At 50.0% G+C, this 140873-nt stretch overlaps 4 protein-coding genes and 1 long non-coding RNA gene across 7 annotated transcripts; 2 read left to right on the top strand and 3 right to left on the bottom strand.

The window, feature by feature from the left end:
- Positions 1-18437: 18437 nt before the first annotated feature.
- Positions 18438-32753, top strand: CTSB (cathepsin B). The gene is made up of 10 exons (XM_067294419.1): positions 18438-18518; positions 25375-25527; positions 26082-26167; positions 27001-27115; positions 27661-27779; positions 28507-28592; positions 29125-29271; positions 30262-30378; positions 31130-31258; positions 31377-32753. Exons 2-10 carry the CDS (start codon positions 25402-25404, stop codon positions 31472-31474), a joined length of 1023 nt encoding a protein of 340 aa, XP_067150520.1. The 5' UTR covers positions 18438-18518; positions 25375-25401; the 3' UTR covers positions 31475-32753.
- Positions 32754-33366: 613 nt separating this feature from the next.
- Positions 33367-49659, bottom strand: FDFT1 (farnesyl-diphosphate farnesyltransferase 1). Its single transcript, XM_067294418.1, has 8 exons — positions 49533-49659; positions 48327-48424; positions 43327-43510; positions 40223-40351; positions 39077-39268; positions 37822-37998; positions 37390-37542; positions 33367-35288 (listed from the first exon to the last, which is right to left on the bottom strand). Exons 1-8 carry the CDS (start codon positions 49632-49634, stop codon positions 35067-35069), a joined length of 1257 nt encoding a protein of 418 aa, XP_067150519.1. The 5' UTR covers positions 49635-49659; the 3' UTR covers positions 33367-35066.
- Positions 49660-50936: 1277 nt separating this feature from the next.
- NEIL2 (nei like DNA glycosylase 2) lies at positions 50937-60066 on the bottom strand. Of its 2 annotated transcripts, none has more exons than XM_013941985.2 (5): positions 59981-60066; positions 56485-56670; positions 55040-55368; positions 53234-53430; positions 50937-52723 (listed from the first exon to the last, which is right to left on the bottom strand). In XM_013941985.2, the coding sequence occupies exons 2-5, from the start codon at positions 56620-56622 to the stop codon at positions 52407-52409; spliced, it is 981 nt and encodes a 326-aa protein (XP_013797439.2). In that variant the 5' UTR covers positions 56623-56670; positions 59981-60066; the 3' UTR covers positions 50937-52406. The 2 variants fall into 2 exon arrangements, with proteins under 2 accessions (XP_013797439.2, XP_013797440.2); XM_013941986.2 differs by lacking the exon at positions 59981-60066 and adding an exon at positions 59698-59714.
- Positions 60067-65404: 5338 nt separating this feature from the next.
- GATA4 (GATA binding protein 4) lies at positions 65405-92281 on the bottom strand. The gene is made up of 6 exons (XM_067294864.1): positions 91590-92281; positions 70568-70737; positions 68338-68463; positions 67208-67295; positions 66764-66906; positions 65405-65587 (listed from the first exon to the last, which is right to left on the bottom strand). The coding sequence occupies exons 1-6, from the start codon at positions 92113-92115 to the stop codon at positions 65405-65407; spliced, it is 1236 nt and encodes a 411-aa protein (XP_067150965.1). The 5' UTR covers positions 92116-92281.
- A 312-nt stretch (positions 92282-92593) lies between these two features.
- LOC136991701 (uncharacterized) lies at positions 92594-96926 on the top strand. 2 transcript variants are annotated; one of them, XR_010883917.1, is made up of 3 exons: positions 92594-92648; positions 93384-93554; positions 96076-96926. It is a non-coding gene; the product is annotated as an uncharacterized lncRNA (long non-coding RNA). The 2 variants fall into 2 exon arrangements; XR_010883918.1 differs by lacking the exon at positions 92594-92648 and adding an exon at positions 93009-93178.
- The last annotated feature ends 43947 nt before the right edge of the window (positions 96927-140873 follow it).

Here is a 140873-nt window from a genome sequence, read left to right on the forward strand (position 1 = left end):
TGGTGCTGGAGGTGGGGGCTCCACTGCTGGAGTCATAGACTGGATAACATATGTGAAGCATGGACTAAGGCCATGCTGCACACCCCTACTACAAAACTTCTCAAATTCACCTTCACATGATCTCCTGGTTCAGATGATAACAGATAGTTCTTTACACACGTATGCACACAGCTATCCCTTATCTGTGAAAAAACACAAGGAATTAGGAACAGGACAGGAATATATCGGCCAAGTGTCAGAGGACAGACCACCACAGGCTATCAGGAGTAGAGAGAAGCCAGGTCTCACACACAGAGCAGCAGAGCAATCCTATTTCCTAGAAAAGATGGCATTTTTCAACCTAGCATGTGCATGCATCTGTGTGAGGTCCTTGCTGTCCCCCAGGGTCACATCACCGGGCTGCTGGCTTTGCTCACTGCACCTGGAACTGCTCCTGGAGCTCAAGAGGTCAAACGCAGAGACATGGTGTGCGGGGCTCAGGCTGAGGTCTGGCACACCTGCTCACTGCCTGGCTCTGAACGTCCCAGATATGGGCGAACATCTGGAGTACCCAGAAAGCGGTGGAAGGAGGAGTCAGAAGATCTTTCTTTCCTTTCTCTTTTTCTGCTCCAGCCTCAAAGCAAAACTATACACAAAATGCAAAACAAACTCTGTGTTGATAAAGCTGGGGCTGAAAATATGAATCAGTAACTCAAGTTTTAATAAGATCAGAGGGCAGAACCTATCTTTATAACCCTACAAGCTCAGACTTAAGTTCGAAGCCATGAAATCCAAACAGATCAAAGACTGGTGACACACAATAAAGGAGCAAATTCTCTTAACTCTGCCCCACAGCAATGAGGCGCTGAGTAGTCATACGCTTATGTCATCTGCATAGGGAAGGGTCAAATTAGATTGAACTGATTTTTAAGGGATACGGGGAAGGTTCTCCATTACCTGGCAAAACTGATGCAACAGGTGGGAAAACGAAGGCACCCACACCCCACAAAGCCTTTTGTGAATCCACACTTGTGGTCCTGTCCTATGTTGGGTCATGCAATCACCAGTGAGAGGTCAGGCTGCTGTGGACCCAATCCCACAGCGTGCAAAAGAAACACAAGCAAAAAGAGGAGTTATTCTCTTGAATCACACTGGCTCCACCTCTAAGAGCATCATGCAACACGATACAACAGCAGACTTGCAGGGGTTTAGCCATGTTAATAACTATAAACCTTTTCATGACTTAGGCTGTGTCTGCTCTACTTAATTAAGCAATGCCAAGGCCTGTTCTCTAGCCCTGAGGTCCAGCACAGTCTGACAATGTTTAATATTATTAAATCTTCTTCCCCCTCCAACACTGGGGACAATTTAACAGCGCAGACAACCAAGCTCCGACATGCAGGCCTGTGCCCTGGCACTGCTTCATCACTCACTATAGACATAAACACACAGAGCGTACAGAAATCAAGACAAAGAGTCTGGACTGTCCGTGTCGTTGTTTTTCCAAAATCAAGTAGGGCAGCATTGGCTGACCCTGCTGGTACGTTTCTGAAGGCAGGCAGACCCCAGGTTAGCACTCAGCCATGCACTGATTAGCCAGGGGAATCGTTTGCACAAGCAATGAGGAAAGTGTAGTCCTGCACTCTCAGCCCAGCCTCGCTGCCCTCCTACATCCCGCGATGCACCAGAACTACGGCGATGCCTGAAATCGGGCTGGACTGTGCTGGGCACTGCACAAAAAATAGAAGCAGCATTCCTGGATCCTTCAGCACAGAAAGGTTGAACAGACAGAGAACGGGGCAAAAGTGGCGGTAACACTCCCACGTTGCTGCAGAACAGAGAGGAGCATTCCCACATGGTTCGTCCACTAGGAGAAACCTCAAAACTAGACCAGATCCTTTTTGATTCATTTGGCCCCACTGTCAATAAACACACACAGAAAACTAGCTGTCAATAACATTTATTTTCAAGTGCGGTTCTGTCTGTTTGGATTCGTGATAGCTACATGCATCAGTCCAGAAATGTCCCTGGTGCCGGATGTGCCTCCCAGACAGTGACACAAACCTGAAGTCAAAGGAGACCGGTGTTTTTTCTATGGGCTGAACCTGCCTGAGCTGGTGTCCTGGCAAATGAGAATTCGGTAAAGGCTCACTGTGGGAAACGACAACGAGCTGGGCAGCTTTATTTAAGGCTTGGCACTTGTTCAGCTTCAGGGCAGAGTTTTTCCTACAGCGCGTGATCTGACACATGGAGAGCTGGTTTCTGCTCCTGCCCCTGTGCATCTCTGCAAGCTTTCCTGCCTCAGTTTACTCATCTGTAAGATGGGGACTATGATAATGCTGTTTCCCAAAGATGAATGCTGGAGAACTACTCATGAGGTCACTGACTAATTGAGGTTGGGAGGGACCTCAGGAGGTCTCTGAACCACCTTCTGCTCTAGGCAGGGCCAACCTAGATCACCCTGTTTTCAGGGAAAGCTGAAGGAGGAGCCCCAGGATGTCAAACACTGTTAATTAGATTTTTAAGATAGTGTAAAGGCTATCCTGGAACATGGTAAGAGAAAAATTGTACTGAAGAAAGTGATTTTTGACAGCATTAAACCTCCCACAGAAACATTCTGTGACCCTCAAATATATATATATATTTTTTTCTTGAGCAAATTAAAAGCAAAAGCTTTCAGCATGAAAGTTCTTCAGCTTGCAGTCACAATTTTGGGAAGCTTTCCAAAAAAAAAAAAAAGTCTAAAAACATGGATTCTGTTTTTCACTTTTTACTATGAAACTTTCCTTCTGGATAAAAAAAGACTTTTTTTCCAAGCAGTTCCGAGAAGGACCCTCCTCCCCACCCGCCCACCCACACCATCCCCAGGGAAGACAGATCGGCAGAGGGTCGCGCAGCCACCATTAGCAAGGCCACCCGAAGCCGGCGGCAGCGGGCTCCCGGGCACGAGCGCCCTGGCTGGCCTCTCCCCCCTCCGTCGGTCTCCAGGGTGCCCGGCAATGCCTGAAGAGGCCGTGGGAGTTTGGCTACCGTTATCCTGCTCTTATCAGCACTAATGCACAGCCTGTCACTGATCCCACTTAGCTCAATGACCAAGTGCCGACCCCGGGGTGAGCCCTGTCTCCAGAGGATCCGTGCAATCTCCGGGACTGGCTGAAACCTTGGCAGGAGCTCACATTTTCTGACGACAGAGGAGCTGCCCCACCTCCCAGCCCTCTCCCGTTGACTCTTTTGCTCCCCTCCCAGCCCCTGTCCTGCGTCTGGCACGGGCTTGGGGAAGGCTTCGCTCTTGCTGACTGAAATAGCAACACTGATAACTGCCCCAGACAGGGCTACAGCGACGCATTTCCATTCAGAAAAACCAGCCTCTCCACCGCCTCAGGGAGGACAACCTGGCTACCATCACCCATCATCTCCCCCAGGGCAGGATGTAGCCCAAGCAAAGGTTTTTCTCCCATGTATCTCTGGTGCCTTCATCTCCTGGCTGTCCATCCCAGCCTTGTAGATAGGGAAAGGGAGGTGCAGCGATGTGACCAAGGTCGCACAGACTGTCTGTGGCAGAGCTGGAGGCTGTGATATTACAAAGATCTCTCCCAAACACAGACGGGCCATCGTTTGTAACAGTCTGTGCTGAGGCAGACTGAAACTGGGTTGTACTGTACTTTGTATGGAAGAAGCAAAGCCATTGCAAGAAGAATGTGTCTCGTGAGCAGGCTTCTGCTGTCCTTTGCTTCTTTCTCTCTTAGGGTGGTGCTGCCCTTTTGGCGGTTTGGCAAAGGAGACAAACCCAGTCCTGGGCCCAGCAATTCCCAGATTGCAATCTTGGAGCTGCCCCCGCTTTGGGAATCACTGCTTTCACGTGAGGAGTTAGACAGACTTTCTTTTAGGAGGCATCTTACCTTCTAACAGTCCCTGAGGGAGCTCAGCCTTCCCTCCAGAGGTTCTCTGACTTTCTGATCAGGCCTGGAGAAGCTGGTCTGGCCTCTTTGGCCAGGACATCCCAGTGCCAGTGTGATGGAGCATTGTAGGACACTCACTCTCTTCTTTTTATGTTGGAGATGAAAATAGGGGCTGTTCCCTCATGCAGCCCACACTCAAAGGACTCACTGAGCCCACCTATCTTTGGCTCACTAGATGTAGTTGAGGACTATGGTTCTTCCTTGTCATGACCCATCAGGCACAACCTTTTCATAACCCCTTCCTCCATGTCATGCCTGAGACATGATCACACATCCTCCTCTGGCCCCATCAGACAAGGATGCATGGTACCCGTTTCTAAAGCATCATTGGAGATACCTGCATTGGCAGTAGGATGCTGAGGGACAGATTGCACAGTCCCCCAGGGTTCCCTCCTTGCCTTCCCCACATGGTCCGACCAGGCTCCACCACCAAATGTTTGTGGCCTGACCCTACCCCCCTGAAGCCAGATGGAGACCTGTCAGCAGCTCCATGAGCTCAGCTTCAGCATATTGTTGATATTAGTGCTGGGACAAGATGGACTCTCTCTAGAGAGGGCCTGTGGCCAAGCTCTTCCCTTGTGCCCCCTTCTCAAGGCTGTCCAAGAAATGTCCAGGGGAGTTCAGCTACAGTTACCAGCTGTTATCATCACACGATGTCCCATCCTGCATCAGAGAGATTGGGAGCCCACGGAGAAACACAAAGAAAAGAATGACATAGTCATAGCCACACTTTGGAAGATGACCTGGTGGCATGGATGGGGATTCAGTCCTCAGACACTTCATCTTCTTTCCTTTTGGTCCACATCCCATTTCCCAGGTGCAAGAGGAATTGGTACTGTCTTCGGTGCAGACCATTGCCTGTGGACACCAGCCATGTCCCAGCCAAGTGGGCCATGTATCTGTGTGCTCGTGGCTGTCACTCTCAGGCTGGGCCGTTGGTTTCCATCCCCAGCACCATCAGTGACAGCTCTTGGATCAGGTTACCAAGGCAATTCTGCTTCACCTCATCTGGCTGCACCCCATGTCTGACAATGTGGACAGACATGCTGTATCTCATCTCATCACGGGGTGGGGTGCAGTCGCCCAGTAGGTCTCTTCACTCTCTGGTATATCTGAAGGATTAACCTCTTGGCTTCTGGGGTTATCATCTACTAGACCCTAACTGTTGGCAGGATATGCTGGCAGGACTCAGATGATCCCTCCTGCCAGAGAGGGAATTAAATAAGTGCCCTTGTCTACACTGTTGAATTACTAGGTCCTTGCTTTTACCCTGACCAGCAAGAACTGACCCAAACAACTCCTGGGCACAGTTTGGGAGTCAGTACATGCTAGACACCATTCCCAACAAGCAACATGGATATGGCTACTTCACTTCGGAGGCTGGGAGAGTTTGGTAGTACAGACAGGCCAGACCAGGCCAGGTGACTTCAGGGCAAGCAAAAGGGCCCTCGGACTAGTTCCTTTCCTGGTATAGATGCAGTCACTGTTGCCCAGATGTTCAGCCCCATCATAGGCCTTCCTCACCCACACTTCATGGTCTGGACTCTCCCAGGCCCCTTTCTCATCTTCTCTTGACCCAGGCAGCATCCAGCTGCATATCTTCTTCCTGGGACCTGTGCTTGTCCCTTCCATGTGGCATGGCCATTACATCTCCTGGAACGAAGGGGTCTCAGACCTCACACTGGTATAAAATAAAGGCTGTATCTTAGAGAAATTATGCAAACTGACAAGATTTCCATGTAGCATGAGCAAGAGAAACCTTCCAGAAGGTGATACTGAGAACATAAAGGCTTGAGGGATCACCAGGAAAGTGGTGGCATCAGCAGAAATTAGTAAGGAAACACACAGTTATTTTATTCCAGCACAACAACAGGATAAAACACCAGGATACCTGTAAAGGGAACTCTGAGGCAGGACAGACCTGGGACATGGACACAAGTTCCCTTCCTGCACCTCTGATATATAACATTGAGGGATGGCTCATCTGTATAGGATAATAAAGTTTTGGATTCACATCAAGTCCTGTCCCCAAGATATCCCTTCTCTAGGACCGTCTATCCCCATAGCAAGGCAGTGACTCACTTGCAACACTATGGGAAGTGTGTCATTAACAGATTAATTCACAGGGTTTCACAACACAGTTTCACACAGGGCTGCCCTTGGAGTCTCCTGGCCAGGTATCACTCAGGAAGTATGTGACAAACTCTCCAGATACCTGCTGGAAGGTCCCCAGCTCCCTCCTTGCCATGGAAGCTGAGACCCAGGCACCTAACTTTGAGGGCTGTTTTTTTAATATGACAAAAAAAGATTTTTCTGGGCCGCCTTTGTCTTGGCAGCTTCCTCTCACAGCACAATGTCTGCTGTAGGAAAAGCCAGGATTTTCATTTCCCTCCTTCCCTCCATTATTCCTGCATATTCCTCTTCCAGGGCCTTTTCCTTATCTGCTACCACCTTCCTGTTTTTCTTCCTCACCCAGCACCCTCCAGCCTCCCTGGCTCCTTGACGATTGGCTCTTGTCGAAGCACTTCCTCCTTCAACTAATGTCTTCCCAGATATAGCCCCAGACATGGAGTCTGAGGCCAGACATCCAGGGATAGTGCCGTGTCGCACGGGCAGCCCACAGGGCCCTCTCGGAAGAGGGTGGTGGCGTTGACCCCACACCGAAGGAAACGGCATGAGAAGGAAGTCAAAGGCACTGCAATCCCAGAATATCTCTGCAATGGGCTACCCCAGGGATGCAGAGATAAGCAAAAAGCAAAATGTTTGGGGGGGAAGGAGGAGGAGGTCAGGGCTGTTCATTTGAGATGTTTGTGCATCTTCTGGCATAAACACCAGTCCTTGTTTTCCCAGCGTTCACCAGCATCCTTTGCGGAGCAGGGGCAGTTGTTTATTCAGCCTCTGCTCACCTTGGGACGTGCAGTTCAGCGGTGCGGAGAGGAGGAAGATGCTAAAGGCCACAGGGACTATATTAAGAGAGCCAGGCCCTGACACAGCAATTCCCAGCAGAGGGTCCCCTCTTTTTTCGTATTTGTTCCTTTGGGTGGATGCCAGCTCAGGGTTAGGACCTCACTGTGCCTGGAGCTGGAAAGCCACAAGCCTAAGAGATGGGGCGACTCCTTGCCTCTCAGGTGAGACCTCCAAGCACTTGGTGCACACATGGGGCCAAGGTCACCCAGCCCTCTCCCATGGGACACCTGCTTGCCTCATGAGGACTACCATAAATGATGCCCACCTCATACCTCAGCGGGCCAGCCCCAGGAGCGGACTGGAGCCCATGGCTCCCCCAAACAGCAGCATGCAGTATTTGTTGGCCACAAGTCCTCAGAGAAGCTGTGGATCCTCTCTGCAGCTGGAGCGCGGCAGCGATACCCCTCTGGGGAAGACCACAGGGTGCTTTGCAGTCCATTCAGGCTGGGGTCCATTCCCTGGGGGTCATCGGGTCCCTCAGCATGGTCAAAGATGCAGTCGGAAGTTACCATCCCTTCTTTCCCCATCCCAACAGTGCCAATGGCCCTGCAGGAGCCTCCTGCACCCAAGTGATATCCCTAGAGGGACACGGCCTGAAGGCCAGCCCCGAGCCACTGCTGCATGGGCACAGCTGGAGACACCGACTGGACTGCCCATGAGGACTGCCCGGGCTCTGCACTGGGGAATCTGTTTCACTTTCCCCCCAAAGAAAAATGCTTTCTCATGTCTAAAGAAGGCTTATTTAAATCTAGTTAACTTCCTATCTAATCAATTAGGAAGCAACTCAGCTCCAGACAGACTTCCCCCCCCACATCTCAAGACTTCTCTAAAGTCCCAGGACAGCATAAGTTTACACCCAGGCCTCAGCTAAATATATGCATGTGGCTCCATTGCAATTAGTACTAATCATCTGCCTAAAGCAAAACATATTTGCTGTCTCAGAACCAGCTCTCCTCCCAAGCTGAACCAACCACCTTTCTCCTGCTATATTTAACAGAATGATTTAGCTGGAAGGAAAGTGCTTAGGGAGGCAGTGGGGGTGGAGTGAGCTTGGAAATCAACCGTGGGAGAAAACCTGCAGCTCCTTTCTTCCCTCCTCTGTCCTGATGTGGCTGCTGCAAGATGCTCTCATTTCTTCCCCCGCCCCAGGCAATTCCAGTTCATAGCAGGGAGGTTGTTAGTCATTAGCTGTATTGCTCATGCTCTGCCGGTCACTTTTAAGTCTTTAGCACCCTTGATTATGACCAACTGTGCTCATTGTCTTTGTGCAAGAGGCCTGCTTGCCTCCCAAACCTTCAGATCTTCATGACCAACCAGAGATTTCCAAGATGAGCTGGTGCCACTTTTCCTCCGCCCAGGAGATGATCCAGAGAGTCATTCCAGCTACCCGCTCTCCCCTGTCCCATGTTGCTGTCCTTCTGATCCCACAAGGATAGTTTGCCTGAAGTGTTTAATCAGTTGCCTCTGTGAATGGGAATTCTTGCTAAAGAAAGTGAGATTGGTACCTTTAAATGTCAAAAAAAGTTTTGATTCCTCTATGGTATTCTGTGGCAGTGAGACCACAGGGGAATAACACACGAAACCTCTCCAAAACCCCCACGCAGAGGAAGGACAACATGCAGCCACCTATTACTCTTCACCTCTTTGCATCTTCTGGCAAGTCCTGTTTCCATCTGCAAGCCTTGACTTCCCCAGCCAGGAGATTCTTGCCCAAATCTTTGTTTGCAGCTGCAGACGTTGAGTAAGACTTGCAAGCAATTTCTGCTGTTCACCCCAGCACAGGGACTTCTGTTAGGCAGCTGTCCTAGGGCTTGCAGGAACAGAGGTTCAATCCCCTTTGCCTTGGATATCTTATGGTGCTCAGCTTCCTATTTACTTCCAATACACTCCCCTTGCATTTTGGTCTCTTTTATATATATATATATATATATATATATATTTAATGCTGTGGTGAAGCAGGGCTCTCCAGTTACCTCATTTAGCTGCTGGCAGGCACTTTAAATGGTCCCACCAATTTCTGTGAGGGTCAATATTTGCTAGAAGCTGCCAAGAAGTCTGTTCCAGCCTGAGCGACAGACAAGGGTGTCTCAGGGCTGGGATTTGATTCGATCTCCCCTGCAGGCACAGATAAGGCTCCTGCATCTCCAGCATCTCATCACCTCCTGATTTTCCTCACCTCTGAAGGAAAACTGCCTTTGTCTCATTTTAGGGAGGGTTAGGAAGAGGAGTTCATCACCTGAGCCTGCTCTGTGGGGGACAGAGGACCATGATCACATCTGGAGGGGGGCTGGGGCTTAAGGCAAGGTAGACCCTCCCTGCCCATCTCTCTCCACTCACTTGCAGGGATGCTGGGGTGCTGAACCCCCCTCCATAGGACTTAAAAATGAGATGGGATGAAAAACATCAAAATGTCCCAGCTACCTCGGGGTGCTTAGAGGGCTAATTCCCATGCCACCGTGGGACGAGGTGATGGGAATCATCCGCCAGGAGGAGAGAGCTGGATGTGCTCCTAGCTGTTTTCTGCCTCCGCCAAGGAAATCTCTGCTGCTCTCACATCCCTCCAGCGCTTTGCAAAGCCATCCAGGACCACGAGGTGGCATCAAAAACTAGTGCAGCCTGACCCAGGCTGGTTTCCCCTCCTTCCTGGCTGTGTCCAGCAAACCCATCCCGCTCCTCGCACCCGGGACAGACGGCACAGCGGGCTCCGTTCCTTCATGGGCATCCTTTCTACCGTGGGAAACTCCCCATCGGCTTCCCTCTTGGGCAGAAGAACTTTTCTAAATAAATTAAAACGAAAGAAAGCATGCCTCCGGTTTGGGCCATATCCGAAACAGGCCCATGTTGGCTCTTAGGCACCCCGTCTCTCCCCCCAAGTCCTGCCCAGCCCATGGTCCCTCTCCTCTGACCCTCAGAAAACCCTCCCAGCACTTTGCCCTTCCTGCCCCAGCTCCTTATGAATGACCCTGATTTTCAGTCCCGTCATGTCTTCTCTGATTTCCATTGCCCCCCAGAGGCAAAAAGAAAGCAAAGAACAGGGAAAGGGATTGCCAAGAGAGAAAGGGTCCTGGGCTGCCGGAGGGGTGCAAAGGACCCCACACGTCACTGAGTGGCTGGCACGGTGCCTCGCAAGATAACCTTCCCCCGGAGCACCAAAAAACACCCGGCTGCGAGGAATCCTGGGAGTTTTCCATTCCTGCCAGGAGCCAGCAACCCTTCTCGCTTTTCAGGCATGAAGCAGGAGGCAGCGGTGCTGAGTGGTTGTAGCAGGGCTCTTCGCAGGCCAGGACTACTGCTTTCTCCGTCCCAGCTCACCATGGGACTGACCCTTTATGCCTCAGTTTCCCTTTTGCCAAGGAGAAGTTGATAACAGCTCCACAAAGGGACCAGTAGCTCCCTGGGTCTGAATTCGGTATATACAAGCCATCCATCTTCAAATCTATGTCATCTACCAAACACAAAGACAATATAAGCCAAGTATTTTGGCCTAAGGAACCGCACAGAGAGTGGGAGGGACCGAGAGACTGAGGCAACTTCAGTGATACAGGGAAGAGTCCAGGGGTCTCTTTGAATAGAGCCAACAGTCCATCTGGGAAAGCATCCTCCCAGTCCCATATGGGGAGGGAAGAGTCACCTAAAGGTAGGAGCAAGCCCCATCAGCCGAGAGCCCCAGGTCCACCTTGCTCAGGGTCTTGTCCTCAGCCACGGCCAGCCTCTGATCCTGTAGAGGAAGGCAAAATAATTAAACACCTCCCCAAAAAGCTATGATTATAAGCCTTCCCGTAAAGGCAGGGTGTGAAAGCTGCCCTTGTAGTGGAAGGCACTGACAAGCAGGTCCTGCAGGAGAGCCAAGGACACAAAAACGGGTTGGTTTATCCGTTCCCCTGTCCGGTTCAGTGCAGAAGCAGAAGAATACTGCGATTGCAAATTTTTGCGGTGTGTGCCCATGTCCCGGCTTCTCTCTCACTTCCTCTTTCCAGTGGATTTCCTCCTCCAGGGCTGGCTGGAGGTTTCTTTTTGAAACACAAGAGCTGTCCCCATCCCAGCTTTTGGTGCCTGGTTTTTCTTACGCAAACCTGTCATCTGAGTGCAGGGAGGCCGAGGGAGCACCGGGAGGGGAAGTCAGCTCTGAGCTTTCGGTCACAAGCCAGGAGAGAAGCACTGAGATTACAGCCGGAGTAGGGTTGAAAGCCCAACCTCAGCAAATGCTGGAGGAAGGAGGTCAAGACTGAACTGGGGAGAAGAGCTGAGCATCCGAGCTCAGCCCTCACTTATTACCTCTCCTAAGTCACTGCAAGACCTGCATTTCCACGGTGTACAGCGGGAGCAACCCCAAAGTCAGGCGGGTACCACGATGAGGCCACAGCACCTGCCCCAAGGGGTCTGCACAACACTGACTTGGGGCATGCGGAGGGTGGAAAGATACTCTAGGAGCAATGTGTTTCCCGCATGCTCCCAGGCATCTCGGTCTGTTTGGGACCGGTCGGCATCGGCTCCCAAAGCCATGCAGGCTCCACGTCCGGAGGGAGGCAGCACTGAGGACCCAGCTCAAAGAGCCAGCGTGGAAGCCCCCTCAGCGTGGGACAGAACGGATGGCAAAACTTCCCATGGATTCAAATATCAGCCAGAGTCATGGAAGAAAAGTCAACCACGGTCTGCTAAACACACAGGCCCTCCTCTGGCTCAAAGAGTCCCTGAGCCAAAAACTGCTGGGAGAGGTGGCAAGGGAGTTTGGGCAAAATTTAATAATTGAGCAGTAACTTTCACACATGGATGCTGCAAAGGTCTGTCTCAAATCAGATGCAGGACAAATTTTGCCCTCAGCCTCTCTGATGTGCCAATATGAAGAAAAGACATTTCCACCTTCAGATGAAAGTTGGGCATTTGCTTGGGCGCAGCATAGAGCTAGAGCAGTTGATCGTATTTGCTTCAAGTCAGAGAGGAGACACCCCAGGAAGAGACTCAGCTACCCCAAAATGAAGGCATGAGGCCATGGATGAAGCAAGGGAACCAAGAATAGTTTTTTGGCAGAAATATGGCCACGCTATCGCATGCTGAATACAGCTAACAGTGGTCCTGGGGGCAGGGAGGTGGGAGTGGGGAACCTGCAGGAAACCCCTGCATTTTAGGATTGCTCTGGCCAGCTGTGAAATACAGCTGAGCACAGGACCTAACCATGGGTTTCATTAAACGTGGGTTTAATTTAGGCAAAGATTTTGCCCTGCCAGCTCTGTTTTTCCACCCGTAAGGAGCAAATCTCCACAAGCCATTTGAGTGGCTTTTAATTTAAGATGAGGAACTAAGTCAAGCCTCCTGAGGGGGACGTATGGGATCTGTGTGTATATGTGTCTTCCCTGCAACAGGAGGAAGAAACTGGGAGCTGCCAGTGAGGCCAGGGTGAATTTCCAGGGGTGCAGAGATGCAGAAGAAAGCCAGGGCGGTCTCACAGCAGCCCAAACTGTGTGAGGCATCCAAGGATAATTATAACAGTGCGGGAAATGGGTCTGTGTCACAAAAAAAACCCTCTCTAACACCCATGCAAAAGCAGTGTTGGCATGAGAACCAAGGACCTGGACTGAGCTTGATTTCTAGGGTCTGGACTTAGCCCTGTCCCTGACGTGGTGAAAGGGGGAGTTTGAGCAAAGGGGGCTGCAGGGCACAATTAATCCTCAGCCCTAAGAGAACTGCAGTCCCTCCGGCACAGCGGCAGCTGGAATAAACTGGGAAGGGATTTCCCAAAGGGTTTCTCCCTTCATCCTGCCCCCCCCTCGCCCCACATAAACTTTGCAGGAGCAAATGATGGTCTTCGCTTTGCCTCCCCCCATGCAGCTGGAGCCAGCGGGCTCTGCCCTCGCTGTCCCGCTGCTCACCCAGATCTGGAGTCAGTCTGTGCCAGCAGTGGTGGGAAGGAGCTTTTTGCTTATGTCACTGTTTCCTGAGTCATCTCCCAGCAAAGTCACCTGCTCCCTCGTGAGCTCGGCTGAGTCGACGGGAAGCCACGGAGTTGCATAACCGGAGCTCCCTGTTTGGAAGGGTTTGCTGGGGGCAAGGGGAACGATGCTGCAAGATGGGTCCAGGAGGAAACCCTGAGCCAAAAAAAAAAATGACCAGAGGGCACCTTTAGCCTTATCGGCAGCACTGGCAATGCAAGGCAAAAGCAGGGGGGTCACAGGCAGGTTTAAGGACACCAAGACCTTTCCACCCACGTTGCTGGGTTTGCCGTGCTGCTCATGCTGTGCTGGTGGAAATCCAGGCGGGAGGCTGGATTTAGCTCTGCTCATGCCTGCACTGCGCGGCCGAGCGCTGGTCCTTCCCGCTTTGCCTTTTCTTTTGGTGAGATGCTGCCATGCAAGAGGGAGCAGAGATGCAAAACCAAGCTCTGCCCTTCATTTCACCGGCTGAGGGACCATCCCCTGTCTTATCTCCTGTCTGCGACCCAGAGGGACCACGCAGCCCCCTCGCCCCGACAGCTGCCTGGCCTCTTGCTCAATAGGGACAGCAAAGTGAATTTTCTGTCTGAGCAGCAAAGCCTAGTCAACAAACCATCAGCTGCTGCTGCACAAGGCTAAATCCAGCAGAATTAGCCAATACCCAATACAACGTCACATTTTGGTGAGTTTTTTAAAGGCTCAGAAGCCACCAATAGCCTGGGCAGCTCTTGAAAGCTTCCCGACCCAGAGCGAGGGTTTGAACTCAGGGTGTCCCGGTTCCCATTGCGGAGCTGAGAGTTACGCCAGTGTCCAGCTCTCACGGCAAGGATTTATCGGGCAAGGCCGTGGCTGTATAAAACCCTGCTTCCCGGCTGCCTTGGGCAAGTCGTTCATTTTGGCAGGTGATCCAACCATAATAACTTTTATTATCCTCATCAAAACCCAAGCGGTTAGTCAGCTGAGACGAACCCGCCGTTGGGAGGAAGTGCAAGTCAGCTACAAAATCTGCATACGTTATAGATCACTGTTAGAGACGTATATATAACTCACACTGAAATCAGTTCGGTTGCTGCATGTCTGGGTACAAGATATACTTTTGGGGCACCGTCTCAAAGCGCTGAAACACTGTTTTTCCATTTTACAGATGAAGAACCCAGACAACTTGTCCAAAATGACCCAGGAGGCCAATCTAGGCTGGCTAATTCCCAATTTAAAGCAATAAATGCTGATATGCACCATTAAAATAATTTTCCTTGGGCCAAAAATGTGTTTTTATCTCGTTGAATCAATATTCAGTGTCCCTGAACTTCCCGTGTTGAGTAACCTGCAACATCTTGTAGATTAAGTGGTTCGATATAGCACAATATAACAGCCAGGGAGAGGAAAACTGGTCCTGAGAAAGGCAGTGCTAGCTTTCAGGGATGTATCACGAAAAGAAGATGCTAGAAGAGGGCTGCACGAATGTAAAGTCAAGGTTAAAAATGCAAAGAAAAGAAGTGCAGGCAAAATCGTTAAGATCTTCTAGAGGAAATAGTGCAGTGCTATTTGAGTAGTAAAACTTCAGTGTTTAAAAGTGGCTAGTTAGGGTGAAGAAGGGAAAATCTACACTAACCAGGGTGGAGATGTGTTTAGGCTGCCATGCAGCTAGGGGGAAATCTTGCAGCCCAGCTGCACAGCGCAAGCTTTGGGGACGAGCCCGTTTCATTCCTATTTGCTTTCTTAAATAAATGTGCACCCATCTCCTACTCTTGTCCTGAGCAATAACGACCGACGAAAAAAAAAAGTATCTAAATGAGATATTTTACTGGTCACCAGAAAGAGAGAGCAGACCCTTTTGAGAGTCATCAGATTTTGAAATCCTGGAGACGCAAAGACATCCAGCTCTTAATATCTGTATTATCTTTTCTGTGCGAAATTAATGTGTATAGAAACTGCTTTTCTAAACTTAAGGAAGTTAATTTTGCAGTGGCTTGGTTAGGGGTTATTTGCTGAGTAATGCTGAACCAGGGAATCTGTGATTCAATCATCAGGGATTCAACAAGAGATAAGAGAGGGTTGCCCAAGGTCGCGTGGCTTTTTCCCTTATCTTGCTCATGTACCTGAGGATTTTGCTCTAAAGGCTGAAGCTTGGTCTGAATAAACTTTTTTTTTTCCTCTGATATATTAAAATCTCATGCAAAACCAATAAAAACTTTTGTCTCATGCTTGGGTTGGGCACACAAGGGATTTACAGGTTCCCTCAAGCGTTTCTAGTGGGGGAACATTGCTGGCTGGATTCAGCTTCTTATAAACACAACCCTCCTCAAAAACTCACTTCATTTGCTCAAAATGAACAAAAAAGCCATGGCAACTTTGACACTTCCCCAGAGAGGACAAGAAGACCGGGAGAAGTCTACACAAATTTTTAGTTTATACTTTTGGTTCTTGAAAAATACGTGGAGCATTCACAGAAAAAAGGGCAGCTGCTCCCCACCGACAAAAAGTGGAAAGTATTGTACAACCAAAAGGAATACCTCTGCAGCGCACAGTATTACCCAGTGCTGAGGCAAACGAACAGGTGCCTTATAGGAAGTGCATGAGTTTAAGAATGCACTTTTTTTTAAATGTACTTAAAAAAAAAGTGCTTTTTTCAGGATGAAATTCTATAAAAACAGAAATAAAACTATCCTGAGGAATTTATTTGGAAATGGGTCTCCACTTGACCAGAGCAAAGTGCTAAATGTGCTTTTGAACTTCGCCCAAATGTCCAAAGATGGTATTTTGGTATTATCAGCAGAAAACTGGGAGTGAGCTTAAAGAAGGCAAAAAAAACCTGTGTTGGAAAACAAAGAGTCACCTGCAGCAAGTTACAGGAAAACTGAACATTAATAATTTCCTGACTTCCATTCCCTGGCATTGCATGCCATGTCCACGCAGCCGTGAACGTCGAGTATTTCTGAACTAGACGGTACAAAGTTCAGGACAAAAATCAGGTTCCTTTGCCTGTTTTGAAGTCAACAAAGACTTCTCAGGCAACATGGAAAATTGCAAAACCAGGAGCCGGTAATGAGCACAGAGAGGGAATCCTGTGGGAGTTGGAGGCAGGGAGAGGTTACGCAGGCTACGAGAGATTTATTTACTTGTGTATTATTTTTTTACTCACCAAAGCATAAATAAAAATGCAGTAAAGGGCTTTATTGTTTACAGGTTAAAAATTATATATAAAAATATGTAACAATCTATGTGCCTCTGCACATACTGTGTCAAAGCGTACTGTTAAATACCAACAAAAAAAAAAAAGCCTCACTTTTGCTGCATAAATACTGGGGTACATAGTTAAGCATATTAAATACGATTTCTCTGATTATTTTGAACACCTCACTTGGAAGTCTTCTGAAATGAAATCAGTTGTTAAAATATGAATATGACCAAAATCTGCAATTGGTTATAAGTGGCAGCAGGAAAAAAAGATATATATATATCTGTAGATTTCTACGGGAAATAAATACCAAATCCTCCCAAATATGCAAATGCTACTTGTAAAAATACATACACGTGGTGCGATACTTTTAAAAACTGTATGGAGAGAAAGGGATCTCACTACCTGCAAGCGGAGGTATTTGATAGGGTGCAGGAATGCTCTTAGGTGGCAAGTGAGTCTGGAATAGCCTTGCCCAGCGCCCACAGACTAAGGTGGGAAGAAGGGAGGAAAATCTTTTCCTTCTTTTCCTGTCCTGTTTGGTGTCTCCTTCTGGCCTAACATAAAGCATGCGCTCTTGTAAAGCATCCTAAAACCTCCTGAAGATGTAGAGACACCTGCCAGCACCGTTGCATCCCTCTGGCTTGGCAGGAAGGACACGGCCGTTCTGTTCTGTTCGTGCAGACCCTAATGTCGCAAGGCCATGGCCGTTCCTGCAGCTCTTTTTTCGTGCTGGTGAACCCTCAGGGTTCCCCTTTTCACTGCCTGAAATAAGACCCAGGTGCTTCCCTTTCCAGCCTTTGCCGAGCATTTTCCGTGTTGGCTGCTGGATTTCAGCTGATTAGGGTTATTATTTTCTATTATTTCTATTCTATATTTCTATCCTATTTCTATTATTTTCTGCCAAAACGGTGCATCTATTTCTGAAACTGGTGGAAAATGTGGATCTCCATCCCCTCTTGGAGTGGGGGGGAGAAAAGAAAAAAAATACATGATCTTTCTTGTTAAGAGGAGTTTTCTCATCCCTGTAGTTTAGAATAGGACATGAAACTTGCTCTTTGGATGACCCCTCTGAGCAGTTTACCCTTCCTGTAAAAATCAGCCAAAATGGAGGAAAAAAAGTCAGTTAACAAATGCATGGTAAAAATTTGCTGGATCTTCCAGCCTAAAAGCTCAGAGGATGCTAGCAGGATGGAGGAGGGATGGAGGCAGATGCTGGTGGGATGCTAGTAAGGTGAAGGTGGGATGGAGAAAGGACATAGACAGGATGGAGGAGGGATAGAGACAGGTTGTTGGTGGGATGGAGGTGGGATGCAAGCAGGATGAAGGTGGGATGGGGGAAGGATGCAGTTAGGGTGAAGGTGGGATGGGAGGGGATGGAGGTGGGATGCAGAAGGGAAGCAGGCAGGATGCAGTCAGGATGGAGGCAGGGTGGACATGTGATGCAGTCAGGATGGAGGCAGGATGGCAGTGGGATGCGAGTAAAATGGAGGTGGGATGGAAGAGGAATGCAGTTAGGATGCAGGTGGGATGGAGGTGGGGATGGAAGCAGGATGAAGGTGGGATGGAGGTGGGATGCAGATGGGAAGCGAGCAGGATGGAGGCAGGGTGGACATGTGATGCAGTCAGGATGGAGGCGGGATGACGGTGGGATGCAAGCAAAATGGAGGTGGGGTGGAAGAGAGATGCAGTTAGGATGTAGGTGAGATGGAGGTGGGATGGAAGTGGGGTGCAGACGGGAAGCAGGCAGGATGCAAGCAGGATGAAGGTGGGATGGGGGAAGGATGCAGTTAGGGTGGAGGTGGGATGGGAGGGGATGGAGGTGGGATGCAGAAGGGAAACAGGCAGGATGCAGTCAGGATGGAGGCAGGGTGGACATGTGATGCAGTCAGGATGGAGGCAGGATGGCAGTGGGATGCAAGCGAAATGGAGGTGGGGTGGAAGAGGGATGCAGTTAGGATGCAGGTGGGATGGAGGTGGGATGGAAGCAGGATGAAGGTGGGATGGAAGTGGGATGCAGATGGGAAGCAAGCAGGATGGAGGCAGGGTGGACATGTGATGCAATCAGGATGGAGGCGGGATGGCAGTGGGATGCAAGCAAAATGGAGGTGGGGTGGAAGAGAGATGCAGTTAGGATGCAGGTGAGATGGAGGTGGGATGAAAGTGGGGTGCAGACGGGAAGCAGGCAGGATGCAAGCAGGATGCAAGCAGGACGGAGGCGAGACGCTGGTGGCATGGAGGTGGGACGGAGATGGGATGCAGTTAGGATGGAGATGGACGGCGGCGGGACGGAGGCGGGATGGAGGCGGGACGCAGCGGGGACGGAGGCGGGACGCAGCCGGGATGACTCAGCCGCTGGGAGCTGCCCCCGTCGGCGGCCGCGGAGGCGGCTCGGGGCGGTGAGTCACCGCGGGGCGGGCCCGCAGCGCCGGGGGGGCCGGAGCGGATCCGCGGCGGCGCATAAGGAGCGCGGCGGGGCGCGGGCGCGGCGCAGCGCGGCGGGGGCAGGTAAGGGCGGTCCGCGGGTGCGTGCCGGGTTTCTGCGCTGCAGAGCCCGGTGTGTTCGCGCATTTGTGTTTGTGTGTGCGGGGACACACGTCGGGGCCTTCCCCGCTTTGCTTCGCCGGAGCCGGGCGCGGAGCGTTGCGCCTCCCGGGCCCCGAGGGCTGCGGAGCGGTCGGAGCAAACCCGCCGCGGTCACAGGGCTCCGCCGCCCGCCCGGCTGCTGCAAGGGGTCTTTTCTGCTCCCGTCCTCCGCGAGGGGCAGCGCAAGCTGCCGGGGGGCCGGTGCCGCGTTGTCCCCCCCCCCCCCCAGGAGGGGATCCTGGGGTGTCCGCTGGGGCGATGCTCCCCGGCTGGCCCCAGCCCTGCACCGGCCTCTGCCGCCCTCCCCGCAGCGAGGGTGCGAGCGGAGGAGCCGTCGGGGCAGGCTCTGTTTTGGCTATCGGGTGCACCTCGTTTTTTAGCCGTCGCAGGCCCCGGAGGGATGCTGCGGTGTGCGTTGGGCTCCGCATGACGTTTTGTTGCAGGGGAGACTCCCTTAACCCGCTGCGCGTCTTTGAGAAGCAGCTAGTCTTCCTGGAAGCGGAGGGGGAGGAGAGAGGAAATCTTGTTTTCATAATGAAGACTGAAACAAAACAGGCCTGCTCGTCAGCTGACGCTGGGGAGGTCGGGCTGGCACCCGCTGAAGTGCTTCTGGGAACATCCCGTGATGCACACGGCTCCTGGCACCGCGACTCCGGCTTGGAGATGGCGCTGGAGAAAAGCTGCATCACTCCTGTCTGCTGTGCAATGGTCCATCTGTTGCACTCTAAGGATTGCCCTGATACAGCAAAAAGCACTTCCTCACTGTGTTTCCCTCCAGGTCACAAAGTTGGGAGTGTTGATGAGGGCAGTGAATTAGATTATTGCTATTATGGTGTCTGCTGCAGCAGCTGAGGTCTTGTGCAAGACTCTGGTTTATGGATTGGTCTCTAAGAAGTTCTTCTGTGAAGAAGAAAAATCAGTGCAGTTCCATTAGGGAGGAATTTGGAAATTTCATTTTCTGTTAAGGCAAGTGGTATAGATGACCATGGCAACTTGTCTCAAGTGGGGTTTTTTGTTTTGTTCTTTTTTTGTTTGTTTTTGTTGTTAGCTATCCAGCCTGTGCTAATGGTCTGGCTTTCCTTGAAAAGGAATGCGGGGTGGGAAAGAGTGGGTCTTGCATATTAAAAGAAAAAAGGGGGGGGAGGAAAGAGGACAATGCTTTGAGCTTTAATAATAGTCATGACTGTAATGAAGTCACCTGGCCTTAGGTTCATTGCATACATGTGGGCCACCAAGCTAAACTGGCAGTGCATCAAGCTAAGCAGGATTGCTTCGTTTACACACTTGCTTTATTGTGGCTTCGAGTCACGCACAAATACTGGCAGCCAGCGCAGCGCTGGCCTGAACGAAGGACAAAGCTCATCTTGGGAGGAGGGCTGCTGCTGGAGGAGGCCCCATGACTTGAGTTTTGCTGAGCACCTCTAACCCTGGAGGGATGGTGAGCTACAGCTGTGACAGTGAGACAGCTTTTATCTTCCTCGGATGTGTGAAGAATGGGTGGGTGCCTCTGTCTGTGCCTGGAGGGGTTTGGCCCAGGCACTGTGAACCAGCTGAGAAGTGCTTCTGGGTGGGACTTATCTTGTGGCCTAGTCTGCCTAAACCTAAAAGCTGTGCTTTGAATAGCCTGTCTCCTACCCATTTGACTGCAAAAGGAGCATGGGGAAAGGAGTGGAGAAAAATCCCTAGTTAAATGGGGCCTGTGCTCTTAGATCTCTGGGCAATGTGCAGAAGAGCCTTCTGGTGGGTCTCTGCAGCTAGGGCTGCTGTGAACTGCAAAGGGGTTTGCTCAGGGTCCTCTGTCGCGATTTGGAGATAAAGGTGTGTCTCCCTTGGTTGCTTCAGCAATATGGGAGAAGGTTATGTGACCCTCAGACCTGCTCTTCTCTCTGGTTTAATGTGATCTGAGTGTTTGTGGGTCTGTTTCTGGGAAAGCAGGCAGGAAGCTGCATCTAGCTTCAAAATCTCCCAGGTGTGGTGGGGGATCTGGGTGATAAGTCGCTTCCTTACCTCCCTCCCTCTGCTTGTGTGATTGCAGGCAGCAGCAGGAGGTGCAGAGGGACTGCGCGTGGGTGGTGCAGCATGAGCTGCCACCATCTCGCTGCGGATACTCTCCTCCCTCGCATGCTGGAGCTGCTCTTGCAGCTCTTGCTTGCGTCTGAGCGCGTTCAGCCTCGGCGCTGCCTCTGAAGCACTTCTCCCTGGTTAGCAGCTTGAGGGCTGTGCTTGTATGGCCAAAGTTCCTCTTAGTGAGCATCCAGCTGCTAGAAGACTTGAGTTGTGTGGGTCCTGCCCTGGGTCAGGTGTGAGCTCGCTCATGGGTAGCTACTTTCTGGAGGTGATTTTGTTCTCCCTTTGAGAGACTGCACTGAGATGCTTTGGATCCCAAAGCCCTTGGCAGGGGACTTGCTCTCAGCTCCCAGGTCCACAGACCAAGGGGAGGTGGAACAGCTCTTGAGTGCTGGCTGCAAGCCCCAAACATCTCCCTGGGATCCGGAGGGGTTGCTGAGATGAAGTTGCTGTGTCTGAAGAAGTCAAACAGCCAAGTTTTTTTTGCCTGCTCAGCCACCTTCTTTTGCCAAGTTAAGAGGCTGTGGTGGGGTTTGGCCTGTGAAGACAACCTCTGCCAGAGTCATCCTCAAGCTGTGAGGCTGTGGGCCTTGTGTGTTCTGTGTGTGTGTGCAGCCAGGCTGGATCTGCTGCCTTTTGAGCTTTGGGGTCTTGTGTGCGTAGGTTGCCTGTCCTGGTGTTTGGGCAAATGTTGTGGCAGTTGGTTCCTGAATGCGCTTGGTTCCTTGGAGGGGAGCAGGGCTGGAGGGCTGAGCCTGTACCTGAAGAAGGCTCTGTGTCCTGTGCTTGGTAGGACATAGGATGGAGCCAGTGGGGCAGGGGACAAGGAGATTTAGCAATAGGGAGTCTCTCTGAAACCAGCCACTGCTTGGATCGAGAGCTTTAGCTACCCACATCGCATGTCTCTACCCAGGCTTGGTTTTGGTGCTGCTCTTTGGGTGATATTTGATATTTGAATTTGCAATGAAGCTGTAGGAAGGAAGGAGATGAGGTGCTAACCGCCTGCAGAGCAACAGTGTGTGTGGAAGAGATAGTGATGGTGGGGAAATACTTGCAAGATAAAGCTGCCGCGTGAAGTATCTTACTCAGCCTTATCTGTGGGGAAAGGGAATGGTCACAGAAGCCAGCAGCCTTGCTTTTACTTCTGCTTTGCCTCCCAAATGCCTTTAAGCTGCCTGGTGACCGGCCTGCCTCTGGTTAGCCAGGTGCATGTGACTCAACGTCTCGCAGTTGTCTGCGGAAATTCATCCCACAAGTCCTGTGCCTGCTCTTGCTCTATATATAGATCTGTTATGCACAGGGTACTTGCTTCAGCTGTGGCATGATAGGGAGGAACAAATCATGTGAGATCAAAGGGCTTCCCCTTCCTTCTCCACCCAAATCCCAGGATATTCCATGTCATCCAGCAGCAACCTGACAACTGATTCTAGCTTTGAGTCCCAGCCCCTCAAAAACTTCTGGCACAGAACCCGTAGGAGATTTGGCTGGAGACTTCTCTATAAAAATGACTGACTGGCTCCCAGCTGATGGGTTGCACTGGGAAACATAGCTGCTTTCTCCTGCCGGGTTTGCTGGCTCTGAGCCACTTTGTGGGGCAGATGCAATGCAGCAGGCAGCCTGCTTTAAAATGCCGGTGCCTGTCAGAGGGGAGACTGCATTGCAAAGAGGATATCTCTTTTCAGCTCGGTCTCAGGTTGACTGGAGCTCACAGCTGATAGCCGCTGTGATCCTGTAACCTGAGGATGAGAACCTTTCTGAGGCTGTCCGTCGGGAGCCCTGGGCAAGCAGCCTTAGTGACGCAGGAGGCTTTGCGGAGTAGGTTTCTGGAATGTCATCAAGTTCACAAGCGTCCGACTGAAAACAAACCTGTATCAAGTGGTTTTTGGCCTCAAAAGTGCCTCCCTTCTGTGCTGTGGAAAATAGAAACTTTACTGCTGGAAGGATGGAGGGTTTTTAAAGACCGTAGAGGAGGCTTTTAGCCTTAGAGCTGAGCTATGCTCCCTGTGTCAGTGGTAGTGGAGGCTTTGGCTCTGCCGATTGCTCACCAGGAGCCTTGCAGGGACACTTGGCCTGATGCCTTCCCCTGAACGTGGCCAGGCTGTTGCACCATCTGAGTGACCTTGCTGGGGGCCTGGATGCCCTGTGATGTTACAAAGGTGTGGTGGTGGGGGCACATCTTGTGGGTGCAGTGGGGTTTGACCAAACTCTGGTGTTATACCAGGCACTTGAAGCTGGGGGGAGACTAGGAAGGGGGGGGGGATTTAAATGCTCTGGACCCAGCTCAGCTGTAGCTAGTTCAGTTTGTTCCGGCTTTACAAGCTGTGTATGGGTATAGGAAGGTCAGCCTGTGGCTTTCCAGTGTGTGTTGTCTTCATTCTGGGTGTTGTGACTCTCCAACGGGGCAGGCAAGGCCTTTCTTTAGACCCACTTAACAGAAATGAGGTGCCCCCTCCCCAGTGGGGGCCAAATGGACTTATGGTAGGCCACCTCCCTTCGCTAACCAGCTGCTGGGGACTCCCATGGCACAGCGCGGACCCGTTCTCCATGCAGCAAAGCCTGTGCGTGGTGGCTCAGCCCAGGGAGGCGTCAGGGATCCCGAGGAAGGGGTAGAGAAGATGCTTTGCTCCACTTCTTGCACCTGACTTGGGCTGGTCACCTATAGGCTTCCTATAGCTGCGTTTAAGGTGCACTAGTCAAAACCAGCGCTAGCTTTGTAAATGTGCGTTTTGTTTCTCTGGGTGTAATGTCCTTTTTGCTGACTAAGCAGGAAAGTGGGGCAAGAAAAGAGGGTTTAGAGACCTGTCCTCTGGCAAATACCACCAAGTCCCTTGTCTGTGAAAAACCTCTAAGCAAGTAAATGTATGTAAAACCTCTACAAAGAAGTGAGATTTGGGGGTAGGAGGGACTGAGAGTTTCTGAAACTCAGCTGGGTTTCAAGCCAAGCGTCCTGTTGAAAACACAAAGAAGCCACATGAAAATAAATGATGGCGGGGGGGGGGGAAAAAAAAGCCCTTTTATACTGTTAGCTGCAACCTGCTGGACTTGTAGCTGGCAGAAAGTAGGACACTCCTGCTGGGCTTTCTTCTCTGGGAGAAGAGAGGCTAAACTTGGCTGTGAGTGGGTGGAGGCAGCCTGCATGGAAATGTGCATGCGTCTGTCCGTCCTCCGCTTGAACGTGGCTGTTCAGAAAGCTTTGCTGTCATGAGACTGCAGAGCTGCTGGCAGTAGCTATTTGTCCAGCTGCTTAGGCATATTTGCCCAGAAGGGCTTAAGCCTTGGAGGTGATTACGTGTTTAACTCGCTGAGATGAGTAGGAATTAAAGCCTGAGTGTCTCTGCTGTTTGGGGCTCTGCAGACTAGCTGAGGTCTTGGATTGCCAGCCAGGCTGGAAGCTTGTTTGGGGCTGACTGAGCTTTGTTAAAGTGAGTTGGGAGGCTGTGGTGGAGGAAGATACCCCAGTGGGTTTGCAAAGGCCGGTCGGCTCATAATCTGCCTGGATGTCTGATCCTGAGTTGGGTGCAGAGGTGCTGAGGAACATGAAGGGTTGCTGCTTGGGCTGTAGGTGTGTAAAGGGGTTAAAACAGAGTGGGGTGATTTAACTTAAATTAGGTAAAACCAGGCAGGAAGAAATGGAGTGGTGGTGTGGCTGCCTGTCCTCCAAGCCTCCATCTAGCAGACTAGTTTTCTGCTGCATGAATGAGCCGAATTGATGCCTGGGTGGCGCAAGGCAACGTGGCGGTGAGGCTGGAGTGTCTCCTCTCAACACCAGCAAACTTTAAACTGAGGGTCGAGTTACTTAAAGGGCTTGACTGAGCTGAGGATCACGCAGTTGGCAAAACTAAACTTGTACCTATGCTGTGGTGGTGCTTTGTGCTTCCATGCGGGAGGCAGGAGGCCTGTGGCTGACTCTTGCCTCGCTCCTGGATTTCTCCCCCTGTGTTTCTGTTCCCTGGCCTGGGACTTTCCTGGCACCCTGCACCGAGGGATGCAGCTTCAAACCTCCCTTGTGGAAAAGCCCTGCATGAGAGGGGAGCATGGGCTGTAGTGATGGGCTGCTCCTGTGGTGCTTGGACCCACTCTGTGTGGGCAGGAATCCCTTCCCTCAGGGGGTTGTGACCGTGATTAGGGTCCTGAGGGTGGTGGACTGGCCAAAATGAGGCTGTAAAGCCCAGGAATGTGATTTGGAGGGGAGCTGTGGGAGGGATGCCCTCAAAGCACTCCAAGTGAGTGCTGTGCAAGGATGGCAGGCTAGCAAGCATGTGGGGACTGCAGCTCTGCTGGGGTCTGATGTGGTGGGGGAGATCATTTATTCCTTCTCTTAGTCCTTAGCTCTTCTGTTTTGTGGAAGTAAACACAGCTTGTAAGGCCCTCCAAGCTGAAATCCTTGGATCTGCTTCAAAAGCAATTTTCCTGCTGCTACCGATCCGGCGGCAGTCAACCAAGCAGCCTTGCCCTGTCTGATTTCTTCTGAGCTGCAGGAAGGGAGTTATTAGCACACCCTTGCATTGCTCCTGATCTCCTGGATAAATTAGGATTGGGAGGAACTTTGTGCAGGCATGTGCTTTATCTTCCTGTGTGTTGCTGATAAACAGCTTCTGGCAGTCCTTCTGCCAAGCCCTGCCAGATCCTGCTTGCAGCAGAGTGGTCTGACCCTGGGTTGAGATGGTTTCCCTCTGGTGTTTGAGCAAATGATAACCAAATCATTTGGCAGGTTGAAGGGACCTGTTCTGAAGCCAAGATGTGGCAGTCCGTGTCTGTCCTGTGTGTCCTGGTGGCCTTTGCCAATGCCCGGAGTGTTCCTTACTACCCTCCCCTCTCCAGTGACTTGGTCAACCACATAAACAAGCTCAACACCACCTGGAAGGTGAGTACAGGGGGCTTTTTGGATGGATTGTGGGATGTTCTCACCATAGGACTTAACAGCTGTGATTTGAGAGTCTCATCACAGTGCTTGCATCCAACCAGCCTTGGGTCCCAGCAGGCCTCTCCAATGAGTTGATGCCATCAGGGATTCCTGCGGTGACAATAACTGTGTACCTCCTCCTTAGAACAGAGCACTGATGAATTTGTAGATGAGGAGCAATACTGAGAGGAGAGGAAACTCTGCAGGAGACTGGAAACGAGCAGCAAGTATAAAAGTGTATCGGTGACCTAGCCAAACCTGGCTTGGCCAGGCTGCTGTGGCCAGAGCCTAGAGTTGGACTTTGGCTTATTGGCCGCGGTGCCCCACTTCTGGAAGGGGCTGTGTTGTCCTGTCACCGTAGGCAGGTTGGCTCTTGACCCCTGGATTTTAAAAGCAAGTATCAGATACAGGCTGGGTTCGAGGGAGATCTGGAGCCCCAGGCTGGTCACTCTGTGGCTGTGGACTGCACTCAGTAGCTGTGGAGAGTAGTGTGCAGTCACTCTGTCTCTTCCCAGGCAGGACACAACTTCTACAACACTGACATGAGTTACGTGAAGAAGCTCTGTGGCACATTCCTGGGTGGGCCCAAGCTCCCAGTCAGGTGAGTAGTCAGAGAAGGGAAGGTGATGGCCCTGCAAAAGCTTGTGTGGATGCTCCTGTGCGAGTCTGGGGTGGCTGAAGGCCCTTCCCCAACAGGCTCTGAGCAGGGTTCCCCTGAGTGCTGCCACGTGGGGTGCTCTGGGACTGGATGCTCGATTTGCAAAAAGCCCTTTATGTGAAGGGGGTGCAACGTCCTTGTTCTTGCAAGCTGCCAGAGCTCCCCATGCATGCCTGTGCCAGAGCTGAGGCCTTGGGTGAGCCAGAGAGCAAGCAAGGTAAATCCCACCCCACAGAAGAGCTTGGGTCTTCAGAAAGCTGTCAGAGCTCAGTCTACCCAAAGGGTGACAATTTCTGAAAAGGCCCTCTTCCTCTGTTGTGATAACGAACAGCCTGGTGGCAGGAACAGAGGGGCCAGGGCTGAGCCAAATCCTGCAGAGGGGCTTGACCCAGTCTCCTGTGTCAGGAGAATGCCCTAACCCCCAGAGATCCAGCTGTTTGGGGGTGCAGTGTCCACAGCTTGCTCCTTGGTACCTGGTGTGCATCCTGTACAGAGTTGAGCACAGGAACATGTGTGGTAAACTTCCACCCTGTGTCCTGCAGGATGCTGGAGCAATCATCTAACTCATAGTCCTTGAACTGGAAAACACTGGGGAGTTGCTCACCTGGTCTGAGGACTTCAGAAGTATTTATTCTCCTTAATAAGCAAATAAGTGTTCTGGCTGCCCAGGAGCACTTGTTGTCTTGGTCACCTTCAGTGGAGCTTAGAGAGGCCTCTGCACCTAGACCTGTTACACTGGTATTCCTATAATAAGACTTACCTCTTTTCACTTACAGGGTAGATTTTGCTGCAGATATGGACTTGCCAGATAATTTTGACTCACGGAAGCAGTGGCCCAACTGCCCAACCATCAACGAGATAAGAGACCAGGGCTCCTGCGGCTCTTGCTGGGTAAGAGCGTTTTGGCTGCTGCTGCTGTGTGGTTATGGCTGTGTCTATACAGAGTATGCTGGCCAAAAAAAGTGTACTGCTGAGTTTGCTACTGAACTGTGTAGATTACTAGGTTGTATTTCTCCTCCTCCTGGAACCTCCCCAGAGTTTGTGGAGGAAGTGAGACTTCCTCCAGCACAGGGAGGTAGCAGCTATTGGCCCTGGTGCTGCTTTGCTGTCTGTATGAGTTTCCTTGCGGGTCAGTGAGTTCATATTCCTTCTGTCCACCATGGCTTGGATCTGACTGCTTCAATGTGACACACTTCTGTGCAGGAGAGTACCTGTTCTGCTCCAGCAATGACCTTCAAAGCCTTCAGGCATGAGTGATGGGGGTTGGATGCAGTGTTTGAGCTTTTCACATGTGGGTTTCTCCTGGCCAGACTCTGGTGCACACAACTCACTTCCCTTCCTGCCAGTGAGCCACTGTGGACCATGTGCCAGAAGTGTATTTTTGTCTTTCCCGTGACCAGCATGTGATGATCTTTGGTTTTTGGGACTGTCCACAGGCGTTTGGTGCTGTAGAAGCCATTTCAGACAGAATCTGTGTTCATACGAATGCCAAGGTGAACGTGGAGGTCTCGGCGGAGGACTTGTTGTCATGCTGTGGCTTTGAGTGTGGCATGGGGTGAGCTACTACTGATGCTTGTGCTCTTAAAGGGGTGTGGGAGGAGAGAGGACACAAACTGAAGATGCTGGTACTGTTTCAGCTCTGTCTTCCTTGTCCTGTGCCTCTTAACTCCCTAACTGGCAGGAAGCTCAACCAGTAGCTAATGCTATAGATGCTGGAATTAGATGGGAACATAAAGGTGACTGTACAGCCTAAAGGTTTGACTGGGCCATATCCTGCCTCCAGCAGCAGCTGGATGATGATGGCTGGTTTAGGGAGGGCAAGCACATAGAGATGCTTTCTCATGCTCCCAGGCTCACAATTGGTGGCTGCCTAAGCCAAAGGAGGGATCTTCTAGTAGCCCCAAAGTCTTGGTCTTCAGGTGCAAATGTTCTCCCATTGGAGAGCAGGGCTGGGAGTCGAGGCTCCAGGTTGTTGTTTGGTTTCTGCTGTTCCTGGGGACAAAGGCTGACCAAGGACCTGGTGAGGAGACTCCTGGAAAAGGAGGCACTACTGCTTTGGGATTTGGAGGCATGGATGCTCTTAGCTTGTTCCTGCCTGGATATCCAGGCCTTCCTGTGTCAAGGCCTAGAAATCCTGGGGAAGGGGGAGATGAACTTAAAAAGGACCTGCCTGGAGAAAGCTTTCCTTTAGCCATCTCAAGCTGCCTCCATTTCCTCATCCTTCCCCAAAAGGGGAAGGCTCTGAGCAGGCCTGAGCTGAGACAGCTGTCCCTTTTCTGCAGGTGCAATGGTGGTTATCCCACCAGTGCGTGGAGGTACTGGACAGAGAGGGGCCTTGTGTCTGGTGGTCTCTATGACTCCCATGTAGGTAAGTCCTGGCATGTACCCTTGTGAAAGGAAAGAGGGGCATCTCTGCATGGTTACAGGCTCAGCTGCACCCTTTGCCCTTCTTCTGGGTGCAGGTCTGCATCCTCATAGCTGCTCCTATCCCCACAGCGCCTCCTGATGACCCGTTTGGGACAGGGGGCCCCAAGCAGCACCTAATTGCAGTAGACCAATCCAGGAATGGAGCGCAGTAGTCACAGACCTACAAAACAGCACAAGGCTCCTGCTTCCTGTGAATTTTTTCTTCTGGCCCATTTAATGCACTGTGGATGAGGGAAGGAGCGCTCCTGATGTGCTTCTCTCTCAAAAAAGCAACCTCTGTCTCCTCGTGACATGGCCATAAGCTGTTTGTTTCCATCTCTTCCGTGGCATTGTCAAGACTGAGCTGGTGGAAAGCAGTCTGAAGAGAAACCCATTACCAGCACAATCTGGTCCCTGCTCTAGCATGGCTGTTGGGGGTGGTGTGTGGAAGGGTGGGCTTGGGGGCAGCCACTTCACACCCCTGCTCTCGACAGGCTGCCGTCCCTACTCCATCCCTCCTTGCGAGCACCATGTCAACGGCTCCCGGCCACCATGCACAGGTGAGGGTGGGGACACCCCCAGGTGTGAGCGACGCTGCGAACCTGGCTACTCACCTTCATACAAGGAGGACAAGCACTACGGTAAGGGAGGTGGCTTCTGCTTGAGCCTTGTTCCTGATGCATGGGAGCTCCAGAGCTGGTCCCAGCAGCTGTTCAGAATTGTCAGGGACAAACCTCTTCCCAAGCTGTTTTATGGTGGCTGTTTTCTGTGTCCAGCTCATGTCCTCAGGACCGGTGTTCCTGAAGCCAGCATGAGCTGAGCAGATGCATATTTTGTATTTGCTGACAAGGGAAACCCTTTTGGTGCTGCCAGTGCTTGCTTCAAGCTTTGGTGTTCTGCCTGAGCAGGCAGACTTGGGAGCTGAAGCGATCACCATCGCTCAGCTGAGGCTCCCAGACACTCAACTGGTGAGACCTCATAGCTATAGCATTGCAGCTGAGGAGAGGTAACTTGATCAGCTGCTCTGACAGTGTGCAAAGGAGCATAGTGCTGAGCCCTGTGGGAGTCTGACCTCAAAGCCTTTTCCCTCCTTTCCCCCTTGGGGGTTGCTGGGACTATAAATGTAGGGTAATCTGGCTGCTTGTTGGAGATGACTTGGTTTGTCTGAAGGCCTGGGTGTGTACTGTTTGCTCTGGCTTGGTCTAGTGTTGAAAGCAGAGTGGGAAGGGCAGAGGAAACCTCTGTATATGGAGAAGCTTTTTGAATTCATAGAGTGAAAGCTTGGGCCTTCACCTCCCATTCAAGCAACACAACCCAGGAGAAGACATCTTCTCTTCTGAGTGGTGCTGGTGAGTTTCCATTTTGGAGATAAGGCTGTACAAGGAGAATTTCCCCTCCTGCTGAAGGGGTCTGAAATAGATCTTTGGGTACAGAAAAGGACTCCTATGTTCAATCCTTCCTTCTGGAAAAGGGATGAGCAGACTTCCCTGCCTTGCATCTTAAGCAGTTGTTTCATCTGTAACTGGAGAAGCCTTCTTCCACAGTCACATTAAGCAGTCAGTGTAGCTGTCCCAAAATCTAGGTGGCCTGACAATGTCATGCTGACAGTAGGACTTCCCCTTCCTCCCTAGGCATCACATCCTACGGCGTCCCTCACAGCGAGAAGGAAATCATGGCTGAGATCTACAAGAACGGCCCAGTGGAAGGAGCCTTTATTGTCTACGAGGACTTCCTCATGTACAAGTCCGGTGAGTGATGTGTACTGATGCATCAGCACAAAGGGACTTGGAAGCCCTGTTCCCTGCTGCATTTTTTCTGAGGAGGTTTGGTGTGGCCTGGTTTCCCAGAATATTCAGGTGTGAACCTAAGGTCTTTCTGTGGGCCTGGGGAAGTGTAGCCTTCATCCGTTGGGCCTATCTTGTGTAGCCTTGTCCCTCCCCTCTACCTCAGTCCAGAAGAAGACCTCATGCCCAGACTGCAGTACTGGGCTTTTACCTGCACAGTGCAAGAACATGGGCAGATAACCTCTTGTGTTCATTGGTTTATAGCAAGGGGAGTAGATGCTTGGGGCAAGCCCCAACAGGGACCCCCTAAAATTGCAGCTGAGAACAACTGCTGGGATTTTTGGTAAAATCCTGGAAGATGGTTTTCCTGGCTTGGACCCCGGTTATGAACTGCTTGGGATGTGCTGCCTTTGGAGCTCTTACCTGAGTGTCTCTGGGTGTGTGGTATGATGAGCTGACAGGCATTAGTCCTTCCCTCGCTGCTTTTGCCCTCAGGGCATGTCTGCATTGGGTAAGGGAGGTGCAAGAAGGCTCTTGCAGTTGTCCTTCCTCCAAAAGCTTCATTGCTCAATTTAAATGCACTCAAATCGGGAGCTTAACCAGAAAACAGCTCTTCTCAGCTGGTCTCTTTGGGTTTTGATATCAAGTGTCTTAAAGCTGGTAGTGTACGTGGAAGGACAGGGGACTGTTGGTGAGCTGGTGTGTTGTCTTGCAGGGGTATACCAGCACGTGTCTGGGGAGCAGGTTGGAGGCCACGCAATCCGGATCCTCGGCTGGGGAGTTGAAAACGGCACTCCTTACTGGCTGGCTGCAAACTCCTGGAATACCGACTGGGGTGATAATGGTGAGGCACTGGAGGTTACCACCTTCAGGAGGCTTGTCTGAGGGGGCCCTGGTTCTTTGAGCCTTAGTGTGGCCCTAGCTGCAATGAGGAGACTAACTTGGCCTTCATGTGCTTCCAGGCTTCTTCAAAATCCTCCGAGGACAGGACCACTGCGGCATTGAGTCGGAGATTGTGGCTGGCATCCCCAGTACGATGCAGTACTGGAAGAGGATGTAAGGTTCCTCTTGCACTGCTGCTGAATTGATCAAATCACAAATAATCCTGAGTCCCTGATGCTTTTAACTGATAGATTGGGTGCAGAGCCCCCACTCTAAGAGACTATAGTTGAGGTTACTTTATTAAAGCTTTTATCTTTTTTTTTGGTTTTGTTTTTTTAATTGTGTGGTGGAGCTGGAGGCAGCAGGTCCTCTACTGATATGTGAGCTGCTCTCTGCAAGCCCCCCGCTCCTGGTGCGTGTGGGGCTGGTGGGGCATTCCCTGCTCAGAGGACTGCAGTGGGGGTTGCTGGCATCTTGTGCCAGTGTTTGGTTAGCTTGAATCTCTTGCAGCCATCCAGCCCAATATAGTGGATTTGGGGAGGACAGGGAGCAGCAGCTTTGTGCTGGGAGTAGGGACTTGGTAAGGCAGTGGAGACCAAACCTGCCAGGAAACCCAGGCCACTTTAAGGCATGATTTGTGCACCCCTGGCTGGAGTGGTCTGCCTCTTCAGTGCCCAAAGCAAGCAGGACATGTTATAGAGCTTGTGCCTTGTTGAATTGGCTAAACTTAGACCTGTTAATGACAAACACTGACTTTCTTGATGTGGGGCTGGAGCTGCATAAAGCCCCTCCTGCCTGTGACAAGTCCTTTGTGAATTGCTTGCTCTGCTCCATTCGGCTGCTTTTTAAACCACTTGTTTCTCAGCTGTTTGTTTTTACTGCTGTAGCCTGGGGTTATTGATCTTTAGGGAAGGGCCTAGCCAGAGCTCCCTGAGCACTTGGGTGCATGTTGGAAAGGGCAAACCATACCATGCTTGTCCAAGGTGGAGTTGCCTGTGCACCTTGGTGTGCTTTAGGTCATGCCTTTGGAAGGATGCTGCAGCTGAAGGGAGTGCGGTGGAGTGCTTTGGGGCTGCAGATGCTGAACTGAGCAGAGAAGAGGGATGCTCTGTAAATCTAGCTTACAGAAGCTTAGAGGCAACTTGCTGCTTTGCACACAACTAAAGATTTTTTTTTGAGCCACAACCATTAAGAAAGAAAAAACTTATTTTTGTTACTGGGGGGAGGTTTAGTAGCTGTGTAGGAGGAATCATGGGATTTGCCAACACTAATACAGCAAAATAGTTTTTATTTTCTTTTTAAGCACAAGGTACATGGCAACAAGCCTGAAATGAGTGAAGCAGGCCCTCCCCTTGTACTGTATAAATAGCCCCTTACCTCTGCTTACTCAGACAAGTGAGACAGAGCTTTGGTGTATATGAATGAAACAACTGTGCCAATAAAGGATTTCTCCAGTGTCTTGTGTCCTGGCCCTTGGAAATATGGGGAAAATGAAAATCAAGTGGCTGTTCAGGGTGCCTTGGGTTGCTTGCAAAGGTAGGGTGATCATCATCTCTGGTGATGGCACAGCTGATGCCTCTAGGGCATAGGAGCCTCTTACTGCACTGACTCTAAAACCTGCCTCAAACTAGTCTCCTGGGCCTTGGCTGTCTTGGAAGCCAGGTGAGACCTTTCTGTCGTCTTGCAGGTACAGCCAGTCCCAGCCCTGTCCTCTCACCATAGCAGTGACAGGGTTACTGTCAAGCAGGTGGGTGCAGCTACTGCCTTGGACCTGTGCTTCCTCCTGGGCAGCTACTGAGGCCTCAGTAAGGTGGAAGGTGCTTCACCATGGACAAGGATGAAGCCAGGACTGCAGCTGGCATCTCTGCAAACTGCATCCTTTAAATGCACCCTCTGCCACTGTTGATGATGATGGCAGGGCAAGATGCAGGCCCTTCTTGATTTCCTGGTAGGGACTTAGGGCTTCAGATTGACAGCTCAAGAACCAGGAAAGTGGGGACACAAAGTTGTCACTGCTACTGCAGTGCTGGGTACCAGCACTACAGAAATTACAACTGGGGGGGGGGGGGAAAAAAACACTCAAGGCTGCATTTTTTCCTTTTTTCCAAAGAAGACTTTAATTTTAACAAGACAGGAAGCTGCACAAAGAGAGCTACCGCAATGTGTTTTTTGTTTATTTTTTGTTTATTTTTTGTTTTTTTTGAACAACTGCTTAAAACTATCTACACCAGTACTTGTGGAGTAGAGGATCCCCCTCCCTTTGAGTAACAGTCTGCTCGTGGGGGACTCGGCCTTGCAAAGGCCAGCTCACTTCACCTGGTAGGTTGTGCTCCATCCCGCATCAGGACCCAGGCTGTTATCCTGTACACAAAGTCAAAGCAGCAGCAGGAGGGAGTAAGGACACTGAAAACGAAAACCCTCCCCAGGAAAAACAAGACTTCCCTTTAAAGTGTTTACTCTTCCCTCCGCTGCTATTCCTGAAAGGACTATGGCCTCTTTGAAGTAAAACCAGCCTACTCTGTTTCAAAAAGCAGTGGAAGGCTCTTCCAGTTTTATGTGTCAGACTAACCCCAAGCATCACAAGCTGGAGCCAAGCGAGCCAGGGAACCTGCCCCAGCACCTCTTGGTGTCTCCAGCATTCCCAGCCCTACAGTGACCACAGCTGGTTTTCAGGGCAGCCACTGTCACAAGGCCCCTAAAAGTATCATCTCTTGTGTCCATGCAGGACAACATGGTGTGAATCCTCATCCCTCCACTTTGCAGAGGCATCGGGCTCTGCTGTGATGGTGTGGGTGGCATCTCCCTGCTGTGCTCTGCCTCAGCTGCAGCAGGCCCTTGCCTGAGGGTGGCATCTCCCTCCTTGCCTGAGCCCTGGGGTGGGCTGAAGGAGCAGTGCAGAGCCCAGACTGTACAGGGAAGGGGATGTGGCTGCACTGGAGCTGGGCACAGGATTATTAGCTCAGAGCCATGTAGGCCCCCTTCGCCTCCTCCATGTCACCACCTCCACAGCTGCTAAAATACAAAGCTTTGCAATTGCGCAGTGCCACTTGTCAGACAGCAGGAGATGGAATAGGTTGGCTGTCAGCCAGGAGCACATTAAAAAGTGGATAGTCATTGCACCTCCAAGGTATTGAACGTAAAAGCTCTTCTGTTTCAAGCCTAGCAGTCTCCTTCAGCTCAAGAACAGAAATATAAAGATTGCCTCTGCTCCCTTCCAGGCTGCAGGACTGTAACCAGCTTAGGCCAGGGGGGTCAGAAAACAGTCACCACTTTCCCTTGTGTAAGAAAGTGTATTAAGTTCCTGGCTGATGCCAGAGCCTTCTGTGTCCTTCCAGTGCAGAGCATGCACCGGGGGCAATGATAGGGAAGAGGATCCCATCACATCACTTTGAACTGGGGAGGGTGTGTCAAATCCCAAGCAAGGAAAGAGGCAACTGGAGTTTCTATTTAAAACCATCCTAACCAAAAATTCAGGTAAACTGTCCAACAGGAAAGGAGGAAAAAAAAAAATCAACCTCAAACAGTAAGACTCCAATTGGCATTTGTAACCATCCGACCAGACAGGAAGAGAGGTGAGGAGCAGAGTCTGCAAATGCCACACCATCACCCCAGACTCCAGCCCAGCACAGCCTGCTCCAGCGTCCCATCCTCTTCGCAGCACAGGGGCCCGCGAGGATCCCACTGCTCAGCCATCCCCATGGGAAGGGGGCAAAGAGCATCCTCCCTCCGCTGCCCATCCGCCAAACGTCTCTCCCACCACCCGCCCGCTCTCAGTTCTCGCCCGTCTGGACGTACTCCTCGGCAGCCTTCGACACGGTGCTCAGGTACTGCCAGCTGAGAGCTGCCAGGAGCATGGCGCACGACAAGTAGATGGGGGAGTAGTGGTGACGCGACGCCATGGGGCCGCTGGGCAAGCTCATGGCGCGGATGGAGGCGATGATCTGCTGCGTCTTGTTGGACGAAGGGTCCGTGCTCGGTATCTTCTGGTAGATCTGGGGAGAGGTAAAGAGAAACAACTGTTTTGACCCAAGGTTGAGGAGGGGAATGGGACCACCACATGGATGAGGAAGCTTCAGAGCACTCTCTCCTCAAGAGTAACCTCACCCATGGAGTGCTAGAAACCTGCATGTGAAGCGAGATCCAGCTGAAAGGGATGTCCGGATGCAGCAAGGCAGTTTCTCATTTCCCTTGAGAAGTGCATTAAGCCAGGCAGCCTCTTGAGGGCAGCCCATGATGGAAGATGGACCACACGGCCCCAAGCCCAACCCCCGGGCTATCAGCCACAACTGGCGTTGCTGGGATGAGTGGTTCTTGCCCAGCAATCCTCATGGCTTATGTGCTGTAATCCACCCCAAACCAGTGAGGACATGTCAGCATTACCAGCAATCAGTGTGATTACCAGGAGACAGCCATCTCGATCAGATAACTGCATGGTCTTCAATACATCTGCATGAGCCTAAGGGGAGGCTTACACAAGAGGAGACAACCTCACCCCTCCCAAAGCAAACCTACCCCCCACACACACAACAGGAGTTGAACATCTCCCACCAGTGCTCTGCTAGGATCCACTGTGGTGACTCCACCTTTGACCTGATCTCTATGTCAACAGATGACATGTGAGGAAAAGCAGGTAACCCCACAATCCCCACGGTTACTGAGCATCATCCCTCCAGAAACACCATTGTCTTAGAGAACAACAGTTGTTTGAGCTTCTCGGCAGGGTCCTCCTCAGGGCTCAGTATCACTGTCCTTCGTCATGGGGGTCAGTTTGCCCAGAAAGGGAGCTCTAATAACCCATGACTCGGGGTCTGTCTGACACAGAAGTGATGTCTTTTCATTTAACAGCCTTCACCGATTTTTTTTTTCCCATGAATCCATCCACCAGTTGTTTTTGCATGTGAACTTTTAGCATCCACAGCACCCTGAAGCCAACAGTCACACTGCTTGAACAGCCTGTGAAGAGCTGTTCCTCTTCTACTCTTTGCCATACATGTAAGAAAACAAAAAGCACATCGCATTGCTAGCTGCAACTATGGGCACAGCAATAAAAGACTGCTGCTATGGAGCTGTCAGTAGGGTATGATGCAACTTGCTTAGAAGAAATATATTGCTAGAACAGTTTTCTGTGTCTGCTTCAGTCCAGGCAGTGAAACTCTGGCTCTGTAGAAGTTGACTCATCTTGTTTTGGACCAGAAGGAAGGTAAGACCTCAGTCACTGCCTCCTAACGCAGGCACCAAGGGAACACATCAGTGCACTGACAGGGATGCCATACTCATGCTCGTTCTTCCTAGGTGGCAGGAATTGAAAGGAGCCACCTCCAAAAGCTGATTGCAGCTGCTCAGCTGCTTCATAGCCCAGCCTAGAGAATGCTTTTTGAACGTGTCCTCCTGTATTTCCCCACTGCCGTCACTGCCTGCCAACTTTGTGCCCTGTCTTACTTTATGCTAAACCTATTCAATGGGACCATTGGCTTCATCATGAGAGTCAAGGAAAGCTGAAGTTGCACCAGCATCCCTAGAAACTCAAGACCCCATCAGAAAGAGTAATGCATCCAGTAAGAGCTGGGGACTGCAGTGGGACTTAGATCACAGTCTCAATAAGAGTGCACTGGCCCTACCTCCATACTGGAAATTCAAACCAGCTGGGACCATTCTCTGCCTCAAGGTGAAGCAGCAGGATCTGGTCACATTCACACTAGCAAAGTCGCCCTCTGGAATGTGGCAGTCACATCTAAACTGCCTATTGGCAATGGTCCTTGATATGTGCTAACTCCTGAATTGTCTTGGAGCACCACCTAGTTGCTCCAGGCCAAACCCATGCCAGGGATTACTGTGCTTCAGCACCACTGAGCTGACTAGTATAGACATAACCTAAGAATTGACAGATTCAAGGACAAATCCCATCCCAGAATCTCCCATATCCAAGGGGCCTTGTTCTTCATCCAGCACCTCCTGATTTCAGTCACATTCTGCAATTGCAGCTGAAGCAAAATGACAGGTACTAAGGGCAGAGAAGGGTCTTCAAGGGACTACCAAATCCACAGCAAGAACGTGTACAGCCAGAAGTTGTTCAAAGCAAACTACTCAACCTACCTCTTCCACATACTGATACATGATGGCTTTGACAGCCTGTATGTTTGTGGCATCCATCATTAGAGTGACAGCTTGTCCCTTTCGGATCTTCACCACACCCCTGAACACCTGCTTGTTGTTATAGCAGGCAGCCAGAGTGGCAATAGCCATCACCTAAGGAGAAACACAAAGAAGAGCCCTCACTACTTTGCAAAAAACTTGCCAAGGGAATAATCTTGGTCCTAGTGAAATCAATGGCAAAACGCTCTGGAGTGGAGCCAAGATCTCACCTACAGCATAAACAGCAGGCATCAGGAAAGACAGACAGAAGAGGAGGAGAATAAAACAGGCTAATACTGACACAACACGTACTCCCTCCCCCAAGCTCTCATCAGCAGGGCTCCAGACAATGGAGAAGAGATCCCGTTAAGCCACCTGAAAGCAGTAACTTACTTGAGGGATAGCACAGAAGTTGAAGACACTTTGGTTTTTCAGGCGAGATAAGTACGTGAGAACATCAGGGACATGGTGGAGAGCGTTGGTGATCAGCTCATTCAGACACTGGACAGCCATATCAATGTTCTCTGGTTTGGCAAGATCCGAGAGCTTCTTGGCATATCTGCTCCAAACCTGAGCACCCAGACAAAGACTCACAAGTTGGAAGGTACATTCATGCCATAAGACAGACAACAGCACAGTTTGAGGTCTAGGATACCAAAAAGAACCAGAGATCCACAAAAGCCTTGAAGAATCAGGGCTTATTAGGCTAAAGAAAAGAAGGAAAGAAGGTCTCCGGAGACATGACAGTGGCCTTCATATACAGAAACAGTAAAGAAAGCAACTCATCTTCACATGTTCTTTAGGAAGGGCAAAGAAAAGACAGTTCACGCATCAGGCTGGACATAGGAAACATTTTATGAGACAGGTCAGCCCTGTAATACATCATGTGCGGAAGGAAAGAGAATTGCTGTCCTTGTAGGGCTTTCAGAACAGTCGGACAAGCATTTGTCAGACATAGGCAGAGCTGATCCTGTCTTTGGGAATGGACTAGGTAACCTCTTGAGATCTCACTCAGTCTTACTCTCCCTCATTCCTAGAACTAACTTAATAGAGGGGAAACAAGCTGTCCAACAAGCTCTTGGAAGTGTGGGGGGACATCATCTCATCACCACACCTGTACCTACATAATTCTAGATAGATGTGGAACTTGTTAGCTGTCATTTGAAGAACTCTTATTATCAAGGAGGTGCATGGGACTGTTACCGTTTGTCATGTAACAGAGTTTTGCTGTACAGTCTTAATGAAATTAAACTAGACAGTCAATCTCTCCTGTTAACCTTGACTTAAGGGACATGACAGAGGCTACAGTTGTAGCTGTGCACCTTCTGCTATGCGCCCTGTAATGCATTTGTGAGACAGGTGTCTTGGAAAGCACGGCTGGTTAGCTACATACATTAGAGACCTCAGACAGAAGTACGAAGACTGCTAAGGAACAAGAACAAACTCACAAAAGCTGTGGAATCCCCACAGTCAGGGTTTTTTCCAAAGGAAATTCTAGGAGGAACTCTCTTAATAGGATGTTGCAACTAACTATTCGAGCAACAACAGTATCTTCAGTCTTTACACATATGCTGTTCTTAGCACAGTACAAGCATTCCCTAAGGAGGCACAACAGAAATGCTTGTCCAAAAGCAGTGTTTTCCCTTACCTCTCTGGGCCAGAATTCCCTTCCCTCCAGCTGATCCTCTAAATAGTCACGAATGATGTTGGTTTTCTGCAGGAAAAGGCCCATGGAATTTGCCAGCTCTGTGTCTTGTCCAATGATAGGATCTTCTAGCTCTGATGCAGAGAAGAGACGGGAGAGGCCTATTCCCACCAGCCCAGCAACGTAGTGACAATACTGCGAGGCACCAAGAAGAGAAAGAAAAACAATGTAAAATAAGCAGTTACAAACCAGCTGTTTACTACAGACGTTTTATGGAATTAACACCCAGGTGTAATTTAATGTGTGATTTCTGCAAGTTTTCATGGTCCTCCTTGCGATGTCTCAACTTTCCCAAGCCCAGCAAACGTCACCAAGGATTTGTCCCTGCCAACGTTAGTGGCACTCCACTTCCAGCAGCCAAATTCAAAAAAGCTTCCAAATCGCCCACAGGGGAACAGCTGCTAAAATGACAGGTCATCCAGAACACATGCTAGTGGGCGACATCAAAACGCACGGAGGAGAGGGAAGACCGACTGCATTTCAATGAGCAGCCGGGCCAGCAAAGCAGAGGAATGCAGGAACGTCTGCATCCTTATTTAACGAGCTCCAGGGCCAAGAGAGGACCTAGCAATAACCCATATGATCATCATGTCATCCACAGGACCAGCAGCTGCAGTCTCTCAAAGCCTTTTCAAGCCCACACAGCCTCCCTCACCCAGCTGAACCAACTTCCCACAGGAATGCCCTAACTGCTAGGCATTGCCACCTTTTCCCCAGAGAAAGCACGGACCTGAAAAACACCAAGTTTCAGGTTCCTGGATGTGAATTCTTTATTGGAGGAGGCATCTCCACCCAGTCTGGAGCCAATCCCACTCTTCAAAACTGCCTGAGTCCTAGTCTCTTGGTGTTCCCTGCTGTTTCTTCATTCATGACGCTGATCCCTCTCCAGCCTATTCCATGACAAGATTGAACACCCAACCTGCTGCCGAGCTACCAGTGAAGTCTTCCACACTTGCCTTCATTCACAGCTGCCCCAGATTAAGGAACGGCTCACGGTGGGAAGGGAAGTTGTACATGCAAAACTGCAAGCTTCAACAAGGCTACTGTACTATTCATGTTCTGTCTGCTCTCATGTCCAGGTTGACTTACCTTATCCCACTCATGCTGAGAGTCCACCTTCTTCTCCAAGAACTCTGCCATCCCGACTCCCATCTTGTGACAAATATCTGAAATCACATCCTGATACACCTTTGCCAGGTTCCGAAACTCTGAGGAAATCTACAGCACAAACCACCGAGAGAAAACAAAGACAATTGTCAGGAGAAAAAGCAGATCTCAACATTTATTAACAGACCAGAAGACGACTGTTTACCAGGCTCTTATCCTGCTCTGGCTAGAGATCTAGGACAACTCCCACAAAGAGAGCAATTTCAAGGCCCTTAAAGTACAGGCTCGTTATGTTCTGAATCTAAACAGTATCATCTCTGGCAGTAGATCAGACATGGCAGTATCTTTGGTAAGACTCTGTGGCCTTGGACTGGTATCATCTGGGAGTTACAGGACAAAACTAGTTACACTTGGTGCACAGAGTTGTTTTTTGTCATTTATGAGAGAGCCCCATCAAACCAACCCCTGGAAAAGAAAGCAAAGGTTTCTGGTGCTCTGTTCTTCCTAGCCTTTTCCAGCTCTGGCTCTGCAGGGCACACAGGCGCCCTCTGTGCAACCGAGAAGGCATCAAGCAACAGAGGATGCAGAAGATCCTTCTTCTGCATCTCCAGTAACATGCTTCAGTGACTCAGTTGTCCTCAAACTAAATAAAAAGTGTGTCCTCCCCGCGCCCAAAACTGCAGAGCATCTGGTCACCAGGTTTCATTGTGCCTTCATCTCCTGAACTCTCTTCTCCATCAGTGGGTAACTACAGCCAGTCCAGGGTGTGTGTCTGATAAAGGGAGCGATCTGAAGGACTGCAGCTGAGATACGAACACCACCGCGGCTCCAGGCTCTACTCCTAACTCCATCCATTGCTGCTGGCGTGTCCTCATCCTGTGTCTCAGCCTCCCTGTCTGTAAACGAGAACGCTGGCTCTGCTTCAGTTTCAACGGCTTGAATCCACTAAACAGAGAAGCACTGTCTGTGAATACATCTCTACCAAAGAGCATTAAAATCAAATCTGAATGGGAACTCAGATTGTCAGAGTTGGTAACACATACAAACCAAGAGACAACAATGAAGTTCTCTAAATACCTTTCCAACAGAAAAGCTCTCCTGAAGTAACAAGCCATTGGCAAACCTACCATGTCTCTGTCACTGTATATTGAGAATCCCCTGACGCAGCGATCTCCTACAGCACACACCCCTCCCAGACAGGACACAGCCGCTGTTGGCTGGCCCAGGTGTTACTCTAGCCTCTGAAATTCCAGCTCCACATTACAGAGATTCCCAAATTCCTTCACTTTTGGAACACGGCATGTTTGGGGGAAAATCTCAACCCTTGATCTCCAGGTAGCCCAGGCTGAGCATCAGACTTCCAGTACACATCTGTTTTTTAAATAACCGTCCCCTTCCCACTAGAGAAAGCTCGGTAAGGGTGGATTAAATTTAAAATGGCAAAAAGCTGATCAAAACAGAACTTCCTCAGAAGATGAAGTGCTCCTCATGATAATTATACTGACTCTAAATAGATTTTTTTTAAAAACAGCTGTTCTCAATTAACACGAGCCACAGCAAGACTGCAGTGTCCACCAATGGTCAGTCCCTGTGCCTTCACTAAAACCAGACGTATGAAACCCCACCTGATAGAGCCTAGCCTTGTCTTCAGTCACAGCGTCTCCTTTTTTGGCTGTCAGCTTGACCATTCTCCTCCAGGATGACTGGCCAGACCGCTTGCTTTCCCCTGTGTGGGTAAGGTACACCTGCAGAAACTCAGAGGTGCTGGAAGATGCTGCATCTCAGAGCAGCAAGATTCTGATCATGCCACCTTCACTGAAACCCAGCAGCAGCCAGAGCTTCCGCCTGGGACAAGCGGTGCTGTCCCAGCGCTGCTGCATGCCGTCTTCAGCCCGTACAGCACAGGTCCACAACCCTACAGCTACCTCCAGACTAGTAAATTAAATAATTACAGAGCACAGGCTCCATCGCCTACACAGCTACATTGTTAGTATAGCCCCCGACGTGCTTTTGACCCAAGTCAACTAGCACTAACCCAAACATTCCCCAGGCAGAGTTTAGGGATTAAAATGGGCCAGAAAGCATTTCTCAAGGATAGTTTGGGATGCAGCCACTTCTAGGAGCTAAGAGAGTTTAATAGTTTGGACACGGTCAGACTGTACCAGCTGGCCTAAGGGTCAGAGAAAGGATCTTAATACTGTTTAGTCCACTAGCAGAGAGGTAGGCTCTCTGTGATAAATGGAAGGGTCCTGTATGGTTATGAACAGGGAAGAAGTTTTTTATTTGATATGCTACACTAAAGGAGCTCCAGACTCCTATAAATCAAGAGCAGAGTCTGCAGGACACTGCAAACACTGCTCCCTCTGCGGCCGGATGCCAAAGAAGCTTTTCTCATCTCCCTATCTGTTATGGTAATAGGATAGCAAACTCATAAAATACACATGCTCTACAGCGTTGGGAAACAAAATAAACCATTCTCTGCAATGTGACACTCATTTACCCTTCCAGCAGCAGAGGCAAAATGCCATTTCTAGTTGGCATTTTCAGGGAGTCAGGTATCTCTGGCTCATATACAGAGTTGCACAATGTTTGTTTACTCCAGCTGTGCATCCTGCCCCACCTGCACATGACTTGTCCTCCACACATACAACTCAGATGCTATCACAGTGGCTACAGAGCTTCTTGGGTAGAAAAATGCACAGGCTCTTCTTTTAAATCACTGCCTTCCACGTAACAGCTGAAAAACACTCAATTCCAGTTGTTTAGCTGTAGAGATAATGAACTACCTCCTGCTCTGCTTCCCATGTTTGGGCATGCAGAGGAGTACTAGCTAACTCTCAAGCAAACATCAGCAATTCCCACTCCTTCACTAAGGCCAGTAAGAGATGTTTCTAGGGAAAAAAAATGGGTTACAATGACTGGCAACAACTAGTTTTGCAACTTGCTTCAGAGCAAACCTAGCATTTAGCAACCACATGAGCTCCATCATCCATTTCTCCTGCTTCCTTCTTCTTCTGAAGAGTTATTGGGTCGTCAGGGACTAAATGGGCTCAGGAAGCCCTGAAGCAAGGAGGTGGATGCCTTACCGTTGGGAAGTCCTCAAGCACCTGCCGGTCCTTCTCCTTGCTCTCCATGTATTTCCACTCTGGTTGATAGAGATAGGAGTGGAACTCGTGCAGCATTGGGACCTTTATGTCCAAGCTGATGGTCATGTCGTCCTCTACGGTGTCCAGGGCACGGAGAACTAGGTAGAATATACACACAGCATGTCTGCGGGGAGAAGAAACAAACATCCCTTAATCAGGACCACTGATTACACAGGAAAAACAGCTTGAGTTAATCGCGCAGCCTTTGCCAGAGCCATTTCCAGGTCAGCGTGATACACACAGACCCTGCCGGGTTGTTGATGCCTTTGGAACAACAAAATAACATGCACCACCAGCACAACTCACACACACTTCACGCGCTATGAGCCCACGGTACTTCAGCCACTGAGCGTAAAGGAAATGGGTAATTTCCCATTTCCCAAAATTTATTGACCCCCACTTTTTTTTTTTTTTTTTTCCTAAAACCAGAAAGTCTATGCTACGGTTTGGAAGTCAGCTTGTGTCAAGGGAGACTCATGACCAATCCTTCCTCCATCACAGACGGTGGGCTCAGTCACCTTGAACCTTTAGTGAGTCTGAGTGATTTACAAGCCTCCACGCAAACTCATAACAGGCTGAGCTCTGTCAAAGCTGCAGCATGCAAGACCTGGGTTAGGAACCCCAGATTTTTCCTTCACACAGAGAATTACTGCACGGCTTTTTGGTCTCTAACAGACGTATCAGGGAAGGAAAAGGCTCGTAAGAGCTCTCCGGGCAGCACACCGCACTGCGAGAGCCAAATCTGCAGGCGTAACCCGAGTCTCTAAGCCAGCGCTCGCTAGGACCCAGGGGGATAGAGACTGAAGTCTGTTTACAGGAAAAAGCAAATGCAGAGTAAAGCAGGGGGAGAATAAAGCAGGTGGACTATTCCCACCATTTCCCACCCTCCGCACCCAGGACCCTTTCAGGCTATTTTGTGGGGAGGAGCAAGGAGGCCCTTTCCTGTGCAGCAGAAATTTTAGGACAAGCAGCTAGAAGCACAAAAGAGACCGTGCTTCTCTCCTATCTCCTTGCAGCAAAATACAGGAGCCAAGATCCCGGCATACCCCAGCCCACGTGTTTAAGCACCACTGCGGAAACCCACCCAGCCTGGCTGGAGAAGTCCTATCACTCCCTCCTTGTCCACCCAGCTTCCAGAGTCCTGCAGCTGAAGCAAAAAACTCTTGATTTTGACAAATACTGGCTCTGACTCCAGGATTTATACACAGAATCCCCTAGCTCTTAATGAGCACAGTGATACTTCAAAGAGATGTCGCCCTTATTAATTATTTGGCAAATCGTAACTGGTTTGTACTGCTTGAGCCCTAATTATTAGGCGAAAGCGCTGGTCTCCTGGGATGATGACATGCAGGGAATGATTAAGCAGCCAGGGAAAAGCTAACTGGCTCTTAGAACCATCACTGTTAAATGTAACTTTTCCTTTTAATTAAAGGGTATTTAGTAAAGTACAATCTAAGAGCGTGAGCTAAACTCTACTAGGCAGAAAAAGAAAAATAAGGGGACAACGGTAAAGCAAGTCTTCATTCAGGAATAACAGCCAGGGTTTCTCTGGAAGCTGTCTGGGGCAAACTTCCCTATCGCCACGCATCCAAGTGCTCACCAGCAGTTCCCTCCCGCCTTCCTGTTTCTCCGCAAGACAGAGTTTTTCCATTTCAACCAGGCTGCAAACATTCATCCAACTTGTTACAAGCGCCCAGGACTCCTACACCTTTTTAGAAGGTCCCACGCTAACTTCCACCGGCAGTAACCAAGAAAGGCAGAGGACAAGCTGAAAATACCATCTCGGAAACACCTACGCACATCTATACCATACCCAAGGGAAAAATCCAGCAAGAACTCCAGAGCCCAACGCGGTTACAACATTTCTTTAATCCCTCTTTCACCTCCAAGCCTTAAATCTGCAGGCCCAGCTTTTGTCACTGACTGAATTTAGCTCTGTGTTAATTTGACCAAATGGAAGGTATGATCAAAAAAAAAAACCAAAACCCAAAAGACAGTGAGTGTGCTCTGTACAGAGCTCCCAGTTTCATGGCGAGCTTCCCAGGGATGCAGAGGCACCACGGTCTAAGCCTCTTGATACTGGGCTCCAGTCCCATGGGCATCCGGGGGGTCGATCAAACCAACAAGGCAGCAGGGTCCGCGCCAGAAAACATCTGCATCGTTTTGTTTAGCAAGAGGAGACGCTGGAATCGCTTCCCCTTCATGCAGATATCCGGTGGGCAAAGCATTCACTTCTAGCACAGCTTGCAATGCCCTAGCCTAGGGACTCTTGGGTCCAAGCGCTGGTCCAGCAGCTCTGTTTTCCCTTCAGAAACTCTCCTGGGAGCAGGGATGAGAACCAGGGACTCTCCTCACCCGTAAGCAAGAGATTCACATTTCCTCATCCTCTAAACAAGGTTTCACCCCAAAGAAGTTCCAAATGAAATTGCAGCGCAAGAGCCGCACCAAGAGGCAGGGGACACTAGCCTTGCATGCATGAAGGATTCAGCAGCTGTTTTGCATCATTTCATTTTAACACATAGCCTATCACAAAGACCTAGAAGTGGGGTGTTCAGTTGAACCCCCCTTACGACATCAGCGGAAGCACTCCTCTGATGTGATCCTTAAGAATTAATTTTTTCGGCAACCTTGCTGTTCCAGCCATGCTCAAACGCCATAAATCGCATTCGGCCTATTTTGCATTTCCCTCTTCTGTCCCTAAACTCTTCAGCAGAGTTATTTTGCTTTGAAAATGAACTTATTTTGATGCACTACAGAGCTGGCTGTAATTCAGCAGCAATCCCTGTGCAGCCGTAAGTTGCAAAGATCTGGCAATAGTTTTTTTAGGATGCCAGTTAGAAGCTTCCATGGCCTGAAGGTAGGAAGCTGGCACCATCTGAGTTAAGGAGTGAAAAGAAAAGAGACAAGGAAGAAAACCACAGCAAGATCAAGTCAAGCACACCACATGCAGACATTGCTAACAGGTTTCAGCATACTTTACTGATTGATATTTTTTGTTAGTCTCTACACTAGCTAATATTCACAGGAATATTAAGCAAGGAAGAAAGTTCAGTTCTTGGCCCCACTCATACTATTCCATGCAACCCCGGCCAAGCCACTGAATTTCTTCGCTTTTCCCATAAAACAGGCTGCAAACAATCATTTCACAAATGTTAGATGAGAACTACAGGACACGGTCCAACTCACAAACCCAACGGATAACCCAGCGTCCAAGCTGGCATTTGGAACTGCACAAATCTGACTCGTCAGTGGAGTCAGAAAGTGTTTTAGAAATGTCTAGTCAAACTTACAGGAATCCTTAGTCATAACTATTACTGGGGTTGGGATTAACTAGAGAAAGATCTGCATATTGAAATCAGTAATTTCAGTATGAATGTAAGCAAATATAAAAAAACCCTATGTATGTGTCTGTATATGCACCAGACCTCGGGCGAGCTTATTATGCATCCTCTGTTACTATTAGCGTCTGAAGAATTTCCTGAGCTGGTTTGTATGATTTGTCAAATACCTCAAAATCACCATGTGGCAAACGCCAGAGGACCGCCCAGACAAAAACGCAGGTTTTTGAGGCAGCCGCTCACAAACGGGCCTTTCAGGCGGATCCCAGACGTTCGGTCAGCCCCGCGTTTTCACCTCCCTCCGCCCCGTCCCTTTTGGCCAGCCAGACACCCAAAGGGCAGCTCAAATCCCGGCGCTGCCAGCGCAGCATTCCCAGGGTGTCACAAACAGCACGCAGGCAGGCGCTGCCTTTAACCGTCTCCTGGCCGAGGACACCAGCGCCTGGCGCCTGCGGGGCTTCCATTAACCAGCTCCCCCCAGCCAGCTCAGCCCAGGATGTCCCGTGTTCTGCTGCGTGGGGTGGGTTTGCATTGAGCACCCCACGTCCTGCTGCATGGGATGGGGGTTGCACTGACCACTCCACGTCCTGCTGCATGGAGTTGGGGTTGCATTGACCACCCTGGCCCACCCAGCCCGGTACCCCGTGCCCTGCTGCACGGGGTGGGGGTTGCAGTGACCACCCCCAGCCAGCCCCACCCCAGGATTCCCCCATGTCCCGCTGCACGGAGTAGGGGTTGCAACAACCACCCCGAGTCCTGCTGCAGAGGGTGGGGGCTACATTGACCACCCCACGTCCTGCTGCATGGGGTGGGGGCTGCATCGACCTCCTCCGGCCAGCCCAGCTCAGTACCCTGTGCCCCGCTGCATTGGGGTGGGGGTTGCACTGACCACCCTGTGCCCCGCTGCATTGGGGTGGGGGTTGCACCGACCACCCCACGTCCTGCTGCACAGGGTGGGGGGTTGCACTGACCACCCCATGCCCCGCTGCATTGAGGTGGGGGTTGCACTGACCACCCCGTGCCCCGCTGCATTGAGGTGGGGGTTGCACTGACCACCCCGTGCCCCGCTGCATTGAGGTGGGGGTTGCACTGACCACCCCGTGCCCCGCTGCATTGAGGTGGGGGTTGCACTGACCACCCCGTGCCCCGCTGCATTGGGGCGGGGGTTGCACTGACCACCCCGCGCCCCGCTGCACTGGGGTGGGGGTTGCACTGACCACCCCATGCCCTGCTGCACTGGGGTGGGTGTTGCACTGACCACCCCGTGCCCCGCTGCATTGGGGTGGGGGTTGCACCGACCACCCCACGTCCTGCTGCACAGGGTGGGGGGTTGCACTGACCACCCCATGCCCTGCTGCATTGGGGCGGGGGTTGCACTGACCACCCCACGTCCTGCTGCACAGGGTGGGGGGTTGCACTGACCACCCCATGCCCTGCTGCATTGGGGCGGGGGTTGCACTGACCACCCCATGCCCTGCTGCATTGGGGCGGGGGCTGCATCGACCACCCCGCGCCCCGCTGCATTGGGGCGGGGGCTGCATCCACCCCTCCCTCCCGCCCGGCCCGGCGCGGCCCCCCCGCTGCCCGCGCGGCCCCGCTCACCGCAGCTCGCCGTCGAGCGCCTGGATGACGGCGGCGAAGCTCCGGCTGGTCTGGTTGAGGTAGCGGTAGCAGGCGCGGAGGCCGGGTGCCAGCGAGTCCTGCGGGCAGAGCGCGGCGCGCGGCGGCGGCTGGAGGCGGGCGGCGGGCGGCGGCGGCGGCGCGGGGGGGGCGGCACCGGCACCGGCACCGCCCCGCGCCCCGCGCCCGCCGCCCCGCAGCCGCCCCAGCGCCCCCGCGCCGCGCGCCGAGGCCCCCCCCGCGCCGCCGCCCCCGCCGCCGCCACCGCACCGCCCGGGGGGGCCCCGCGGCGGCGACAGCGCCAGCGTGCGCTTCAGCAGCGACGCCGCTTTGGTGCTGGCCGCCATGGGGCCGCCGCGGCGGTGGTGGGGGCCCCGCGCGCTCCGCCCCCCCGCCCGCCGCCCGCCCCCTTAACCCGCTCGGCGCCCGCCCGCCCGCCCGCCCGCTCTCCCCTGCGCGGCCGCGGCCCGGGCAGAGCGCCGAGCCCGGGCGGTGCAAGCAAAGCCCGGAGTCTGTGCGATGCACCGGGCCCCGGCGGTGCATGGACAGCGCCGAGCCCGGGCGATGCACCGGGCCCGGACGGTGCAGGCAGAGCCCGGAGCCCGGACGATGCACAGGAGCCAGGCAGTGCAGGCAAAGCCCGGAGTCCGGGCGATGCACCGGGCCCGGGCGGTGCATGGACAGCCCCGAGCCTGGGCGGTGCAGGCAGAGCCCAGAGCCTGTGCGATGCACCGGGAACAGGCGGTGCATGGCCAGCGCCGAGCCCGGGCGATGCACCGAGTCCAGGTGTGCATGGACAGTGGTAAACCCGTACCGTGCACCGACCCCATGCGATGCACCGAGCCCGGGCGGTGCGGGCAGAGCCCGGAGCCCGGGCGATACACCGGGGCCGTGCGGCGCATGTTCAGTGCCCAGCCTGTGCGATGCACTCTGCCCGTGCAATGCACCGAGCCCGGGCGGTGCACGCAAAACCCGCAGCCCGTGCAAGACACTGGGGCCGGGCGGTGCACGCGCGGTGCACGCGCGGTGCACTGGGGCTCGCGCAGCGCCGCATCCCCCGCGCACGGCGGTGACACCCGCCGCCAAGCCGGGCGTGGCGACAGCACCGAGCATCACCCCACGGAGAAGGGAGCAAAAAAACAACACGAAAAAAACGGTGTGCGCGCGTGGGGGGCGCTTCCCGCTCACCGGGTCGAGCCGCGGCATCACGGCGCGGTAGCCGCCCATCTTGAACCGCAGCAGGTGGTAGATGTCCTCGGGGTGGCCCAGCCATTTCTTCAGCAGCTCCATGGGGCCGCGCTGCTCCCGCGCCCGCTCCCGCCACGCGCGCACCCGCCGCCGCCACGCGCGCCGACCCCCCGCGTGCCACCGCCCCCCTTCCGTTGCCCGGCAGCTTAATGAACCGGGGGGGGGCACGGCCAGAGCCCGCCCCGCCCCCTGCGCCGCTCCGCCAATCGGCCCGCTCAGCCCATGGCCCGGTGGGCCGACGGCGGCGCCTATTGGGCGGCGTGTCCTCGCACCAGGAGAACGCCAGCCAATGGGGCGGCGGCACGGCTGGTGCGACGGCAGCCGGCCGGCGCTGACTGGGCGACGGCGCCCACCACAACACGCGAGGCGCCGGCTTTCTTAAAGGGGCCGCGGAGCGGGGAGGCAAGGGGCACCGGCGCGACGCCAGGGCTGTCATGGCCCCCCCGGCCCCGGCCCGCACCGCAGCTCCCCCCTCACAGCTCCAACACCTCCACTTCACACAGACCCGCCCCCTAGCACGGCCCCCACTCACTGCCCCCTGTCTAAACCCGCCACCTGCCCCTCTCCACACAGTCCCGCAGTGACACCACACACCTCAGAGACCCCCAACTGCCATTTTGCACCCCCCCCAAACCACCATTTCACATCCCATCCCCCCAACCACCATTTCGCACCCTAACCCCCATGGGGTCCTGGGGAAGGAGAGCTCATCTCCCCTCAGGGTTGCCAGCCCCACACCATAGACCCCTTCCTCACTGGCACTTGTGCCTGCTTCCTCCAGCAAGCCCATCCCTTGCCTGAGCAGCCCCCTTCAAACCTCAGCTGTGGGCAGGTGGGTTTCGCTTTAATTTATTTATTTATTTTTATTTTTTAATTAAGTTATCTCCCATCCTTTTCCCTAGTGGCATTTCTCCTTTGAGCTCAGTATTAGTCAGCAGGATGATCTCAGCTGTCAAGCCTGCTTTGAATGAAGACCTGAGATTTCATCCAGCTGCCCTGCTGCTACAGCCAGCTCTTTACATTTGACTAAATCATTTCGGCACTACAGACACCTCCAGCTGCTCACTGGAAACCCTTTTTCCTCAAAAAAAAAAAAATAAAAGGAGGTACTAAACACATCATGCCTCATTTCCAGTCCGAGTTCATCCAGCCTCCATTTCAGCTAACAACCTGTCTTTCTCTAATAAAGAGCCTCTCAGGCCTGGACCCAAACTGAAAGCCACATTACAGGATATACTCTGAAACAATATTAGCCAGCTTTTTTGGCACCATACCCCATCAATGGGATTATTCACCAAGCACATACCCTGCAACCACTGAAATGACTGACCACAGAGTCCTGAACTCCAGCACTTCCAGTTTATTTGCAGTCCATCTTTAGATCTAGTCTCTGTAAAAGTTTTCCCTCCTTCCTCACTCTTACAGTTGAGAGAAGCTGCTGGCAGTCATCTAAAGGGAGGCACAAAACTCTGAACCTTCAGTAGGCAAAAGCTGTTGCTGTCCTCTCTCCCTGCCTCTGGGATTATTTTTTTAAACAACCAATTGTTGTCTTGTAAGTGAAAAGTGAAAACTGGAATTAACGGAATTGGTTGCATTCAGCCTTATAACTGCAGTATGTCTCTTCTGATGGTGCTTATAACTCAGTTTTAAACAGAGACACTGTAAATCACAGTGATTTATAGTGTCTCTGTCCATTGACCCTACTGCAGATGCAGTAATTCCTGGCAGAGATGGCAGAAAGGAGTATATCCCTCTACCTACACAGCTTCATCTTAATTCAGTATATTGGATAATGCTGCCTCTGTAATTATAGCTGAACAACAGTGTGCTGGGCTGCAAATCGGTGTGCTGTCAGCTCTTACAGGAACGGCTGCCTCTTTCCAAGGGGTGAAAATAAATCACTGCAGCAGTGCTTGGTACAGCTCACTTCCGCATGCTTGGCATAGTCTCTGTCCTTAGATGCTGTGTTTTTGTGTAAAAACTTTGCCAATCCCATCCCTCTATATCATAGAAAATATTAACTAGCTTTTACAGACTATAGCAGTGGCTCTTAAGCGAGAGGTGCGAGGCCTCGGTGAAGTCACAAGTAACAACTGGGATCACAAATCTGACAAGTGTGGTGGGTGTCTAACAATGTTTAGAAGAGGGAATGCATGAAACATGATCTGTAAGGTAATTTGAAAGCAGAACAGGCCACTTGCTCAAAGCCCTAAGCTTTCCATACACTGTCATGAGCCAAAGAACATAGGGAAAAAATGGGCTCCACAGGCATCCTATGTCCTTGGGGTCAAGACAGCAAGGCACTGGCACAATTAGCAGAGGTGCCTCACATCCCTAAACATTCAACTGAAAACAGGAAAACTTTGGTCCTTCAGCTGTTTGGTAGCCCCTGTGATCATACAAATGCCTCTGCTCAGAGGATGGGTGTAAGAGGGTCACAGCCCAAGATGACAGGCTCTGTTTCTTCTGACTCATTTCTACCCAACAAGCTGGTTTGCCCAGAAGCTTGCTCAAATAACAAAACCGCAGTTCACAGTCTGCACACAGGGACCAAGACACCTCAGAACCAATTAAACTACTTATGCAGTTGTGTTACTGTGACAAACAAAAAAGTAGAAGTGTACAACCACTTTCCTTCTTGCATCCAGAGGTACAAGGTACTTTGGAGACTCCTGTAACCTCTATGGAACACTTACCTCTGCCACCTCACTGTTCTTAAGGAACAGGCTTAACAGAGAAACCATAAAGCCCTTCTCACAACAACTGAGAGACCATCTGGACATCCTCCAGGAGAGGAGGAATAAGAAAGGCAGCTCACTTGGTGACTAGGGAAGGATCCCCACTCCCTGAGGGCACTGCAGGCTGGCACTGAGGACACCACCAAGTTAGTCTCTTCAAGCCATGCAAGGGTCCAAGGGTTCCCTTCATCACTGTGTGCCCGAGGGGACACTGCTCCTTCCGATAGATCTGAGGGTGCAACCCTTTCCCATGCAGCTTGCTCTGCAGCCAGTCAGAGCTGAACTGAATGGCGTAGTCAAGCAGACGCTCTAGATCCGAGAGAGCCAAGAGAGAGCCTTGTGTTAACGGATGAATCTTTGCCAGGTACAAAATCTCATTCTTAATGATGTTCCCTGGAAAGGGTCAGAAATAAGGAAACCGTAAGAATATTTCTTATCAAGATGACACAGAATGAAGGAGTTTAACGCCAGTTCTGTGATCAGCGTTTAAGGCCAATTAAGCCTTCCAGGCTTAATTTAGTACATATACACCTGTGGCCCCCATCACTATGACTTCTGCCTAAAGGAGACACAGCTAAGCAACACCACTCCCCATATCAGAGGTAACATACAAGGAGCAGACTTACATCTGGGAATAGATCTGATGACAGTATATTCCCACCACCCTTAAAGGAGACCTTCCTTTCCTTCACAAGGACAAGCCAATCAATAGTCCTTCCCACACCAAGACAGTTCACTGGGCTCACGTGATGCGCTTAAGCATATCCTCTCAGCTGAAACAGCTAGGAGCTTGCTTTGCCATAAGGCTAAGGAGTTAGAGGCTCAGACTTACAGCTTGGGATCTGCAGACATCTTATCCACCTTCCTCCCTTTGTTGTTCTGCCACCATGCCCTGGAACTCACCCAGCCCTGAAAAATATCTCTGGTCTAAGAGGGTGTAGCAGACAGGATTGGGTGTCCTGAGGGCATCCAGTGCCCGGCCACGGTGGAACTCCACAGACAGGATGTCAGAAGCAGGATCAGCTATCGGAGAAGAGCACCAATGCATTCGGCAGTTGTAGAAAACAAGGAAGCCCCCACTCTCAAAGTGCAGAACCAGCCTGGGAGGGGCAGAGAAGTTAAAATATTTAGTCAAAAACACCCCGAACCATTTGTTATATTCTGCTCTGGCTATAAAGACTTAATGGAGAGCAGAGACAGCAGCTTAGGAATGGAGCGAAAAGTCACCAGAAGACACAGAAAAGCCTGTACATGATGTAAGCTTACAGAGAAGGAGACTGTATACATGCTGAGGCACCAGCCCCATGGAAAGCAGATGCCAGTAGTTCTCATGAGATCAGGGAGACATCTTAATGTACCAGCTCCCCTCAGGCAGAAGGACTACTGCAGTTCAACAAGAGGGAACTGAAGACTGTACCGTGTCCCAGTTAAGCTGTTCCTTCCCCACAGCTCATCACTCCACACATATGTATGCACCAAGGATCAGCAGGCACTCCAATACACCAGACCACCATCTTAATGCAAGGTAGCCTCCTCTAGCGCTTTCGATCAAGAAACTTGCCTGTGAACCAGCACAACTCATGGAGAGTTGTTCCTTCTGCTGTCCTGTGGCCTCTTAGCCAAGGGATGACAGCAGGCAGAGAGAAGCATTAGCATCTTGGCCACCTGTGGCAGGTAAGCCAGATGACCAAAGGCTCTAGCAAAAGGGCCTACAATCAGTGGAACTGATGCTAAAAAAACCCAGCATACACAAAACTGACTGTATGTCTGAAATTGCTTGTGTTGAAACAAAACAATCCTTCAAAGGACTGCAAGGTGGGAACAAACTTTCTTCCCCTGTCCAAGCACACCACGTATGCACGTGCCAGACATCCAGTTTATGAGATATTTAACCTGAGTAATCAGTAAGAGCAGAGTCCATACTCTTTCTCAGTATTTACCCTTTGTTAAATACCCCTTCCAGTGGGACTTGGGACAAAGCCCATAACTGGCTCCAACAGGATTGTTTTCCACTCAGCACTGCCTTTAGCCAGGCCACTCCAGCCAGTGACTTCAGCTGCTCTAGATGTGTGCTGTTTACCCAAGGCTTCTTTATAATTGGGGAAAATGCTATTTTTAGGACATAATTCAATCTGGCATCCCAGAAGTTCTCTTTGGATAGTTGTCTAATCTAAACTGGTACTATGATCCCTAGGCTGGCCAGCAACATGAATCCTACACCTGCAATCAGTTAATTCTCTCATCAGATAAAACAGAGATGAAACACAGAGGCAGCAGGAAAGGGAAAGCATTAGAGAATGTAACTGGAAGAAGGCAGAAGGCAGCAAAAGAACAGAAAGCCCAACCAAAGACGACTCCTCACTAAAAGCAGAAGAACATGCAGTGCCAAGACAGGGTGTGCCCAAGGCAACTTCAACCAAATGATATGCTGGGAGATTTGTAAAACACCTGAAGTGTGGGAGTACCCAAACAGCAGTCTGTCTACTCCCCAATTTCTAATATGAGGTTGATCACACCCCATATTCTCTTACTCAATACACACCAATGGCATCTCTCACGCCCACGTGTTTTCACAGGTTTAAGAACTATTAGAGAGAAAGAACAAAACCAAAAGCATCCCCATGTAAGTTTAGTTTGAGAGACAGAAGACTGCCTCTCCAGGATGAAAGCAGGAAAACTGAGTTTGCTAGAAGAGGACTCAGCCAATACCTGGGTATAGGGTCCTTCCAGTCCCCTCTCTTATTGGCTTTGTTTGCTCTTGAGAATTCATTTGCCCGAATGCTGCCAAACAAGCCAAAATGGACACGCAGCCAGTTGCCTGGACCCCCTGCATCTGGGGCATCAGATCTGGAGTGTGGGACTTCCTGCAGCTCCTCTTCTGGGAGGCCTATCTGTGGAGCACAAGCCTGCTCTTGTTCCTCCTGGGCAGGAGAACTTGCCCCACTACAAGCCTCTCTTTGCAATGCTAGCTCTTCTGCAGTTGGTCCTAGCAGACCTCCAGCTGCCACAAATGCCAGGAACAAGTTCTTCCCATGAACCTGAGAAAAGAGGCAGAACATGCTGAGGATCCAGAAAACCTCTGGCTGTTTCCATACAAGTGACTATCTTCTTCAATCTCCCCTTTAGGCAGAGGGCACATCACCCCACCCTAAACACAGAAGGATTCACTAGGATCTGAGCCAGTCCCATCAGAACTGCAGTCACCCCTGAGCACCCCTTCTTCACCAACATGAAGCACAAGGTGTTCAAATGCAACTCCAGTGCAAAGCCTTCTCACAGACTTCCAACTGGCCCAAGAGACACATCGGGAGAGATGCTCAGGGTTTAAAAGTCTGTCATCAACGCTTCTCATTTGCTTCCTCACTTTGTGGGGCCCTGGAATATCTCAGGCTGAGGGGACCTAACCCAAGGGTGGCTCCAAAGCCACAGGCTGACCACAAGTGATTCCTTGAGCAGGTCACATCTGTGTCCCTGGCTAACACTATCATGTAATCAGAGGTGAGGCTGCATCAGCACATGAACTGCACTCAGACTTCAGTGTTTGGCCAGTCACCATCTGAGGGAGGTCAGGTGATTCAAGCCCCCAGCAGGACTGTTCTTCCTTGGAAACACACAGCCCAGTGTGACTATCTCAGCCACAAGTGTCCACAAGGTAGATATTTTAATTTAGCCAGGTGAAACCCTGCCCTCTGGTACAAGGGATGCAACTGTGCAAGTTCACAGCTGAGGGAAACAAGGCTGCTGCTCCTGACATCCACATACTGGAGAAGCCAACTCTCCATCTCCTAGAACCAGCCCCTGACAACACCAACTCCTCTTCCCTTGAGGCACATAGAACTAGCGCATTAGCACAATTGACCAAAACCCCAAATAGTTCTGGGTGTCTATGTGCCTAGCCACATCCCTGCCACAGAGCCTCTTTTTGCAAAGTTTGGGGTCAAAGTTACTGAAGCACAGAGCAGTACCCCAAAAGGGGCATTCACATCTCTGTGGCCACATGCCCCTACTTTGTGGTTACAAACAAAGCCTATGGTCCACCTCAAGCACAAACCTGGTGTCACTCTGGTTGTACACCAACTGTGATCCAGATGCAGGGCAATAGTGGTTTCCCTCAGACCTACCACATAATGATAAGGTTGTCTTTTATAGCTCACCTGAGAGTCCTGGAGCCTCAGCGCTTTCAGTTCATTCACATTGATCTTCCGGCTGCTTCCCCCCACTTTGATCACTACTTGTCCCACAAAAGGGGAGGTCAGCAGCTGGAACTTCTTCACCGATGGGCCCTCCGGCATCTCTGGCAGATGTCAACAGAATGGCAGGTGCTTCTCACACTTGGCGCCCTAAAGTTGAGGGGACATTGCAGCTCAGAGCTACAAAGCCAGTCAGAGGCTGAGCTCATGTCCGCATGAAAGGCTCAAAACAGTCCCTTCACCTCACTTCCCTTCAATCCCTGGGGCAAAGTCCATGGAGGGAGACAGGCTCCTTTCAGGTCCAGGGCGGTAGGGGAATCTTTATCCTTAGAGATATTCATGAGACTGAACAAAGCCCTGAGCAACCTGCTCTAATGTTAAATTTCATCTCGCTTCAAGCAGGAATTTGGCCTGGGACCCTCCAGAAGTCCTTTCTAACCAAAGCTTCTCCAGCAGTCAGAGAGGACCCTCAGTTAGACTGTTCAGAATCTCTCCTCACCAGAAACAGCTCACATGACTCCAGCCACTCATCATTCACAGCCTTAATGTCCCAGCAAAAAGGAGGAACACAACCTTACACAGATGTTACTAAACCTGAACCAGCTCAGGCCACAGTCAACCATCCTCCTCCTGATATAGCCACACCACCGAGGAAAGCATTGCTCCATGATCAGCATTGGAGTTAGATCATCCTCCTTGCTTTATCAGCTGCTTGCTACAGTCCCACTGTAACAGCATGGGGCAGATTAGAGAGCATTTGTACACTCTGCCAGCAACATCCAGGGTCATCAGACTCCGGCAAGAATGGCAGACAAAGCAGCGCCAACCCACAGCATCCTGTAGCTCACTCACAGCAGTTATACCAGTATAGAGGTGTTATTTCTGGCACAAGATCCCAGACATGTTACTTGCAGTTCTTTTGAGTACATCTGCCAGGACCAGGTACATAAAACAGCACAGTCCAGGGCGTGAAGAACATGGTTTGTTTTTCATCCCACAGTGGCAATTCCACCAGAAGATTATCCCACAAACCAGCACTGACCACAGGCTCTGCTTCAGGCTCCACAGTGCTCAGTACAAGGCTCCAAGCTACCTGGCACAGCTCTGAGACTGCTGTACACTTTCATGTCAACCTACCCTATGAAGAGGCCTCTCCCAGAAGAGGCATTCCCACCTCATGCTAGCATCTCATCTTTTCTGCTGACTGGGCTAGCTCAGATACAGCAGCTCCCAGATGCTGATCCCTCAATTGCTACAGAAACACTTGCACAAGAGGAAGAACAGGGAAGATGGGCAGCAGGCCAGGAACGTCCCAGGCTTACCTCAGCGCAGAGCAACTGTGAAACCTGAGCCCTCAGCACTGTGTGCTGCTTCCCCACCTCTCCAAGCTGCCCTTTGCCACAACAAGGGGACATCCTTGTTCACTGATGCTCTCAGCCCAGCAGAGACATTTAAGCAACCAGCAAATTCCATTCACAAAAGAATCACAGAAAGGCTGAGGTTGGAAGGGACCTCTGGACATCATCTAGCCAACTCCCCTCCTCAAGCATAGGACACAGCGCTGCAAACAGCGGTGAGGTGCAGACATACCCACAACAGGGGCAGACAAGACAGCACAGCTGTAAAAGCCTTCCTGTGCCGCCACATGAGTCAAAGCCCTTGGAAGAGCTCCAGAGGAAAGCACACTAGGGAACCAACATTAACAGGATTCAGGATGTGAAGTAAGAGATATTAGTTGTTCATACTAGCTGGAAAAGGCTCAACGGAAGAAGACTGAGCTTTATTCCTGCAACACCTGGGTCATGGGATAGTTATTCACAGGCCCACTCCAGTCTCACCCACAAATGCTGCATTTACAACTCTAAAGCCTCCATTTTGTCACAACACAATATCTAGGAAGATGTCTCAAGCCTTCCCAGAGCACAGAGGCATATTTCTCTATTCTGAGCTTCAGATTAGAGGCATGCTGGGTTCAGACCTTAGTTCAGCCAGTAACAGATCAAGAGTCATCCAAAGAGATATTTCTGCTGCCAAAAGTGCCATCAGCAACCTGGATCCCTGCGATCAACTAAGAGGTCTGCCCACATCCCAGGCCTTTGGGGTCTTCCTCCTGGACTGTTCTGGCACTGGATTAATATCAGAGGGCACAAAGCGAGCTCCAGGACAGCTCATGCAGCCCAGAGTTCAGACCCCCACATCAGCTGCAGAGCTGCACAGCTCTGATTGCCTCTCATTTGTTTCACCAAGGGCTGGTCCTGAGAGGCTGCAACTGCTCAGCACTTCCTAAGGTCTTAATGCACATGCTCCCCCACCTGCAGCCGGTTTGGACAGCAGTGTAATGCTCTTAGCTCTCCAAGAAAAGTGCCTAACCCTTGCCCCAGGCCTTCAGAAAGAACAGCATCTACTTTCCCTGGTCCCCATCTCCCCCCTACCCCCTTCTCTCCATGGACTAGCTGGAAGTATCTCTCTAGCTCATCTTTTTACTCCAGGGCCACTTCAGTCTCTTCTGAAAGAGCTCTCTCCCTCCTCCAAGGAGGATCACAGTTACCAGACCTCTGTAGGGCAAGTCACCCCTTCTCCCTAAGAATATGACCACTGTACCCCCAAGCCTGTCTTGGCAAGCCACTTGGGCTACAAATCCAGCCTGCTGGGACCAGCCATCTGCAGCAGCAGGGGGCTGCCCCACAGCACATCTATAATCTTCTTAGCAATCAAGCCCTCTAGAAGGGGGAAACAAACAAACAAAAAAAAGCCATGCAGTAAAAACTAAAAAAAAAAAAAAAAAAAAAATCTGGTGGCCCCACCAGATCAGGGATGGGGGAACCCTCAGATCTCATATCACTACTGCCTGTTTCTCTTCCACCACATAGACTGCAGTTGGTTTCCAGTCCCAAGCTGGTACCACTATAGCTACCAGGCTTCCAGAAGAAATCTTCCCCACCTACGCACTCATTTTGGTTGGGCTCTTTCACTCCCCGCTGCCAGAGCCAAGCGCCTGCACCACGCTGGGACACGCTTGCACTCCCCTGTGCAAGCATGCAACGAAACCGGTATCGTTCCCTGACCAAGCCAGCTTCCATAGGGGATGACCTGGATAATAAACACAAGGCTGCCAGGTTCCTCCACCTCAGTCCGGTTTTAACCCATGCCCTGATCGCATCCGCTCCGCCAGCTCACCTGCTTGGAGCGACTCCGGTCCCACACCCCGCTGCGGAGAGCGACGGGGATCAGCAAGAGGCAGGGCAAAACCCTAGGAGAGCTTCGCGACCCTGCACGAAATTCCCGCAGGGATTTCAACACGCAGCCCTGACCCTCCACGTGCGACTCGGGGAGGGCAGCTCTGCTCTCCCGGCCCGTCCTCATCGAGGTCAACTCCTCTCCCTCCCTCCCCGGGGGAAGAAGCGCCCTAAAAAAAGGGTATTTTCTTCCCAGTCTGCTCCAAATCCCTGCTGTTACCTACTGAGGGGCCCCAGAGCCGCTCTGCAGGACCCGCTGCCGACACGCCGCAGGGAGGGGTGCCGGGCCCCTGCCAGCCTCCCCCCTCGCCTCTCCTCTCCCCCAAATTGGATTTCCTCTCCCCAAATTGTGTCCATTTCCCAGGCGCCCTCAATCGAGCGCCGAGTCGCAGCTCTCCAAAGCAATCGAGCCCCGCGCTGCCCCCCCCCCCCCCCCCGCTCCACGGCCCCGCACCGGAGCGCGGAGGGAAGCGGATCGCCAGCAGCATCGCCTGCGCGCTGCGGAGCGCCAAAGCAGGCGCAACTCCCGAGCCCCGGAGCCCTGCAGGCAGCCCCAGTGCACGCCCCCCTTCCCACGCACGCATCTGGGGAGGAGGCAGCTCAGCCTCTGCCCTCCAATTTATTGACCCGGTTTCTCCCTCAGGCTCCAGAGCCCTTCCTCTGCCCCATCTCTGTTCCTAAGCCCTCTTCCAGTACCCCCCCTCCCCAGCTGCCTCCCGTCACCAGCTCCTCATCCTCGCAGCGCCCTCCCCAACCCACCCATATCTCCTATACCCAACCTTGCCCATACCACGGTCTACACGCAAAATCTCCCCCCACCTGATTTTACAGGGGAAGGAGGACCTTCGCCCTTCCCCCCCCAATAGCAGTGGAGCTCCCTGATTGGCTGGCATGGGAGCAATGGGCGGGGTTTCAAGTGCTTACCCCACCCCCACCCCCACCCCTACCCCCAGTCGCACCAGAGCTCAGGGACTGGTTGAACTGGGAAGGAGGCTGAGCACCCTAGGGGAAGCTTGGGTGCTTGTATGAGCGTTGTGCTTCTGCAGCAAGCAGAAGTGGCTGAGTGCCGCCCTTGCTGGCAATGTGGTTTTGGCTCAGGTAGCCCATTGGAGTTCAGCTGGAAGCAATGAGGCTACATCAGCAGTGTATTAAGCAAAACTGTGTTAGGGAGAATTGCAAAAAGATGAGATGCACTGTTATTAAGGTGCCCTGAGAAGCCTTTCCTCTTTCTGTTGCATTTGTAGAATTACCTGCTGCATGGAAACATACTGGGTGCTTCTCCCCCCCCCCCCCCCCCCCCCCCCCCCCCGTGGATTAAAAGAACCATTGTTTCTCAGGATGCACTGAATATGTGCTCATTTACCATTGACCCACCCCAAGAAGCCCACCAGGTCGGTCAGAGTCAGGCAGAAGCCGTCTGGTTTTATTAACATTGTTTTATTTCCATTAGTTCTAAAGGTGTAGAAGTTACATGGATTGGTAGCCATACTACTTCACAATATATATTTTTTTACATCTTTAAATAATTACAGCTTGTTCAGTTGGTTGGTTTTGCCCTCCCCCTTACAAATAAGTGTCTGTTTTTGTGGGACCTTCCCAGCTGATCTGGGAAGCTTTGAACTTTATACATGAAAAAAAAAGCAGAACGAAACACCACCCCTGACATAGTCACAGCTTCAGAGTTATATTAAGAAATGTTGATCGGTATTAAAGCTCCCTTACAATATTCCTGAGCTCCTCCTGATTGGAGAGGGTCCAGTCAGCCCATAAGATTGCAAGTGAAACATGGAACTCTTCTGATCAATTTATATAAAAAAAGAACTGGAACGATTCAAGATATTGCACTTTTGCAAAGAGGAAAGACATTCAGAAATGGTAAATGACCTTTCTACCTTTCAGGCTCCCCATCCTGATTCTTGTCTGCCTATTTCACACTGGTGACCACCAGCCCATAGCAAAGGTCTGATTTGACTGTTTGCACAATCGAGCCTTGTACTGAAAATCCTTAGGTATCAACATTTACATGTGTGATTAATAGTGACCTCTAAGGGAACAGCTCTCTCAAGGACGTTTATATATGGGCTTAAGTGTTTTGCAGGACTGGGCCCTTCCCTCTTACTCCTCAAGGCACGCATGATTTTCAGTTCTGTACTTGTGTAGGACCTGGCCCAGTCACTAGGACCTCCAGGCACAATGCAGTGAAATAGATTACTACAGTGATATTAGCAACAACAGTAATAACGCACTGGAACAGGAACTCAGAGAGGTTGTGGGGTTTCCATCCTTGGAGATATTCAAAACTTGACTATCAGGCTTCGAACAACCTGTTCTAGAGTGTGTATGGGATGAACAATAGCTCTGCAATAGTTTTGCATGAATGAAAAGAATGACAGAACCAGGAGTATCTGAATTTCTGCTGTAGGTAGTGGAAAAGGAGAGACAAAAGAGCTCATTTCTACCACTCAGGAGAACCAGACTGTCCTCACAGCTCCAGAGTCCCACCTTTTCAAAGCAGATATCTGTCTTGTTATCAGGGTCCTTGTAAATGCTCCTCACCGTTTTCCAGGAACCATTTTCAAGTCTTTAAGGAAGGCTGAGAACCAGTTAATAAAGCTCTGCCATGGTTGTCTAGATAACCTGAGGGGGCATGAGCCAGGCTCATGTCCTGTGGGGGTTTTTCCCTCTTGCATTTCAAAAAGACTCCTTTATGGCACCTCAGAGTGTGTATTAAGGGCAGGAAAGAATTTCTGCCATGGCATTTGGCTTTGAGGGCAGTAGGAGGAGCACAGTAATAGGGCAAGGTAGACAGAGCACCTGGGACCATCAACATGAAAAGAGAAATGCTACATATGTTTGGTCTGGATCTTAGCTCCTCTCCAGGAGGCCATCTGCTTCCCTCCCTCTCAGATTGCCCACAGTGGTTTCAGGTATCCCAAAATGTGGGCATTAGCCAAGTGGCATCTGGGGGGCATCCTGTCACGAACAGGAATTCACAGCCAGATCCCAAGAGAGCTCAGCTGCCAGATACTAAGGACTATAGTTGAAGGAGGAGGCTGGCTAAAAACTGGCATGCCTGAGGAGAAATGCCTTTATGTCTTCACTGCAAATTCATATTCTTTGGTGCTATTTCTCCCCAGGTGTTTGAACTGGTAGCTTTTCTGAACGGAGTCTCTTTTCATTATCTTCCCTTTACCCTTACTCTTAATCAAGTCTCCAAAGGCCTGATACAAGACTTCACACAAGTCAACAGAATGTTGGGTAATATCCTGGCTTCTTCTCAGTGGCCTGTCAGGCCTCAGCAGCATCCCAGAATTTCAGTATAACATTTTATTCATGTTTCATTGACTGCGTCTTCCTTATCTGTAATAAGCACACTAATGAGGGTAGATCCTGCCTTAGTCTCAGCAAGACAGAGCAGAAACTCTGTGGGTATCTTAGCAGTGAGGGACTGAAAAGCCTCCCAGATCTTGGAGTCCATTCCCATGAGCCAGTGAAGGTCACTCCTCGTCAATGTCAGGACAACACTTCCGACAGAGAAGCCCACCAGAAGACCCTCAAGGTGTAAACACTGTCCTGCAAGCCCCATGGCATCACTGCCATGCTCTTCTCCTCTAGAGAGCACAGAGACATTGTCACCCCTCCAAAACCCTGTGAATCTGAGTTACTACTCAGAGCAGAGATAATGTGGAGGGGTCCAAGCCTCTACTGTGTCCCCACTCCCTGTAGTCCCAGTTCCTGTCAAGACCAGTCCAGTTGAATACTTCTCCTTAAAAAAGCATCTCTACCATCACGGGAAAAAGGGAGAGGTCAAAGATAATACAATGCCATTCTTTTGCTTCAGTCATGTGCATGGCTTTCTTCCTCCCCAAGCCATGTACCTCGGTATATGGTTGGGAACATGCTTTCTGGAAATGTTCAATAGCAAGAGACGGAGGACTTTATATACATCAGCACATTTCAGGGGAATGCACAATTCCTCTTCTACATTTTCACTTCGTGGTTCCATACTCAAGTTCTGGGTGCAGGGAAGAAAGAGAAGAGCTGGGAAAGTAAGAGGAAGCATAGGAGAGTCTGGGAGTGGACAGAAACAAGAATGGAGAATTATGCAAGATGACAAGTCTCCCAAAAATTCTCTGCCTAGACAGGCAGGCCTGGCCCTCCTTGGAGATGTTGATGAAAACATCCCAGCAAGCATCTAGAGAAGCACTGATAAAGACTGCACAGGGGGCTGTGTCATCTGCATTGCTGGAGTTTGTTAAGCACATGCTAGACAAATAGCAGCCAGGGATAGCTTAGTTAGAACTGATCCCTTTGGTACAAGGGAATAAGCCAGTGACCTCTCAGCATCCCTTCCAGCTCAATTTTCTCAGATTCTCTGGTTGCTGAGAGCCTTGTGAGCAAGAGTGAACACCGGTCTCTTGTTTAATACTCATGCATAAAAGGAGTTATGCTTCTTTCGTAGGCAAGCAAGTCTATGCACATGCTTCATAAAGAAAATGGCCCTTGCTTGCCTCCATTAGAGAGCTGAAGATCCCAAAGATGAAGAATCCTGTTGTTTGTTGTGGAAAGTGAAATCCGTAAGGGTTAGACATGGGGGATGGTCAAGGTCCAGCTGTTGGGAGCAAAGTGGGCACTCATAGTACACCCAAAAATAAATGTCAGACAGATTTCATCAATGGCAGCAAAAACAACAGAAAAGAATGAAAAATAATTAAATTAAATGTCTCTAAAGCAACAGCACAGCAGCATTAGAAGAACAACTTTCACTTGCTGTGCTCTAGAATAATCTCCAAGCCTGGCTTGTAGGTATCCCTAAGGGAAGAGCCAAACAATTTCCTTCAGGATTTGATAACCAATGTTCTTCTACCTGCTTCCAGAAGGTTTCCCCTTCCAAAATCCCCTTCTGATTTCAGACAGACAGACCTTCTCCAGGCTCAGCCAACAACCTTTTGGAAACACAATCCAATGATTTTGTAATGATAAATAGCAAAGGAGTTCTTATTAAATATGGGCATTTGTTATGGTTTTGAAACCACTCAGGAAAATGAAGACACACTCTAGATGTGTGAGCTGAGATTTTGGGGGGGGGTTCTCTTTCTTCTTTGCCCTAGATTGTCTTATCAACTCCATTAAATCTGCCACAGCATGTCTAGTAAAGTCTGTGCAAGAAACTGTACTGGCTCCATTTGGTGGAAGATCAGTGAGTTAGGATAATGAGAAGACGATGGTGTTTTCTTCTGAACAGGAAACTAATGGATGGTGAAAAAAGAAAAAAAGTGTCTCTGTGCCACCATCATCTGAATCGTCAATGCCAGATGTTTTTAAAGAAACAAAACCCAACAACTGTGTCCATCTCTGCTTCTGGCTATTTCACAAGAGGTGGTGACAGTCAAATAAAGAGATGTTTGTTTAAAGGGGAAAAACTGCTTCAAATCCATTAGCTACTTTGAGATTTGAGTCTCCTCTGTTTTGTAAGAGCTCTCCAACACCTCCAAGAAGTCCTCTTTACCTCTTTTCTGGAACATCTCACAAGGGGAGGGAAGTCAGGAGAGCAGGGGAGGCAGGAAACAACATTGACTTGATTATTATGTGGCATCTTCTTTGTCTCTCAAGCAGATCAGCCCAAAGTCCATGGGTGGAAGACCAGCTTATGCAGTTATGATGTCCCCATGGTTTTCAGCTAAGACCAGGCTGTTCCAGGAGTCCTGTTTGGAGCTAGTCTGTGGAGACTGGCTGATGGCTGACTGGTAAGCCTGCGGGGAAAGCTTCAGGGCTGAAATCGCAGGGTGAATAGAAGACCCATGTCCAGACATAGCAGAGACCGAGAATGCCTATGAAAAAAGGATGATCCTATAAACAAAGCTTCGAAACATAGAGGACCCTACAATTCCTGTAAATGGAGATAGTGCTTTTCTAATAACGAGAGAGCTGTGCACATGGCTGAGAATTTGCTGCAGAGCTCCAAATTACAGTTTATGTATGATGCTTCAGACAGACTCTTTCCTTCTTCTTCTATGTCCTGCTCTTTCCTGTTACTGCATATGGGGGATATTGTTCTTTTCTAGTGACAGAAATGATCATTTTACCTCCAAAAGCTTGAGATTTCATTGGCCTTGGGCTCTCCTAGCATACAAATGGCCTCCTGCATATTGCAGGACACGTAACAGTGCTATAAAAGGCTGTAGGTGCAAGATTGGTCCAGCACAACACTCAAGCACATATTTTTCTTCATGTGGCATGTTATTTAAACACTGGAGTTCTATGTTTGAATCCAAGAGGAGACAAACTATTATATACCACTGCCTCTTAATCTTGCTGTGATATGGGGATCCTTAACTGAGGCACAATTATTAAGCCTGCAGACATTCACACAGATCAGCTTCCAGATCTGGGTCTTGTTTAGCAGGAAATGCAACTTGCACAGATGCAGCGCTGGTCCCAAGACATCTAGTGGTGGATGTGATAGAGAACATGACTTTACCCTGCAGCTCTCTCCTGTCTTGCTGGCTTGGTTTACCTTTGCAGGGACTCAGCTCAGTTAGATTTGGGCTGTGTGAGTTTATTCTCCTCACACTGCATTTCACATGTATCCCAACACATGCCTAGCCAGTGGAGTGAAAGTAGGGCAATACTGCCAAATTCTGCCCTGCCCAGGTCAAATCAAATCAAATCAAGTCATGCAAAGGGAACTAGCATTTTCTTGTTACAGGGCTTATATAGCTGCCCAGCTAGGACTTCCATGCTTTCAACAAGGTGGCTACCTCATCATTCATTTGGAACTACTGCACATCATCAAAAAGCCATATTGTGCTTGTAACACATGGTAACAAAAATATGTATTTTCATTCTGTACCAGGGGATAGATTTCCTACTGTGAACTCCTAGATCCCTAGGTTGAAAGGTGGCAGCTTTTCCCCACGTAAAAGGTTTTGAGGATGTTCTCTTCACCATGTCTACCATAGTACTGTTCCCATCTTTGTCACATCTCCAGTATCTCCCCTCTGTACCTGAGAAATTGGGCTGGGGTGCCCGTAATGAGATGAGAGCCCTGGTTCTGTTTTTATGGGGCGCATTTCCTCAGTGGTTGTGGCACTGCTGCTGCTACTGGCGGAGCTGGTGGTTGGGGTAAGACTCTCGCTGCTGGATGGACCTGTGAGAAAGCAGGTGGTAAACTGGGCCCTTCCCAAAGAACTTTCAGTACAAGACTATACCCAACCACCCAAAGTTAGTGTAAGTAAAAAAAAAAAACAATGGGCAGGGCTTTCTTACTGCTGATAGGCATTCAAAGACATTCACCATTTTTGAAGAACCAGCCCATTTTGTGGTAGGGTGTCTGATTCATAGGGCACAAGCCCAAATTTCATTTTAAATGGCCACACATGCAAGTGCACACACACACACACACACACACACACACAGAGGCAGAATAAACTTTCTTGTTCAACACTTACCTGCTGGTGTCTTTGATTTGTTAAGGTTCTTTGGCTTACGCTTCCTTGTTTGAATGCCTTCTTTTCTCATTGCTAAAGGCCTTGGAACCTATGGACCCAAATATAAAAGATGTTGGTTTCTGTATGTCTAAAAAGTCATCTAGGAGAACTAGTTTTAAGGTCAGAAGGGAACAACAGGTCATCTAACTTACTTTCCTGTACAGTTCAAAGCAGAAAATTTCTTCCTGGCTACTGCCTATTTTCTGGAAAGGTACCAAGTCTACGTGGGAAGACCTCCCTTAGCCATTGATCCCACAGAGCTAGTCACTCTCATAGTCAGAAGCATACTGGGATTACCGGAAGGAATTTGTTGGGTTAGTGCTTTCCCTCATCCACCTTGTCTTCCAGCTTTGACCTGTCTCTCATAAATATTCCTCCATCTACCCTGAAGCACTGGAAATCCTTGAGATCATGAAGATAGATATATTTAAAAAAAAAAAAAAGGAATTTCCTAGGAGTAGCAATGGGAAGCAGAACTGGGACTTGCTACTACAGTTGCCAGGATGATGAACATCTCTATGCCTTCCATGGAGGGTGGCCCCATTGCCACTGATTGTGGTGGGAGAAGGACTGGAGATTTGCAAAGCTGCACCTTGAAGTCCTGTTTTGCCTTGGTGTACATGTGTAAATGTGTGCTTCACTCCAGCAGGACTCTTCTAGATATATCAGACATGAAGCCCTCACCAACAGAAAGAGCACTATCTAGGGACCCTTGCCAGAAAAGTGACAAGACTACAACCAAGTCTTAGCCGGGATCTGACACCCCATTTGGAAGGGCCCAGCCCTCCTTTGTGCTTCTGACTCAGGTATTTCATTGAAATGCCTGAATTTAGCTATGATGAATCTAGGCCTAGTTTTATTGGATTTTAAGACTTTGATGCAAAGGGTATCAAATCAGTATGCGAGAAATGCTCTGCATACATCACCCCTTGGCAGCATAAGCATGACTTAATGCTGGGGGGGACTAAGGCCCAGAAGGACAGAAGGAAAAACAACACCAGGAGAGCATAAAAAACGGTACAGCAAAGCCAATCACCAGCTCGGTGCTATCAACAGCCTCCCCATAAGAGTAAGGTCAATAAAGGCTTTACCCCATGGAGCTTCATGTAGAGTCCGCAGGCATTACAGACTGGTTCTCCCTCGGCATTTCTGCGCCAGAGTGTGGTTGTCGTTGTGTGGCAATTGGCACAAGAGAGGCCAACACGGCGGGAAGCCGACTGCGAGAAAAGACAGAGGAAGAAAATACATCAACCCTCCACTGCTACCACCAGCAGCATCTCAAAGCCCAAGGAGGTCTGTTCCAGGGCCCTGGCACCCTCCCAGGATCAGCCTGGCACACAGTTGCTGTTGATCTGTCCCTCTTCTTGTCTCCCCCTCCTCTTGCCTCTCTTCTCATTTCTCTGCTATTTTATTTTCTCGCCTTACTGCAGTGTGTAACACGACTGCCTTTTTTTCCCTCTTGCCTTTCAGCTTCTGCTTCAGGTGGGCCTGCCTTTCCATAGGCCCTGTCTCCTGCTTGCCAGTCCCGAGCAGATGTCTCCGCTATCCTGGGGCATCTCAAACGGTGTGCCTGTACAGCCTCACCAGGAGTGCAATGCATCGTGTAATCCCCACCGTGAGCGGACGGGATCTCTGCTTGCAGAGCTCTCTGGCATATCTCAGGTTCATAGAAGTGGGTTACTCAGTGACAGATTAATCCCATTTGTTATACTGAATATATTTATTTAGGAAGACAAACTGTTGTTACTTTAACCACCCATCTACAGTATATCCTTAGACATGTCCTCCTTTTCTTGGAAATTCTGTCCTGGAAGAAAGAGCAGATATTTGGCCATTTTTCCAAGATTTCCAGATCACTAACAGCCCAGCTAAAGGACAAGAGTGCATGTACAGATCCGCACAGCTCATGCACTTGTATTTCTCAAAGGTTTTCCAAGGAGCCTTATACCATGGCTGTGCAGATTTAAAAGCATGTGTTGCTGCTTGCTGTAAAACACTAGCTCTGGTACCTAAAGGGCAATTCCTGACTACGGATGTGCCCAGGGATAACAGGTACACCAGTAAATGAAATAAGGCAAAGGTGCAGACATTGACAGTGCTACATTGCTTCTGGCCAACAATGTCATATATCCTGCAAAATTAATGCAGGCTATGCAGGAATTCAGCTTCCTCTGCCATGGACACCCAAGAGCACTCTCCCCAGGAAATCAGTGGGAGCATTGCTCTGCACCAGTCCTCCTCCAGAGCAGATCGGGAGTGCACAGCTCCAGCTCCCAGACCCCTCTGAGCCAAGGGCAACCCTGGCAGGCCAGCTTGGTCCAGCCGCAAACTGACTGGCGGCGACGTAGCCTAGCTCAGTCCATAACCAGGAAGGTGTTTTCACAAGAGGGCGCTGGGTGGCTGCGGCTTGCAGCTGGCGGTGGTGGCAGCACTGAGGCTAGCAGTGTCATTTTTGGCACTTGCACGGGGACGACTGGGATCGAGCACAGACAGGTCTGGGCTATGCGAAGAGCAGGGCAGGTTGGAGATGGAACATCATGGAAGACATAGCAAAGGGTTCAGTGGGAAAACACAGCACAGAAGGAAGTCTTGCTGACTCCTTGCTGCCTAAGGATGGTGACAGTCATGACAGCCCCATGTCCCTGGGGCATGGGCAGGTTGCAGAGTCCTTCCCAGAAACCGTCACCTGAAACAGTCTGGGACAGGCAGGATATCAAAACTGAGCTATACCCATCCCTCAGCCAGAGCTCTGTCCCAGGTTCCCCATCCTGACCCCATAGGCCTTGGGACACTGTGAACTGCCCCACTGCCTTCTCCCACGTGCCCTGCTTCAGCTTGCCCAAGGAAGCAGGACACGGGGTCTCCAGGAAAGGCGGCGGGTCACTGTGAAGTGAGAGGGGTCACCCAGTGATGACCTGGGGGACAAGGACCCTGAGGGTAACAGAAGAAGGGCTGGTTGTGTGGTGGAGCTGGAAAGGGTTTCCATTTGTCCTAATATGCCTAAAGTGACCCTAAAGCAAAGACTGGCCTTTTGCTCAATGAATAACACAGTACCACCCCTGTGTCCTACACACCCCTTCCTCCACCTGGCCCAGACATCTCTGCAGAACCAGTCTGGACAGTACAAGGTAATGCAGTGCATCAAGCACAAGGTCATCTGGCTTATTTTGGAGATCCAGACCAAAGCCATCTGGCCTGGGCAGATGGGAATGGTGAATCCTAGGAGCTGAAATACTACCAGCACCTCCACCTAGCCAAGCCCTTTTCACCTCAACCTTGCAAGCAGCCTTGCCCCGCATGCACTGTGTGATCTTCACTTACCAGCCTCCTCTGAGGTTTGAACAAGGGCCGGTTGATGCCATTCATCTTGTGGTAGAGGCCACAGGCGTTGCAGAGGTAGTGCCCCGTGCCATCTCTCCTCCAGAGTGGGGTAGACATGGCCCCACAGTTGACACATTCTCGCCCCTCTGAATAATCATCAAAAAATTCTGCTGCCATGATGGGAGAAAAGGGAAAATACTTGGTTAATTATATGTCCATACATTTAATTTCTGGTCTGGTTCTCAATATTTGATTCCCAGAAGTAATATCTAAAAAAAATTATAAACATTCAGATTTTATAAGATGTACGAAACAGCTCTTCCCTGTGAAAGGAAGAGCAGCACCCCCCAAGATTATTGGGAACAGGAACCCCTTTTCCTGCCATACAGTGTTGGCTGAAGGATTTATGTAGCAGCAGGGATGGGCTGGGACACAGATAAAAGGGAGACAGAAATAGAAACCTTCCCTTCTGCTCTGACGTTATCCAATTTTCAAGACTGGGCACAGCCAGGGCAAACAGATTGGGGCAGGCAAACAACCATGTTTACAATCAAGACAAATTACCAGTGACCACGGACAAACACAAGCCTGGACCCACAAAGCAGAACTGCCCAGAAATCAGACAGTTGCCCAAACATCTCTTGTTGGAGCTCAAGCAAGCACGGGCAGAGAAAAGCATGCCTGTACCTCTGCACCATGCTCCCCACAGGACCGGACAGGACAGTCTTCCTCATCTGCCCCACACCAGTTCCCACCCAAGCCCCTCTGCAGAGAGGAAGCACTGTGGAGCCAAGGTAGAGACATTTACATGCCTTCAGCCAATTCCCTGCACAAGAAGCAGCTTCCAAACTGCAAGAATCCATGTGTGCAACCTCAGCCCTATGCTGTCAGCTAACAGACACTGGCCTTGGACATTCAGAGGTCTCAAAGACACTGAGCTTCCTGATGCAAATCTCCGTCATTCTTGATGTCACGCTCCAGGGCCTGGTGCATTCACTCATTACGCTCCCTGTTCACCCTCCACCAGGGCCCAGCTGCAACTGTGACGTGAGGGTGAGGACAATTGCTCTGGGTTGGGGCAGTCTGATCCATCTGCTATGACAGGTTCATATCATCTGCGAGGCAATGCAGAGCCAATACAACGTGTTGCGACTGCATCATTGTTTGGAGATACACGGGTCAGCTCACCCTTGGATACAAAACCCTCAAGAAGCCAAGGACAAATTTAATACAGTGCGCTTTGCCTAATAAAATGGGAGCACCTGATATGGGCCTTGCTGAGATGTAAATATAGCTGCCTCCAGTTGGTGTGAATCTTGAAAAGGCATGTTGCTAATGGTGAGCCCACCCAAAGGATATCATCTACTGAGATCAGTCTGAGGATGTATTTCTTATGTTACAAACCCATTCCCGCCTCTGTCTGGCTCCCCTCTCTACCCAAAGACAGAAACTAAGGCATGCACACATTCTGTTGTGGGCACCACAAAAGGAAGACCAGATGGTAAAATAACTGGGGAAGAGAAGAAAAGGACAAATAACAACAAAGAACTCTGCAACTTAGCATAGGCTGCGAATAAACCAGGCTGCTGGATGTGGGCTGAGAATAAACCAGGCTGCTGGAAAAGCCTGATTCCCAACATACTGTAGCACACAGGTGACTTTCAGAGGATGGCAAGAGCTTTGCACTAGGGCCTTGAGCCATTACAGAGCAGTATAACCTTAGCTCTTACAACATTTGTGCGCATCTTGCTATATTTTGTGCCTGTCCATCCTTTTGCTGTACAAGAATCTCATCTTTCCCCTGGAAGCCAAGTAGTTCACTAAACAGCAAACCAACAAAATTTGGCTTCCTGCAGATCTGTGTTTCAAGGCTGTGTAGATTCTCTGATACTCATAATGGTTATGTTGAAACATCAGTCTTATTCCCTCTCGTCTTCTGCGCTACTGACTATTTTTGGAAAAATTGTAAGAAACTAAATAACCACAAAACAAAGAGTTAAAAAATTACTGAAGTGTGGTTGGTACATGGAGACTCAGAGAAACAGATTCATGTGAGCTTAGTTTCCTCCAGAAAACCATGCTAAAAATGGCAAGAGATTAGACCATGTGGCGACAGGGAAATACTAGAAAACAGGAAATGAGTGCACCTAAAGGGCTCTGGAGCCAAGAAAGGAGGAATCCAGTATCTTCTTAGCAGCTTAGAAAAATCATTATGTCTGAGCAATTCTGACGGTTTGAGGGAGAATGGGAATCCCTCCAGGTGATATTTGTACATGTGGGCTCAGCAATACTATAGCCATAATACCCCACTTTCCTTTTTAAAATCAGCATTGAATCATAGCCAAAGTCTAGCTCAAATAAACTTCCTTTGAAAAGAGAAGGAATTGGAACAGTTGGTCAGGAAACAACTCATTTCCTTGAAAAATCTCAAGAAAGGAGAACATTTCACTATTTTTTAGAAGTTGTTGAATTTTTTGATTAACATTTTCCAAAAAAAGATGAACTATTTTCAGAGTAATGTTCATGCTGTGAGAAAATCCCTTCTTTGAAAATACTTCAGTAAAAGTTGTCAACATGATCTCAGAGAATTTAAAAGAGTAGAGTTAGTCCAAAGGTAACAGTTAAAACTCTTGACCAATATAAGTTGTGTCTGTGACTAATTATAGAATGTCATCTTTTCTGGAGATTTTTCCACTAGAAAAACAAATCCCGAAAGTTTTTAATCAATGAGAAAAGAAAAAAAAATTGTAGTAGACCATCAGAAATTTTAAAAGCTGGACTAGCTCTTGAATATGAAGGTCCCTCAAATGGGTATGATAAGAAGAAATGTCAAGTATGGAAATACTTTTCTTTTTAGATAAAAAGATGTTGAGTTGAAATCAGAAAAAAATTGGGTTTTTTTCTGAAAAAAATCAAATGTGCTACAGAATATTGAATATTCTTTCCTAGGAGTTTGTGTGAGACTCAGCTCCACTGTCCACACTCTTTTTACTGTTGATTTGTAATCTGCCCTCAGAAACCCCAATGCAAAACCACCTTGAGACCCTCTCCCTTTGCCCTCCCCATTCATTTGTATTTGTTTCCACTATATTCTTCACTACTTGTTTTCTTTTTCTTTTTTTTTTCCAGTTGCCATGGTATTTGGACTGGAAATTCTCCCTTCATGAACTTTCACTGATTTAACTTTCCACCAAAAGAATTAACCAAAACAACTTTTTTGCTTCCACAGCACTAACGTTTCTGTGATTTTTCCCTTTCGGATGCAGACAAAGGTGATCCTTGTGCACATTAATAAATGGGAATCACTGGTATTCGGGACCAGTGAGGAACAGACTTTATTCCCAGGGTACCTTGAGGCTTCATGCAATAGGTGGCTCTACCTAATCATAGCCCTCGCCAGGTGACACCAATTGGGTGTGTCCCCTGTTTACACCACCCAACACTGAGTCAGAAGATGACATTTGCGGAGTGTAATCTCATAAAAACACCAACCATTCCTAGAGCCCTGTCAGAGCAAAGAGAGCTCCTTGACTCAAGGGATCTCACCTGAAGGAAAAATATTCTCTCCTGCTTCAGGGTGTGCTTGATGATGGTAAATTCCTTTTAACAGGGATGCTTTCTAGAAGGACATGTCTTAGGCACTACTAGATAAAGTGACTCACAGAAGACAGCTTAAGCCTAATGAATGCCCTTTAGTGAATGAAAGAACCACTCATTTTGGCAGTAATGGAGAAATGGAAGACAAGGGACTGTATTTATTTCTCAGACAGGTGCTCTAATTTCAAAGCATCACTAAACTCAGCGTTGAAGTCACCAAGTCACTCTCTGACCTGACCTTCTGGCCACACAGCTGAGACAATCCCAGCTGCTCTTGAAAAGCTGGGGGTCTGTAAGGCAATGAGGAAGTATCACCTCAACAGCTGCAGCTTGGTTTCACATCCCTTCACATCCCTGTCACATTTGCTCAGGCCCTACAGACGCCCTACAGCACGCTACACCCATCTCCTCCCCTGCCCTCCAGTTTGACTCACCCCGGCCCAAAGGACTGCAAGAGACATGAATTCTACTTTTGTGTCTGCTGCAGGTTTCTGCCAATCTTTCCCAAAGAGCCTGAGCTTTAACCACTTCAGTATTGAGTAACTGTGCTTGGGATAACTTGGTAGAAACAAACTGAGCAACCAAAATATACAGGGCCAAGTTAGGAACTGGGTAAGGGTCACTTGAGCCATATGGGGTGTGTGAAATCCAACATGGGCACAGCCAGTATTCAAGACCTAGGAAACCCAAACGCTCAAAATAGCTGCTCACTTTGGAAAATCTGGGCCATGGCCTGCCTTTTTCCCCTAGGGTTATAACTGGGGCTGAGGCTACTTCCCCATGCCTGGGCACTCATCAGAAGGTAGCAACATCTCCAAGGTCCACGCCGAGACAAGCTCATTCCCAGTGCTCAGAGACCACAGTAACCATGAACCACCAGCATGCTGAACTATACCAGGCATGGAAGTCGCTGGGTTTCAAGTACACTGATTGTTTAATTTGCCCTTGTTATCAATAATACGGACTAAAGCATGGCTGGAGACTGGAGACTTCCCAGGAATAGCAGCAAAGTGCTTTCTTGGCTTCCGTCTCATGGCTGGAGCTCTAAATCCCAGCATTATGAGATCCCTTGACACTTATTCTTTCCCTTACCTTGCACTAGCAGCCGAGAAAGGAAACATTTATTCAGGCAGCAAATTGCCTGAACAGCTCCCTGAGGGACCCTGAACAATGGGAATGGAAGGAAAGGCTCCCCCAGTCGCACTCAGGGCAACAATTTCCGTTTCACGGCACAGGAGCCACTGCCTGATAATGGAGATTTATGGGTCCATCCAGTGACCTCTTTAATAGCCTTTCTGCTGGGAGGTACATCAGGGAAGATTTACTCTCTCCCAAAGCCAGGTATGGCCAGCACTGAGACAGGGCTGAGGAAATGATAACGTTTGCCAGTTAGACTTAAGCAGGAAACAGGCCCACCGTTGGAACAGCCTACTTCACTGCATGTACTAAATGGTCTCACGCTCCTCTTTGAACGTACAGATCCCCTGAGTGACTTTGCCCAGCCCTTATCTTAGATAGTATCAGTCTTTTGATCAGTCCTTCTTTTTATGGGTTGAGTCCCTGGGTCTGACACTGACTAATGATAATGGCTTTCAACTTAGTGCTTCACAAGACCACACCCTGAAACCATTAAATATCTCACATGAGAACACATCATGAAGTCGTGCTGAAGGACCTGGTCTATGGAGAAGATGGTGTGGCTCCTGTCCCTGTCCTGGTCATCAGCTCACTGTGTAAAAGGAGATCTCTTTCCCCTCACAGCTACTGTTTATGTGGACTGTAAGGTCCCCAGGGCAGGAAATGTCACTTGTGTGTTGCACAACAGTTTCCTAATCTTGGGTGAGGCCTTGAGCATGCTAATTTCAGAAATACTTTCCACAATGGGACATTCAGTCCCCAGGGAGTCAGGAACAACTCCCAAAGGAGGCACTGGGACCTAGTAGAGAAAAAGCATTCTTGGATATGGCCCTTCATGGCTCTTAGTCATTGGGAGCGGTCCTTTACATCACTGGCCAGGTCCACAGAGATCAACTGGAAAGAATAATGCAAAGCTCAACAAGCAAATGGATCTGAGGGCCACCAGTGAGCCCACACCTCCAGGCACACTTCCAGCATGGCTAGCACCATTCCCACACCTCTGCAAACTGCAACTGTGCCAGCCTGACAGTGCACCCATTCCTAAGTCCAGACCTTCTGTATTTGTTTGGGCTTTCCTTTAATGATCTTAAATTTGTTGGCCTTGAAGAGATCATCCTGAATGAGTAAGCCTGAGGATTTGGGACCCACAAACATGATAACAATAGAAGCACCTCTGATAGACAGATTGAGTCCTTCAGTTCAGAGTCAGCAGCCAATTTATAAGTTTCTGTTTCCAAACCAGCCTCTGGAAGGGGACAAAGAACCCTCCCTGCCCTGAATTGGGTCAGACCCAGTTGTTCGTGTATGAGAAACAACAAGGTTGTCTCCCTTCTTCTGCCCTCCAGCCCCCTCCTGCCTTCACCCCCTCTCTCTATTTGCTGGACAGAAAGAGACTTCCACTAATACAGCACTGGAGTTTTGTTTACAGATGGAGGGATATTTAATATCAACATTTCCCCCTGCAGAAGTGTCTTCTCAACCCAGTGAAGGAACTCAGCAAAGGAGAAGCTGTCCTTCAAACACAGCCAGGCACTTACAGGCTCTAAACAGAGCTTGAGAGTAGTTCTCCCTGTGGAGAAACAGTTTCCTAAAACAATTTGTTATGATAAGAGGTGAGAGACACGTTCCTGTGTATACATGAATCCCAAATGGACTCGCAGGGGTACTCATAGCTAAAGCAAAGGACATCAGCCCCTCTGACACGTGGGCACCCCGGGGGCTGAGAGGGTCCCAAGACACCATCACCTCCTGCTGCAAGGGAGAGCCAAGAGAGCAGGGCAGGAAGAAATGAGATTTACCATTCCCAGCTGCTCAAGGTGGTTTGTCTGGGCATCCTAAATCCCAAGACTGTTTCCAAAATCCCAAGGTAATAAAAAGTAACAATTGTAAACCCTTCTTACTGTTCAAGCCTTTAGTGTACCCTTAGGTAAGCATTTTGCTGCAGCTACCAGAGCTGAAAGCCACATCTTTTATTTCTTTTAAAATAGTTGAGATTCTTCCATAAATTGCATGACACCAGGGGCAGAAGCCTTAAAGGAAAAAAACCACCAAATATTAAAAGGTTTCTAGTCAAATCATAACAGTTTTAAGTGTTGGTTGTTCCAGTACTGTGGCAGAGCAGGGCTAAACTGGAAAACAAAACAGAAGGCAGTGAAAAACAAGGAGAAGCACAAAAGTAGAAAAGGCAGGGAAATAAAAGAGCCTAAATGTATGCCTTGGAAAGATCTGCAGCCAAGAGAAAGTTGTCTGTAAGTCTTTCCTTTTTTGATGGGGACATCATCAACTTGAAACGCACATTTGGTGGACCAGACGTGATATCTGGGATCAGAAAGCCCATGCCCCATATTTCACCCATCAGCTACTGGAGCTGAAGACATTTCTGTAAAGACAGGTTCTGCCCCTTGGCTTTGTTTCCTTTTCTTTCCCTTTTCTCTGCCCATTTCCCCCTCTGACAGAACTTGGGGGAAATTCGTACAGGACCCCATTATTTTAGAGGCTAATGGGACCTAGGTACATGGTTGGCAAGAGGAGAGCAGGACAATGTCTGTTTGAATAGTTACTGAACTGGCTGCTGGTGGAATGCAGTTCCCCATTCTCCTGCGATCAGATGAACAGAAGACATCACCTGTGTGATTTTGATCTGCAGGAAAGGGGGATAGATTCCTCATTATTAACCAAATGCATCATTATGATAGCTTCACAGAAATGGCTTGATGCTGTCCTGGATTGTTTTGGGTTTCCTCTGGCACATCAGATGACATCTACAGTGGGAAAAATGGTTGGTTACTCAGTTGGCTTCTCAGGTCAAGCAGCTTTCCCACTGCAAACCTAAAGCCCCTACTTGATTGTTTAGGAAACATTTAACCTACAAGCTGGCTGAGCTGCATGCCACTTTGAAAAGGCAAAGAAATCTGTTTTCTTCTTACCTCATAAGATGTCCTGGCAAGACTGTCCCTGTGCAACCCTCTCCAGGCCATATGTTTCACAGCAAGGCAAAGGGAACATTGCGTCCCTCCCCTGCAAAGCTCCCTGCTCTACCGGTGGTAATCCAAGGCCTATGGCAAACGCCACTGCCAACAACCAAGCATACTCTTTGCCTTCATGGGTGTGTTTTCCCCAGTTTGAAGGACAGTGGAGGCAAAAGCAGCCAAGGGACCAGCTGAGATCATGGAAACAGGTGTGCAAGAGGCACGTGTCAGAAAGGTTGGTCAAATCCTGGCCCTGGATTTGAGTTCAGTCTTGGTTCTGCAATAAGCTTTCCCTGAGCAGGTCATTTCATCTTCTTATGACACCGTTCTTCCCCCACAAGAAGGAGAAGAAGGCTCTTCTGTGCCTCACTGAAGGGAGACAACAGGAAAACTTTCAAAGGCCTCAGTTACATGTGCAAAGACAAGCAGTGGACGGCAGCAGGGTGGGTGGAGATGGGCTTGATTCTTCTAAAGTGAATTCAGACGAACTGCATCAAGGTACCAAGATGCTACATTTTTTCACCCAAGCACCTTCCAGAGAGGCCGTGCTCAGAGCAAGGCATGATGGGAGAACCTGAGCCCACCTAACCACTGCAAGGGAAGGTAGAGAACATCCAACCCAGTGCTCTGGGGATGTTTTAGTGCGTGATCTTGGGAAGTGGCAGGAGACGGTACTGGGGGACTGGTCAGCCTGGTCACTTGGAAATGCATAGACAGCTCTCCAGCACACCCAAACCACCAAACCCCAAACCATCAAGCCCAATGGTTGAACCAGAGCTGAGTGGAGAGATTGTCTACCCACATGCTGAAGCACCATGGCCCACATCTACAAGGTACACAGTCTGCTGCTATACAGGGGGCAGGATGCAAACACCCCTGAGGATGTAGGGGCCTGTATCTTCACATGGGATGGGGGTCTAACAAGCACTCCTCATGCTACTTTGGACACATGCCATCCTTTTCTCATGCTCCCCAAGGAGACCAGTCACACATAAGAAGTTACTCATACATACTCTTGCAAGTCAGGGGCTGTTGTGATGACAAGCTGACCAGAGACACAGCAAGAGTCTTACACCGCAGTTACCCCAGTCCCCTAATCCGGCACAACCCCAAGCTACAGTCAGAAGCGGCAGACCCATTCTTTCTCCCCACCCATCCCTAGCCGTTTATTCCAGCCACGTCAGTGGCTGTTGGCACTAGCAGTCATGAGACCATGTGATATGTCGGGTCAGGGAACAGATCCCACTGAAAGCTTACCCCAAAAAACACAGAAAATTTTTGCTTTTGGTTGGAGTGCTTGCTGGCCACCCCTTTGATGGCAATGCTTTCTAGAGAAACTTCTGACTGCAAAGATGTACTTAAGTGAACTCCAAGGTCTGCTTTCTTTTTTCTGGGATGCAGACCTGATCCCACCCACCAAGATGACCTCCCCTTTCTTACTCATACTTTCAATTCTTACACTCATAAATATCTGAGGCTCTTCTGATAAACAGGAGATTCCTCTACTTACTGACTGTCCAAATATTTTTTAACAAATTTCAGATCAGCATGGAGAGCCCAGGGCATGGCGAGGAAGAGGCCATCCACACGCAGGGGTCTGTTTGGCAGCAGGGACCTGGAACTGGTCTTTCTCTCATTTGACAAAGGAAAAACAGCAACAGCATTTTCCTCCCTGAAGTGTGTCTTGTCTCCAAATGGAGGTACCCTAGCAGAGGTTCTCCTTTGACAACTGCAGGGGAAAAGGCTACAGGGAGAAATGTGGAGAGTCAGAGCCAAGAAAAAATTGGGATTTCTAATGCTGTGATCCCAGCTGGGCAGCTGTTTCTGAGTTGGGCAGAGGCAATGAATCATCTCAGACACAAGCAGCCGTGTCTGATGCACCCACAGGGGACTGCAAGCAGATGTGCTACGGAGGCATGCCAGCCTGCTGCTCTGCAGCTGAGCCATGGGAACTGGCCTTATGGCTACTAGTTAACTGGTGAATTGGGGCCTGTTCTCTGACCCTAAGCCCAGCAAGTGGATTCTGGCCGCATTCAGACACTCTTAGCCTCCGAACTACAGTGATCACATCCAAGTTGCTTCCTGGGACCTCCACCGGGAAATGTTTGGGTCAGGGTGGGCTGGTCTGGGTGCAGACTGTGCTGGGGCCATGCTAACGACTGCAGAGTGTGGTCTGTCAGGTTCCTGTGCCTGGGAGCTGGCACCATTTCACTGTCAAGCCCAATACATCCTTCGTGCGCTCTCGGCCCTCTCAGGCTACTGCAACGCAGTTGATGGGCTGTAACTCCTTAAGCTGCACTAACCCAACGGTTTGTGTCCGTATACCCAGATCCTCCCATAGCATCTGTCTCTCTGCCTAGATACCTCTCCCTGGCATCTGTCCCTCTGCACCAACACAAGGTTTCATACTCCTGCCCATCATGGGGGCAAATCAGAGGGAAAGGTGGGAGCTGAGCCAACGTGTTTTGTGTGCCCAGTCTGGCCTGAAGCCATCAAAGCAGAAGAAGAAGGTCACATACCTTCTCTTAGCTACATGCTCTGTGTAGGACGGAGAAGCCACCACCCAAATGGACCAAAGCCAGTGCCAGTTCTGGACTCAGGCAACTGGTGCTGTTTGGGATCATTGCAAAGAGTTCAGGGAGAAGCTAACAAGATATATTTAGACAACAGAGCCAAACTCTTCTTGGTACCAGGAGATGACACAACAAGGGGCAACAGCACAAACTGCAGGTTGGGCATTAGGAAAAGCTTTTACCTTAGGAGGTGGTGCAGCACCGGATTGGGTACCCAGAGTGGTGGGGGAGTCTCCATCCCTGGGAGTTTCTAAGCTTCAGTCAAACAAAGCCATGACTGACCTCATCTAGGATTGGCAGTAGTCCTGTTTTGACCAGGAAGCTGGACTAGAGATCTATGGGTGTCCCTTCCAACCAGCATTTCTGCAATTCTATGACACCAAAAATTTGGGGGGGGGGGGGGGCGGTTGGACTCAGACTGATGCAGTTCAGGGGGAAAGATATTTATCCAAGTCAAATGGGCAAAATCTTGCTTGTAGAAATACAAGAAATATGATTTTTTATTATTATTACCGTGTATATGTATGTGTGTGTGTGTGTGTGTGTGTGTGTGTACTTTATATATAAATATATAAACATGTATGTACATATATATGTATATACTGTGTCCTTAAGAAGGAATGGTATTTCACCAAGCTAGGAGTCGTCTCAAATCAATTCTCTTTGCTTCTGCTATTAGAATTATTATTCTGTGGCTATAAAGAACATAGCTATATAGAACCATACATATGTAAATGTATAAATATATATTTATACATACGCAAACACACACAACAGGTATACATATATAGCATAAATATATATGATATATAGGAATATGTAGGCTATATTTAGCTCCACATTCCTAAAAGCCATCTCTGAACTTGAGGGCATTAAACAATATTGACAATTACGTGCATATTCAAGCCCCTGCCCCGGTTTTCTTTAGTTCGCAAATTTAGATATAACCTCTGAGTCCAACTCTGAGTTATTATGCTGGCAAACACCATTCAGGGACTCCAGAGAGAGGAGTTACACCGAAGTAAGTTAGGCCAGATTCTGGCTTATGTACGGGAAGGCAGCCAGAGACAAACAGAAAGGTGTTTACTACAGTGCATCATGTTACACAGGACAGTTGGTTTGTCTAACCCCTGGCCATTCTTTTTTCCTGTTTTATTAGTTATTCTGAACGATAAGTCAACTCAGCCCCCAAGAGGGGCAGGAGGATAGAGTGATTCTCCCAGCCACTGATAAAGTATCTGAAAAGGTCAGTTCAGATCTCAACAAGCACAGAAATTGCAGCCCCGGCCAATAAAGCGGCAGGTACCAAACTTATCAGGGCAACCTATAACTTGCAGTTTTTCTAACTCAATTGATTGGACTTTTTATCTAAAATAACAGACATTATAAGATAGGCGAAAGTCGAGATAAGGAACAAAATTGAGTAGTCTTGAATCAGATCAGCTTGGGGACAGGTTCAAACTCCCACACCTGCCCTGGAGGAATCAATGAAAGTTTCTTGGCATTGTCCACTCATTTTGAAACGCTGCTAAAGTTGAGTGAACTTTGAGACCGCGGCGTTTATTCTGTGATTATAATTAACCTGCTCACCCGTTGTTATTGATTTCGCATGAAGGGAGGTGACAGAGTCTGACTGGATGTTGGTTTAGAAATATAAATGGCTGGGAGGGGAGGCAAAGAGGCACGCAGCTGACTGTGCTCTTCCCTGGCTGGGAGCAAAAGAAAACGGGGTTACTCCACCCAGGGGAGTTGCTCTGGCTTCTGCTTATGGTCCTGTTTGTGCTGGGAACAGGAAAAAACCTTCAGGGCCTGATCTTCGCATCCACACAGTCAGGGTAAATCCCAGGGCTGAAGATCGACCCCATCACTCTTGAGACATGAGGACTGAGCATGGGAAGCCTGTGAGAAAACCTTCCGTCCGGCTCAGGTTCCAGGGCAGCAGGGCATCCCCCCAGACCCAGGGAGCATGAGGAAGACGTCCCCCACCCCGAGCCAGCTGCCTTCCTCGTGCTCCACTTCACCACGGCATGTCCCAACTCAGAGTCCTTCCCAGCAGCATGTCCCCCGGGCAGTCAACTCCCAGGACCAGCACTCACTTCCTGAAATAATCTCAGACATCTGGGGCCAAACATACCATTCAGAGGAGTCCTGATGTCTGCGGCTCACCTCCTAGCTGTTTTTTACAACTCCAACACCGCAAGCCCTGCACGATGGCTCCCTAGCTTCCAGACCCAAGGACTTGGCTTAGAAACTCATAGAATTTAAAATAATAAATGGTAGATTATTTTTATGTCTCTTTTGGAGTTTGAACATTTAGGAATCAGGGTTTCCCAGCTTTCCTGTTGTCCAGTAAAGCTGTTTACCTCCCCTTCCAGCAAAACCAGAGATGCATATATAATAACATGACTCCAGAAGCTGGAGCTTGAAGGAAACCCAAGGCACACCAAAGCACAAGGGCCAGCAGCAGCTGGAGGTGGGCAGCTAAGGGGTACACAAGGAAGAGATGCCTCCAACACTGTTTGGAGATGTATGCAGAGCCAGAAGAGACAGTAAGCCCCAAAGGCCCATCTCCGCTGGCCCAAAGGGCCAGGGCATAGGCCCAGCCACAGCTCCAGCCAGGGACTGTTCCCGAAGGGCAGCGGAGAGAAGACCACCAGCTCCTGGAGCTGCATAGATGCCACACTGTCCCATCTGCCCTCAAGGCCAGAGGACAGTCCAGGGCCTGTTTTATTTCCTATTATAGGCATAACAGGCAAGCACCATGCAAGCAGAAGCTGTGAAAAGGAAAGAATTGGCAAAATATTGCTCAGTGGGAATGCCATCGTCTCCTTTTCCCAGCTCGCTCCACCGCCTTCTCTTCTGCTGTACTCAGATTTTAACTTTTTAGAAGCATCTGATGGCTCGGTATTTGTACAGCAACAGGCACACAGCCCCATACTCCAGCACACCATAAACACGGCATTATGGCTATAAACATCAACTGGGCCATGCAGAAAGCTCTGCGGCGCCTTGGGAGGGAGAGCAAGAACAAGAGCAGGCAGCAGTGTCCCACTGCAGGACCTCTCCTGAAATGCTCCCCAGCAGACACCAACCTAATTCCTGGGGATTAGGAGGAAACATTTCCACGCAGCTATTTTGTTATCCAGGATTCAGAAGTGTCTAGTACCAGTCCCTGGTGGAGACGGGAGAGCAGCCCTGCTGGATCTCTGATCTGGCTGGCCTTTCCCTGTCTCCGCTGCCAGTGGAAAGCTGTTGCTTTTCCTTTACTTTCCATGAATTATTTTTCCCTCCTCCATGAACAAACGGAGTTTCTGACTCCCCCCCAAAACTGGCGCTAGCTATTTGAGCCCAGCTGGCTCCGATAAGGGGATCACCAGCTTTATGGGTCACTAAAAATAAGAAAAAAAGCAAATCCCTTTATGCTGCGACTGATAAATCCAGTGGCCGCTTTCCAAAAAAGGAAAAAAAAAAAAGGACCCACTGGCTTTTTGAGAGCTTTCTGGTGCAATGAGATATTCACCTACAGAGGGAAGCTGTAGATCTCCAAATAGTTTGCAAGGGGTTGCATTTCTTCCCTGCATGTCTTCCCTATGGAAGCTTCTCGTATGGGCCCGATCCTGCATCGGCTTCCTTTTCCATCCGAAAATCCAAAATGGAATTTTTCATGTGTATCCATTAAAGGTTATTTCAGTAGGAGAGAGAGGTGAGAAGGGCACAACTTTGGTCCCCCAGGCAGACGGTGAATCCCACAGAAGCTTTAGGTGCACAGACTGGCCAAAGCGGATTAATCAAAAATGTCTCTGTGCAGGCAAATAACTAGAAAAAAAAAAAATCACTGGGCACCTTTGGAAAAAAAAATTATTTTTGCTGCTATTTGACACTCTCCCAACTTGGCTTTAAAATCCAGGCCTTGTTAAAATCAGAAAGCTGAAACGTTTCAGAGCTGATGACGGGGTCAGATCTACGTCCAACTTTGAAAATCTCTGCCCAGAGCTTCTTTCCTAGTGCAGCCGGCTGGCTCTCTACCGAGGGTCCAGCTGCCTGTGTTTTTTGGATGAGAAAATCCAGCTCCATCTTATCATATGTAAAGAAAAATCATAACCAAGTGCACTGAGTGTTTTAAAAAGTGAAATAACAAGGGAAATACCGTGAATCTGGCTCTGCCGCAAGGGCTTCTAATCCACATTCTGATTTTCCAAAGAACACTATGCGTGGCCCCGATTTTCCAAGCAACAACTGACCTCCCGAAATACTGTCCCACTGCAAAGAAAAGCCAAGTCCTGCTATCATATAAGTTACAGCAATTTCTAATAGCAGAAACTCAGGAGTTTCAAAAGAAATTTTAATACCAATTGTACCACTCACTGTGAAGGCAAGGATGATTGAATTTTTTTCAAGTACTGTGACGCACGTATAAGCACCCATGTATACAGACCTCACTGCTCTGGAATGGCAGATAATTGTTTTTAATTTGCCATTACAGATGTATTTACATCTAGGACCAGCCACTACGACTGGTTATCTGAGAAAGAATCGTTAACATTAGAGCAATTTTAGTATTTTGCCATCTGGATGTTTAATATATGTAAGATAACATTGTCCCGAAAGCTTTTTTTTCACCCCCAAAGTAAGAAGACCTCAATTCAACCTTACGATTAAGTTTGCTTTTACAATTTGTTTTAATTTTGGATTTAAGAGCAAGTTCTCACAAATTGTCCTGGTTATTTAAGCAGTATTTCACGATCACACACAAAAGGCATATTTACACCTTCCTGCCAGACGGTCAGAAGGCAGCGTGAATTAAAGACCCATCTACAAGACAAATATTTTGGAGGAGACGGTGAATCCGGTGTACTCAAACAGCAAATCTCCATTTTTGCAATTTGACAGGCATAATGAAATATATCCCTCCAAAAAGGAGTCATGCCAGTAACAGCTCAACTTTGAGGTTATAACTGAGGGGTTTTGTCAGCGCGGTTGCGTTAGCTGCGGATCGCACGTCGCTGTAACGCTGGCCGACGCGGCCGTCCCGGCAGAAATCGGCATTTCTGCATCTGCCCTCCAAACGTGGGCAAAACGGGCTGATTTAAGCCCATGATCTGTGCTCCGGACACACGTCATCGGCAGGTTTCACAGGCAGCAGTGACCCCAAGAGGGAAGGCAGACGCCTCCCGTGAGTTTTTTATAAAAGGGTCGCAAAAGCCGCGTTCCACGCAAAACTTTCGGCCGCTTCCACCTTCCTCTCCCCAGTGCCCAACGGGACCTTTTCAAAGCGGGGAGAGATTCCCGAGTGCCGCATTTCTCCATCCTCTTTTTAATAAGGAAATTGTAAGGAAGGAAGGCTGTACCGGACCGGTATGCAGGGCAGGGAATTTGGGGACAAAACCTACAACAGCCTAAGAAAAAAGGTGCATTTGCACCGTTCCTCCTGCACGAGCCAGGCTCCGGCGGGGAACTGCCGGTTTCGAGGAGCAAAAATTTCAGTCCAGAGCTCTGTACTGATGAGAGACAAGGTCTCTGCAGGTTTCGGGACGACGCATTAGCAGATCTCACTGCTTGCACTGGAGTTTTCAACGAGGTTTTTTTAATTGGATTTTCCTTAAGATTGCATTTTTTTTCCCCTTTCGTTTGAACAACCGCTGCGCGCATCCCCCTTACGGCAACAGGCTGCCAACCTCAGGCACAAAAGCTTGCTAGTCTTACCGAACCTCTGCTACATTTTCACCTGGTTTGGGGTTTTATTTGATTTTTTTTTTTTTTAAATAGTATCCATTTTAAAACATCCTTAATTTTACAGCCACCGAGAGCCAGATACTTTGCCCGTTCGAAATAGCCAGCTCCCTCCAGCATAACCAGCTTGGGAAGCACCTCTCTGCCTGCCGAGCCAAGGTTTCTCCATCATCTGAAGAGCACAGAGACAGCAGGATCGGGTCCAATTTCCTTTGGTAAACACCGCCAGATAAACATTCATCTCTTTCCAAGGATTTAGCCACTTTTCCCCAAACTGATGGAAATACAGAGAAAGCAAAATACAGGCTGTTCTCTTAAATTAAAAAAGAAAAAATGCTGTTATTGTTATAGGAATAAAGTCATGCACATGCATATATGCGCAGAGAAGAAAAATAATTAATCCTTGCTTAATAAGGTCTTAGATTCAATGCCACTATCCATTACTTCACAAAAAAAAGCATTTATAATATATTATATACTACAGCAGAGCTGTTCTATGTAATATTTCACATTTGTAGTGAATAATAGGGGATTAAGCGTAGTCATCGATAAAGGTATTGTATTATTAGTAATGGCGATACAGCACTGTCGATCATATTTTTATTATTATTGTTGCTTTATTTACAATTTTAAACGCACTCTTTGGGGCTTTCTAGGGTAAAAAGCAGTTGCGTGCTTGGGCTAGGCCTCACATTCCCATGCCCCGATTCTACGGGTTTTGTCCCCAAACCCAGCGGTGCCGGGATCGGGCCCCTCAGACCGAGCCAGTTCGCTCTCGGGAGCCATCCAGAGGGATTGGAGCTGGCGGAGGAGAGGGGGCAGGATGAGACTGAGCGGTGACAATTAAATTAGGCTGGGAAGCAGGAGGCGGTTTTAAACCCGCGGCGGAACGAAGCCCCGGGCCAACCTCCCCGCCGGCGGGCGCGAGGTGAGAAACGCAGCCGCTTCCAAATCAGGCCTCCATGCGTCTCCGGAAGGGCCCGCGGAAAGCTGCGACGGACCAGACCCGGCGACTTCGGTCCTCGGCCCCCGCGACAGGCGTCAGTCATGCAACAGTCAATTCCAATTTTGGAAAAACGAGGGCCGTGAGCCGCACGTTCGCCCTAACGGCGCTTCGGGCGAACGGGAAACGAGGCCGGAGCGGAGCATCCTGGGACCGCGTTCCTTACCCCCAAACCCCCGCGCGCTTCACCCTTTAAGCACACGTGCAAAACAGAGAGATGCATCCCCCGGCCTCATTGCGCTGACAGCACGGAAAGAGAGATGCTCCGGTCTATCCGGAGATGTATTTCGGGACGTTTCCCCGGGGCGCCTGCTCCCAGAGCGGCCGCGCTCCGGGGAGCAGCTACCTTGCCCTTAGGTGTGCAGGGAACGATACGGGGCTGTTTGCAGGGCCAGAGGATTGCAACAAATGCGGATGAGTCACCGGGAACGCCGGCCCGGGAATGCTACGGGGCAAATCTCTTAGCATCCCTACGGGAAACCTTCAGATCTGAAGGCTTTGATCTTTCCAGACGCTGCTGCCGTGTCCGAATCGCGACTTTTCGGGGACCCGGACTTCGACTTCGCCTCGCGGGGGAAAAAACCGAACAGAAATGCCCACAAACGTGGGCCCCGAACGGCTCCCAACCGGATGGACAAAATTGCTCCCCATGGTGATCCCGCAGCAGCGGCAAAGCCTCTGCTTTCCCCAGGTTTGCACCGGCGCAAAAGCAAGAAGCAAAACGGCGCCGGGTGGGGATGGAAAAGCAGGATCCGACCCTCCATCCTCGGCGCGAAACAGCCTTTCCAGGAGGCAGCAAGCGGCGCGGGGCCGAAAGCGCCGGGCGTCCCTCGCCGGGGGGGCCGGCCTGGGGGCAGATCCCCCCTCCTGGAGCCGATGTGGATTCCCTCAATCCACACTCCCTCCTACCCGGCGGAGGGGGAAGGGGCACGGTGCCCGTCCGCGCCAGTTTTGGGACGCGTCTCAAGCCGCGCTCGCGGAGGAGACGGCTTTTGGCGCTGGGCAGGGAAGGCTCCTGGAAGGAGACTTTACAGCGGGCTCTTTTCATGCATCATTAAGTCGGGAATTCATTATAACCCTGTCTAAGCGAATGCCCGGAGCAAGTTCACGGCCTCAGCCACCGGGTCTGATCCTGCCCTTCAGGGTATGAAATCACTCACCAAATGCACCTTGAAAAGCCCAAATGAGGCATTTTGAACTCGCACCGGCGAAAGCTTTCCAAGCAGGCCCGTGTGATTTATGCACCCGCCTTCCCCAGCGAGCTAAATTTGGCAATTTTTAACCTGGGCCAAAAATTCCCATCATTTGGCTTGATGAGCAAGATCTTTATTTATTTATTTTTTTCTTCAGTCTCATTTTCTAATCATCCTTGAATACAGATTGTCACAGCTCCTTTCCCCAGGGCACAGCTTTTCAGTGGAAAATAAATGCCATCCGCAATTGCACAGACCGCATATCTTTGTATATCCAGCTACACCTGCGTAGACTTGGTCTTAATTATTAAAAAGCAATATTTTTAATATTGCAATGGTCCTAATGACGCTCTAGAATCAGCACTTTAAAAAGGTGGGAGTGTGTCCAGGAAGCAAAAAATCACTCGAGGAAAATGAGAGCCCTGCAAAAGCACTTGGACCTCGATTTACCATAGCCTTGCAGGAGGGGCTGTATTTCTACCCGCGGATTCCTCGTCGCGGAGGGACTAAAAAATATCTTCGGTCCCAAGGAAAGTCAAAGGAAGGAGTCGGGGCTCTGCTCGGCCACAGAGTCAGACCTGGCTGTGCACTTCATCCGAGCACCTCCGTGCCCAAAGCATCCCCCCAGGCTGGAAAAGAGACCCCCGGAAACAACCCCCGCTCCATCGCGATGCCCGCGGCCAAGTCCCGCCGACAAAACTACCCGCCGGGGGAGCTGCCTTTTAAAAAAATCCCCATTAATATTTTAAAAATCCCCTTTAATATTTTAATACTGAATTTAGCACGCTATGGCTTTCAGCCGGTTTCTGTTTGAAGTAATGCTTTTTTTTTTTACTGCGAGCACTTTTTATTTGAAACCCAGGTGCTGTTTCCACGTCCAGGGCGGAGGTACAAGCAGACCCACCGAAATAAAAACCCGCGGTTTATGCTGCGCTTCCCTGGGCGCTGCGAGGAGACGGGACGCAACACCATGAATCCAGCAACAGAATCAGGACCTCGCTTTAGAAAAGGTTCCGGCTCTTTCCTCCCTGCTGACAGCAAAAAACAGTCACTAACATTTGCTGAACTAGCTCCATGCATCCGATCTACCTGCCGCTGTAAAAGACCCCGGACAAGAAAGGTCTTTGGCACCAAAGCCACAATCTGATTGAGAGACCTGCAACACAAACCACTGCTTAACGCAGGGCTTGAGACACCAAAATCACTACGTAAAATAGGCTAGGCCTGAAAAGCTGCCGGGTATTTCTGTAGATGCAATGCTTCATTTGCAATAGTTCATTTTCAAGCATTTTTATTATTAAGAGCCCGTTTGAGACCCTAGCAAAACGTCGATATTTTTTTTTTCCCCCAAGGAAGAGATTACATGGTAGTCAAATGCAAAAACAGAAGTGCCCTTTGCAATAATATTCAATAATTCCTGGTTTTCCTACATGTTCTGCCTTTGCAACGCTTCTCAAAAACATCGCCTGGTTGTCCCAAGCTTATTCCTTAAAGGTAATCTGCGCCCCATTTTAAGGAAATCCTAATGCCCATAGAAAAGCAAAAGGCACGGCAAGGGCCAGGCTTTCACCAATACCTGACTTTCATTTCTGTAACTTGTTTAAATAATAATAAAGGTAAAGAAAATCTTTGTAGGCAAGAAGGAAAAATTCCACTCCAAAATGCAGGTTAAAAAGCGGCATCTTAAAACATATTTGCAGATAAATCTGAGTCATTTTCTTCCTGACGTGCTTTATTTTTTAACTCAGACTCTGAAGCAAGCGCAAATACCTCCATAGAAGGAGCATGTGGAACAAAAAAGGGATTTAGAAAACTGCAAATGCCCCACATTTCTCTCCCCCCAAAACGCCACTGTTCTCCCCACTTCTCCCTTTCTCCTCGGTACAAAATAGGCAATATTTTAACCCTTTTGGGCCAATTCCTGGGTGTAGAACCAGAAGCGCTTAATTAAATCAGTGCGTCGGCTCTGAGAGCTGGATCAGCACGACAGAGCTCAGGGTTGGGATTTGGGGCAGGGAGACCCTAAAATTCAAGGCCGGCTCGCTCAAATGGGCTCAGCCACCTGCGAGTCCCCCCCAAAGGCAAAACCGGGCCGGTTGTCCCGTGCAAGACGCTGCGAGAAATGCGGATCCATTTGTTTTTTGCCTTCTCTACTGTGTCTTCCCCCCTCGGTGCCACATTTCCCTTCATTTTCCTGTGCTCCTACACCATCTTGCCTAATAGAACTTTCCAGAAAAAAAAAAAAAAAAAAGGACATAAAAACATGAAACAACCCGAAGGCAGACGTGGGGTGCGCGGGCCAGACTTCTCTTGTGCCTTCAATCCCTACTGAGCCCTTTTTACACCTCAAGCAACTCTGGGAAGGGGCAACCTACGGAGCATCGTAGTCCGTATACACCACGGTCATCCCCGTCGTGGGCCCTAAATGCCCACGGAGCTATTTCCATGCCCGGCTCCCATCCGGAGCAGGCCCTTACACAGGCGTTCGGTGCACAATTTCTTGTGGCCCCTCTTTTTAATTGGGGCCTTTTCGTTTGGAACAGCCTTTTCTCCGGCAGGGTGTCGTGGAGGAAGGGAAGAAGGTGCAAGGAGCACCTACGGCGCAGCGGGGACCCCGGTATTTTGCAGCCGAGCGTACTGCAGCCGGAGACGGTCCCGTCCTCACCGAGTCGGTGCTTGCAAAAAGCAAAGCCCTCCGTCCCGTCCTTCGCGCCCTCCTCGCCCTACCCGCGCAGGGGTGCGCGCACAAAATTAAGGGGTCATTGGGGTGAAACCCGCCACCGCTGCCGATCGCAGCCCTACCTGGAGGCTCGCACTCACCGATGTTGGCGTGCCTGGCGGCTCCGGGCGTCCCTCTGTTCTGCAGGTTGTGTAGCATGGGGCTGTCGAAGGGCGAGGAAGTCCAGGTCGTGGCCATTTCGGGGCTCATGTAAGCCGGGTAAGGGCTGGAGTAGGAGCTGCCGAAGCCCCTGCTGTACTGCTCCCTCCCGTTGGCAGAAAGGCTCAAGGAGCTGCTGTAAGCCGCCGCGGCCTCCCGGGAAGAGGTGGCAGGGATGGGGGTGCTGGTGGAGAAGGAGAACCGAGGTGACACAGGCGGGTGAGAAGATCCGGGGTTGTAAGCGGCGCTTTCGGCTCCGGGCTGAGTCCAGATGGAGTGGCTGGAGACGGGGCTGCCTTGCTGGGAAGAGCCCCCGCTCTGGAGGTAAGGCAGGCTGGGGAGCATCGAGGTGACCCTCGTGGTGGGCACGTAGACGGGGGACGCTGCGGCCGCGCCGTGCATGAAGCCACCTGCCCCCTCGTACGCCGGGGGGCCGGGGTTAGCCGCCATGGCTAAACTCTGGTACATCTCGCAACGGGCCCCCCCAAACCCCAGCCGGGCCCGCGGGCACAATCCAGAGCGGTGGCGAGAAGGTGCCAAACCCGGGCTCCGCTTTCCCCGGCCGGAGGTGCGGCGAGCGGCGGCCGGAGCGGTCCCGCGTGGGTGCTGCCTTCCAGCCGACACCGACAAACCACCAGCGCGGCGACTCTCTCCACCCCCCCCCCGCCCCGCCGCCCGCCTTCCCCACCTTCAGCACGTCGGGCCGCCGGTTCGAGCCCCCAAGCGAGAAGTTCGCGCTCCCTTCGGAGGAGAGTTTTTAGCTCCCGCCTTGAGTCAGCTTCTGCCACCGGGCTCCATCCATCGGCTCCCCCCCCCCCTCCTCAAGTGGGGCTGGGCTGCTTAAAAACCTCGGCGAGTCTCCTCCCTTCCTCCTGGCCGTTCCCCCCCCCCCCCCTCCCCGTCCAACAACACCTCCCGGGGAGGCAGAGGGGCCGGGAGATGCTGCCGGGGATGCAGGAGGAGGAGGTGGGAGCCCACCTCGGGGCGGAGGAGATAAGGAGGTTAGAGCAGGGCTGGCGGGGGGGTGGGGAGCCGGGAAGGTGAGAGACAGCGAGGCTCTGCTCGCCTCGGGGCCCGCAGCAAAACCTTTGTCCCGCAGGTACGACCGGTCCTTTAAGTTGCTAATGGCCCCCGGGCCGGCTTTTGATCTGGGCTGGCATCGGGGCTGATCGGAGGCGACCCGGAGTCTGTAGCTGCGGAGGGGGAGCGGGGAGGGGAAAAGGGGGAGGGTGGGGGGGAGAAATGAAATTATGATATTATTGATAGCCCCGATGTCACGGCGCAGCTGATAAACTCAGAAACGTTGGATTTGCAGCGCCCTGGGGAAGGGGCTTGGGCGAAGGGACCGGGGCAGCGTTTCCTAGAGCTGCCGGGTGGGGTGGGCGCGTTGGGTGCTTGAAGTTGTTTTTTCTCCTGCCGGTTGGTTCCTGATTTGGGCTCCTTCGGCGGTGCCTGATCCAGGCCTAAGGCTTATCGCAGGCCGCGGGACGCAGGCAAGAGGCCTGTCGTTGCCGGCGTGCGGTTCGCGAAGGTGAGAGCCCGGAAAATGCTTGTGGAGGGAGCCGGGAGGGAAATACCCTTCCCAAAGAGCGCTCCCGGGGAGGAATAAACCGATCTGAGCCGCTGTTTTCTTCGTGGATCGTTGGGAGAGCCTGGAAAACAGTCTCACCCCCGGGTAGGGCTGGACAGGGCGGGGGGAATTATGGCCGGCGAAATAACTCTTGGAACTGATTTAGATTTGACGAGCAGATTCCCCAGGCTGAACCCCTCCGCCGGGCTGAATTTAGCAGCGGCAGAGATAACCAGGAGATAAGGGCTGATACCCGGGAGGACAGCGGGAGACCGGCAGGCGGCCGAGGGAAGGGGGAGAAGCCGGAGGCAGCGTCCCGTGGCGCTTTGGGGAACGGGTAAGGATGGAAGCGAGCCGGGAAGAAGGGGGTTTAGGGGAGCTCTGCTCCCCCCCCAAAAAAACAAGGGGATGGAGGTGCGGCCGACGCGCGCACGCGTGTCCCGTGGGCGTCCGTGGGCGGTAGGATGGAGCGTTCCCACGGGACTCTCCAAAAAGGAGCAGAACGCGCAGGCACAAAGAGAGGAGGAGGGGTGAATTCTCCTCCTGTTGGTGAGCACCCTAAGAATTATAGTAGTAGTAGTAATAATAATAATAATAATAATAAATCATCTATAAAGCAAAATCGAGGCAGTTTTCAAGCCCAGGGAAACAACAGGAGGAAGCTTTCGGGGAGGCCCATAGGAAGGGGCTCGCTGGGGGCCCGGCGGTGACGGCGAGCGGCAGAAGAAGAGCGAGCAGGCGACAGAGAAGCGCTACCCACCTTCGCTGCTGGGGGGGGGCAAGGGGCGGCGGGGGGGCCGAGGCCGTGGGGCAGGGCCCCCCCCCCCGCTCCGTGGGGAAGGCAGAGGGCTGCTGGGCTGAGCCCCCCCCCTCCCTCCCCGGCTGCCTCCTGCTCTTGCTCCGTGTGTGTGTGGGGGGGGAAAGCGCAGGGGGCAACGGGGCTCTGCCTGCCCCCCCCCTCCCCAACTTCCCAGTGCGGCCCCGGCTCCCCAGTCCCACTCGCTGACTGGTTTGCCCACGTCACGTGGAAGTGGGCGGCGATGGGAGGAAAAGGCGAGGAGGGGTGGGGGTGGGGGGGTGGGGGGGGGAGGGAAGCTGGTATCTGTTGCACCATCAGCCGGGCGCCAGGTTTCATTGCCGGGCAAAATAAAAAAAATAAATAAATGAATGAATGAATAAATAAAATAAATAATAAAATTAAAGCAGCACCCTGTGCGCGCACACACACGGCCGGCCCCGCGCCGCAGGCAAAGTCCAGCCGGGCAGCCCTGCTCTGCACCCCCCCGCGCTCCTGGGGGGGCACCCACGGCCGGCAGGGACCCAGCTTGCAGGGGAGGGGGGGGCACCCAGCCTTTTGGAAGCAGCCCCCCTTCCCTGGGGAGGTTGCAGGGGGACAGGGGGATTTCTCCAAGCTCCTGCGCAAAATCAGAGTGGCGAGGTCCCAGGTGCCCCCCCCCCTTCTCCACCCACCCTTTTTAGGGGTGCTGCCCCCCCCCAGTGAAGGCACCCATGCCGGGCACCCCCTCCTCGCCCCCCCCATCCTCGCGGTGCAGAAGGCCTCTGGGTCTAAAGGTTCATGGAGTAACGCAGGAACATCCCTGCCCAGGCCTTCGCGGCGGCCGGCACCCCGCTGCATTGGGAGGGGGGGTCCCCGCCAGCCCCCCCGGCGGGACATTGCCCCAGGGACGGACCCCATGGAGGGGGCCACCCTGTCTCCCCCCCCCCCCAGGGCGGCTCTGCCCCCCCCCAACACCCCTTTCCCCCTCTCCCAGGGGGCTCATTTCACCCCGGGGTGGCTCCGACCTCTCCTTCTCTGAGGGTCTGCACAGCCGGGGGGGGGGGGGTTCCCACACCGGGGGTCAGTCCTGCCGCCCCCCCCCCAGGAATAATGTTCGTTAATAACGTTAATAACGTTAACCTCCCCTTCTCCACGGGCTGTGGCACGTCCAGGAGTTTGCCCAGCCCTCGGGGCTGCTGCGGGGTGCCCGGAGATTTGGGGGTCCGGCCCGGTTGGGTGGCTGGGGGGGGGGGGGCTGCAGCGGCTTTCCAGCTCCGAAAGAAAAATCTGCGAGGAAATCAGGAATCTCCGGCTGAAGGTGTTTTTCCTCTCCGTCTAAAATAGCCGACGAGGTTTAGGGAGCAGGGGAAAAAAAAAAAGGAAAATTTATCGAGGGGGCTGGAAGGCGAAGCGAGCGCTCGGCGCTGCACCGGCTCCGTGGGAACCGCTGCCCGCAGGACACGGGCTTCCCCCGTCCTCGCCCCGCCAAGGCTCCCGCAGCCTTTTCCCCTTTCCTCCCAATATTTCTGCAGCGCACGGGGATGAGCAGGGAGTTTGCAGACGGAAAACCTCAGCGAGGGGGGGATCCTGCCCTCCGGGGTTGCGTGCCGGCACTCGCAAACGCTAAAAACGCCGCTCAAAATAAATCAGGGCAAATATACAAATGCAGCCGTGTATGTAGTGACAGGCACGGATATAAATATTGCACGGATACGAATACGGGCGCATAAATACATCACAGATATAAATATAAGCAACGATGACACTACGGGTGTTATAACTATTTATACTTTAAACACACGATGTGTATGATTTGACTATATTTACGTTGCAGGTGAGTATATAGTTACATACATACAAATACAAATATTGCATATAGGTGGAACATGATGCATATTAGACACGCACAGGGATGTGTATTATGCATATACATATATGTTTATATGTGCACCCATATATAAATGTGCAGTGTAATTTATGACGCTGTATGTGTGTTATAAATATGCATATTAATATAGTGTTATCGACATGCAGAGAAGGAAGAGAAAAATTAAATATATCGTTGTCTTTTTTCAAGCAGCTGTGTGTCCAGATGTGCCGTATTTCCAGAGGACAAGCATATTTCTCTCCACTCGTTTCAAAATCTCCGGCGATTCTTTTCTCTGCCAAAGAAGTGTGATCGGATTTTCCGAAGTTTGTTGAATTTCTGCTGAAAATCAGCGCTTTATTAAAAAAAAAAAGCAAACATTTAATTAAATCCGTTTCGAAGTGCCCAAGCAGCCTGTGTCTTCGCTGCCGTTGCCAGGAGCAGAGAAAATTTCAAGGACCTGCCTGCCTTCCCTTTCTCGCGCAGCCTTTTCCAGGAGTTCCCGATGCGCCAGCTGCACGGCCGGCAGGATTTCAGGAATAATCACAAAATTCCCGTGACAGATTTTGCGTGTGCGTGGCCGGATCCAGCCGCTTTCGGCAGGGAAATATTAGTCCTTGTTGCAAAGCACCGCCGTGGAGCCCGGAGATGAACCGCACCGTGGTGCGAATCGCGCGAATTAACAGACGGGAGGGAACTGATGTATTTCGGACACGTTTTTCCTTATTTCCTAAATGCGCGAAAAAGCAGAGAATGGGACATAGCAGAGTTCAGCGGGGCGACAACAACAAAATCACTGCCCTCCGCTCGGAGAATCTCTTTCCTGTGATTCCCAAACGCGCTTTCCTGAAAAGCCAAGCGGCTAACGAAATCAAGTTAAACATAGCGTAGTAAAACAAATCTCGTCCTTTCCGCTCTCCTTTCCAGTCCCCCCCTGCTCCCCGAGGAAGGAAATAAATCGATACGATGCCGGCTTTTTTTCCTTGCATCGAAATTAATGCCGCAACTGATTTAGAGTTAAGGCTGTAAATGTAGATAGATGCGCCCGCGAGTGGCAGCGAACAACGAACAAAACACTCAGGAATTGGGGGGGGGGGGGGAGGGAGGCAGAGAGAAAGAAGTGTATTTGCATGTTTCTCTGCAGGACCGTGCTGAGAATTGAATTAAAAAAAAAAAAAAAAACAGGGAAAAAAAAGGGTTCAAAAAAAAAAAGCGGCAGGAAAGTATCACTTTAGCAGAGCGAAAAGGATGAATTCAGCTCCTGTGCCAAGCGTGCACGGGCATTTCGGTAGGATTTTTATCACGCGCGTTGGCCGCAGCAGGGGAAGGGGTGCGTGGGTGCGCGCCCCCAGCGCGGCTCGCAGGCGCGGACGGCCGCTGCCGCGGAGCCCGTGCGGAGCAGAGGAGGCTCCGGGCCCGGCCGCGCGTGGGGACCGGGCTGCGCCGCGCCGGTGCCCTTGGCTGGAGCCTGCAACGGGCAGTATATATCTATAGGGGTAGGGATTACTGGGGATGCGACCAGCGGGGTTTGCAAGGCGATGCCTTGCATCTGATCTAATTTGGGAGGCAAAGGGGTCCCAGATGCAGTCAAGGGCAGGCTCGGAAGCCCGAAAGCTGCTCGGAGTTTTTGCTTTTTTTTCTTTTTTTTCTTTTTTTCTTTTTTTTTCTTTTTTTCTTTTTTTTTTCTTTTTTTTTTCTCTCTCTCTCTCTCTTTAACCGGTAGGATCGCTTGGTTTCACCCCAGCCTTTGCAAGACCCCCCGCCCCCGCCGGGCCTCGCCGCCCCAGGGAGCTGGGGGTCCCGCGGGAGCAGGGCCGGGGCGGCGGGGGCAGCCCGCGGGCTCGGGCCGCCCCGGGCCGGGAGGGCGGCTCCGGCGGGGGCGAGGCGCCCGGCGAGCCCGGGCGATGTCTCGGGGAGGCACCGCTGCGCGCCGGCCCCGCAGCTCGGCTCCTCGCAGGCGGCTGCGCCGAGCGAACCCGCCTCCCGGCCTTTTCCTTCGCCTTTTGGGACCGGGAGGGGATTTGGGGCTGGAAGAGGGGGGGATGCGGCCCCCCTGCGCAAACCCCACGGAGCACAGACCCCACGGAGCACAAACCCCAAGCACAGCCCGTGTGCTGCTCACCAAAGCCCGGCGGAGTGAGTACTCCCAGGGCAGACCCCCCCCCCCCCCCACACACACACACGCTCCCCACGCACCCCGGGGGACTGATCCTCTTTGGGATCGGGGAGAGGCAAAGACACCCTGCCCGCCCCCCCCCCCCCCGGCCGCGCGCCCCAGCCTTGCAGTCCTCGCTCCGGCAGCCCCTTGCACCCAGGGAACCCCTTGCACCCCTGCCCACACACCCGTGCCAGGATGTCCCAGCCTAAGTAAAGCCCACACGTGGCTGCGGCCACCCTACAGTTTGGGGGAAGGGGGGGAATCGGGGGGGGGTAAAGCCCCAAAGACCCCCCAAGCAACTGAGGGAGAGTGTGGGCAGGAAGGTGTCAGAGCTGGAGGGGGCCCTGGTTTGGCTGGAAGAGTTACCCCCGCACACACACTTATCAAAGTCTCTTGTCACACCTTCAGAGACACTTTCCTAAACAAACATCACGTCTGTTTACACGCCGACAGCGCTCTTAAAATGTTCCCCCTTCTTCCCAGTCTCCCCCCTCCTCCCCCCCTCCCTCCGCCAGGTACAACTGCTTTGGAGAGGGGTGCCCAAAGGGCGTCATGATTTAGCGATGATTCAGGGACATATTTTAATTCTTTTTCTCCGCCCCCCCCCCCACACCCCTAAATGTTTGTTGTGTTTTTGCTTTTTCCCCAAGGGCAATAAATACAGACGAGTTCCTCCGAGGGCAAAGCAGTGAGTGCCGAGGAGAGGATGAGTGTGGAGCAACATTTTGTGCTCCGGAGCAGCAGGAGGGGAGAGAGGCTAAGAGGGAGAGGGACAGTCCCTGGGTGATTTAGGGGGAATGGGGATCAGGAATCCACTTAGAACTGCGACTTTTCCAGCGGACGTGTATTCCCCTGCCCGGAGAGAAACAGGAGCTGCAGGATGGGAATGCGTGTGCCGGGATCGCTGCTTGCATGAGTGCACGTGCGCGTACAGCGCTGCGCAGAGGCTCTGTGCTGCGGCTGTCTCAGGGAGAGACATTTCTGTTCAGTTTTACGGTCAAAACCAGGCGAAGAGAGCCTAGAGTCTCTGGGCTCCGCATTTCACGGCTCGGGGCCGTCTCGCACGTGCCCTCTGCGGTCTGCACAACCTGCGAGGAGCAGCGAAAGCCCCGCGCAGAGCGGGATCTTCCCAGGGGAGAGGGGCTGCACCGCCCCAAACCCCGGCGGGCCCTGCCACTGCGGCGGGCCGCGTTATGAATGGCGCTCCCGAGCGCGTGGGAACCAGCGGGCGCACGTCACAGCCAGGTGGGGGATCCCCTAGGGCGGCCGGCGCGGGGGATGAATGGGCACACGTCACCGCCAGGTGCGTGAGGGGGTGGGGGGAGCCCCTGGGGCGGCGCGTGCCCCGGCGATGAATGGCCACACGTCACAGCCGGGGGGAGGGGGGCGGGGGGGAGCCCCGGGGGCGGCACGTGCTCCGTGGGCAGCCTCGTGTTTTGCGTGGGGCTGCCCCGGGGGTCCCGCCTGGGCTCCCCACGGGGACGCCGGGCAGCTGTGGGGCACCAGCCGGGGCCCACAGAGCTCCATCGCTCGCTCTTACTATCAGGTGATTTCAAATAATATTAAAATAATGCATATAAAATACATATATCATAAACTATTAAGCAAACTAGAGAAATTGCCTTCTTGTCTTTTAGAAATCGGTTCACAGTTCAGGCCTGCAGTACAGCTATAAGCATGTGGTGGTGGTGTGATTTATAGGTGAATGATAGTAATAATGGTAATAAAAAGCCACTTACCCCGTTGGAGAGACTAAAATAACCTAGCTTCAAGGGGAAGGCTGAGCCGCCTGGGAATGTGCGGGCTAGAGCCCTGGCAGTGCAAAACCTTAGCCAATATCTATCTATCTATCTGTCTATCTATCTATCTTTCTAATTATTTCTGTGTCTATTTGCATATGTGTTTATGTCTGTCTACCAGCATTAATACCTATGTATATCTATCTATGGTATCTACCCATCTATGGGTCTATGCCTATCTATGTGCCTATAGCTATCAATTCTCTATACATCCACATCTGCTGCTGTATCTCTGTTCTGTGTTATCTATCCTTGTGTAAGTCTTTCTGTGGGTCCATCCATTAAGTCCTGACCCATGGGGCTGTCAGTACCACCAGAACTGAGTTTCTCTCTACCCCAGACCCCTGGGTCTGCCTACACCCCCTGACAAGTGGCGCTGTCTCTACCCCCGGACCTGAACCTTCTGACCCACGGAGCTGTCAGCAGCCTGGACCCTCGGATCTGTCTGTAACCCAGACCTGCAGGGCTGTTTGTACCCCCTGACGAGTGGGTGCTGCCTGTAGCCTGGACCTGTGGGGATGGTTTTACCCCAGGCTTGTGGGACTGCCTGGACCCCTGGACCCACAGGGTTGCCTTCACCCCCCCCACATGAAGCTGTCTGTACCCCTGGGCCCATGGTGCTCCCTACGCTCCGACTCACAGGTCTGCCTGCACCTCAACACATGGGGCTGCCTGCACCCGGCAGCTATGGGGCTACCTGAACCCCAGTGCTGGGGGCTGCCTGCACCCCAACCCATGGGCCTGTCTGCACCTGTGCCTATGGGGCTGCCTGCACCCCAACCCCAGGGCTGCCTGCACCTGGCATCTATGGGGCTTCCTGCAGCCCAGACCTATGGGGTTGCCTGCACGCCAACTCACGGGCCTCTCTGCACCCGGCACCTATGGGTCTGTCTGCACCCCAATCCCAGGGCTGTCCCCACCCGGCACCTATGGGGCTGCCCGCACCTCGTGCCTATGGGGCTGCCTGCACCCCAACCCCAGGCTGCCCACACCCGGCACCTATGGGGCTGCCTGCACCCCAACCCACGGGCCTGTCTGCACCCATGCCTATGGGGCTGCCTGCACCCAGCACCTATGGGGCTGCCTGCACCCCAACCCATGGGCCTGTCTGCACCCATGCCTATTGGGCTGCCCGCACCCAGCACCTATGGGGCTGCCTGCAGCCCAGCCCACGGGCCTGTCTGCACCCCTGCCTATGGGGCTGCCTTCACCGCAACCCCAGGGCTGCCCGCACGCCAGCCCCCGGGGCCGCTCGCCCCCCGATCCCGGCCTTGCCATGCCGCGGCCGGGGCGGCCGGGGGCTCCGCGCCGGGTCGGACCGAGTCGGGTCGGGCCGGGCCGGGCGGCGGCGGCGTCGGTGCCGTCGGCGGGGCGGCGGGGCGGCGGCGGCGGCGGCTGTCAGCCCCTATTGATGAGGTGTGGGCTGACGGCGCGGGGCGGGCGGCCGAGGCGGCGGGGCCGGCTCCGCTCCAGACTCCCCGGCGCTGGGGTCAGCGGCCCGGGCCGCGCCGCCGCCCCCCGCCGCCCCCCGCCGCCGGGAAGGGCCGGGCCCGACGGGGCTTCCCCCGCCCGCGCCGGCACCGCGCACCGCGCACCTCGGGGCCAGCGCGGCGCTGCGCTCTGGCGGCGGGGGGAGCTGGGGCTGCTTGGTGTCGGAAACGGCCAAACCTCGCCCAAATCCTCCTAGGGGGATGCGGTGTCACATCGGATGCTTCACAGCCGATTTCCTTCTGGGCCGAATAGCCGCTTCTTTCTTTGCACCGACAAATTTTGCAGTCACAAGGGTTTGAACCAACCCACCTCTTCTTCTAAACCTTAGTTTTTCCTGCTCCCAAAGCCAAACATTAGTTTCTCATTCTGATGCTCAGCGCCCAACGCGCCGAACCTGCAAATGCCAAATCCACGTGAAACGCTCTCGCTTGAGCAAAGAACGAGCAAGGTTACGTGTGCACGTAGTGCTGGCGGGACTGAGTGGTAATGCTGAAGGTTGCTTTGACCTTGGGGTGGACCGGATTGGATTGACTGGCAGTCAAAAAACCAAAATGTTGACAATATTTTAAATAGAAAATGTAAAAAAAAAAAAAAAAATCGTTAAAAAGTTTAGTCTTCTCCAGTGAGGGGAAAAAAAAAGAAAACAACTCCCCTGCAGAGTTACTGTGTGATCTGACATTGACTGTGTCCTCCAGCAAGGGACAGTAGCAAGCAGCTGGAAGCTTTCTGGGAATCTTCCTCTTTCAACCTGGATCTGCCATGAACTAGTTCCCTAAGGCTCAGGGCGCTGGGCTGGGGGGGATACAGGCCCCCCTTAACCCTTCAGCTGCTGCTTTGCAAAAGAAAGAAGGACCCAAACTCCCGTAGGGACTGGGAGCCTCAAACCTCTTGAGGGGTATTAGGACACCTGAACCTGGATAGGACTCAGCTCCTTTGGCGCTGGGGATGTTTAGATCAGAGGCTGGATAAGCAGAGCTGGTGCTAATAAAATAATTAATCTCCAAGTTCCTGCCAGGGCTCCTTTGGATTGCACTACTTTGCATGTGATCTACACCATGATTTCTGGAGTCAAGGTGATGTCACGGGCCTTTTGCTCTTTGTTTCCTAATTACAGGTCCATCTAACTTTCCAGAAATATTCCACAAAAAACGTTCAGAGCACCCCCCCCCACCCCACCCCATGCTGCTGTTCTCCAGCCAAGAGAACGTTGCAAACTTCCCCAGATTAGCTCATCTCAGCTGGAATTCGGAATATGTTATGGAGATTCCTGTAGTGGTGCAAATAAAGCTTCAAACTTGCATTTCAGAGCGGGAGGAGTGGAGGCCTGGTCGCTGCTCTGATTCTCCCCGTTTGGGTCTGTATGATTCTTCAGTTTAAATGAAGGTATTCCTGCTGCTAATGCTGCTAATGCGTTGTCATTATTCGAGAGCGGCAGAGCTGACAACCCCTTAACTCCGCTGACACGTGGGCTGGCGTTGGCAGGGCCTCTGTGGCACACACGCTGTTTCCAAACCCCGGCAGAGTGCCCGCGCTGCTCTAATCTCAGCATACCAGTGTCAGATTCACATCAACCTGGGAGTGCTGTACAGACTGCAAAATCTTCGGTCATTTGAGGCCTTGTAGCGGGGAAAAGCAGGAAAATATGCAATGCACTGTAATCATAAAAGGTATCATAATGCGAGAGGTCATTTTATCATGAAATGATGCTGTTATCATTAGGCAAAAGTCCAGTTCCGTAGAAGAAATACTCAGGTATGTTGGCAAATATAAATCCAATTAGCCCACATTATTATATCACTAATACAGTATTGATGTTATTAATAAACAGTGATATCTGTTAGGCAACACATTTGAGAGACAGATGCACCTCTGATTTCTGGAGCGTCTCCGTTAGAATCACACAAATCAAGAGAAATATTGCTGAGTCCTTGGGACTAACAGTGTAGGAGGGAGAGGAGAGGGGGATTTCTGGGCACTGCTTGAGTTTTGGAAGTTTTTACTGGAAAGAAAAGAAGAAGGAAAAAAAAAAGAAGCCAATTGAAGGAGAGGGCAACCTGGACTTGGATGTTTCTGTTGTTCTGTTGATCCATCTGTCTGTCTGTCTATCTATTGCTCCATGTGGAGAAGATACAAGTAAAGATAGAGACGTCTAGACGTCTATAGACCACAATGCGCTTATACACACAGCCATGCGAGTTTGCAATGTACCTAGCTGAAGGCAGTGCTTTGATTAGGTGTTTTTAGCTCCTGGCTTGCAGGATGGAGCAGCTCAGGCTCAACCCCATTGACAAGGCAAAGTGCTTTCTAGGTGCAAAGATCCGGCTAATTAACCAGCCCTGGAGCCTCCCTGGCCCTCTTTAATAGAAAGGGAGGTGACGGCAGAGATCCTTACCAGTTGGCATCAAGGAAATTGGAACCTCTGCTGGAGCTGGACACTGAGCCACAACCTGTGCCGTGGCTCTCGGGGTCTTGAATGCCCCCAAGCAGTCTGAGATTACTTTGGCTTAACATTTTTTTGCTAGTAATGTAAAAATAGTAGTAAGAGAAAAGAAGAGCAGGTGTGCAGGGACAGGGTGTATCTTTTGTTGGATCAATTGATATCTTTGTGAAAAAAACACATGCGCTTTTGCCTGCAACCCTCACCATTTTTAGGGCGAGCTGGGAGGCCCTTCGCTGATCTTTCAGGGTTCCTGGGCAGAGGCACCTCATATAGGTGGCCACGATCTCCACTGTTGCTTACATGGGGAATATCTCATTGGTGAAGAGATGTGCTAATAGCATTTAAAGCAAGGGGGACAAAGCAGACTTGGATCTCATGCAGAGCGTAACAGCAAAGGCCTTGCAGAAGCACAGGTCTCCTCATGGGCTGCAAAGTCCAGGTCACTCCAGTGCCACCCTTACTGGTGCCCAAAAGGGGTAAATGCCAGACAGCTCCTGTGCTCTGCAATGATGCCTCCAGAGAGGCAGCTAACACGGACGGCCTGATCCTGATCCCCTGCCTGCCTGTGTCAATCAGCCATAACGCCCTGGGAGTCCATCCCCGGCCACTTGAGAGCAGAATCAGGCCAGCTCTTTTTTTTTCCTTTCTTTCTTTTTTTGCTCTTCTACAGCTCCTTCCATTTAAGGATCCCTGGGCACTTTATAAAGATTATCAAGTTAAGCCTCACAACAACACTGTGGGGTAGGTAGATCTTACTATCTGGGAATACAAGGGAAAGGAAGATTAAAAGGCTTGTGGGGGATAGCAGATCCAGGGACAGGACCCATCTCTCACAGAGCACTTAGTCCTGTGCCTTAACACAGGACTATTTTCTTTTTGGCAGAACAGCTGTGAAGTCTCACTCTAATGCCGGTGGGACATTGGAGGCATCTGAGCATATTCCAGTTGTTAACACCCAAGGGTTTGCAAACCACCGTGGAGCTTCAGCTGCGTGCACCCGCGGAGGACTCCTCTTCAAAATATAGTCTTTTGACTTACCGTCTTCTTCTGATGTGCAAAGAGAACGTTTTTCAGCACCTTTCTGTGCAGACTGCCATAGAGCTGCACCTCTGATGTTCATCCCAGAAAAACGCATGTGTTGGAAGTAGAGCTGAGTAAGAAACGCACTTTCCAGTTCAGTGGAAATTCTCCCCCAAGAATGAAGAAAAAGGTTGTTTCATATTTGGGCTGGAAGATGAAGAAACCATAAAATCAGCAAATGGGAAAGTTCAACATTTACTTTTTCTGGCTGAACAAAGCTCTGAAGTGCAATATTTTGGTTCAATTTTCAGCCTTCTTTTACAACAATCTTGGGAGTTTTTTTGTTATGTTATGTTTTGTTTTTTTAGGAAGAAGATTTGAAGACATTTCTGGATGAACTGATGTTTGAACTCAATTAAAAAAGCTTTGTTTGAATCAGTATAAGCAAGGAGTTTAAACATTTTTAATTGTTTTCAGCTATGTTTAAGGTTGGGTTTTGTTTTTGAAAGAACAATTTACATGAATTCAGACACACTTTGGTGTCACTGATGAGGTAATTTTAGCTGAGAAAGTTTTGAAATAATTTTCTTAGCTTGGAGTAAAAAATTATTTCTTCTTTCAAAAGCCTTCTCTTTTGGGGTTTCATACGGAGAACAGAACAATTTTTAACTTATGTCTTCTCATCGCATGCCTTTCAGTATAAAAAGCCTTGGCTGTTAACAGCATGCAGCGGGAGGAATACAGAATAGGCAGAAGATGTTACATTTTCTGTTGTTGCAGGCAAAAAGAACAACAGGGCCATTGCTGACTTTAACTCTTTATTTCCTAGCTTTTCATCTGCCAGGGAAAATGTTATTGAAAGTATGAGAGAGTCACAGCTCTCCTCCACTAACACCCAGAGAAGGTTTTAACAGAGACGTTTCCAATGTTTTTTTTTCTCACTTGTCTGCACAGGATTCCCATTTCTATTCTCTCTCCTTGCAGAGGTTTTTTGGAACTCACCTGTTCTTGGAGCAAATCTCAGCTTCGTCCTGGTTCCGTCGTAGCTGGCTCCCCTCAGCCCTGGCCTCAAGGTTTAGGCGAGACACACTTAGGAATGGAGGTTTTGCCCTGTGTTCTGCACATCTTCATACGCTGGCTGGAATAAAACACAGGCTTGATTTGAAAACACCCTAAAATGCTTCATTTTCCATTGACCAGCTGTTCGAAAAAGGTTCTCTGAGCCTAATCTGCGTGCGTCTTGTTTCCTGCCTTCTCTATCCCCGCAGTCTCGCACCAAAATCAGAGGTGACTCGTGTTAATATACCACGTTTTAAACTGCAGGGAAGGGAATCAGGAATAGTTATGCATCTTATTAAACTGCTCCTGGAGGTGCTGTCCTCCACGAGATGAGTGGGGCAGAAACAAGTCAACGGGCTGAGCCGGGCAGCGGCCGTGCGTTGGAGCTGGGTAACTGGGCTTGAGTCGCCATCGGGGAAACCAGCATGAGCATTTTAAAAGGTGCCCAGAAAACCGGAGACGTGGCTGTATAAAGCAGCACAACCTGCTCTCTTACGCTGGCTGAACAGCTGAGCGAGAATTGTTCCTGTCTCGCCACGGCCGGGCTCTGCAGCTCCTGGGGAAGAAGGAGACTTGCTCCTGCTGTCACTGCTCTGCTCCTCAGGCATTCAAGGCTTCGAGAAAATTCAAGGGTAATTTGTAACCATGGAAATCTTATCTCTTATCCGCTCCTTTCTTCTGCTGGCCAGACACCCCCTATGAAGTGCAAAATGGAGGGCCCAATTTCATCCTTTGTGGGGATCAAATCCGGTCACACGTGGACCGTGTCTCCTGAAGTCAGAGGAGCAGGGCTGAGGTGCAGCCGGTGGCAGGAAGACCAGGGTCAGGCCCCTTATCTTCTGGAGTTAGTCTTTTCCCTGTCTCCAGGGGTCCACAGACTGCAGTTGGTGGAGTGCCACCAAGAGATGGTGGCAGCAAAAGGCTTCACTTCTGCTTTGCTCCAATATTAACTGGAAGGATTATTTCTCTGCTAAAAGTCTCCTGCTGGGTTTCGTGGCAGGATCTCTCCTCATAGGTTCAGTCAGGCCCCTTCTGTAAAATGGGCTTAATTTCCTTCTCTTGTACAAAATTGGCCACCAATGTTAAAACACACGGCAGAGGGTGAGGACAACATTTGCTGTTCATGTATTTTTTTTTTTTTTTAAATTCTGGATCCGTTTCCCATTTTTCATGTTTGAAAAAAAAAAAAAAAGGAGGTGAAAACATGTAGAGCTTTTCCTCATTTTTATTCCGTTTTCTTGTTTTTTCTTTCTCCGCTCTCATTTTTTTTCTCTGCTGGTGATTCAGTGCTGGAGCCCAGTGCCTTACACTGCCATTTCTGAAAGTGAGGTGTATTTGGGGAAGAACTCTGCCCTTCAGATTTGGCCAGTTTTAGAGCCTGGACCATCAACAAACCTTCACTTTTACTTTTTTCTCTCTTTTGTCAACTTTTTTTTTTTTTTCCTACACTCATTTCCCATCTTGGATTAATCCTGATCTCACAGAGATCTCTGCATGTGCTTATCTCTGCTCCATAGACTGGAAGAGAATTACTAGGCAAATAAAGCTAAGCAAATGCTCACATCTTCAAAAGATACCAGGGCTTTACATGGGAAGGTGTCTCAGGCTGAGACTCCACATTTGGCTCTTAATACAGTAACGCTCTAACTGAGCCAGGCTTTACAGCGCTGCTGGAGGGGAAGGATGTCCCAGGCATTGCTGATGGCTCAGGCAACCTTAACCCTCTACTACCCTAAGACCTAGGAGAGGCCACTACACGTCTGTGGGGACCTCTGCTAAAATAGGGGCAATAAAACCCCTGGGGGTGCTCTGAAGAGGCAGCTGGGTGGTGAATCTCTGACTGAGTGTAGTAGGTTGTCCACCTAGCCAGCCTCTGAGATGCCGTGAGATGAAGGGATGACAGTCCCCATGCCCCGCTTGCAGAAAACGGAGAGAGAGGTTTGCCTCAGATCATGTCGGCAAAGCCGGAGGAGGTAACGGAGCATCGACTACTCTTGGATTGTGCACGAACAGCCCCAGCCCCAAGCAACCGTGGAGCCCCAAATAGCCTGTGACGTGATTACGGAGGCCTTTCACAGCTCTCTTGAAGGCCAGCTGGATTTGCTGGCCATGCTGGGAAAGGGGCGAGGGATGTTAGTCTTTCCGACTGTACAAACAAAGATCAAGCCATTGATCAAAACAAGCCCGGGTATCTTAAACAGGCCTATAGATATGTCTATCAGCAGCTAGAGGCCAGTGGCCTCCCTGCAAAATGCTGAGGGTGATGTCTCGGCAGTGCCGCTGTGGCGACAAGATGATAATGTTGACCGGAGGAGTTATCTGGGCTGGGGACGATCCAAGGACGTGACCAAACTCTGGGCGGCAGCATTGCAAGGGAGGCTTCGGGGGCCGGTGGGGTGACGCTATCCAGCCGGGATGATGCAAGGCAGATCCCAGGAGCTGGTTTCTCCTCCCGGCAGTGTTGGGAGGCGATTGGCTACTGCGGCGACCGCAGGTAATGAAAAACCGAGCTGCTGAGGGTACAACGCGATGGGGTCGTTCGGGAGACAGCACTGGCAAATCTTTCTGCAAGGAAGGCAGGAGATGTCTTGGACTTTCTTATCAAAGACATTAACTTGCTGCCCTTAAATCATCAGTTCTCAGCCCAGATTTGTGCAAATTTTGGCTTTGGAAAACAGGTTTAGTGTTAGTTCTGTGTCTATAGCCTGCTCTTTAAAAATGAAACTCTGCGGCACATTTATCCGAATAGCATTTAAATTTACTGATTAGTTTGAACCAGGTTCGACAGAGGAGAACTTTAAGTAAAAGTAGGAAAGAGCATTTTGTGCTCTTGAAGTGGCATCTCCTGCACTTCTATGGAAAGCAGCCTTATTCTTTCCTTGCAGGAGGACAAGCAGTTGCTCAGGTGATTGGAAAGGGAAGGCACTCGGATACTGTAGTCTACTAATGTCTCCAGGGACAGCAAAGGCACCATCCCAGACTAGGTCTGGGAGCCTAGGCTAAACCAGGCTTTGCACAAATTTCCCTCAGAGTGACTTATTTCATTACCAGTACTGTCTCTCAGGAAAAGTTTCTGCCAAATGTCAGATGGATTTTTTTTTTTTAATTTCACTGCCTAGTCATTTCAGCAGCTCTTGCAAAGGACACCCGAAAGGGAAGGAGGCTTTGTGAGTAGTCAGAATCAGTTAAAAACAGAAATGAATAGCTAGGCCCTTTTTTTCAGTGGAAGTTTGTCTGATGCGCACACATACCTCGTCCTGCAGTATTTGCACCCTGCATATTCCAGCTTGCTGCTAGCGCAAACTACGGCACAGAGAGACTCCGATTAGGAGCCGTGCTGAGCTAGGAGCTGTTTGCACGTCTGAACTGAAGACAGATTGTAAGACCAGCTAAAGGCAGAGTAGATGGTCTCGTCTGTGAAAAATCATACTATTTTTTTTTCCTCCCCAAAGAAAAAGATTTCAGCTTTACCATAAAGTGAAATCTGTTCTCACGAGGTCATATTTTGTGAGAACCTATTTGCACCCATTTACACGGGGGCTGGGTTTGAACGAGATCCCTGAGCTCAGAGCTTTCAGCCAGCTCCTGCACAGTTCACACGTTTAAACGTTTCTATTAAAGCAAGATGAATGTGCAGAAACTTGGCTGTAATTGGATCACGAAGTGCAAGCTCCTGTGATTAGATCAGGAGCACTCTGCCTGGATTAGACTAAACCAAAAGAAATAATCAGACAGCTAAAAGAAGAGAGCAGCTCTTAATTTAAACTGCATTAATTTCCTGGCTAGGTGGCAGAGCCCACGAGTTATGCACTTAAAGATGAGGAGGTTAATTCTAGCGAGTATGGGCTCTGGCTACAGCAAGAAAAAGTTTCATAATCTGCACAAAGTGAGGAAGCAAAGTCCATGATCCAGTTCTCACTAGCACCAGCGAGCAATCCGCTCTGTCTCGAGAAAAGACTGAGCTGCCTGATGCATTTTCCATTGAGGCTGGCAGGTTGCTGCTCTGAAGGACAGGGTTGGATGAGGTCCCTTGGCATCTCCCAAGGGAGCGCGTTGCAGTGAGGGAGCAGGGACCAGGGTGGGAGGGATTGGGGTGGGATGTGGGTGTGATGGGAGGGAGGAGATGGGAGGGTGAGAAACTGGAGCTGGGGGAAACTGGTCTGGGAGGGGACTCTGGGAAGAGCGAGAGAAGAGGGTGGATGAAGGTTTTGACTACGGCTGGTCAGACGGGTCCATGCAAGGAGCTTTAAGAAATGGGACAAAGTTGTGGGGGTTTTTTTCTTTTCTTTTTTTATGGGATAATCTAGGGTTGCTTGGAGAAGTTTGGGAGCCCTCCTGTTGTCGAGAGGCAGCGTGTGCTCTGCTAGCTGGAGGGCTTTCAGCTCTCCCACCCGTGCTCAGGAGGTTATTTGTCTAGAGGTAACGCCACGTTCTTCCTGCTTATAGAGGGTTTTACTAGCAAATACCGAATATCCACAGGTTTAGCCCTGTTCAGTTGTAGCTGCGGTCATTTTTTGCCGATGATCACTTGTTTACATCTTCACCCAAACAAAGTAAGCCCTGAGGTTTTACCAGCAGTGTTACGTCTTTGGAAGCAGGACGGGAACAACGCAAGCCAACCTCTCTGCTCTATATTTATCAGGGCCATCCTAACCAGACCACTGCAAGGCTTGGTTTCGAGCCGAGTTTTCAGCTGATTTGTCTTACTCCGACGAGTAGCCCCCTGAATTCGTGTGGGAGGACCCAAGAGAGTGAACTTTCACGGGACGGAGGCCTTCGTCTGGCAGGTATCACCAGGGGGTGCTGTTACATTCGTGTCTTCTGGCAGTGTGCGAGCAAGTGGTCAGTCTTAGGGAGACATAGGCTGTGTCAAGGTTGATTATATGGAGCCATGTGCTAGCAGGAGCAGGCTTTGCGCTCCACCACTGTCTGAGAGGCAGAGTTTGCTGGAAATGTGCTGCAAGTGCACGTTGACAGTACACCCGCTCCATGGGTATAGCCAGGTCTGTACCTCTGATACTTTCCTTCCCTGAGAGCTGATTTGTAGGCTCTCAGACTTTCTTTAAGATTATAAATACTCCCCTGGCTGGGGGAATACATTTCTCCAGCTTACACCCTACGTTCCTTGATTGTACAGGGTTTCTTTGGGGGAAAGGCATGTTTTGCGGGGAAGGCACTGTTTTTGGATAAGATAATTACCCTTCTGCTCACAGTTTAGGGTATAGTCCCATGAACATGGTGGTGTGATCACGCTAGGATCAGTCAGGTTAATATTTCTCAGAAAAAACAAGGCGATGGTTTATCCTGGCTAATCTCCCAGCAGTACAAGTTTGATCTGCTAGCACAAAACCACACTTTGGTTGCATTAGCCAGGGTACGCTCAGTCTGATTTAGCTTAACTTTAAAGAGGCCCAGGCACTCGGTTCCTGATTTTGTCAGGGAGGTGCAGGGATGTTGGCCTTGTACCAGGGGTCCTAAAGTTGTGCTTACCATAGCCCAAATTTGTGTGAATGTTTGAAGGTCTGGACATCTGTCAGAGCAGGAGACACCAGAGATGTTCTGGGCTGCAATTGCTCTGCATGGCATAACTTCCTCAAATGGATACTTTGGTTTTTAGCCAGATATTTTCAGGGCCATAGCAGCAACTAAACACACTTTCTACTCTGAGATGGTTTTTTTTCTAACAAAAAATCCCAGAAAAATCCCCTGAATTTTAGTCTGAAAGCAAAAAGCAAGGGAGTTGCTCTCAGCAGAATGTTCATTCATCTTAAAAGAAAAGAAAGACATGCCAGCCAAATTAAATAATAAAAGAAGGTGATAAAACCCACCTGCTTTTCAACTCAGGGTTTCTGTTTCTTTTTAAATCAGATCAGTGTATAAAAGATATTTATCCTGAGATTTTGTTCTGTTGAACAAATGGACTAGATCTGCAACTCTTTCAAATGGGAAGAGGAATATCATTATGATCACCATCATTATATTGCATTGTATTATATTGTACTGTATTATATTACATTATATTATATTACTTATAAATTATTATATATTACATCCCAGGAGGTGTTGAGCCCTTGGCCTTCAGTAGTCTGCAAATTCCTTAGTTTAGCTTATATATTACTTTTCATCAGTAGATCTGAGAGGAAGCAAATGTTTTACAGACTGGAAAACCCTGATTTACAGATGAGGAAATCAAAGCAAGTGACTTAAAGTTCCCCAGGAGGCTAAGGGCAGAGCTGGGGCGACATGCAGGACTGCATACCTCTCTTCCCATTGCAGAAGGCTGCTTAAACTTGGCTGACTGCACTGGCATGAATGAGGAAGAAGGTGGCAAGAAAAGGAGGAAAGGAGTAGTAACCAAAACATGGGCACTCACAGCACCATCTCAGTCCCCCCACATCTATTTCCCCCGTGGATGCCTGATCACAACCACGTTTCACTTGTGGAAATAGCTGTTCAGACACTTCTCTGTAGGCAGAAATACGCAGGGGCATAACAGCAGCTTATGGTCTATCCACCACAGATCTACACTTATGTTGCCCTGTCCGTTTCTGGAAAACCTTGGAAATCACGACTTTTCCTGAGACCCAATGCTGGGCATCCATACTGCCTTTGAAACTGAGGTTGCTACAAGTCACAGCTGTCCTTGGAGCAGGGCCCTTTTAGAAGGATGTCTAGATCCTGCAAGGAAGGACCTTGTTAGTTTTTTTGCCTGATGTTGCCAGACGAGATTGTGAGATGTTTCAGGGTGCTGGGCTGCAGGTAGCCTGAGTTAAGGATACCCCCGAGGAACCTGCATGCGCGCAAAATGGACTGGTAGCTAATTTGGTCTCAGGGCAGCTCTAAACACCTCTGTGCCCAGCAGTGCAGATGCAGCCCTAGAGCAACAAAACCCTCCTCTGTAGACGTATTTGCTTGGGGAGCATGTTCTTAGTTTAGGGAACAGACAAGTAACACAATAACAGTGCAAATCCCAATAAACAAATCTGGCCTGAGCGAGAAGTGCAGCTCTTGGCACAGTTAACTCGGTCGCTAAGTCTGGGACTAACAAACCAAAAACCTGGATGGGGCTGATCCCTTGAGCTGAGGGAGGACTTGGAGACAACCTGGCCAAAGATATGTTAATAACTCTGGTCCAAGCTGTTAATAAAAAAGCCAAGGATTAAAGAGGTTTCTTAGTCAAGGGCTACCTTAACTAGGCACGAGTATGGTTCTCACCGTGGCATGAAGAGCTCTCAGGGCAGCACTTTACAAACTCCAACAGGCCACGTCGTCTCTGGTGCTGCTATATCTCCTCTGAAGCTATGGCCACACTGGGAAATTAAACAGCCTGGGACTGGTCTAACCAATTTAACAGTATTGGGCCATATTTGAAAGGTATTTGCACATCCTTCGAACTTGATAGGAATTTGCAGACTACTCAAGGCCAAAGACTCAACACCTCCTGGGATGTAAACACAGCGGAAGCAGAGGGGATGCTCAGCCCATCCGCAAGCTGAATCTGAGGCTGGATCTGGCCAGAAGGACTGTCCTGCCTGGGTGCTCCCTGAGAGATGGGGGGATTTGAGCCCCCCCACGCCCCTGGAAAAGCAAGATCTGCAGCAAAATGACCTACTCTGTGGTTGTCCCATTGCTGTTGTCCCTGTATGGTTGGACTGAGAGTGACAGGCTAGTTTTTAACAGATCTCCCTGGGCATTTGATGCAGGCTGGGGGGCACGGTGGGGAAGCTGTAAAGTGGTATGCCTTGGCTTTCTCTCAGCTCCCAGCCTTTCCCCCGGAGTTAGATAATGGGAGCAACAGATAAGAGCAAAAGTGGTTCTTTAATTCAGCCAGAATTTCACTTAGTGTGAAGGAAAATGTCTAGTGAGAGAATTAGACTAAGCCAGGAAATATCCTCTTAAACCGCAGCCCTCCTGTGCTAGATGTATATTTAGCATTTTATATATATACACATCTGTGTATCTGTTGCTCTATATACCACCATAAAATCCTTGTCTTCTGACAGTGTGCTGGCCAAGAAATTCTTTTAAACTCATAAAACCAAGCCAACGCAATGCTGCCTTTTCATCTCCTTAGACTGGGGCATTTTTGAGGCATCTTCCAGCATTGAATATTCCTGACCTCTCAGGACACCTGAGGCCAACACAGCCACGATTTCTCCATGCCAGGAGGTGCCCACCCAACTCATAGCTTGCACCACAGAGAGCGACTTTGGCCCAGCGCTGCCAAGGCAATGTTTTAGGTTGCGTGCCAGAGCCCCGCACCTGGATGAGGGGGGCTCAGCCAGATGGATTCACACCCATGGGAGAATTTGGCCTAATAAAGGACCTGCAGGCATTCCTGTATCATCCTAGCAAGGAGCTGTCAAATCACACAGATTCACCTTTTGTTGTGGGAAGGAGACAGCATTCAAACATCCCTCCACAGCCCTGATATGGGATCTTCCTGGCCTGCATCTCACTGTCTGACCGTCTCCTGGCCCCTCTGCCAGCACCCCTGAGAGACCCTTGCAGTCCTGTGCTGCTGCCGACAGCACTGCGGTTCCTTCTTCCCTACCCAGGGTGTTTTGTGGGGCCCTAGCTTAGCAAGGGGAAACCATGAAAAGTTGCAGGCTGATATTAAAACTCAGAAGAGATCATCTTGCTGCTAACGACCTACTTCTAGGCTTCTTCTCCACTTCAGGTTCCTGAGCTCGGCTCTTCTAAAGACGTCAGGCAGAGGGAGAGCCAACACTGGTCAGCTCCTGGGGTGTTTCTTACCCAAAATGAACATTTTGGTTAGCAATTTGCATCTCATTTCTGCAATCTTCTGGCCCTCAGAAACTGCAAGTCAGAGCTTCATGCTGTTCGCTGTCTTGCCTTATTTATTCTTTTGTTTCCAGTCATGTTTGTGTTGGAGGATCAGGTGCTCTTATTCTGTTGGAAGTAAAGGAAGCAGGTGTCTCTTGGGACACCAGCATCTAATTAAAGGTGGTACAGGCCAAGGCAGGAGGCGTTTACTCTCTTCCCAGAAGTCCTGCTGCATGGCAGCCATCATTTCCTTTACCCTGACCCTTTTCTGGTTTGTTTTTGATGCAACTTGTCAGGCTTGGGTCTGTCTTAGTACTTTTGTCATCTAGTGCAAAGACGTCTTGGTGTGGTGAGGATCACAGATTGCTTCAATCATACACACAGCAGTAATAATTTTATTTCATACTAAAAGCATGAAATAATGCACACTTAAATGATTAATTATATCAGCAAGATGAGCATATGGTAGTACTTCTTTGCTAGGCCCTGCAGACTCCACCAGTCTGTGGCCAAGGATCGTGCTGAACCTCCAGAGGTGATTTGGGGATTCATTGAGGATTTTTCTTCTGCAATTTTTTCCATCATTGTTTGAATGCACATTGACTTTTAGTGTCCGCAAATTCTCATGATGTGCTCTGCCAGACTGAAGAAAAAAGATTCTTCCAAGCATTTCCTCAGCTTTGTTGCAACATTTGTGGGCCAACACAAAACCAAGAGACATTCTCTTTGCACCTAGCAAGGAAAGGTAAAGTCAAGCAAGGCCAGTGAACTGATGCTGAGATAGCAGTCCAGTATCTAAACAGGTAACACCCAATTACAACAGAACTGTGTTGACTTACACTTTCCCTTATCAGAAGAATCAGGTATTCATGTAAATCACAAAAGAGTTTGATGGATGCCAGTTCACAGTGAGCCCCAAACCAAGGAACAAGAGCCTAGTTAAACAAAATGTATGTTCTTCTTATCTTTAAGCTGTGACTATTGCTATGAAATAAAAAACTATAAAAGAAAGTGCCTTATCAAGGGGGCTATAATTCTTTAATGTTCACCAGTGGCTGAGTCTGTGTTGGAATCAGACCCTTGGGACCACTCTCCGAACCCCACTGAAGTAATTTTTTTGCAGACAGATGATCTTTCCTTATCACGCGTTGCCTTGGCAATAAAAAAGTCTCTTGTTTGAGATGCATGTTTAGACTAAGCCTGGTAAAAAAAGAAAAAGAAAAGAAGGGGAAGCTAAATTGGTCTTAATTCTGATGCTTGCTTAAATGTAAACAATGAGGTACAGGAACAATCTTCATTAGACCCTCCTGGGTCTGGAAGTGTGGTGTGGAAAGCACATGTTGTAAGTAGCTGAGCTGGAGACTAGGTCAGAGCCTGATCCTAATGCTATGGCTAATCAGACTCTCTTATCACATTTACTGGGAGATGGGTGATGCCAATAAAACCAAGTCAGGCTGAGTGCACTTAGTGGAGCCAAAAAGCTAATTGTTAATAGATGCTTACAGTTCAGAGCTCAGAAAAGCCAGCTGGCCCCCTCCGCTTGCCTACCTCGGTCCCCACAGCACTCAGGGGCACCGCAGCCAGGGGACTCCCATGGGCGACGGGGCAGGCTGCCATCCTCCTGGAGCTCTCGGGCAGAGAAATGCTCATCACGGCAGGCTTCCTTTCAAATACAGGTTACCAGCAGGTTTCCTTCATGACACTGAAGATCCTGAACCCCGTCAAAAACAATGAGCAGGACACATACCATTTTGTTGGTATTTAGCTAGATTATGGGGAGCATAGATGCTCTAGTCAAGATCAAGACCATATTAATGTGACAGCGGTCCAGCCACCCTGCTGTATCAAAAGCATAATTTGTGTTTATGTCTCCTTCCCCAATCTGAAAATAGTGGCTGATAGCAGATGCCTGTGGAAAAGGATGACTGTGGGGTGAGCTCGCAGTGATTTTTCCCTGGTACGCCTTCCCTACAACTAGAAATCTGCAGCTGAAGGAGATCCAGAACCAGAATCAATATCATTGTGTCTAAATCCTTGTCTTCATTATAAAAGATCTTTTCCCCAAGGAAGGCTTGTGTATCTAAAGCCTTGACCGCTTCTTCCAACTCTGTCCAGGTGTCTAATAAAGACGTTATATTGCACTACAAAGCTTGCTTTCTGTAGGACACAGCTACATCTTGAAGAGTTCACAGCTTAAATAAATGCATATCTTTTTATCTTCTGATGATTTTAGCTAGACAGACAGCTAGATTGATCAATACATAGATTAATAGATCCTTAAAAACTACAGGACCCAAATGCAAGTGGTAGGTACAGTTTGTTAGCTGCCTGGTCTCATTTTTGAGCATAGCACCTCAGGGACCGCAGAGTCCAGAGGAAGCCTCCCTCATCTTCACAGCAACCAGAGCCTCTGCCCACTGCCATGAGAGTCTTTAACATCAGGTCATTTGTTCTGCAACGTTGAAGGCCTTGCTGTGCCTGCGTGAATCTGAGCATGCAAACCACCTGCCTGCTCAGGGTCAGACTGCATCGCATCGTTCATTTGTATCCAACAGAGCTATGATTTTGGGGAGCCTTTTCTTCTCCAGCTGTTGCTCATTTCAACGGAAGGGCCATGGTGTTAGCAGAGATCTCCATTTTCCTGAGCAGCCTTGAGTGCCCAGCACGCAAGTATGATAAGGACCGTGATTTTTAGTGGCAATTGCTTTGCATTTTCAGTAACTGCCTTTTCCTTGTCTTGCTGATACTCCCCAAAGCTGCAGTCATTTCTGAACATCTAAACCCTGGTGGAGCCCTGCCAGGGCACACAGCAAGCAGCTGATGGAGACTTCACAGTAGTTCTTGGAGGCAATAGCGGGTCCTCGGGGCAGAGGACTATCGTTGACATACATCAGCAAAGGAAGCCAGATGGCCTCTGCAGAACTATTTGCCATCACTGAATGAGTCTCTCACCATCAGGAGAAAAAAGATGTGCAAAATGGCAAGAGCTATTTCCCAGGTGGAGCAGAGGGTCTGTGTACGCACGCCTCAGGCCCACAGAGGATCCAGAGAAGGAGGATTTCCTTGTGAAATGTGAACTATTTTGTCCAGCTCTCCAGAAAGCGGTTAAGTACGAGGGCTGGAAGGAGGTGAGGAGAGTGGCGGGTGGGGAGAATGCGAAGTATTTACCTCCCAACTTGCTCTTTTATTTGGTACAAGCTGGTGATGGGCAAACTAAGCAAACACTGGCTGCCATTTAAACATTTGGAAAATTTCATCCACTCCAGCAGTGAGAGAGGCATTTCTTTGTAATTAGGGGGTAAGCCAGGTGCAGACGAGATCCCAGGTGGCACTGAGGACCTCATCTGTTGGAGCACTGGACTGCAATCTGAGCATCCGTCCTGCTTCTCCAAAACCATATCCAAAATCTGGTACCCAAATGCAGAGACTGGTGAGCTCAAGACATCTGTCTGCCAAAAGGGGACCAGGAAAGCAGCTGCTGGAGAAAAGAGAGAGGCAAGAAGGTAAGTGGGTGGTGAGTGTAGGGCCGCTGGTGCAGGGGATGCTGCTGCAGGTGTGCAAATACAGCGGGTCACTGGCATCTGCTGGGAACGCAGCAGTGCAAGGACCCGTCGCCCTTATCTCCTGACCTCTTGCTCCCCTGCCCTGGACACCCAAATGCCACGGCTCCAAGAGCGGTGGAAATGCCAGCCAGAATGGAGGCCCATGCTGTGGCATGGCATAGCCATTTGCAAGGATGAAGAAGAAGATCCCTTGAGGGATCCCTACATCAGAGCTTGGGGACCAAATGCTGTCTCCAAAGAGCCTATTTGCTCCCAGACTCACAGCTGTTTGGTTTTATGGGTCCTTCTGTGCCTATTGCAATGTCTTATGCCAGCATATTGGTGCCACTCAGGCTTGCTATGGACAGTTTTAGATGCCACCGCTCACAGGGGCTAAGCTAGCTTCATTGAAGGTCACACACCCACTCACACAGCCGTGGATTTAGATGCCATAAAACCATAGTCTAACATGCCCCGGGAATCTCCCACCATCCTATATTTGTTGCAATCATCCCTTACTGCTTCGCTGGCTAAGGTGGTTTCCCTCTGCAGCCTTTGCCAGCTGCATCCAACATGTCGTTCAGTAGTCGAGAAAATAACAGCAACCCATGGCTCTCTCTTGCTCGTTCTCTACTGTTCGTGTCGCTTCTGTGTCCGGCTTGCTTTATTTTTTGGCAAAAGAGCCAAAAGTAGCTTGTGTGAAAATTATTTATTTTGTATTAATAGCTTGGAGTCAAAGCCTCAGCAGACACTTGGAATAAACAGGATTACTGAAAATACAGTTGTTTGAAATCAGAGCTTTTCTCTGACCCCGAGGTTTTTAACCAAAGCCAGAAAAATTGTATATATAGAATCTCTTAATTTCTTCCCCTGCTAATCCACAGTGCAACAAGCCTTGGTTGTAGCCAGAGGACTTTGGCCAGAATGATTAAACCAACATTTCATTTAGGCAGTTGCACGTGCGGTTGTATAGGTGGTCGAGATGTGAAATAATCCTCCATATCTGACTAATAACCCCCTTTGCACTTCCAACCTAATTTGTATTCAAGTGCTTCCCACTTCTCCCCAGTCACTCTTTTCCTGTCAGCATTTCTGCTCTCAAAAATATTTTTTTTTCAGTGGAGACAGTTGTTGGGTGAAAAACTGCATTTTGGAAGAAATTTTCTGGGCTTCTTTCCTTGAGAAAAGAAGAAGAAAAAAATAACAGTTTTTGTTTTTCCTTCCTCCTTCTTTTGTTTTCATTTACTCCCTATCCTGCACAGTCAGTTTTCTAGACAGATAAAAGGAGGAAAAAAGGGGAAATAAAACAACAAGCGAGTTTATATTTTTATCTTTCTTCAGTGTGGATTTCCTCTCTTCCCATTTTTTTTCCCAGCAAATAGAAATATTCCCACGCGAGAACTAGAGCATCTCGGCTCATTTCAATTTTTGTGCGTATAATAGCTCGTTTGTTAACGAAAGCAGCTCTTTAAGTGTGGTAACCCCCGTGTTACTGATGGATTAAGGCACAAAGGGGAGGAATAGTCTACCTGGAGCTTAACGCAGCCTCCTGCAGACTGTGAGAAACCTGGATTGAAGCCCCCAAGCTCCTTTCCTGACTCTGAATAGTCGGTTTAGCTCCTCTTTTCCGCTGTGAAATGGAGGGTAGCACCAACCCCATGGCTTTTCCGAGGGGAGCGCGTTGTGCAGGGTCTTGCACAGCGACGGTGGACGTGAGGGATAATTGCAGAGGAGGAAGAGGCAACCATGCAAGGATGCTCCTGGCTCGCGGAGCAGCTACTCTAAGGGTGTCCCAGCTTTCCCCATTGCAAAGCCTCACTATTATTTCAGCTTTGGGCTGAGAGTTAAAAATTGCTTTCAAGCGACGAGCGTTGGCTTTGCTTGGTACTTTTGGATGCGCACCCCCATAAGTCATCTGCCAGGGCTCCGTTTCGGGAGCTGCGCACGCCGGCTCCTCCACCCCACCGTGTCCCGGAGGAGACAGGCCGGCAGGACGGCTCTGCTGGAGACGGCGGCCCAGCTGCTGAGCCTTCACACTTGTTATGGCTCTTGGAAGGCCTCAGCTAGCGGCTTTTCCTATCCCAGCCGGCTGTTATATCACACACTGTTCCCGGTCGCTGCCTCGTAGTTTATAGCACTTGGAAAATGTCAAATGTGGGAGTCCAGCAGCCCTAGGTTAGAGTAAAAACTCCCAAACATATTTGGAGGGCTGCCAGCACTTTGCAAGCCCTCTGCAAACTCAGATAAGGGGCGACCTTGCAGCCTGCAGGCTAGGCCAGGAGTTTATAAACCCTCCATTTGCTTGGGTTGAACTTTCTCAATATTGTGATCATCCCGTCCCCTTTGAACATCGTCTGGTGCCCCGGGCGGGAAACCGGCGTGCGGGAACGCGGGCTGCTGGCGACGGTGACCTTCGCCGGCTGCGGCGGGACATGCCGTTTCCAAAGTGGAAGAGCCCGCGGCGGTGTGACGTCCAGACCCAGCGGGTAAAGGACTCACTGGCACCCACGTGGCGGCGGGTGCTTGGCGTCACGCTGAGGCTACATCTGTCACGGGCTCGTGAGCAAACCCAGCGTCCGGGTTTGTTTGAGCTAAGCGGCCCCGGAGGTTACGGATATTGGCCCCGAATCGTTTGGGTCTGCAATAACGACGGGCCTAAAAGCGCGGTTGGGGAAGGATGGCAACTCTGCTTCGCGAGCAGGGGGAGGACGGGTTGCGTTTGGGCTTCATTTTGAACTGTAACGAAATCTAAACATTTTGAAATTCTTCCCCAAATGACAAATAATGTCAAATAATGAGATAGCACCGGGCTGGATTTGAGCTACGAGGCACCTTCTTATATTCCTAAGTTCTGATAAAAACGATGAAACACAGTCAGGGAAACTTTCCTCTCCTTCCCCTCATTATTTTTCTTTTCTTTTTTTTTTTTTTTGAAAAAAAAAAATACACAACCTCGGTGAAATCAGCAAGGTCTCGTGAAGCCTTCCAGTTTGTATGGAAGAGCATTTCTGCAGCAGGAAACGTTTCCCTCCGGCTTTTCCTGGCCAGCTCCAGCCGATAGCACGTCCCCGACACAGCGCCGTCGGGCCGGAGCTGGAAATCCTGGCTCAGACCCGCAAGGGCTCCGGGTTCGGCCCCGAACACGGGGGCATCAGGGAAGGGTGGACAGAGACCCCCGGAACGAGCTCTTGGTGACCTGGTACCTCCGTGCACGCAGCACAGAGAAAACAGTCCAAACCCCAGAGGCAGGAAAGCAGTTAATTAGCAGGGTTAATTAGCTCAGAGACAGCACAGTGGCTGCTTGTTGAATGATGTGGGTCATTGAGACAGAGCTGTCAATCTGTGGGTTTTTTTTTTTTTTCCTCTCTTCTCCTTTACTTTAGACTCAAGGCTTTCCAGTAATTAACTTTTGCAAGTCAGGGGCGAAGCGGTGGCCAGCATTTACACATTTCTGATCTGCGGATAATTTACAAACCCTCTCCACCTGTATCCATACTACACTTCATGTGGCTGAATTATTTCTTGCTCGTACATCATCTAGTGAATTCAAGCTCTTTCGGGGCCTGTTTGCAGTTTGTTCGCCGATCACACTTCCTTACTGCAAACATATTTGTTTTCTCTCTTTGGTCAAATAACTCATGTGAAAATGTCAGTCTGTGAATTAGCTGTGAACTATTTACCCCCGCTCCCTGCCAGAGACCCTCCGAGATTCCCAGTGTCACCTACACGCGGCAGAGTTGCCTGAAATACCACAGTAGGATTGGGATAATGTGGGTCAAACGGCCCCAAAAATGTCCAGGTGGACTCTTGTTTGCTCTCAAATCTGTAAGAAATTCGAGTTTTCCTGGACAAATGTTTTCCTCGACAGATTTGTTGTTCCCAAATCTAACCTGGCTCATCACTTTTATGTGTAAAAATATTTGCCGATGCCTTTCTGAGCTGATGGGTGAGCTGGACTTTCCTTAGCTCCTCTCAGTGTCTGAGGGACGAAACTCAGTAATAGTTTTTTTTGTTCAGCTTCCAAATTTGGAGGAAAATCCTATTTTTTTATGTCTTGAAGTTTCTGTTCCTTTTTTTTCCACTGCACCCTAAGCATGGCTCCGTATCTCAGCCCCTTCTGGAAAAAGTGCACATCCCCAACCCGCTCACAGTGGCGATAATGTGTAGCCTGTCATGACATGGAAACACAGTCTCTGCCAGGATTTCCCTTGGGAAAGGTAACGAATACGATGCTGCACCCCAAGGTGCTCGCATCCCAGTGGGGGACAACATGGTGAAATACTTGACCAGCCCATGGCAATATATATATATATATTTTTTTTTTAACTCGCCGAAGGGTCCTGAGGGCCATCCCACCGCTTGGGCAGGGGTGGTTGACCTCAAGCCTCGCAGTGTGGAGAGGCGCCCCGGAAATCCGTTGCAAACACCTGCTCCTTTCTTCTGCACAAATTAGCCTGCCTTGAGCTTTTTTTTTTTCCTCCCCATTTTTTCACACCTTCCTTTTTTCCCTAAAGCGCCAGGTCTGTTCCCTCCTCTCAGGCCAGCGGCGGAACATTTAGCAGTTAATATCCTTCTGCCTCCAATTGTGCTTTAAGAGGTGTAACGTTTGATAAGCCCCATTTAACTTGGCTGTATTACATTGTTTAAATAATTCAAATACAGATTGGCCCTTTAGAAGGATTTCTGCTCTATTGACCCTGCTGGTCATGAGTTACCAGGAAGTCAGGGAGGGGCCCAGCCTGACGGCTCCTAGGGCTGAAAGCCTGAAAATCAATTCCAGCTCTTTAGTGCCCCAATCACACCCCATTATTCCTGGCTAATTGCAGACCTGCTACGCTGTTAACTCTTCGGGAACAATGTGGCCTTTGACTGGAAGAGGAAAGCCAAAGAGAGATTTCTTCTCCAGTGGGGTCCTAATCCGCATGGACAGTGTCATGCAGAAGCGCTTATCGCTAGGGTTTGGATGAATAATTATTTACAGGTGGAAGTGTCAAACTTCTTCATTTCCCCCCCCCCCCTTCTTTAATACCTGGTTTGCTGGGGGTTGGTTGGATTGGGACATTTTTTTCTGCTGCTATCTCTCTCTTTCTCCCTGTGCATTGATTTGTGAGGAATATGGAAAGGCAGCCTGTAATGCAGTTAGTCCTTATTAGTGCTTATCTTTTGCGCAATTCTGCCCCCAAAGACACGCTGGATTCTTTGTCATCTGGAAGGTTTTGAACACCTAAAAATGAAAGCTAATAGCAATGACCTTTGTCTTCATCATTGTCCTTAACAGACAAAAACTGCCCTGATAAGAAAGGTGCTGTTGTCCTGGCACCTTTGGCTTGCGAGAACCTGGGAGCCAAGCGAGGGAGCTTTTGTGAATTAAGCTGGAAACCAAATGCAGGTCAAAATACCCCAAATCCCACCTCTGGGATGCTGCCTTCTCTCATCATTCAAGTGCCTTCTTCAGTTCATGCTGCTCCAACGCCAGGTAAACTGGGCATGACCCAGGGCCATATACTTCTCAAGACATAAGAGGCACAAAAATCTGTCCTTTCCCTTTTTGAAGTGTCAAGACTAAAGGTCACCTGCCCAGTCATTCAGTCTGGTCTACAGTCCAACAAGCCACAGACTCACCCCGTTATCCTACCTGAACCCAGGGTTGCTGGCTGACTTAGGGGAGGAGATGCCAATCTGGATGGAAAACTTCAGGTGATAGGGAATTCACCACACTTCTCCGAAGCCACTGAATCCCCACCCTTTTTACAAATGGGCACCTTATCTCTGGTCACTATTTATCCAGGAATACAGAGCAGAGGACAGGGAGGAGCAGCCTCAACCTCCACCCCAGGTCACTGCACCAGAACCTAGTCAGACTCCATCTCTAAACTGGGTGGCTTTTTCATCCCATCTGCTCCTCCTGGGAGGCTGTTCCAGAGCCTCACTCCTCTGTAGGTCAGGAGACATCTATGATTTCCAGCTGACATTTACCTGGGCCCACCTTGGACGTTGCAGCACTGGAACATCCCTGTTGGCTTCCTGAAGGGTCCCTTTGGTGTCTGTCTGCATTTGATCGACATGTCGATCCAGCCTGTGGATCAACAACCCTTCTGGGATGTTGACAAGGACGAGGTGATGTCTCAGGGTAATGAATGAAGGGATGTGCATGCTGGCCAGCTTGCCGCATTTAATTCAGCAGCTGAAGTTTTCCTAGGCTCTCTCTGTCATCAGCAGCAGGGTCATCCAGGGGATGATACAGAGCAGGAGCCTAACGTTGGTGTGCTGAATGGTCCTCTGGAGGTGCCATGGTCTCTTCCTTCACCATGGAGAGCCTACAGAAACTCTCTGGTTAATTTAGCTGGCTAAATAAATGCTAACATGCCGGCAGCCTGAAAACCTCCCTCAATCTCACATTTCAAGGCAGGAACACACTCTGCTGCATACTACTGGGACTAAAACACTCAACTGCAGAGCAAGAAGCAGCAGCAAAGCTGATCTTCCTGGAGAGACACCAAGCTAGGCTAAGGCCCCACTCTGCTGTAAGCTGTGGCGAGGCCATTTGCACATCATGTTTTGTGTCCCCGGATGAAATCTGAGGAGAAGGAATAGATTTGGTTGGTTCTACGATTTTCTGAGTGAAGATTGTCCAGTTACAGACAAGTACAGCAGCTAGCACAGAGGAACCATAACCTCGGGCCTCTAGAGGAAACTATAACAATCACTGTTGTGTGACTGCAAACAATACTTGAGCAGGAGTATTTGATTTTTTTTTATTTATTTTTTGTGGACCAATGACTGAGATTTGCAAGGAGTTTAAGGAGCTTAGATGCTTAGCTCCCGCTGGAATGCCTTGAGATGTGGGTACCAAAATTCCCTAAGCATTTTGAAAGAAGGAGATAAAGAAAGAAGGAGAAAAGCCTTGGAGGCAGAACAGGGAAACAAAATCTTAACTGAAATTCACAGGAGATTCTCCCCTATCTCCAGTTGCTCTAAAGAGACTCCAGGGACCCTGAATTTAGACAAAGCAGTGCTATGCTCACCTCCTCCCCCCGTTTCTGACCTGCAAAGGGTTAAAGGGTGGGGGAGCTGTTTGATTAATAGATGTCGTGTGAACATGCACATTTGCCTATGACTGCATTCCTGGGGCTTTCGGCTCCGTGATAAGCTGCGACCAAAGTCCTCCGGCTCTGGGCAAGGAGAGCAAACAGGGCCCCAATGGAGCAGTTATTAATACCGGCCCTGCACCTCTCAGGGCTGTCTCTCAGCAACCAGGCTCCTGAGAGGCCTTTCACACACCAATCGATACCGCTCGCCTCTCCCCTCGCCACCGGGCCGGCACCGAAGGCGATGCGGGGCGCATCTCCCGGCTAATTCCCCTCTTTGCTAATGGTTCTCCAGCACGCTCATCCCTGGTCTCCTCTTTCTGCACCAGGATCTCAGGTGCCCGGACCCCTTCCTATTAGCAGCGTGGGAAGGAGAGGATGATGTTCCCACGGGGGTGACGGGAACAAGCCCCAACACCTGAGCTGCTGTTGCAGCTGTCCCGTCCAGCTGTGCCCCCCCATGCTGAGAGACTTGGGGCGGTGAGGAAGGAACATATTGGACCAACACAGGGAATTCAGCAGCAATATCTGTAAGGAATCTGTTATAATATCTGTTCTCCTGCAGCCATGAAAACTAGCGCTCTTCCTCAAGTAAATTTACAAAACGAATAATCAAACACGTAATTTAGAATTTCTTTGGCTACAAAATTTCACTTTCCCTCAGGGAAATTTCAAACCGTTAAAGTCATGAACTTCTTCTTGACTCCAAACTTTGACGTAAGGTTGTTGATTAAAAATGAAACTCCCTTCCCTCCCTGAAAAACAAAACAAAACAAAATAACCTGAACCTTTCAGCTTGTTTGTCTTCAGGTAGGACATTGTCGCACTTACTCACAAGCTGGCTTTTGCAAAGCAGTACTGTTAGTGTCAATGACTGCCAAATGAAAGATTTCTGTTAGCCCTGAGTCATTTGGAGCAGAGATTTTGAGGGCAAGTGTATCAGGGTGAGAAGTGATATTCTGGTTATTGGCATGCCTCTCCTAACCCCACAGCTGTTCTCAGGGAATTTAGGGTGGCAGTGCTCAGACTGGGAGGTGTCCCCTGCAGGAAGATCAATTTCTTCAGAAGGGCCAAGATTTTCAGCAAAGATTTTGGGAAGATTTGACTCCAGTCACTTTACAAGAGTTGAATTTCATCTCAGAGCAGGAGGAAGTACTTGGTGCTTTATGAAAATCGGGCGTTTTTAAGATATTCCAAGCTGATCACCTCCAGAAGAAAGACAAACTATGTTTAAAGTCAGTTACGAATATCTTAGCTTCTTTTCTGTAATGAGAATATTTTTTCCATAATGAAAATAATTCTGGATTTCATAATAAATAATATTAAAATCTTCAGCATTACAGGGCATAAAGGATGCTGTACTCACACACAGGCAGGCAGAGGTCCCAGAAAGGCACCACCTGAAAGAGACTATATCTGTGCTAATAAAAATTGCCCTGTAGAAGATTTTCCATTGACTTTGACAGAAATTGAACCAATCATCTGAGAATACTGAGAAAGATGCAGGTGAAAAGCAGCTGGTTTACCAAGCTGGGAGAAGCACTACGTAGCTGGATGATGTCTGAACCATATACAGTGCCTTGAAGATAATAGCTGGGATCATGGTCCAGTTTGTGCTCCAAGCCATAGCTGTCCTCCCTTTCTGTGGCTCCTCCAGAAGACATGGCATTGCACAGGATGCCAGGACTACGGAGCTATGAGGGTTTGTGGGAGGGAGCCAGGCTGCTTGGACATACGGTCATATGCAGCAAGCGGCAGCCTGTCTCGCAGGTGAGTGCAGGGTTGGAGCCAGTTGGTTCTTCTGCCTCACAGCTAACATGGAAAAAAGCAAGAAAGATGAGAAAACCACACTATAGTCTAGAGCCTTGAGATGCAGGAGACCTAATATGTACTGCCTCACTTGAACTATAAGGTTCTTCATACCTCAAGAATGAGAAATCTGATTTTTTTGAGCAGAAATTCCATCCAGACTGGGAATTCTAACAGGATTCACTTAAACAAGTACATTTCCCAAGAAAAGTGTCAGCTCAATAAATTGGTATTCTCCAAAAAAGAAAAAAAAAAGTCGTTTTGTCCAAAAAATCCCCAGGGGTTCAAGTTAGGCCTGTATCTGTTATAGCAGATATGAAAAAAGGCATACTGAGGTCATCTAATCCAGGGGCCGGAAACCTTTCAAGGGTTTAGTGCCAGACCATATTTTTCTTCCACAGCAGAAATCCAGGAGTTTCTGTCTCTCTTGATGAAGGGTGGGGAGACATTGGTGAGCTGATGGGTGGGATCCTGGCTCTCAGGATCTAAACCATCTGCAACAGCACAGCTGCGCTTTCCGGAATTTCTCTTCATCCACATGCCCTTCTACATGCCCTTCTCACAGAACGTGCATAATTTAAATGGTTTTGGAGCTAACTTCAAAATAAGACCCAGAGGTGGGTTTCTTCTATGCAAACAAATAGCACAAGGACAAGCCACCGTTTTCCTCCCATGTATATGATGGTCTGACGTCTTTGGTCACCTCGGGCCTTGTGCTGATGTGAAGGTGCACTCTGCAGCCACACACGTGTATCTGGAGGGGTAAGAGGAAAGAGAAAAAGCCAAACCTTCTCTGAGTGAATATCCAGGTGGAAAAACTGTGCTAGATCCATGATAACAACACTATGCTTAAAATGGGCAGGAATAACCTTGCTTTCTGCATATCCTGAGCGCCAGCTGTGCTGGCAGAATGGGAGGGATTCAGTCTGCAGGATCAGACATCTACATTAGGTACGTGCAATTTAAGGTTCTCCATGGGCTCTGGATGCCTGAGCTCCCATAATAGTCACTGGAGATGTAGTCAATGCAGGCAGCGGATCCCGGGGAGCAAATTAGCTCACCCTAAACAGGCACCAACCTTTGGTGAGCTTTGGGGTATCCCCACTTGCTCCCAGTTGCTGGATCAGAAGGGCACGAGTTGAGAAACCCGTGCAGGTTTCTTGGCTCCTCTAGCACATTTTCAATGACAACCAATTCAAGCCCTAAATTTAGGTGCCTGAATCTGAGAGTTGAATCCCACCCAAGATCTTTGGGGCAGGATAATTGCTATGCATTTCACTGCAGGTAGAGAAGATGTCCCTATGGGTTCGGTAGTGCAGGAGGTAAAGGGAAGTCAGGACAGGTATGTGCGAAACAGGGTTTCTCACTAGAGCATGGAAGCCTGACTCGCAGTCATATCGATAATGAAATCTCCTTGGCTTCAAAAGATCCTTGAGGAAATGGTCTGCATTTTGTTTCATAACTGTTCCTACTGAAGCACTTCCAAAACACAGTCCTGGGAATCTGCAAGAAGCAGAGACCAGACTCAGTCTGTTCTGTTTCCTGAAATCCAGAATTCGTGCCACATCCTCCATCCTTAGGTCTCTCAAACCCTGTTCCCCAGTCCTCAGACATGTCTGCAGCTAGCACAACATAGTTTCTGCCTTCCAAAGCCAGATCTAAGAGCCCATGAGGTCAGAGGAGGGAAACAGCACACCACTGAGGTCATTTCAACCGTATTTTGAGCCTTCAGGCTGCCTTGATCGTTTCAACAGAGAAATGTGGCGCAAGGAAACAGCTTCCTCTTTTTCTGGGCTGTAGCTCGACACTGTGGAGCCCCTCTTCATCAAGTGACCTTAAGTCAAAGGTGGCATGTTTTCATCTGGAAAATAGTGGCTGTTACAGAGACTGTGTTGCCAGGAGGGTGATGCTCTTAATTGTGTGGAACGATCCTTCCTTCATGGAAAATTTCTTGCAGAAATCTGCCAAAATCTGTGGCCATTAAAGATTTTCCCATGGGATCAGAGGTGTTAGTCCATTGCCCTAGTGGTGTTCCAACACAGGTAATGAACTCCTTATGTGAACATCTGCCTGGTTTTCTGTACAAAGTGATACCTCTTCTGCTGCTCTGTCCTGGGGGTGATCAGTGCCGGCAGACAGTATGACCTGAGCTACACCAATGCATGCAGACTATAGCTCGCATTTGCCTCAGTCAGTGGTAAACAAGAGAAGGGAACCTCCAGGAGGATACTGAGATCTTAGGGAGCATGGGTGACCCTCTAAAATGCCATATTGTCTTGACTGACTCAGAAGAAGTCTTTAGCATTTCAGAAGCATTTTCCGGAAAAAATGTCTTGGCCCTTGACAAGCACACCTGATGCAATCAGGGCACAGATGGTGCCTCCAGCAGTTCTACAGAGCAAGGTGGGATTGAGACTCCATCCCACTCTTCCTCCAAGTGGAGAGGACCTTCTGTCCCTTCTTGCGCACTTAAAGTACCGAGGACAGGCACACTGACAGCAAAGTCAAAGTACCCTTCTTCCAGCTGGTATCAGAAGCCAGGTTCAAACTGGGTCTTTGCACATTCACAAGAGTTTGCAGTAGGACTGGTGTGGGGAGCTCCTTTAGTTGGGCAGTGGTAGCTTATTGAAACAAAGACAGTATAAGCTTAAGATGCACAAGTCAGGTCTTACTGCATGGGATCTCCTCCACAATCTTTCACCTTCAGCAACTTTGCCTGGCCATCATGGCTTCTTCCCCATCCTTCAGATGGCCATCTGTCCTCCTTTTGTTGCACTTTCAAACCCTTTGGGACTTGTTGCTACCTTGGATCACAAGGAATGAATCCCGAAGTATCTGAACGGGAAAAAATTTCATCAGTTTGGGGAGAAGAAATAGGTTTTATTTTCTGAGCGTGTCCTGGGTGCCACCTGGCTGGCCCAGATTTTCACTGGGGCACAAGGTTTTTGCAGCATCCCTGCTGTGGGTTTCTTAGGGACCAAGGCAGGCCCTCACTTAATCTGGTCAATGAGTGTAGCGCTGGCACTAGAAAAGCTCTCACAATTTAAAGCCAGCGCAACACGTCAGTTGGAAAAATGACATAACCCTGTCATGTAATCTGGTGTTCCTCCATAGAGGCAGCCTTGCAGGCTGGGGCCGTGCGAGAGGAGATCAAAGAGCCGCACAGGAAAAAGAGAGCAAGCCTATAGAGGGAAAAACACCCTCACCAGTCGGCTGGGGGACTAATCGCGGCCCTCGGCGGGCTTTGGGAGTTCCTGTTCACAGGAGGGATGGAGACAGACATCCTCTTCTGGCTCCGGGCACCTGGGTGTGTGCGGGCACAGTGTCTTTCTGAGCGCCTCTCCCACCTTATCATTTGGATTAGTGAGACAGCGGCCTGAGTCGAGACCAAGCCCCTGTTGCGCCTGGTGCCTTTCAAGCTCATAGGAAGAAGCGATCTTGACCCAAAAGAGCTTGGGAGACTGTAATTACCCAGGGCAGTACAGTCAGCATCCCATCTCCTGCGTTTCTCTGGCTGAATTCCCACCGTTCCAGACTTCAGAGTACCCAGAGAAAATACATGGAGAAGGGTGGAGTGGTGGGAGGGAGGTGTAACAGCAAGAAAAAAAAAGTTAAATCACTGGGTGCCATGCCAGGACTGGATACGTTGAGAGTTATGAGTTGCGTACTTCCCTGTAAGGGTGCAATCTTGCAGGCTGGGCCCTTGCAATCCTTCGGCCTCGCTCCTCATCCCTGCAGCCCCGGGGATTTGCCTCCACCTGTTCCCCCAACCTCCTCCTCCCACCCCAGCTTTGCCTGCCCGCCAGACCCTCCACGCGTGCCCGGCTGGTGCCCGTGCCGGGGATCTGCGCTGCCCAGAGCCTGTGGTTTCTGACCCCTTGACTTGCCCGTTGCCACTGGAATTCCCTATCGCTCTGTGACTCAGCTGACAGAAAGGGAGACAATGGCATTTTACATCAGCCCAGGCTATCAGGAGCCGGCCTTATCTGAGCTGTGTTTTTCTATTAGTCTAACACTCCATTGTGCATCCCTTTATCAGCTGAAATGTTGATGTAATGCTGGCTTGGAAGTGGTTTCTGCATCCTAGCACTAAGACAGCTCACTTTTATTTCGAGGGGAGGGGGGAGGAGGGGAGGGCGCGAGAGGAGGGTTTATCGGGATTCTCAGGAGATAGGAGCCCTTCTCCGGCACGGAGCAGGGAGGGAAGGCTGGCTGGGTGGTGAAGGGGGGGCTACCAGCCAGAGCCAAACAAACGGTTTGCAGCCTACACTTTATTGAATATAATTTCTGCCCCCCACCCCCCCACCCCCGGACAGCCTTAGATATTTTTAACCGATGTGCTTGCTTGTCAGGATATATCTCCTCCCGGGTTCACTCTGCAAGACCCAGAAGGTGCAGACTTGGCTTTCCGCAGCCGGTCTGGCCAGGCTCCTGTCGGTAGGGTGTGAGCCCAGATTGATGTTTGCCCTGCCGCGTGGGTCATCCCTAACAACGCTCTTCTGGGTGGCTCTGTGGTGGCTAATGTTTTAGTCGAGTCCCTGCTGTGGCTTTTCCCCAGTCGCTTTCACGTGTCTGGACGTTTGTTTTCACAAAACACCAGGGAACTTAGTAACTTTGAGCGCCCAGGGTCCAACAGGTTAAAAAAATTGCTGGAGTTGGACGGGACGGACAAACAAAAGGTACACACACAAAGTAGTAACTTGACAAGGTGACCTCACAGGCTTTGTTTCCTGAGGTTAAAAGCCTCGGGACACACCCCCATTACTGCAAAATGCACAGGCAGGTTCACTCCAGCTGCTACATGGGGGAACAGAGAAGCACATTTAATTTATGTTAATACAGCAGTATGAGATACCTGGGTAGATAAACCTGTTAGATCTAACCTGCTCAGCAATAGTAATAGTAGCAAGGAGGCCACCAGCCCAGGGCACAGGTCCTCTGGGGCTATACCTGAACATCTTCCCTGCACATCAGGACTCCCCTGCCCCGTCTTGACTACCCCAGCCCATGGAGCAAACCTGCTGCTGCCCTGCTGCTTGACCATCCTTCAGCCAAAGTCAGTGGCACCAGTATTTTTCAAGCCCTTGTGCCTTGCGGGTTGCCATGGGCTGCGTGTTGTAACTCCCCTTGGAGCAGTCTTTGGAGGGATTGAGGAGAACCACCTGAGGTGCAGTCTGATCCCCAATTGATGGGATTTTGTGCTTATCCTTTCTGTCTGACTCCTTGCGCGCATGTATGATCAGAAGATATTTGCGGGCAGATGTGCCGGCTCGGGTTTCCGTTGCTTGCTACGAACTTTCTCACTTCCTATTTCTTAGCTCAAGCCCAGTAGGCTGGTAAAGAAGCTGCAGCCAGGATATGTCCTCATAAAGTGTGTATATCCAGTAGTCATTTGTAGGAGCCATATCATAATTAATAGGTTATTAATAAGAATCTGATATGAATCATGCTTACTTCGGCTGTTTCCCTGGTGCCTAGTTCCCAGCATGACCAAGCAGAAGACAGGAATGATTTCGGACCTTGGGTTCAGTTACTGGCTGACTCACCCAGGGTGAGGGCATTTTACAGTTTATAGATAGCTGTCTGCTGCACACCCATCACTCCAGCTGCTCAGCAGCTCTGGTGTCAGCTCACCAGGAGCGATGTGGAAGGATAAGCAGTCACATGTCTTGCTACAGACCCCTAAACTCTCGTTTAATAGCTAGAGTCAGACCTAAAGCTTTACTGTGATACATAGGAAGAGTCTGTGGAGCTCCAAAAGGCTACTCAAGACCCATTTGCCTCCTTTCAGAGTTCACCCCTGAGAATAGAGGAACTCACAGTGGTTTGCAAGTACCAAGCCCGTGGCCAGCTCTCTGCACATGTGTGAGTATCATCCTTTGGGGCACTGGCTAAGGTGTGAAGGACATGGCTCTCCGACTATAGGAGATATGAGTACTCACATACAGCATGCTTTCCCCAGAGGTGAGGAAACTAGTACATACATGTGAATCTTGCAGCAGTTTCCACTGGTGTCTTATGTTGGAAATTACCTCATATGTGATGGTGTGTCCTACCTGCCACTGGTTCAGACATGAACAACAAAACTTTTCACGCATAGTGAATAGGCTTCAGCCTGAGAGTTTGGCACTTGCCTACTGGTACTGCATCTGTGTTTGCATATCCAGGATGCCTACATTTGCATTTTGACCACTGGAGATATATGAAGACTACAGCATGTTCTATTTGCAATGGGGAAGCCAGAACAGATCTTTCTGAGAAGACCTTTAGGGTTAGTTTGATTTATTGCTCCTTTATACATGGTGGCATCGGTCAGATCAGTGGAAGTTCCACTGTGACAGGGACTTGACAGACCTAGGTTCAAACAGAGTGCTCAGGAGCCCAAGGTCTGAAGTGCTGATGAAGAGAAAACAAGTGTGAAAACATGAACTGTAATGGGCAGAAAGAGTCAGGGCAAATGGTTACTGCCCATCCCAAGCCACATTTATTGTTTGCATTTGATTTTGTGCCTTCAGACCCCTATCAAAAACATCCCAGTGCCATGCTGGCAGGTTCTGAGACAGCAAATAGACTCCAGATACTGTGCAAAGGAAACCCAGGAGGTGGAAGGACTCACGCAACAGCACACAGGAGTCCTGGGGCAGGGCCGGGTGGGGGCTCAGGTCACAGAGGTCCTACCTGGACCAGACCTCACCGTGGAGGGCAGCTTACGCAGTGAAGCCTTTTGTGTTCTCTCTGCTTCCTCTCCAGGCTCTGGCTGCCTGCAGTGGGGGCCTGCTGCTCTCTCTGCCTGGCAAGTGGCTGAGGTTTCGTCTCAGTCATCATTTCTATTGTTATCTACTCATTATCTGATCCTCTCCCAGCCCGGGCCAGGAAACATCCTTCTGTCTCTGTCTTCGACGGCGCTCCATCCTCTTCCTCCCTCAAGAAGAGAAAAGCAAAACAAGCGCATAATGAATCAGACATTTCCCTTTTCACTTTGCCCCTTACTTCCCCCTCTCATTTTTTATGCGGACCAATTTCTGTCTTTTTCCTCCTGTTTATTGGGAGCGTGTCCTGAACCGTTCTCCTTCCTTCAGCATCCAGGGGAGTCTGGCTGGCTCCTTTTGGTGTCAATGGGAGTTCAGCTGAGGGTAAGGCTGATACGGCTCCTCTGGCCTCAGTGGCGTCTTCCACCTCACTCCTGCAAGATGCTTGGTCTTGTGACACCAGGGCATGGGATCAAACCCAGCAATCTGAACTCAAGCCCAGATAAAGGTTCACATGGGTTCAAAAAGCAACTGGACAGATGAATGGAAGCAAAATAGCCTATTGAGGGCCATTAAATATGAAATCACCACCTCCAGCTCAGGATGTCATGTAACTGCAAATTGCTGGAGGCTGGAAGAGAGTATTGGGAAAGTATTGCTATATCTTTCCCCTGTTCTTGTATTCTTCTGCTGGCATCTGCTGCTGGTCACTGCTAGAGATGGGATGTGACACCCACTTTTCTGTACTCCGTGGGTCTTGCTTTGGATGCAGAACAGGATGGTGCAAAGCTCTGCACATGAAACTCAGTTCTCCTTGGCCTCTGGTTGCCTTTCACATTTGGCGAGTCCCGAGATAATGCCAGATCCCACTTCCAATATTCTGTAGGGCTCTCATTGCTTTAAAGCCAAGGTGGCCCTGTTTTGCCCTGAACCTGGTCAGGGTAACTGTATTAAGGGCCTGAAAAGACAGTCATGCTCATGAGGCATTGTGGCTCACCTGTTACACCCCACCAGCTGCAGTTTGAGATGGCACCCTTCTCCCTCTCCTTCACATCTCACTGTTATCCAGCAATACTTCAATCTGGCTCTTTTGTCAGTTAGGCAACTTTGGGGGGGCCAGAAGGCAGGGGAAGGGCTAGAAGTCCCTACTGTTCAGGGTCAATGCTGCTGTGGACAAAGAATCTCTGCTCATGCAGATCAATGTCTTCCAGGTAGGACTTAGGACTTGGGAAGCTTGGCAGAGTGCATGGGGCGTTCAGACTAGAGCAATGCCATAAAGTCAGGGAAATGCGGCTGACCCGTCATCTCTCTTTTGCAAGGGCATGAGTGAATGATGACAGGATTTCCATGCTCCTGTGAAGTCTGGCTTTCTGACTCACTAAAGCACAAATGGTTTATCTGGATGGGATGAGCAGAACTGAAGGAAAATGCTCCAGCAGAGCATGAATAATCTGGGAGAAGCAGACAGAGATGAACCTGCAGATGTTACAGCTCTGCTAAAGAACAAAACAGCACCATGGCTCACTGCCTAGCTCCGAGGCCAGCCAGCCCGGTCCAGCCAAGTCCTTGCTATTAAACTCTCTCATCCAGCAGAATAGGGTGGTTGCATCCTGGCTGCATGTCAGGAATAGTCCCTGGCCCACAATAACTCCTGTGCTGTGCCCAGGGAAGGTTTGAGTCACTGCTAGTTGATCCAAGGCAAAAGCTATGGCAAGAACCCTACTCACAGCAGTGTGGATGACTGCGGGTCAGTGCCCACAAATCTTCTCCAGCTCTATTTCATGCGCTGGTGGAGCTATAATCTCACAGTCCTGCTCCAGATCGCTGGGGGCAATTGCAGCAGAGATCCAAAGCAGACACAGGTGTGGGATTATGGCCCTGAGGATATTCCCAAGTGGATAAACTCTCCCTCAAACAGTTCTCATGTGCTGGGATAGCCTTTGGAAATCTGAATGTCAGTTTGTCAATAGAAGCTGGCCTTTCCTAAATGGAAAGAAAAAAAAATCTGCAGGGAATTTTCCCACTTCTCAAAATTTACAATTCTTTTCAGAAAAGGAGGGTGAAAAGCAGCCTCCCTGCAAATATGAATTTCCCCAAATTCAGATTCTGTAGTCACAATTTTATTGTGATTTTTCACTGAAAATAGGAAAGAACAAATGAAACTGTAGAAAAGTAAAAATGAAAACATCCTAATTTCTTTGCCTTTCTAAAACCTCCTTGCTCTTTTGCTATCCATTCTAACCAGACCATGTAGTTTAAATCAGAGGTGCCTTCTGTCTGTGACTGTAGAGATAGGTTGTCACTAGACACTGGGAAAGTCGCACTGCTGCTTTAAAGAAGATGCTGGAAAATTAGAAAGGGCATAGAAAAAAAAAAGGGGGCTACAGAAATTATCTGAAGACTGGAGAGAAAGCCTTAATGTGACAGGCTCAGAAAGCTTGTTCTGGTCGGCTTATCAGAAAAGGAGATGGAGAGGTGGCTGGAGAAGAATTGCTTGGGCAGAAAAATGCCTGATGCAAAAGGTCTCTTTAATCTAGGAAGAAATGGCCTTCCCATGGCTGCAGAGCAGAGCCAAACCACCCAGACTTGTGGTTACCACTGAGGGTAATTAATCAATAGGTTACCCAGATTTTTCATCCCTGGATACCTTTAAATTAAGAGCAGATGCCTTTCTGTAAGAGATGCTTTAGCCAAATACAAGTTGCTGGGTTTCAGGGGGAGCTATATCTAAATATAATATTTATGAAATACAACAGTGAAATATAATGGGTTGTGCTATACGGGAGGTGAGACCATGAGAGCTTTGAATGCCGTGATTCATGAAAAGTGAAAGGGGATTTAGGAAAAGGATGTAGGCAGGTTCATTTTCTTACCCAGCTGATGGATGGAGATTCCAGCTGGATTTGCTTCAGCATGCAAGGAAGAAAGAACATGGTCTCCCTTAAACTGCTGAGGGAGATTTGCCACCTACTCACTGGCTAGTTCAGCAAAGGATTATGAGAGCTGCAAGATTTCTTCCTGGTTTGTGGGGACAGCCCTTATTCATGGTCATGGAGTTTCTGCTCAAGGGTTGTTAAATGGCTCAGCAAATCAAAGTGATGGAGAAACCAGAGTGAGAATTCTTACCAGGAAAACTTGGAGTAATCCAGGAAATGCTTTCTTGCACTTTTATACTGGTGTTACTAGAAAGGCTGTGTGATGTAGTTCCATCCCCCTCAAAGCAGGCTCATTCTTTCTTATTCATTTTGTGCTTCTTTATTTTTATTTTTTATGCCTTTAAAGGCAGATTTTGCTCCCATATCCTTCATTATTAATGTGCAGTTCTCCCACCAGGCAAGAGCTGCAGAAGAGACCTTCACTAAGTGTGTAGTCTGGAAATGCTTTTCCTGAGCTCTTCCCAGGAACAAAGCTGTAGATGAATCATCATTGGAGAGACCTGCCAGCAGCCAAATGTGCTCTAAAAAGCAATTTGCAAAATATACACATGAAAATCCTGGCTATGGACATGCTGCTGTTTAGGTCAGTCTCTTTCTAAAGAGTAGAGTACACCGAACATGCTTGAGGGTTCACCAGTTGAAAAGGATGCAGCCTGTTCCCCAGTGTAATGCTGCGAGTAATGGACCTCTGGTTTCACTTGAAAATGTAGGTATTACAACTTTCCCTCTCAGGCTCGCCTAATGTTTGCAGAGGACTTTGAGGTCATGGGCTGGAAGGGGTGAACATTAGGAGGGAATCTTGAGCAAATCTTCAGAAACTGCAGAATAAAAAGAGAACAGGACTGAAAGATGTTGCAGCAGGTAGGGTCCTTAAAAAGTCAACAAGCCTAAACACTCCTCCCTTGGCAGGATTAGCCCTCCATAACCTTTCCTCCATGTACAGCCTGTTCTTATAAACCACCAGTGATGGGGACTCTATTCTCCCCCTAGCTGGTTAGGCAAATGAGGTACATATCACATTTACCCTATGTCTTACCCTTTTTGAGTTAAACAGTCCATATTCTGTGTTTTTTGCTCATCCTCACTGCTGTTTTCTGCATTCCCTCCCGTTGTTCCCATGTTCCCATGTGATGGCTCAAGCTGGACCCTGTGCTCCAGCACTGAGCAGTCTGGACTTCCCATATCTAAGGTTACGCACCAATTTATACCTCCCAGTGTGGAGTCAACCTCTTTTGCAACAGCTGACTCATGCTCAGCTTCCAATGTGCAATGCAGATCCTCTTCTCCTCCTGCAGATCTGTTGCCTTGTGGATCGGCCTCCATCAATACAGGCTGGCTGACTGTAGGATCTCTTAATTACATCCTCCATCTACCCTGACCCTACAATCCATGGAGATCAGCCTGGATTCTAGCAAACCCCACTGAAATACTTGGCTCCCAGAACAGAATTTCCATAGCAAGATGCTAACGGAAATACTACGCTCTCTCTGTGCTAAGCTGCTCTGACATCCACAGAAGCGGTGGCAACCAAGACCCTTTGGAAATCACGCTGGTCCTCTCCACATGAGGTGGAAGTGGGCTGCCAACATTTGGGGGCATCAGGTGCTTCTTACTTTGTGTACACAGCCCTCAGCATGGCGGGGAGAGGCTGCCGGCTCTTGTATATAGAGAGGCCCTGATGCCCTTCGCTGCATGGCTGAAGAAAAGAAAGCCTCTCCATTCATTCCTTCTGAGCAGGTTTTCCAGCCCCTCCCATCTTGACCCTGATTGCTTATCAGCTGGGATATGTTTATCCTAAATCTTTCTTTTCTCCTTTTCGCGTCTCCCCCTCCACCTCTTCCTTTCCTGCTTTTTTCTCCCACTGTTTCTCTCTCAGAGCAGCCCACGTGCACGCCCCCTTTCCAAGGCCAGGGCTGAGCTTGCAGAGGAGTGGAGCTTCAGACTAAACTTTAATTTGCACGCTCCGGTTTCAAGGGCACAAGACGTTTTCGGCTGTTGTTGTTCTCCACCACAGAACTGGAAGGTTCTGGTTTGTGCCACTGTCGACTGAGACAGCACCAGAGCAATTACAGCGTGTTCCCTCCCTGTGGAATTCAGCAGAGACCAGCTCCTTTTATAACACGGCTGGACCCCCTCCGAGGGAATGCTCCGCCGTCTCTGATAGTCTTTTACATTCTCCGTCCCTGGCACTGGCATGGCAGTGCTGCAATGCTGACCTCAAGCCCTGCAGGTCCTTTGAGTGGTTCCTAGAAAACCCTCCTGGCACCTTACCACAGAGGTATAGTCACAGCTCTGCTCTGGAAAGGCTCTGCCAGGCTTTGGCCTGAATCTCTCCAGAGTCCCTGCTGCTGCAGAGACCAGGTCCCCAAGGAGCTGACACTATGGGGGCTTAGCATGACCCCTGCTTGTGCACACACCTCCGGTTGCCTGTCTCCTGTCTCCAGGAGCTCAGCATGGGCACCACTTCATAGATCATTTGAGAATCCTTTCCTTAGTCTAGTTTTACCAAAGGTGTGTCCATATCACCCAAACCATTCCTACCTGCAAGGTGTCTGGACAGATATAGGGATGCAGGTGAGGAACTAATCTCCCTGTGAGGATCATCCAAGCTGGTGGTGATGGTGGAAGAGCAGAGCAGTGGGTGAGGCAGAAGGAGTCTTGCACTGCTCCTGCCTGAGAGACACTCGTGCTGTGGAAAAGCTGGAGCCCTCTGGCCTCATGTCAGTTAACAGCAGCAGCCTTCTCCTGGTCACACTTATCAAATAGGAAAAAGAGGAGGGGGAAAAACACCCCAACACTTCAAACTCATCTCTTGGCCCAAATCACATGGAAATACAAGGTACAAATGAGGATCATCTTCTATCCTTGAATCGATGCCTTGTTTTATCTTTTAATCTTCTGTCTGTCTCTGAGGGTCCATGTCTCCTTCTTACTGTGAAGACATCCTTGAAGGCTTCTCTTCAGACTCTCAGGAGTAGGATATTGCAAAATACCTAACATAGTCTAGGAGACTGGGACTGGCAGGAAACCAAAGAGTCTCATTCTCCTAAATTGCTTGGATGCTTTGGGTATCTTCAGCCCAAGGTCCATGGAGTGGCAACAGGATACTCTGGACTGTCTGCAATGTACCTTGAGTCCTGTCACTGCCTTCCCCAGGAAATTAGCTAACCTGGAAAGGCAGAGTTACCAGGTGGGTGGAGGGCCAGTTTGGGAAGTGAGATGGGGTTTCACCTCCCCTCCCTGCAGTGTCCCATCAGGTAAGGCATGGATCTCCCCCACTGTGAGATAAGGACCGTGCAAGCGTGGAATGGAAAGAGCTCAGTGTTACCATGAATAACAAGTGGCTTTCTAATCTTGGGAATGAGATGATCTTTTCCGTCACAGGACAAAGATCTACTAATAAATTAAACAGTGCCAAGCACAGATACTGGAACTTGATATATAGTTAGCATGGCGCTTGGCACGGTTTTGGCCCAAACCAACTAGTGCTGACCTAAACCATCCTAAATCTGCAGAGAGCTATGTCTTTGTGCTCTGAGCACAGGGATGCTGCTTCACCCAGCAGAAGTTCAGATGGAGCACCCAGCCTTTTGGGGTGCCCCTCTAAACCCCCTTTGGGTGCAGGAAGCATGTGACCACAGCACAGCTGAGCCTGCTGATGTATCACTCCTCTTGCCCTGTTTCTTAAACCCTTTGCATAAACATTTGCTAGTGGCCAGGGTTGGGAAAGAGCATGTAAGCAGATAGAGCTCTGGTCTGACTCATTGCGGCTGCTCAGATGTTTTTTGCCCCGCTTTTCATGCAGATGAGCTTAGACCATGGCAGAGGTCAAACCAGCACGTGACACCTTTAAAAAGCCCAGAACTGAACCAGATAGTTCTTCCCAAAAGCCTTTCCTGGAGAATGTTCTTTCTGCTCCTGGATCTGGGCAGCGCCAGAGTTTCTGTTTGCAGTGCGTGGAAAATGTAGCAACTGTATGTCAAAAAATGCAGGGGAAGAAAGGACAACGAAAGAAAAGGGCAGATAGCACAGAGTAGTTCTTTTTTATATCACACTGTGTCTTGCAAGGTTGCAGAGATCCTCTGGCCGAGCTTGGATGGGGAAGAAGGCTCCATTAGCTTCGTTGCCTTCAT

The sequence above is a fragment of the Apteryx mantelli genome, chromosome 3 (genome assembly GCF_036417845.1).
Source record: "Apteryx mantelli isolate bAptMan1 chromosome 3, bAptMan1.hap1, whole genome shotgun sequence".
Classification (NCBI taxonomy): domain Eukaryota; kingdom Metazoa; phylum Chordata; class Aves; order Apterygiformes; family Apterygidae; genus Apteryx; species Apteryx mantelli.

Bases quoted from the DNA above. Each gene is read 5' to 3' on its own strand.
- CTSB (XM_067294419.1), top strand. From the start codon at position 25,402: ATGTGGCAGTCCGTGTCTGTCCTGTGTGTCCTGGTGGCCTTTGCCAAT. The intron at 26,168-27,000 runs GTGAGTAGTCAG...TTTCACTTACAG, and splicing joins GGGCCCAAGCTCCCAGTCAG to GGTAGATTTTGCTGCAGATA. The intron at 31,259-31,376 runs GTGAGGCACTGG...ATGTGCTTCCAG, and splicing joins TACCGACTGGGGTGATAATG to GCTTCTTCAAAATCCTCCGA.
- FDFT1 (XM_067294418.1), bottom strand. From the start codon at position 49,634: ATGGAGCTGCTGAAGAAATGGCTGGGCCACCCCGAGGACATCTACCAC. The intron at 39,269-40,222 runs GTAAGTCAACCT...GGTGCCTCGCAG, and splicing joins CTCAGCATGAGTGGGATAAG to TATTGTCACTACGTTGCTGG. The intron at 37,543-37,821 runs GTAAGTTACTGC...GTTTCTCCTTAG, and splicing joins ACTTCTGTGCTATCCCTCAA to GTGATGGCTATTGCCACTCT.
- NEIL2 (XM_013941985.2), bottom strand. From the start codon at position 56,622: ATGCCGGAGGGCCCATCGGTGAAGAAGTTCCAGCTGCTGACCTCCCCT. The intron at 55,369-56,484 runs GTGAGCTATAAA...CTCTTTTCTCAG, and splicing joins TGAGGCTCCAGGACTCTCAG to GTTCATGGGAAGAACTTGTT. The intron at 52,724-53,233 runs GTGAGTTCCAGG...GACCCTTTCCAG, and splicing joins GAGATATTTTTCAGGGCTGG to GGAACATCATTAAGAATGAG.
- GATA4 (XM_067294864.1), bottom strand. From the start codon at position 92,115: ATGTACCAGAGTTTAGCCATGGCGGCTAACCCCGGCCCCCCGGCGTAC. The intron at 68,464-70,567 runs GTAAGTGAAGAT...CTTTTCTCGCAG, and splicing joins TCAAACCTCAGAGGAGGCTG to TCGGCTTCCCGCCGTGTTGG. The intron at 66,907-67,207 runs GTAAGTGTTGAA...GCTTTCTCACAG, and splicing joins CAAATCAAAGACACCAGCAG to GTCCATCCAGCAGCGAGAGT.